This window comes from Thalassophryne amazonica, chromosome 2 (genome assembly GCF_902500255.1).
Source record: "Thalassophryne amazonica chromosome 2, fThaAma1.1, whole genome shotgun sequence".
NCBI classification, from domain to species: domain Eukaryota; kingdom Metazoa; phylum Chordata; class Actinopteri; order Batrachoidiformes; family Batrachoididae; genus Thalassophryne; species Thalassophryne amazonica.
In genome coordinates this window covers 21,484,323-21,628,501 of record NC_047104.1, presented here as the reverse complement: position 1 = coordinate 21,628,501, position 144,179 = coordinate 21,484,323, and the positions used below count along the sequence as shown (strand labels likewise).

The following is a 144,179-nucleotide window of genomic DNA, read 5'->3' as shown; positions in this document are numbered from 1 at the left end:
CATAATAAGCTTGAGCTTCAGCCTATACGTTTTTGATTAGCGTCATCCCTTTTTGAAATGTTTTTTTGTTGAATATGTGTGTGTATGTATATATGTAATTGTATTATATTTGGGGGGTTGAATGCTAATCAAATAAAAAGTTTTCATCATCATCATCATGCTGTGGGGCTGTGTGGCCAGTGCAGGTACTTGGAATCTCGTTAAAGTTGAGGGTCACATGGATTCCAGTCAATATCAGCAGATTCTTGAGAACAATGTTTCAGTGACAAAGTTGAAGTTGCACCAGGGCTGGATCTTTCAACAAGACAACGACCCTAAACACTGCTCAAAATCTAATAAGGCATTCATGCAGAGGTACAAGTACAATGTTCTGGAATGGCCATCTCAGTCCCCAGACCTGAATATTATTGAAAATCTGTGGTCTATCATTTCGGCATTTCAGTGGTTTGCTGCAGGTGGACTGGGTGTGTTTTCGTTACCTGGCATGACCTGATGTTAACCACATGGCTAATTTGGATATGTTCAGTTGTTGACCAATACAATAACAGATATTTATTTGACACGGTTTTCATCAATAAAGTTAGAACAAACGTCGAAAGGGGATGTGTAATTGCATGTAACCTGTTCATTATTTATTGTTTAATTTTTATTTAGACCTATTTACTTTTTCATTATATACAATTAGATGAAATACAAAATAGTGATTATCTCAAAAGGTGGACAAATGAGCGTCTGGCTCAAGGCTGTGCTGACAGTTATTACTGTTGAAATATTTAATTTGGTATGTTGTAGGATAACAGCTACTATTGTTGAGAAATATTTGGCATGCCATTTACAGTACTTGAGGATAGACAATGTTCTGTGTTACTAATGTGTTATCAGAAATGTCTTGTCTTTCTGAAAGTCTTTATTGAAGGTTTAACCTCTTTTCAGTTGTGTTAAATTTTTATTTTTTTTTTTTTTTTTTTTTGTCATCAATAAGCTTTTCAGAAGCTGCTTAACCAGGACAATATTCCATGTAAAGAAATCACAAATAACTAGAGTTTTATACAAGGTCTGTTAGAAAACTATCCGACCTTTTTATTTTTTGCAAAAACTATATGGATTTTAATCATGTGCACTTGCATCAGCCAAGCTTGAACCTTCGTGCACATGCGTGAGTTTTTTCACGCCTGTCGGTTGCATCATTCGCCTGTGAGCAGGCTTTGAGTGAGCAGTGGTCTTTGCTGCATCAAATTTTTCCAGAAACTGTGAGAGACAGCCAGGTGGAAACCATTCGGAAGATTCAGACGGCTTTCATGGGGAACACACAGATGGAGTGTTACAACCGGTTTAAAGACGGCACACAATGGTGGAGGGCGCGCCGCGCTCTGAGCGGCGATCGACAGGCTGAAACAACCAGATCATTTCCAAACTGAACACTGTGTTGATCTGGGACGTCGTCTGACTACTACAGAAATGCCAGAAGACGTGGACGTACCACTTTTTCGGCACATTCCACTGTTACAGGAGTTTTTGTCATGGAAAGAGGAGCGGAGGAATTTGCCACGGAGCCGCTAATGGCGCGGGACAAAAGCACCTCCGTGTTGCTCTCACAGGACATGTAACATGCCCAGCTCTTGCACCATTCAGAAGATTCAGACGGCTTTCGGTGGCTTTTCAGTCGTGTGACTATCCGAGAATCAAATCAAATCAATTTTATTTATATAGCGCCAAATCACAACAAACAGTTGCCCCAAGGCACTTTATATTGTAAGGCAAAAGCCATACAATAATTACAGAAAAACCCCAACGGTCAAAACGACCCCCTGTGAGCAAGCACTTGGCGACAGTGGGAAGGAAAAACTCCCTTTTAACAGGAAGAAACCTCCAGCAGAACCAGGCTCAGGGAGGGGCAGTCTTCTGCTGGGACTGGTTGGGGCTGAGGGAGAGAACCAGGAAAAAGACATGCTGTGGAGGGGAGCAGAGATCAATCACTAATGATTAAATGTAGAGTGGTGCATACAGAGCAAAAAGAGAAAGAAACATTTAGTGCATCATGGGAACCCAGCAGTCTAAGTCTATAGCAGCATAACTAAGGGATGGTTCAGGGTCACCTGATCCAGCCCTAACTATAAGCTTTAGCAAAAAGGAAAGTTTTAAGCCTAATCTTAAAAGTAGAGAGGGTGTCTGTCTCCCTGATCTGAATTGGGAGCTGGTTCCACAGGAGAGGAGCCTGAAAGCTGAAGGCTCTGCCTCCCATTCTACTCTTACAAACCCTAGGAACTACAAGTAAGCCTGCAGTCTGAGAGCGAAGTGCTCTATTGGGGTGATATGGTACTATGAGGTCCCTAAGATAAGAAGGGACCTGATTATTCAAAACCTTATAAGTAAGAAGAAGAATTTTAAATTCTATTCTAGAATTAACAGGAAGCCAATGAAGAGAGGCCAATATGGGTGAGATATGCTCTCTCCTTCTAGTCCCTGTTAGCAGTCTAGCTGCAGCATTTTGAATGAACTGAAGGCTTTTCAGGGAACTTTTAGGACAACCTGATAATCATGAATTACAATAGTCCAGCCTAGAGGAAATAAATGCATGAATTAGTTTTTCAGCATCACTCTGAGACAAGACCTTTCTAATTTTAGAGATATTGCGCAAATGCAAAAAAAGCAGTCCTACATATTTGTTTAATATGCGCATTGAATGACATATCCTGATCAAAAATGACTCCAAGATTTCTCACAGTATTACTAGAGGTCAGGGTAATGCCATCCAGAGTAAGGATCTGGTTAGACACCATGTTTCTAAGATTTGTGGGGCCAAGTACAATAACTTATAACTTATCTGAGTTTAAATGCAGGAAATTAGAGGTCATCCATGTCTTTATGTCTGTAAGACAATCCTGCAGTTTAGCTAATTGGTGTGTGTCCTCTGGCTTCATGGATAGATAAAGCTGAGTATCATCTGCGTAACAATGAAAATTTAAGCAATGCCATCTAATAATACTGCCTAAGGGAAACATGTATAAAGTGGATAAAATTGGTCCTAGCACAGAACCTTGTGGAACTCCATAATTAACCTTAGTCTGTGAAGACGATTACCCATTTACATGAACAAATTGTAATCTATTAGATAAATATGATTCAAACCACCGCAGCGCAGTGCCTTTAATACCTATGGCATGCTCTAATCTCTGTAATAAAATTTTATGGTCAACAGTATCAAAAGCAGCACTGAGGTCTAACAGAACAAGCACAGAGATGAGTCCACTGTCTGAGGCCATAAGAAGATCATTTGTAACCTTCACTAATGCTGTTTCTGTACTATAATGAATTCTAAAACCTACTAGTTAAAGTTAAAGGAATACTCAGCTCAATAGAGCTCTGACTCTTTGTCAGCCTGGCTACAGTGCTGAAAAGAAACCTGGGGTTGTTCTTATTTTCTTCAATTAGTCATGAGTAGTAAGATGTCCTAGCTTTATGGAGGGCTTTTTTATAGAGCAACAGACTCTTTTTCCAGGCTAAGTGAAGATCTTCTAAATTAGTGAGACGCCATTTCCTCTCCAACTTACGGGTTATCTGCTTTAAGCTGCGAGTTTGTGAGTTATACCATGGAGTCAGGCACTTCTGATTTAAAGCTATCTTTTTCAGAGGAGCTACAGCATCCAAAGTTGTCTTCACTGAGGATGTAAAACTATTGACGAGATACTCTATCTCACTTACAGAGTTTAGGTAGCTACTCTGCACTGTGTTGGTATATGGCATTGGAGAACATAACAAAGAAGGAATCATATCCTTAAACCTAGTTACAGTGCTTTCTGAAAGACTTCTAGTGTAATGAAACTTATTCCCCACTGCTGGGTAGTCCATCAGAGTAAATGTAAATGTTATTAAGAAATGATCAGACAGAAGGGAGTTTTCAGGGAATACTGTTAAGTCTTCAATTTCCATACCATAAGTCAGAACAAGATCTAAGATATGATTAAAGTGGTGGGTGGACTCATTTACATTTTGAGCAAAGCCAATTGAGTCTAATAATAGATTAGATGCAGTGTTGAGGCTGTCATTCTCAGCATCTGTGTGGATGTTAAAATCGCCCACTATAATTATCTTATCTGAGCTAAGCACTAAGTCAGACAAACGGTCTGAAAATTCACAGAGAAACTCACAGTAACGACCAGGAGGACGATAGATAACAACAAATAAAACTGGTTTTTGGGACTTCCAATTTGGATGGACAAGACTAAGAGTCAAGCTTTCAAATGAATTAAAGCTCTGTCTGGGTTTTTGATTAATTAATAAACTGGAATGGAAGATTGCTGCTAATCCTCTGCCTCAGCCCGTGCTACGAGCGTTCTGGCAGTTAGTGTGACTCGGGGGTGTTGACTCATTTAAACTAACATATTCATCCTGCTGTAACCAGGTTTCTGTAAGGCAGAATAAATCAATATGTTGATCAATTATTATATCATTTACTAACAGGGACTTAGAAGAGAGAGACCTAATGTTTAATAGACCACATTTAACTGTTTTAGTCTGTGGTGCAGTTGAAGGTGCTATATTATTTTTTCTTTTTGAATTTTTATGCTTAAATAGATTTTTACTGGTTATTGGTGGTCTGGGTGCAGGCACCGTCTCTACGGGGATGGGGTAATGAGGGGATGGCAGGGGGAGAGAAGCTGCAGAGAGGTGTGTAAGACTACAACTCTTCTTCCTGGTCCCAACCCTGGATAGTCACGGTTTGGAGGATTTAAGAAAATTGGCCAGATTTCTAGAAATGAGAGCTGCTCCATCCAAAGTGGGATGGATGCCGTCTCTCCTAACAAGACCAGGTTTTCCCCAGAAGCTTTGCCAATTATCTATGAAGCCCACCACATTTTTTGGACACCACTCAGACAGCCAGCAATTCAGGGAGAACATGCGGCTAAACATGTCACTCCCGGTCCAACTGGGGAGGGGCCCAGAGAAAATTACAGAGTCCGACATTGTTTTTGCAAAGTTACACACCGATTCAATGTTAATTTTAGTGACCTCCGATTGGCGTAACCGGGTGTCATTACTGCCAACGTGAATTACAATCTTACCAAATTTACGCTTAGCCTTAGCCAGCAGTTTCAAATTTCCTTCAATGTCGCCTGCTCTGGCCCCCGGAAGACAACTGACTATGGTTGCTGGTGTTGCTAACTTCACATTCCTCAAAACAGAGTTGCCAATAACCAGAGTTTGATCCTCGGTGGGTGTGTCGCCGAGTGGGGAAAAACGGTTAGAAATGTGAACGGGTTGGTGGTGTACATGGGGCTTATGTTTAGGGCTACGCTTCCTCCTCACAGTCACCCAGTCAGCCTGCTTCCCCGGCTGCTTGGGATCTGCTGGAAGGGAACTAACGGCAGCTAAGCTACCTTGGTCCGCACCGACTACAGGGGCCTGGCTAGCTGTAGAATTTTCCACGGTGCGGAGCCGAGTCTCCACCAGTTATCATAAAAGATAACTTTTCAGTTAGCTGATTAGCTGTTATCGAAGCTAACTTTTTGGTTAGCTGTGCCCACCACTGACCATGGCCTACACAAAAATGTATGATAACCATCACAGGGTGGCAGCTGTAGCCAGCTAGGGATCAATGAAGAATTACACAGAGGTCAAAATGTAAAAATGCTCCAATCATGTTGAAAACTATATCACATTATTTGTCTGATCATAACGATTCCAAAAAGGTATAGTTTGAACTATCTGTGATGGAATGTTCTGGAGTTATTGGGTAAAAACAGCAAAAATGGTGACAAAGATCAGTTTCAGTTTGTACCAGGGTCAGAAGTTAAAGTTGCTCCAATTTCAGTAAAAAATGATAATAATGTGATACAGTTGTCAACATGATTGGAGCATTTTTAGATTTTAACTTCTGTGTAATTCTTCATTGACCCCTACCTGGATACAGCTGCCACCCTGGGATGGCTATTATACATTTTTGTGTAGGCCACGATACACTGAGGCTGGATTCTGAGTGTCATTTGGTCACCTTCAGTGGTACCGAGAACCTGAATGGCCCATGGACTATAGAAGGGGCTGTGGAGGTACGTCTTGCAAAGTTGTCTCAAGAGCCAATTATTAAGGTCCTGTAAGAACAGCTTCACATGCAGACCAAAGCGGGGTCGTTGTGGGGAGAAGCACTGCCAAAATAACTTCCAGGCTGGTTCACAAATGGGCCGGAAACCCTCCATGGCCAGGGAAAAGTCCAGAGAACCTTCATTCTGATGGTTTGCAAAGGGCAAAAACAGTCCAGGAGTGGGAGAGAAAGAAATCCAAACAAAAATTATCCCAAAAACACAAAGGATGAGCAGCGTGACCTTAGAAAGAAACATGTCATTCTGCTGCAGTGCCCTAAAATGTTCCACAGTGCAGTCAAACAAGAGCGGCGAGGGAGCGGGCAGGCGGGGAAATGTTCTGTTCTGGTAGAGAGAAGGACGAGTTCTATGTGAATAACAATTAATGATGTGTTTAAATCTAAATACAATCTCCTGATTTCTGTGAGACAATCAACCCCATTGATATCTGGTAGGAAAGGAACGAGTGTGTAGTGATATTTGGAGGCTGGACGTCCGTCCACAGCGTGCTGTGAGACGGTCAGGATGGTGACCGTGGTTTCAGGATCAGCAGGAGGAGACGGCACGCCGCTCAAACACCGTCTGCTTCCTTCACACTCACGAGCCAACGTGGCTTCCAAAATCCTGCCACTTTTCAGACGTGGACTCTCAGATCAGCTACAAACCATCACAGCAAGACTTCAAATTTTTTAGACACTTTGAAACCATTTTAAACAGCTGATTTTAACAATTTGATGGAATTGCATTTTTTAAAAGCAGATTTCTGTTTTTAAGTGGTTATTCTGATTTGAATGAAGATTTTGATTTTGAATGTTCTGAGTGTTTTCCATCGCGTTTCATCGTCCTTATACAAGTTTTTCTCATGAATATTGATGAGACACAGATTGTTCATTTCTCATTAATAATAAACCAGCCGGGACCAAAAACTGTCTCTGCCAGAAAAACAAAATCTGGACATAAATGTTTTTGTCTTTATGCAAATGCAAGTTTGAAGTGGCTGCATAAAGACTCGACAGCTGCGCAACCATCAAGTCTTTATGCATGTTCCTGGTTTTTAATGGCACTTTCTCAGTTTTGCCATCATGATCTCCTGACCTCATGGACATGATGCATCGCAGACCAAGACACATGAGGATGTAGACCTGACTCTAAGCATCATCCTTTTGTGAATGATGACACACACACACACACACACCCGCACACAGAGATACACACACACGTACAAGGTCTGTTAGAAAAGTATCGGACCTTTTTATTTTTTTCAAAAACCTGATAGATCTGAATCACGTGTGCTTGCATGAGCCAACCTTGAACCTTCGTGCGCATGCGTGAACTTTTTCACGCCTGTCGATTGCATCATTTTCTGGTAAGCAGCCTTTGTGTGAGATGTGTGTCGTGCACTTGGCGTTTTTTCATTTCAAGGAAAAAGACGGAACTGGAGCAGCACTGCATCAAATTTTGCCAGAAACTGAGCGACAGCCAGGTGGAAACCATTCGAAAGATTGAGACGACTTTCGGTGACGATGCTATGGGCATCACACAGATTAAGGAGCGGTACAACCGGTTTAAAGACATCCGCACAACAGTGGAGACCGCGCCACGCTCCGGTCGGCCATCAACATACTGAAATGACCGGATAATTTCCAAAGTGAACACTGTTTTGATGCGGGACTGTCGTGTGACTGTCCAAGAAATTGCGGAAGACGTGGACATCAGCACTTTTTCGGCACATTCCACTGTGACAGAAGATTTGGCCATGAAAAGAGTGGCGGCGAAATTCATGCTGCTGCTGATGGCGGAGCAAAAGCACCTCCGTGTTGAAGTCTCACAGGACATGTTGTGGTATGCCCACCTCTTCCACAATTTCTCAGATAGTCACACGACTGAAAAGTCACCGAAAGCCATCTGAATCTTCCGAATGGTTTCCACCTGGCTGTCGCCCAGTTTCTGGCAAAATTTGATGCGGCGCTGCTCCAGTCGTTCGGTCTTTTTCCTTGCAATGAAAAAACGCCGAGCGCACGACACACACCTCACACAAAGGCTGGTTACCAGAAAATGATGCAATCGACAGGCGTGAAAAAGTTCACGCATGTGCACGAAGGTTCAAGGTTGGCTCATGCAAGCACACGTGATTCAAATCCATCAGGTTTTTGAAAAAAATAAAAAGGTCCGATACTTTTCTAACACACCTCGTATATACTGTTAGATAATATCTGTGCTAATTCTTTGTTTTATGTTAGCTATTGAGTATTTGTGTTATTTGTTTGGAAGTTCTGAGAAATATGTTAAGTTTTACTCTATCATCTGTCCAAGTTTCAGATACAGGGAGAGCTCCCCCTGTTGGTGAGAGCCAGTAACATTAGAAATGTGAGACTAAATCACACCTATGTTAACACCCACAAGGTATAAAAAGTGTTGTATGACTCATTTTAGGGGCCTTTTCACAAGATGGACACTGTCTGTGAGGGTCCCAGGCCTGGTTTCTAACGTGACCTTGAATAAACTCAAAATGAGGAATACAGTGGTTTGGTTTTTGGTAAGGGGCAGAATTTTACATAAAAAGAACCAGGTAGAAATAACAAAACGCACACAGAAACACACACCCGCACACAGAGAGACACACACGCAGACAGAGACACACACCCGCACACAGATACATACACAGACAGAGACACACACACACACACCCTCCTGCACACGGAGATACACACACAGAAACACACACCCGCAACAGAGACACACACCTGCACACAGACACATACGCAAACAGACAGAGGTACACAGAGACACACACCCGCATTCAAAGACACACACACACACACAGAGACACACCTGCACACAGAAGGAGACACACAAACGCAGACAGAGACACACAGTGAGACACCTACAGAGACATACAGAAAGGGAGACACACACCCGCACACAGAGAGAGCGACACACAGACACAGTCAGACACACGCACACACACAGATAGAGCGACACGCACACAAACACACAGCCACATACAGAGACATAGACACACAGAGAAACACACCTGCACACAGAGACACACACATACACAGAGAGAGACACACATATGCAGACAGAGACACACCCGCACACAGAGACTTACAGAAAGGGAGACACATATGCAGACAGAGACACACACATACACAGAGAGAGACACACACCCGTGTTCAAAGACACACACAGAGAGCGACGTACACACAAACACATATGCAGACAGACACGCACCCGCACACAAAGACACACACACACAGAGGGAGACACATACACAAACAGAGACACACAGAGAAAGACACACATACACAGACAGAGACACATACAGAGAGAGGCACACACGTGCACACAGAGAGAGACACATACGCAGACAGAGACACACACAGAGAGAAAATGAGCTCTGCTGTGTTCCCTCCATCCTTCCTCCTGCTCTGCTCCTCTTGGACCAATGACCCTCAGCAGTGAGTCAGCAGTTTTCAACCCCTGACTCAGCAGAAACCAGCAGAGATAGGTCACTTTGCCCACCTTGTCAGGAAAAAATGGAACAGTCACGAGGGAGGAGTACATGGGCTTTGGAGCCAAAGGATTTAAAAATATATTTGATTTCATTTTAAATTTTACACATTTTATACATTAAAGCAGACAAGAAAACAGCAAGAGAGAGGGAGAGAGAGCAGGGCTGGACTGGGACAAAAAGTCGGCCCTGGACGTTTTGTCCACACTGGTCCAACACTACAATCCACATGCAGATACTGTGCTAACTAGTTAGGAGTTTTTTTTTTTTATCATAACCTTATGAGTGCAAAATGAGTGTGGTGCAATTTGTGCTGCAATTTGTGTCAAATCATAGTCATATCGTATATCATATTGATATGAAAATATTGAGATACGATAATTTGGCCATAGTGTACAGCCCTACTGTCAACTAGCTGAAAACTTTGAATATTAATTTACATCTACATAAAAAAAATGCTTAAAGTGGCAGGGGGTTAAGAGAGCTGTAATTAGGGGTTCAGCTGAAAGGCAAAAAAAGAAAAATGCCTAAAAAGGTGGGGAATAGGGGGGCAGAGCTCCTCCAGAAGCTGAAAGGCCAAATAAGGAAATTGCATAAAAAGGTGGGGGGTCTGGGGGGAGGTGGAGTCCTCCAGAAGTTGAAAGATTTTAGTCATGTTCATGCTCCAAAGAAGCATTTTACTGAAAAAAAGTCTGAAGGACCTAAAGGACATGCTTAGATGGTGAGGAGCTTGGTTAAGAGGGCTGTAATTACAGGGGTCAGCTGAAAGGCAAAAAAAAATGCTTTAAAAGGTGGGGGTCATATTGTACAGCCCTACTGTCAATTAGCTGAAAAGTTTGAATATTAATTTACATCTTCATTAAAAAAAAATGCTTAAAGTGGCAGGGGGTTAAGAGGGCTTTAATTAGTGCTCCCCCTCCCCCCAGAAGCTGAAAGGCAAAAAAAAAAAAAAAAAGTTTAAAAAGGCTGGGGGTTCCCTCCCAGAAGCTGAAAGGTTTTAGCCATGCTAATGCTCCCCTGAAGCATATACTCTAAATAAGTCTGAAGGACCTAAATGACATGGTGAGATGCTGAAGAGCTTCGCTCGTTCATGTCGGTGATATATACATATTCATTTTTCATGCAAAGGGGGCCAAAACCCCCCTTTCCCTTAGCCAGTTGAAGAGTCGGGTACCTATTTCTTGGTTTTTTGCCCTGCCAAATGAATCTAGAGAACCATTTGTCCCACTCATCAAACTGAGTATCGTGGACCTCACTTGGTAGATTCATGCAGATCCACCTTGGATTTGCTGTGGTGACCCCGAGTGCAAACAAGGGAGCAGCTGAAGGAACTTACATTTTAGAGCAGACCCGGGAGGATATTCATTTTAATTGCACTCATTCTTGAGCTCAAGCTCAAGAAGGGGACCAGAGCCCATCTATGTAGATATTTTTTTATCCTTTGAGATAGTGGAACGTAGTTCGCCCCTTAATAGGCCCGTAAGGTCTCTAGTTAAATTTATCCCCAAGTATTTAATTTCATCATTCTCCCAGTTTAGATTAAATGTATTCTTCAAAATTGCAGAGGGATTGTAGTTGACAGTCATCACTTGTGTTTTTGAAATATTAACTTTATATCCAGATAATTTGCCAAATTTATTCAATGTAACCATAAGTTCAGGAAAAGACCTCTCAGGGTCGCCCATGTAAACCAAAATGTCATCTGTGAACATTGCCACCGTTTGGACCGTTTCTGCCATTCCAATGCCTTTAATACTTTGTTTTATCAGTTGGCCTGATGACTCGATAAATAAATCAAATAGAAGGGGGGAGAGTGGACAGCCTTGTCTACAACCTCGTTCCAAGACAAAAGAGGTTGTTTGTGAAAATGGGTGAGTTTACATCAAATAACTTGGAGATTTTATGCGGAGTACCCCAAGGTTCAATTTTGGGAGCAAAATTATTTAATTTATATATAAATGACATATTTAACATATCCAAAATGATGAGAATGATTTTATTTGCGGATGACACAAACATATTTTATGCAAATGAAAATTATAGTGAACTTACCCGTATTATTAATGAGGAATTGAGTAAACTAAAAAGTTGGATGGACACAAATAAATTATCTTTAAATCTAGATAAAACTAAAATAATGTTTTTTTTTCGGAAATTACAAAATAAACTCTGAGATAAAGATATGTATAAATGGTGTTCAAATTGAAAGAGTATCAAAATGCAAATTTCTTGGTGTAATAATAGATGAAAAAATAAGCTGGAAAAAGCACATTAGATATATACAGAGTAAAGTTTCCAAAAGTCTCGCAGTTATTAATAAAGTTAAATATTTGTTGGAGCATGATGCCCTTCGAGTGTTATATTGTACATTGATTTTGCCTTATTTAACTTACTGTATAGAAGTATGGGGTAACAACTATAAGAGTTCACTTCATCCCCTCGTTATATTACAAAAACGCGCAGTTAGAATTTTGCATAAAGTAGGATATCTAGACCACACAAATGAATTGTTTATCAGGTCAAAATTATTAAAAATGACTGATTTGGTAAAGTTTCATACTGCATTACTAATGTTTAAAGCCAATAAAAATGAACTGCCATGTAATATACAGAAACTGTTCTGTAAGAAAGAAGGACAGTATGGATTGAGGGGATGTGGTAACTTTATAGTAAATTATGTAAGAACTACTCTGAAAAGTTGGTGTGTCGGTATGTGGAGTTAAATTATGGAATCATTTGGACAACCACATTAAATTGTGTGGAAACATTTATAAGTTCAAAAAGAAATATAAAGAAATTATGTTAGCAGAGTACATAAACGAGTAAAAATGTTTATAGAGTTAGAAAGAAGTGTAGACTATTGTATAGACATTGAACAGTATTTGGTGTATGACATTATGCCAGTAATGATCAGGGTGCAAGACTATTTGTAATTGCTTAGAAGGTAAAAATGTGTTAAACTTTAAATGAATTGAAAATAATGGAATGCCATTGATGCAATTGTTAGTACCTAACTATATTCTAATGTAGATATAAAATGTAAATGTAAAATGTAAATATGAAATTGTTCTATTCTGTTTAGTTATGTTATTTTCTGATTTCTATCTTATTTGAGTGTATTTAACTGTGGATAGTAACGGGTGTACAGGGTGGGCGTTTATAAGCTTTTGCTTCAGCCCATGCCCTTTCGGCCGCACCTAATTTGAGAAACTGAGTTATTGTTGTATTTTTCTTTTGTTTGTTTTCTAATTTATGTTACTAAGAGTTTATGTTGGTATTTTGTTTTGTTTTGTTTATGTGCGTGCTGAATAAACTCATTTCATTCATTCATTCATTCATTCATTCATTCATTCATTCAAAAAAGAAGCCGAAAGGTCCCCATTGACTGGGCTGAGGGCACGTTATAGAGAGCTTGAATTATTTTAATAAAACTATCCTGAAATCCAAATTTCCTCAAAACCTTATATAGGAAGGACCACCTGACTGAGTCAAAGGCTTTCTCGGCATCTAAACTTACAAGGATGGATTTGATATTATCTTTATGTAAATGGTTTAAAATGTGCAACGTTCTTCTTATATTATCTGAGGTTTGTCTATGATGAATAAACCCAGTCTGATCAATATGAATAATGTCAGGTAATAATATTTCCAGTCTCTGTGCAAGAATAAAAGAGAACAATTTATAATCTAGATTCATAACACTAATTGGGCAGTAGTTCCCACACTCGTGAACATCTTTTCCCTCCTTAGGAATTATAGAAATGATCACCTCTCTCCAGGAAGGAGCGGCCCCTCCCTTTTGTACAATCCAATTAAACGTTTTGTGTAAAAGCGGCACTAGATCAGCCCTAAAGGTGCAGTAAAATTGAGAACAATAACCATCTGCCCCCACCGCCTTCCCACTTTTTAATCTAGAAATGGCTACATTTATTTCCTCAGTACAGACTGGTTTAATTAAGAGCATAACTTTGTTGATCTGAAAGAAAGGGCAGATTCAAGGAGCTAAGAAATGAATCGATGAAGCCAGTGGGCGAGAGTAAAGCTCTCTATAGAAATTCTCAAAACACTCTTTTTTTCTCTCTATTTTGGTCTCTATAACTCTTGTTTTAGGGTTTTTCTTGTTTAGGCTTTCTTATTTTGTAAATCATATCTCTTTCCAAAAGTAAAGAGATAGAAATGGCACTATGGTCCAATAAATCACTCGTTAATATGTCACAATCTTTAACTTTAAATTTAGCTGCGTGAAAATCTTTCTAACTTTACCGGAGTCTCCAGGGGAGGTTTCTGTCCTCCCTGAGTGATGACACCCACGTTACTGTTTGACAGGTGGACCGCCCCAGTCACACTTCACACCTGCTGTCCTCGGAGCGGGTCAAGCGCTTGACACCAGACGTGAGAGCACGCTCGGGGCTCACCTCCCCACCTCACCAGCTGTAGTGACACCCCCCACCAAAAAAACATTTTTGTGGTGACAGGGTTTGCGATCAGGATTTCCTGCAGTAATTGATCCGTAAACTGAAATCTGTAAATTACTTAAACTGAATATATATATATATTCAAATCAATTTTATTTATATAGCGCCAAATCACAACAAACAGTTGCCCCAAGGCGCCTTATATTGTAAGGCAAGGCCATACAATAATTACGGAAAAACCCCAACGGTCAAAACGACCCCCTGTGAGCAAGCACTTGGCAAAAGTGGGAAGGAAAAACTCCCTTTTAACAGGAAGAAACCTCCAGCAGAACCAGGCTCAGGGAGGGGCAGTCTTCTGCTGGGACTGGTTGGGGCTGAGGGAGAGAACCAGGAAAAAGACATGCTGTGGAGGGGAGCAGAGATCAATCACTAATGATTAAATGCAGAGTGGTGCATACAGAGCAAAAAGAGAAAGAAACACTCAGTGCATCATGGGAACCCCCCAGCAGTCTAAGTCTATAGCAGCATAACTAAGGGATGGTTCAGGGTCACCTGATCCAGCCCTAACTATAAGCTTTAGCAAAAAGGAAAGTTTTAAGCCTAATCTTAAAAGTAGAGAGGGTGTCTGTCTCCCTGATCTGAATTGGGAGCTGGTTCCAGAGGAGAGGAGCCTGAAAGCTGAAGGCTCTGTCTCCCATTCTACTCTTACAAACCCTAGGAACTACAAGTAAGCCTGCAGTCTGAGAGCGAAGCACTCTATTGGGGTGACATGGTACTATAGGGTCCCTAAGATAAGATGCGACCTGATTATTCAAAACCTTATAAGTAAGAAGAAGAATTTTAAATTCTATTCTAGAATTAACAGGAAGCCAATAAAGAGAGGCCAATATGGGTGAGATATGCTCTCTCCTTCTAGTCCCCGTTAGCACTCTAGCTGCAGCATTTTGAATTAACTGAAGGCTTTTCAGGGAACTTTTAGGACAACCTGATAATAATGAATTACAATAGTCCAGCCTAGAGGAAATAAATGCATGAATTAGTTTTTCAGCATCACTCTGAGACAAGACCTTTCTAATTTTAGAGATATTGCGCAAATGCAAAAAAGCAGTCCTATATATTTGTTTAATATGCGCATTGAAGGACATATCCTGATCAAAAATGACTCCAAGATTTCTCACAGTATTACTAGAGGTCAGGGTAATGCCATCCAGAGTAAGGATCTGGTTAGACACCATGTTTCTAAGATTTGTGGGGCCAAGTACAATAACTTCAGTTTTATCTGAGTTTAAAAGCAGGAAATTAGAGGTCATCCATGTCTTTATGTCTGTAAGACAATCCTGCAGTTTAGCTAATTGGTGTGTGTCCTCTGGCTTCATGGATAGATAAAGCGGGGTATCATCTGCGTAACAATGAAAATTTAAGCAATGCCGTCTAATAATACTGCCTAAGGGAAACGTATAAAGTGAATAAAATTGGTCCTAGCACGGAACCTTGTGGAACTCCATAATTAACCTTAGTCTTTGAAGAAGATTCCCCATTTACATGAACAAATTGTAATCTATTAGATAAATATGATTCAAACCACCGCAGCGCAGTGCCTTTAATACCTATGGCATGCTCTAATCTCTGTAATAAAATTTTATGGTCAACAGTATCAAAAGCAGCACTGAGGTCTAACAGAACAAGATCATTTGTAACCTCCACTAATGCTGTTTCTGTACTATGATGAATTCTAAAACCTGACTGAAACTCTTCAAATAGACCATTCCTCTGCAGATGATCAGTTAGCTGTTTTACAACTACCCTTTCAAGAATTTTTGAGAGAAAAGGAAGGTTGGAGATTGGCCTATAATTGGCTAAGATAGCTGGGTCAAGTGATGGCTGTTTAAGTAATGGTTTAATTACTGCCACCTTAAAAGCCTGTGGTACATAGCCAACTAATAAAGATAGATTGATCATATTTAAGATCGAAGCATTAATTAATGGTAGGGCTTCCTTGAGCAGCCTGGTAGGAATGGGGTCTAATAGACATGTTGATGGTTTGGAGGAAGTAACTAATGAAAATAACTCAGAACAATCGGAGAGAAAGAGTCTAACCAAATACCGGCATCACTGAAAGCATCCAAAGAGAACGATATGTCTTTGGGATGGTTATGAGTAATTTTTTCTCTAATAGTTAAAATTTTATTAGCAAAGAAAGTCATGAAGTCATTACTAGTTAAAGTTAAAGGAATACTCGGCTCAATAGAGCTCTGACTCTTTGTCAGCCTGGCTACAGTGCTGAAAAGAAACCTGGGGTTGTTCTTATTTTCTTCAATTAGTGATGAGTAGTAAGATGTCCTAGCTTTACGGAGGGCTTTTTTATAGAGCAACAGACTCTTTTTCCAGGCTAAGTGAAGATCTTCTAAATTAGTGAGACGCCATTTCCTCTCCAACTTACGGGTTATCTGCTTTAAGCTGCGAGTTTGTGAGTTATACCACGGAGTCAGGCACTTCTGATTTAAAGCTCTCTTTTTCAGAGGAGCTACAGCATCCAAAGTTGTCTTCAATGAGGATGTAAAACTATTGACGAGATACTCTATCTCACTTACAGAGTTTAGGTAGCTACTCTGCCCTGTGTTGGTATATGGCATTAGAGAACATAAAGAAGGAATCATATGCTTAAGCCTAGTTACAGTGCTTTCTGAAAGACTTCTAGTGTAATGAAACTTATTCCCCACTGCTGGGTAGTCCATCAGAGTAAATGTAAATGTTATTAAGAAATGATCAGACAGAAGGGAGTTTTCAGGGAATACTGTTAAGTCTTCAAATTCCATACCATAAGTCAGAACAAGATCTAAGATATGATTAAAGTGGTGGGTGGACTCATTTACATTTTGAGAAAAGCCAATTGAGTCTAATAATAGATTAAATGCTGTGTTGAGGCTGTCATTCTCAGCATCTGTGTGGATGTTAAAATCGCCCACTATAATTATCTTATCTGAGCTAAGCACTAAGTCAGACAAAAGGTCTGAAAATTCACAGAGAAAGTCACAGTAACAACCAGGTGGACGATAGATAATAACAAATAAAACTGGTTTTTGGGACTTCCAATTTGGATGGACAAGACTAAGAGTCAAGCTTTCAAATTAATTAAAGCTCTGTCTGGGTTTTTGATTAATTAATAAGCTGGAATGGAAGATTGCTGCTAATCCTCCGCCTCGGCCCGTGCTACGAGCGTTCTGGCAGTTAGTGTGACTCGGGGGTGTTGACTCATTTAAACTAACATATTCATCCTGCTGTAACCAGGTTTCTGTAAGGCAGAATAAATCAATATGTTGATCAATTATTATATATATATATATACTCAACAAAAATATAAACGCAACACTTTTGGTTTTGCTCCCATTTTGTATGAGATGAACTCAAAGATCTAAAACTTTTTCCACATACACAATATCACCATTTCCCTCAAATATTGTTCACAAACCAGTGTAAATCTGTGATAGTGAGCACTTCTCCTTTGCTGAGATAATCCATCCCACCTCACAGGTGTGCCATACCAAGATGCTGATTAGACACCATGATTAGTGCACAGGTGTGCCTTAGACTGCCCACAATAAAAGGCCACTCTGAAAGGTGCAGTTTTATCACACAGCACAATGCCACAGATGTCGCAAGATTTGAGGGAGCGTGCAATTGGCATGCTGACAGCAGGAATGTCAACCAGAGCTGTTGCTCGTGTATTGAATGTTCATTTCTCTACCATAAGCTGTCTCCAAAGGCGTTTCAGAGAATTTGGCAGTACATCCAACCAGCCTCACAACCGCAGATCACGTGTAACCACACCAGCCCAGGACCTCCACATCCAGCATGTTCACCTCCAAGATCGTCTGAGACCAGCCACTCGGACAGCTGCTGAAACAATCGGTTTGCATAACCAAAGAATTTCTGCACAAACTGTCAGAAACCGTCTCAGGGAAGCTCATCTGCATGCCCGTCGTCCTCATCGGGGTCTCGACCTGACTCCAGTTCGTCATCATAACCGACTTGAGTGGGAAAATACTCACATTCGCTGGCGTTTGGCACGTTGGAGAGGTGTTCTCTTCACGGATGATGCGAAGGAGATGTGTTGCACTGCATGAGGCAAATGGTGGTCACACCAGATACTGACTGATATCCCCCCCCAATAAAACAAAATTGCACCTTTCAGAGTGGCCTTTTATTGTGGACAGTCTAAGGCACACCTGTGCACTAATCATGGTGTCTAATCAGCATCTTGGTATGGCACACCTGTGAGGTGGGATGGATTATCTCAGCAAAGGAGAAGTGCTCACTATCACAGATTTAGACTGGTTTGTGAACAATATTTGAGGGAAATGGTGATATTGTGTATGTGGAAAAAGTTTTAGCTCTTTGAGTTCATCTCATACAAAATGGGAGCAAAAACAAAAGTGTTGCGTTTATATTTTTGTTGAGCATGTGAATCTCATCACTGACACACTTCAATATGCATCTTGATACACTACCAGCAATATGATACATATAGCGATACATGACGATACGATTCGATGTGCAAGGCTCAAAACTTTTTGACATCCCCTCGTATGTGCAGTTCTACTGTGAGAGACAGAATCTAAAAAAAATCCAGGAAATCATACTGTATGAGTTTTAAATAATTTATTTGCATTTCATTGCATGAAAAAGGTATTTGATACATTAGAATTCTGGCATTCACAGACCTCTTATAGTTCTCCTTTAAGAAGCCCTCTTGTTCTCCTCTCATTAGATGTATTACCTGCACCTGAACAGGTGCAGGTAATAAAAACCCAATACCCCGATAAAAAAAAACCCAATAACACCATCCCTACTGTGAAGCACCATCCCTACTGTGAAGCATGGAGGTGGAAACATTATGCTTTGGGGATGCTTTTCTGCACAGGGTAAAGGGACGACTGCACCGCATTGAGGGGAGGATGAACGGGGCCATGTATTGCGAGATCTTGGCCAAAAACCTCCTTCCCTCAGTCAGAGCACTGAAGATGGGTTGTGGCTGGGTGTTCCAACATGACAATGACCCAAAGCACACAGCCAAGATAATCAAGGAGTGGCTCTGTAAGAAGCACATCAAGGTCCTTAAGTGGCCTAGCCAGTCTCCAGACCTGAATCCAATAGAAAATCTCTGGAGAGAGCTGAAACTCTGTGTTGCCCAGAGACAGGCCAGAAACCTGGAAGATCTGGAGAAGATCTGTAAGGAGGAGTGGGCCAAAATCCCTGCTGCAGTGTCCAAACCTTGTTAAGACCTACAGGAAATGTTTAAGTCTCTGTAATTTCAAGCAAAGTTTTTGTAGCACGTATTAAGTTCTGTATTTCTAATGTATCAAATACCTTTTTCATGCAATGAAATGCAAATAAATTATTTAAAACTCATAAAGTGTGATTTCCTGGATTTTTTTTAGATTCTGTCTCTCATAGTAGAACGGCACACACGATGAAAATGTCAGCCTCCTCCATAACCTGTAAGTGGGTGAACTTGCAAAATCGCAGGTGTATCAAGTACTTTCTTTCCCCACTGTATATATATACATATATATATATACTGCTCATGTTGCTCTGCTTCTTCGCCAGATTGATGCGCCCTGTGCCTTCATTCCAGCTCTTGGTTCTCGTGCCAGTCCTGTTTGCTTCAGCGTGTTCTCGACCTCCAGCCTGTTTACTCCGACCTTGTTTAAGCTTGTTTAAGTTGTACTTTTGCTGTGTATTTTGGACTGCATCCCCGTGTACCGACCTGTGCTCCCCACAACACTAAAGTCTTGCTACAACCAGAACTGCCTGTTTGAGTCTTGCATTTGTCTCCAGACAGAACCACGTGTCAGCCCTGCAAATGTCCCTCAGTGGTCAGTGGGGCTGTGTGAGTGAAAGCTGGAAGATGTCCCGTGGTCCTCCCTGGACATTCATCCAGGAGCATTTCAGGGGAAAATCCACACTTTGTGTGTGATTGCTGTGTGTTATTATCGGCTGACCTCAGCCCGCTTCTTTACTGAGGGACTGGAAGTACGGAAGTATATACATAAAACAATTTAGACACCTGATCTTTTCTCATAATTACAGGATCCTGATCTCGTAATTATAAGATCTAATGATCATTTCCTGATAAACACCCTAAAAAACAATGGCCGCTCTGGTGTCCCAAACTGAAGGACTGATAAGGAACTCGTTAAGCTTTCTGGCTTCCGTCCGTGGTACATTCAATATGCATTGGAAAAAAAATTGATGCAAGCAGGCAGCGAGCAATGCAACACGATTCAACCAGTGGCGGCTCCAGAGGTATTTTTCTGCAGGTGCTATAGGGGAGCTTGGCATTTTTATGAGGGTGCTATGGGCTCATGTGTCACGACAGCTCTGTGCTACCCCTCTGCCACATTCGCAGGCATGCATACACATAGCCACATTCTGATCTGTGACAGTCACTAATGACATACAGAATGATCAAAAATCACACACACAAACCTAGGCTACTGTTCAATACAAATATTCACAGACTTCCACATGTAGGCTATACCCTCAGGAGAAAAAAAATGCCAACAGCAGGCAGAGAGAAAATCTTTCACCTACCATTGATGTCTTCATAACAGCACAATGCGCCTGTTGCTGTGGTTAAGAGCAAAAACATCAATGATTTGGTTGCTGTCTAGAGGCCGAGTTCTCTGAGGGGTAATTGCCAGGAGTGACACTGGGTCACTAGTTTGTGTGTGCCTACTGCTCTTCCTCAGGTAGTTCTTTAGGCTACACAGACTTCACTTTTTTCCAATTCCACTCATGGATATTTGGGCAGCTAAAAATGAACCATTTCAGCAACTTGAAACTACACTCACTACAGTACGACATCATCACTGATGCTGAAAAAACTCATCCATGCCTTTGTCTCCTCTAGGCTTAACTACTGTAACTCCCTGCTCTTTGGGGTCTTTGGGAAAAACCTTCAAAGGCTCCAATACATTCAAAACAGTGCAGCTAGAATTCTGATGAGAGTACGTAAACAGGAACACATCACACCTATTCTCCATAAGCTTCACTGGCTCCCCATCACCAACAGAATCCATTTTAAGATTGCTCTCATCACCCACCAATGCATCCATGGCAATGCACCCCACTCACCTCAAAGACCTCCTCACTCCCCACACACCCTCCCTTTCACTCCGTTCACACAACACAACACTAATCTTCTTCGTCCCCCTCGCACCAGACTTTACACCATTGCAGACAGGGCCTTCTGTTCAGCTGCCCCTCATATTTGGAACCCCTTCCCTGACCCTCTGAGGGCTCCACAGCTGTGGAAGCTTTAAAAAAAGACATACCTCTAGACATACCTGTTTAGACAGGCATATCACAGGTCAGTTAACAGGTGCATTTCTGGAAAATGTCTCACTCTGGAATTCTCAGTGTGTGATGTACATATTAGCAAAATAGAAACATCCCGATGGCTGACAGACAGAGTGAAACAAATGTGGTTATGTACAATAATGAAGCTCTGGAGCTTTTATTTGAAAGCAATGGGTCGGATTTACAGATGAGAGGACACACTTCACCCTGAAACTCTTAACCTGTCGGGTTTTGGAAGCTAATTGTGTGATACACTGTTTGTGTCACAGGATACTGGTTTACTGCCACTGTGAACATGATGGACGTGGACTGTCTCTACCACACTGTTTTTACAGACTGCCTGGACATGCAGATGTACAACCCCAATTCCAATGAAACTGGGACCTTGTGTGAAATGTAAATAAAACAGAATACAATGATTTGCAAATCCTTTTCAAACTATATTCAAGTGAATACACCACAATGACAAGCTATTTAATGTTCAAACTGATAGACTTTTTTGTTTTTGTGCAAATATTTGCTCATTTTGAAATGGATGCCTGCAACACATTTCAAAAAATCTGGGACAGGGGCAACAGAAGACTGGAAAGTTGATGAATGCTCAAAGAACACCTGTTTGGAACATGCCACAGGTGAACAGGTTAATTGGAAACAGGTGAGAGTCATGATTGGGTATAAGAGGAGCATCCCCAAAAGGATCAGCCATTCACAAGCAAAGATGGAGCGAGCATCACCACTTTGTGAACAGCTGCGTGAAAAAATAGTCCAACAGTTTAAGAACAATGTTTCTCAATGTTCAATTGCAAGGAATTCAGGGATTCCATCATCTACAGTCCATATCAGAAGATTCAGAGAATCTGGAGAACTTTCTACATGTAAGCGGCAAGGCCGAAAACCAACATTGAATGCACTCACTGATGGTCCCTCCATCCAGGCCTGGCTCCAGACAGTGGCCCCGGGCTTCCTCCAGGCCGGGTCACATTTTCTCTGCCTCTTGTGTCACAGTGTCTTGTGAACCATTCTTAGGCTATCCTCTTGTTTGAGACCAATTTGCCATTAGAGACCATACCAGGAGCACAAAGGCTCCACACAACACAGCTCTAAGGTTCATAGCGGCACACAAACCTCTCCACCATGAACAGAAACAGCAGTTGTGGGCGGTCTTTAAACCGTCTGGATCACTCCTTAATCTGTTTAATCCCCATAAAATCGTCCCTGAAAGCCATATTAATTTTTCGAACGGTGTCCACCTGGAGGTCTCTTACAGTTTCTGGAAAAAAATTGATGCAGCAAAGATCCAAATCGTTCAGACATTTATTCGCAATAAAAAATAGATGAGAGGGGTGGACCACACCTCACTCAAAGCCTGCTCAGAAGGCGAATGAAGCAACCGACAGGCATGAAAAAACTCACGCATGCGCACGAGGGTTCAAGCTTGGCTGACACAATCACACGTGATTCAAATCCATATGGTTTTTGAAAAAAATAATAAGGTCGGATACTTTTCTAACAGACCTCGTGTATATATATATATATATATATATATATATATATATATATAGTATTTGTTGTATTTGAAATGTATAAAGAAATTAAAATGTGTGAAATTCCAAGTGTTCCAATACTTTTGGAGGGCACTGTACCCTAACCTTATGATGAGTGCAAAATGAGTGTGGTATTATTACCTTTTTGTTTAAGAATGTTTAATTTTCACTGTTGCTGCACTTTTGTGAAATCATATTCATATCATATATTATATTGATATGACAATATTGAGATACAATAATTTGGCCATATTGTACAGCCCTACTGTCAATTAGCTGAAAAGTTTGAATATTAATTTACATCTTCATTAAAAAAATGCTTAAAGTGGCAGTGGGTTAAGAGGGCTTTATTTAGTGCTCCTCCTCCCCCCAGAAGCTGAAAGGCAAAAAAAAAAGTTTAAAAAGGCTGGAGGTCCCCTCCCAGAAGCTGAAATGTTTTAGCCATGCTAATGCTCCCCTGAAGCATTTACTCAAAAAAAGTCTGAAGGACCTAAATGATTGTTCATGTTCATGCTTGTTCATGTGCGCAACATATACATATTAACCATCTCCACATTTCTAAGGGAGTTTTTCAAATTATTTGTGCTAACACCAACCCCTATTACTATGTACCTGCCAGCGCTGACATGCATGGATTAAAGACCCAAGATGGACAGGGTTTTTTTTTTTGTTTGTTTGCTTGTTTCAATTAAGGACTTTGTTTTTGTTGATCTTCTGTTTTTTTTTCTGTTTCTGTTTCTTAAGAATTTTTTGTAAAATCTTTTTTGTAAAAACCTTGTAACTGTTAGAATGTTCTAAGCGGTGGGTCACACCTCTGAGTCTGGTCCGCTTGAAGTTTCTTCCTCATTATCATCAAAGGGAGTTTTTTCTTACCACTGTCACCTGTGTTCTATTCAGCGGGGTTGGTAAGGTCAGACCTTACTCACGTGAAGCAGAACTTTGATTGGAGGCTGACAACCAGCCCTGACCCAGAGACACTGAAGAGATGGCTACTTTAATTGTGGGGCGTGTAACCACTGGTCCTCTCAGTGCCCACAACGCAGACGTGGAGGCTTCTCTCGTGAGCGAAACAGATGAGGTGGAAGACGGTGTCCAGTTCAACAGAGCCAGGACACCCTAGTGTACTGACCACGACAGATGGTCAGGTCAGCAAACGGTGAATCAGATACAAACACTACACTTACACCCGCCATGCTATCTTAAGACTTGAATGATTGATTGTGTACACTGGTCTGTGCTGCCACCTACTGGTGAAATGCTGTAACTGATGTTTAGTTTATTTTAATTGTTAATTAAATTGTATATTTAATTGTTTAATTGATGTTTACTTTAATTCTGTGCAGGCAGAATGGCATTTTGCTTCCTTCATCCATCGCTTTTTCTAAATGCTCACCCAGACGTTGCACACTGCACAAAGCAGGTGCTCAGAAGGTCGATGGGATTTGGTCCGGTCCACCTTCCCCTCCATCCTTGTGTGCTGATGTTCAAAAATTCTGGTGTACAAAAGGCGTTGTCGCCTATGCACAAAACAGTCCAGGCAAGGTTTTGTGACGTATGCACAAAACAATCCAGGCAAAACTATTCCATTGCACGCTTACAGATTTACCATCGAGTGCCATACTGTTTGTATTTCTTCATAATTTATGTAAATAAATTTGAAGACATATTCAGTGACTTGGAAATGTTCATGTATCCATCCCCTGACTTGTCTGAAGAAAAGTGGCAATTAAACTGATTATTTACAGGTATTATACCGAAGGGGCCCATTACTTATGGAACATATCTTTTTGGGTTTTATATTTTTTATTCTTTATTCATTTATATCAAATTGCAGAGATTTGGTTTGAGTTTGAGTTTAAGGAAGAAAATGGTAGAATACCCGGAAAAGCAGTTGAAGATGAGTGATGAGTGAGTGTAAACAAATTAAAATGCGTGAAATGCCAAGGGGCTGAATATTTTTGCAAGCCACTGTATGTGTTCCTTTTTGTGTTAGTGGGGTGAGAAGATCAGTTTGTTTGTTTGTTTGTTTTTTTTGTATTTGTGTCATTTGTATTATTATGAGTTGAGGTCTGTTTATTTGACTTTTTATGGGCCCAGGATCTTGTTTCTATTTTGTGTAAATACTATTTGGGGGTAAAAAAAAAAATTTGCCAGCTTGGTCCATGACACTCCCCAACACCAAAAGACGTTCTACCAACAGACACTACAGCCCTCAGAATTTAGCCTCATGATTTGAGTACCTGCCTCCCATCCTGGAGATTGTGAGTTTGAGGCCCGAGTGGGACAGCCTTAGAGAACACAATGAAGGTTACATCGGTGCCGCTACACTACTTCCGTGTAGTGATGGAGCTGGCCTCTGATTGGCCTGTTCTACTTCCATGTAGTGATGGAGCCAGAAATCAAACATGGCCTCTTTTGGTTTGTGTTTTGAGGTTGTCAGGACACACTTTTCAATGCATTCACTCGTTAGTAGGAAGGAGCATCAACTCTCATGATTTCATAAGCCCAGCTTTCCTCTTGTGCTAGCTTGCACAAGACCCCTGCTATGACCCCTGTAAACACTGCGGCTGGCACTTTAAGGCACACATATTAAAGATGTCTGTTTATCAGATTTGCAGTCCCGAAAGGAAAGGCAGATAAAATAATCAGGTCTGCTCAACATGGACTCCCTGCATCTGTGATGCATTTTAGTCTGTCAGAAATTCTGTTATCAGGGGAACTGAGTTGGCCCAAAGTAGACAAGACTGGCCCAGAAACACAAGTCCAAGCTACAATATGACCTATTTAAAACCAGTATTTCAAAAGACGGTTCTGATGTATTATTTTCTTACTTTTAGCAGATGTGACGTGAACTGCAGTCGGTATAAAACATCCATGAAACCCATCAGTGTTTTAGCATTCTGGTTCCAAAACAAGACCACCCCTGCCCGATCTGCATGTCATGTGTTGTGTCAAGAAGGCATCCAGTGTAAAACTTGTGTTAAATCAAGATGCAGACCGATATGGGATCTACTGTGAAGACCCCAAGTGAGACACTGAAAGAATGGACTTATGTTTGAGTAGAACAAACAGGCTCAGACTGTGGAACAAACAAGCTCAGACTGTGGAACAAACAGGCTCAGACTCAGTAACAAACAGACTCAAACTATGGAACAAACAAGCTCAGACTGTGGAACAAACAGGCTCAGACTCAGTAACAAACAGACTCAAACTATGGAACAAACAAGCTCAGACTGTGGAACAAACAGGCTCAGACTCAGTAACAAACAGACTCAGAGTGTGGAACAAACAGGCTCAGACTCAGTAACAAACAGGCTCAGACTGTGGAACAAACAGGCTCAGACTCAGTAACAAACAGACTCAGACTATGGAACAAACAAGCTCAGACTGTGGAAGAAACAGGCTCAGACTCAGTAACAAACAGACTCAGACTATGGAACAAACAGGCTCAGACTCAGTAACAAACAGACTCAGACTATGGAACAAACAGGCTCAGACTCAGTAACAAACAGACTCAGACTATGGAACAAACAAGCTCAGACTGTGGAAGAATCAGGCTCAGACTCAGTAACAAACAGACTCAGAGTGTGGAACAAACAGGATCAGACTCAGTAACAAACAGACTCAGACTGTGGAACAAATAGGCTCAGACTCAGTAACAAACAGACTCAGACTCAGTAACAAACAAGCTCAGACTGTGGAAGAAACAGGCTCAGACTCAATAACAAACAGACTCAGAGTGTGGAACAAACAGGATCAGACTCAGTAACAAACAGGCTCAGACTGTGGAACAAATAGGCTCAGACTCAGTAACAAACAGACTCAAACTATGGAACAAACAAGCTCAGACTGTGGAACAAACAGGCTCAGACTCAGTAACAAACAGACTCAGAGTGTGGAACAAACAGGATCAGACTATGGAACAAACAGGCTCAGACTCAGTAACAAACAGGCTCAGACTGTGGAACAAATAGGCTCAGACTCAGTAACAAACAGACTCAGACTGTGGAACAAACAAGTTCAGACTGTGGAACAAACAGGCTCAGACTCAGTAACAAACAGACTCAGACTGTGGAACAAACAGGCTCAGACTCAGTAACAAACAGGCTCAGACTCGTGAACAAACAGGCTCAGACTCAGGGACAAACAGGCTCAGACTCGGGAACAGACAGGCTCAGACTTGGAAACAGAAAGGCTCAGACTCTGGGAACAGACAGGCTCAGACTTGGGAACAGACAGGCACAGACTCTGGGAACAGACAGGCACAGACTCGGAGACAAACAGGCTCAGAGTCGGGGACAGACAGGCTCAGACTCGGGGACAAACAGGCTCAGACTCTGGAACAAACAGGCTCAGACTTGGAAACAAACAGGCTCAGACTCTGGGACAAACAGGCTCAGACTTGGAAACAAACAGGCTCAGATTCTGGAACAAACAGGCTCAGACTCTGGAACAAACGGGCTCAGACTCTGGAACAAACGGGCTCAGACTCTGGAACAAACAGGCTCAGACTCGGGACAAACAGGCTCAGACTTGGAAACAAACAGGCTCAGACTCTGTAACAGTCAGAACATGAAGCTTTTATTATTTTCATACTGCAGACATTGTCTGCTCACACAATATGAGTTTGGACCTGAATGTATTTACAAACTACTGTGTGTCCTGCAGCGCACCGTCCCCAGACTGAAGCAAAGTCAAAGGCAAGAAGGATTATAATCACAAACACAGAAATCTCACTGGTTAGTCCTGGACTAAACAGACATGTTGTCGGTTAAACCTGGGCTAACTGGGACTGATCAGCTCTCTGTGGTACATTAACACTGACATTGTGGGAGAGATCAGTCCATCTGAAGTGCTCGTTTCATTTCACAAACTATTCCTGTTTCTTGCTAGCCTTCACTTGGCACACTGATCCTCCCCACAGACATACTGTCGTCAAATCATTAAAAGTGACACATTCTGAATCAAATGGAAAAAAAAATACTGTTGACATTGATGTTGTGTGAGTACACAAAACTGAAAGGTTCTCCCGGTATTTTTCCCCTTTCATGCACTGGTGGGAGGAAATACTGCAAACATCTGATGTTGCACTTCGCAGCACCTCCAGTAACCGCCTGTTAACCAGCATGTGCATTGTGTTTGTTGAGGTTTATTACAGGGCTACTTGGTGACCAGAAGTTAAATGAATGCCTAAAGAGCCGGCGACACAGATACTCTATACTGCATCCCATACAACTGTTTTTGAAATAGAAAGTTGTATTCTTAACACTGCTGAGGGATTTTTGCACCTCTCTGGATAATCTGGAGGATTTGGCAAGGTTGCCCAAGACAAACTGGTTACAAGTGATGGGTTAGACTAAGCACAACACTAAAGCCCATATACAACCCCTGGCAAAAATTATGGACTCACCGGCCTCGGAGGATGTTCATTCAGTTGTTTAATTTTGTAGAAAAAAAAGCAGATCACAGACATGACACAAAACTAAAGTCATTTCAAATGGCAACTTTCTGGCTTTAAGAAACACTATAAGAAATCAAGAAAAAAAGATTGTGGCAGTCAGTAACAGTTACTTTTTTAGACCAAGCAGAGGAAAAAAATATGGACTCACTCAATTCTGAGGAATAAATTATGGAATCACCCTGTAAATTTTCATCCCCAAAACTAACACCTGCATCAAATCACATCTGCTTGTTAGTCTGCATCTAAAAAGGAGTGATCACACCTTGGAGAGCTGTTGCACCAAGTGGACTGACATGAATCATGGCTCCAACACGAGAGATGTCAGTTGAAACAAAGGAGAGGATTATCAAACTCTTAAAAGAGGGTAAATCATCACGCAATGTTGCAAAAGATGTTGGTGGTTCACAGTCAGCTGTGTTTAAACTCTGGACCAAATACAAACAACATGGGAAGGTTGTTAAAGGCAAACATACTGGTAGACCAAGGAAGACATCAAAGCGTCAAGACAGAAAACGTAAAGCAATGTGTCTCAAAAATCGAAAATGCACAACAAAACAAATGAGGAACGAATGGGAGGAAACTGGAGTCAACGTCTGTGACCGAACTGTAAGAAACTGCCTAAAGGAAATGGGATTTACATACAGAAAAGTTAAACGAAAGCCATCATTAACACCTAAACAGAAAAAAACAAGGTTACAATGGGCTAAAGAAAAGCAATCGTGGACTGTGGATGACTGGATGAAAGTCATATTCAGTGATGAATCTCGACTCTGCATTGGGTAAGGTGATGATGCTGGAACTTTTGTTTGGTGCCATTCCAATGAGATTTATAAAGATGACTGCCTGAAGACAACATGTAAATTTTCACAGTCATTGATATGGGGCTGCATGTCATGTAAAGGCACTGGGGAGATGGCTGTCATTACATCATCAATAAATGCACAAGTTTACATTGATATTTTGGACACTTTTCTGATGTTTAAGGATGATGAAATCATTTTTCAAGAAGATAATGCATCTTGCCATAGAGCAAAAACTGTGAAAACATTCCTTGCAAAAAGACACATAGGGTCAATTTCATGACATAGGGTTAATGTCAACGAGCAGATGTGATTTGATGCAGGTGTTAGTTTTGGGGATGGAAATTTACAGGGTGATTCCATAATTTATTCCTCAGAATTGAGTGAGTCCATATTTTTTCCTCTGCTTGGTCTAAAAAAGTAACCGTTACTGACTGCCACAATCTTTTTTTCTTGATTTCTTATAGTGTTTCTTAAAGCCAGAAAGTTGCCATTTGAAATGACTTTAGTTTTGTGTCATGTCTGTGATCTGCTTTTTTTCTACAAAATTAAACAACAGAATGAACATCCTCCGAGGCCGGTGATTCCATAATTTTTGCCAGGGGTTGTAGAGTTGGGCTTGGAACAGGACAGAATTAGAAGGTGAGACTCTTTTCCAGGACCAGATATGTGATACAGGGTTGACAATAGCTGGTGTGCCCATCACAGCATCATGGTTCTACCATGGAACTCTCACTATCTACAGATATGAACATATCAATCAATCAATCAATCAATCAATTTTTTTATATAGCGCCAAATCACAACAAACAGTTGCCCCATGGCGCTTTATATTGTAAGGCAAGGCCATACAATAATTATGTAAAACCCCAACGGTCAAAACGACCCCCTGTGAGCAAGCACTTGGCTACAGTGGGAAGGAAAAACTCCCTTTTAACAGGAAGAAACCTCCAGCAGAACCAGGCTCAGGGAGGGGCAGTCTTCTGCTGGGACTGGTTGGGGCTGAGGGAGAGAACCAGGAAAAAGACATGCTGTGGAGGGGAGCAGAGATCGATCACTAATGATTAAATGCAGAGTGGTGCATACAGAGCAAAAAGAGAAAGAAACAGTGCATCATGGGAACCCCCCAGCAGTCTACGTCTATAGCAGCATAACTAAGGGATGGTTCAGGGTCACCTGATCCAGCCCTAACTATAAGCTTTAGCAAAAAGGAAAGTTTTAAGCCTAATCTTAAAAGTAGAGAGGGTGTCTGTCTCCCTGATCTGAATTGGGAGCTGGTTCCACAGGAGAGGAGCCTGAAAGCTGAAGGCTCTGCCTCCCATTCTACTCTTACAAACCCTAGGAACTACAAGTAAGCCTGCAGTCTGAGAGCGAAGCGCTCTATTGGGTGATATGGTACTACGAGGTCCCTAAGATAAGATGGGACCTGATTATTCAAAACCTTATAAGTAAGAAGAAGAATTTTAAATTATATTCTAGAATTAACAGGAAGCCAATGAAGAGAGGCCAATATGGGTGAGATATGCTCTCTCCTTCTAGTCCCCGTCAGTACTCTAGCTGCAGCATTTTGAATTAACTGAAGGCTTTTTAGGGAACTTTTAGGACAACCTGATAATAATGAATTACAATAGTCCAGCCTAGAGGAAATAAATGCATGAATTAGTTTTTCAGCATCACTCTGAGACAAGACCTTTCTGATTTTAGAGATATTGCGTAAATGCAAAAAAGCAGTCCTACATATTTGTTTAATATGCGCTTTGAATGACATATCCTGATCAAAAATGACTCCAGTATTACTAGAGGTCAGGGTAATGCCATCCAGAGTAAGGATCTGGTTAGACACCATGTTTCTAAGATTTGTGGGGCCAAGTACAATAACTTCAGTTTTATCTGAGTTTAAAGCAGGAAATTAGAGGTCATCCATGTCTTTATGTCTGTAAGACAATCCTGCAGTTTAGCTAATTGGTGTGTGTCCTCTGGCTTCATGGATAGATAAAGCTGGGTATCATCTGCGTAACAATGAAAATTTAAGCAATACCGTCTAATAATACTGCCTAAGGGAAGCATGTATAAGTGAATAAAATTGGTCCTAGCACAGAACCTTGTGGAACTCCATAATTAACTTTAGTCTGTGAAGAAGATTCCCCATTTACATGAACAAATTGTAATCTATTAGACAAATATGATTCAAACCACCGCAGCGCAGTGCCTTAATACCTATGGCATGCTCTAATCTCTGTAATAAAATTTTATGGTCAACAGTATCAAAAGCAGCACTGAGGTCTAACAGAACAAGCACAGAGATGAGTCCACTGTCCGAGGCCATAAGAAGATCATTTGTAACCTTCACTAATGCTGTTTCTGTACTATGATGAATTCTAAAACCTGACTGAAACTCTTCAAATAGACCATTCCTCTGCAGATGATCAGTTAGCTGTTTTACAACTACCCTTTCAAGAATTTTTGAGAGAAAAGGAAGGTTGGAGATTGGCCTATAATTAGCTAAGATAGCTGGGTCACGTGATGGCTTTTTAAGTAATGGTTTAATTACTGCCACCTTAAAAGCCTGTGGTACATAGCCAACTAACAAAGATAGATTGATCATATTTAAGATCGAAGCATTAAATAATGGTAGGGCTTCCTTGAGCAGCCTGGTAGGAATGGGTCTAATAAACATGTTGATGGTTTGGATGAAGTAACTAATGAAAATAACTCAGACAGAACAATCGGAGAGAAAGAGTCTAACCAAATACCGGCATCACTGAAAGCAGCCAAAGATAACGATACGTCTTTGGGATGGTTATGAGTAATTTTTTCTCTAATAGTTAAAATTTTGTTAGCAAAGAAAGTCATGAAGTCATTACTAGTTAAAGTTAATGGAATACTCAGCTCAATAGAGCTCTGACTCTTTGTCAGCCTGGCTACAGTGCTGAAAAGAAACCTGGGGTTGTTCTTATTTTCTTCAATTAGTGATGAGTAGAAAGATGTCCTAGCTTTACGGAGGGCTTTTTTATAGAGCAACAGACTCTTTTTCCAGGCTAAGTGAAGATCTTCTAAATTAGTGAGACGCCATTTCCTCTCCAACTTACGGGTTATCTGCTTTAAGCTATGAGTTTGTGAGTTATACCACGGAGTCAGACACTTCTGATTTAAAGCTCTCTTTTTCAGAGGAGCTACAGCATCCAAGTTGTCTTCAATGAGGATGTAAAACTATTGATGAGATACTCTATCTCCCTTACAGAGTTTAGGTAGCTACTCTGCACTGTGTTGGTATATGGCATTAGAGAACATAAAGAAGGAATCATATCCTTAACCTAGTTACAGCGCTTTCTGAAAGACTTCTAGTGTAATGAAACTTATTCCCCACTGCTGGGTAGTCCATCAGAGTAAATGTAAATGTTATTAAGAAATGATCAGACAGAAGGGAGTTTTCAGGGAATACTGTTAAGTCTTCTATTTCCATACCATAAGTCAGAACAAGATCTAAGATATGATTAAAGTGGTGGGTGGACTCATTTACTTTTTGAGCAAAGCCAATAGAGTCTAATAATAGATTAAATGCAGTGTTGAGGCTGTCATTCTCAGCATCTGTGTGGATGTTAAAATCGCCCACTATAATTATCTTATCTGAGCTAAGCACTAAGTCAGACAAAAGGTCTGAAAATTCACAGAGAAACTCACAGTAACGACCAGGTGGACGATAGATAATAACAAATAAAACTGGTTTTTGGGACTTCCAATTTGGATGGACAAGACTAAGAGACAAGCTTTCAAATGAATTAAAGCTCTGTCTGGGTTTTGGATTAATTATAAGCTGGAATGGAAGATTGCTGCTAATCCTCCGCCCCGGCCCATGCTACGAGCATTCTGACAGTTAGTGTGACTCGGGGGTGTGACTCATTTAAACTAACATATTCATCCTGCTGTAACCAGGTTCTGTTAGGCAGAATAAATCAATATGTTGATCAATTATTATATCATTTACCAACAGGGACTTAGAAGAGAGAGACCTAATGTTTAATAGACCACATTTAACTGTTTTAGTCTGTGGTGCAGTTGAAGGTGCTATATTATTTTTTCTTTTTGAATTTTTATGCTTAAATAGATTTTTGCTGGTTATTGGTAGTCTGGGAGCAGGCACCGTCTCTACGGGGATGGGGTAATGAGGGGATGGCAGGGGGAGAGAAGCTGCAGAGAGGTGTGTAAGACTACAACTCTGCTTCCTGGTCCCAACCCTGGATAGTCACGGTTTGGAGGATTTAAGAAAATTGGCCAGATTTCTAGAAATGAGAGCTGCTCCATCCAAAGTGGGATGGATGCCGTCTCTCCTAACAAGACCAGGTTTTCCCCAGAAGCTTTGCCAATTATCTATGAAGCCCACTTCATTTTTTGGACACCACTCAGACAGCCAGCAATTCAAGGAGAACATGCGGCTAAACATGTCACTCCCGGTCCGATTGGGGAGGGGCCCAGAGAAAACTACAGAGTCCGACGTGTCTGCCGACGTGAATTACAATCTTACCAAATTTATGCTTAGCCTTAGCCAGCAGTTTCAAATTTCCTTCAGTGTCGCCTGCTCTGGCCCCCGGAAGACAATTGACTATGGTTGCTGGTGTCGCTAACTTCACATTTCTCAAAACAGAGTCGCCAATAACCAGAGTTTGATCCTCGGCGGGTGTGTCGTCGAGTGGGGAAAAACGGTTAGAGATGTGAACGGGTTGGCGGTGTACACGGGGCTTCTGTTTAGGGCTACGCTTCCTCCTCACAGTCACCCAGTCGGCCTGCTTTCCCGGCTGCTCGGGATCTGCCAGGGGGTAACTAACGGCAGCTAAGCTACCTTGGTCCGCACCGACTACAGGGGCCTGGCTAGCTGTAGAATTTTCCACGGTGCGGAGCCGAGTCTCCAATTCGCCCAGCCTGGCCTCCAAAGCTACGAATAAGCTACACTTATTACAAGTACCATTACTGCTAAAGGAGGCCGAGGAATAACTAAACATTTCACACCCAGAGCAGAAAAGTGCGGGAGAGACAGGAGAAGCCGCCATGCTAAATCGGCTAAGAGCTAGTAGCTACGCTAAGCTAGCGGATTCCTAAACACATGCAAAGTGAATAATGTGTATATAATTTAGAGGTGATTCAGCAGAAGGAGTGCTTTAGTTAAGGCACGTAAAGATTACACTGGGAAACAAATCGTAATCTAGATAACTAGATCAATCTAACTGCGCAGATTAAACAGCTAACAGATACAGCAAAACACCGCTGTGCTCCGGAACAGGAAGTGATACAATACCGCAGTGAGAGCCAACCACCAGTAGAGGCAAGCAACATATGGATGAGATGGCCCAAATTTGTGAGGGCAGGTCAACCAGGGACCTTGACCCATTCCCACAAACAACCTTTAGGAAAGTTGAATGTCACATCTAACATGGTGAAGGAGCTGAAGCTTATGCTGGAGGCTAGGAAGCAACAAATTCAGTACACAGCATGGGATCTAGAACCAAAGTCCTCAGCAGGGGCTGGACTCATTGACCAGGGTAAGAGGTTCCATGTGACTATGGGGAGGAAGACTGATTGTTTTTACATATGTATGCAGAATGTGTATAAGTGCAGGGGTGGTGGCCAAGTGGTTAATGCGCTTGGCCTCAGTGCAAAATGTTCCGGGTTCAAATCCCACCCCTGCCACATTTCTCCATGTAATGTGGAGTTGCGTCCCTGCGTGTAAACCCAGACACCTAACGCCACCTTGTTATTTCAGTCATTACCCAAATTTTGTGACTATAGGTGAACCATTTGACCATAGGTTCTGAGTCCACCCATCTCAGAATAATACATCTTTTTTGGATCATATATATCCCAAGCTGACCCAAACATTTTGAACAACACAAACCAAAGGTTTGATCTGTATTAAAACCAAGATGATGTGATGTGATTACAGAATTCCTTTTTATTTAGAACAACCTGTTTAAAAGATTTGAACCAATCAGAATCACTTTTACCCAGATTTAATTTTTGAACAATTGGCCCCAGACTTTCACCCATGTGAGCAGCTTTTTTCACCTCCTGAATAGGAGACTGAAAAAGCAGGAGACCCAAGGTGATGATATAAGCCAGAAGAAGACACTAAACAGGATATCCAGAGGAGAACATGGGACACCAAAGGGGAGAGGAAGAAAAAAATAAGACTGAATATGAAGAACTGAAACCACAAAAAGCCAGATGAGACTGGGAGGCATGGAAGAGAGCTTGAGCCAGCATTCAATACAAATTCTTCGGTGGAAGAGACCACGTCACGTTGGGCTTCAGACCAACATGAAGTTCAATGACCACAGGAAACCTGAACACAGCCAGTAGAGGATGACTTCAAGACAAGAAGATCTTCTCACTGGAAAGAGGTTGCTATTAAAGCAGAAAAGGAAAAGCAATCAGTTGGCGACATCAGAATTTGACGCAGTTACTGGAAGCAAAGAATATGGAACCAAATATAAAGTGTTAAGTACTGTGATCTGTACAACTGTTTTTGCTTGCCCAAAAACTGTGCTTGCCCAAAAACTGTGAATAAACTTGTGTTATGTTGTGTTTGCTAACATGTCAAGATTTAAATATGAGGAATCCTGTTGATTCATGGACAGGATATTGAGGCTTACTTGGAGGGAGGAGGGTTTTCAGTTTGGTGGGCTTAGGTGCTGCGGGAGTATGGAGTGAGGGGGTCCCTTCTCAGGACCATCCAATCTCTGTACTCACAAAGCAAGAGCTGTCTTTTGGTGCTCGGCAGTAAGTCGGACTCGTTTCTGGTGGGGGTTGGCCTCCACCAGGGCTGCCCCTTGTCACCAATCCTGTTTTTCATATTTACAGACAGGATATCGAGGCGTGGTCGGGGGGAGGAAGGTTTCCAGTTTGGTCGGGCCAGGGTGTCATCACTGCTTTTTGCAGATGATGTGGTCCTGTTGGCTTCATCGGCCGGTGACCTCCAACACTCACTGGATCGGTTCGCAGCCGAGTGTGAAGCGGCTGGGATGAAGATCAGCACCTCTAAATCTGAGGCCATGGTTCTCAGCAGGAAACCCATGGATTGCCTACTCTGGGTAGGGAATGCGGTCTTGCCCCAAGTGAAGGAGTTCAAGTACCTCGGGGTCTTGTTCACAAGTGAGGGGACAATGGAACATGAGATTGGGCAGAGAAGCGGTGCAGCAGGGGCGGTGTTGCATTTGCTCTACCATACTGTTGTGACAAAAAGGGAGCTGAGCCAAAAGGCAAAGCTCCTGATCTACTGGTCAATCTTCATTCCTACTCTCACCTATGGTCATGAGGTGTTGGGTCATGATCGAAAGAATTCGATCGTAAGTACAAGCGGCCAAAATGGGGTTCCTTAGAAGGGTGGCTGTTGTCTCCGTTACAATGATAGGATGAGAAACTCAGTCATCTGTTGGGAGGTTGGAGTAGAGCCGCTGCTCCTTCACATTGAAAGGAGCCAGCTGCGGTGCTTCAGGCATCTGGTAAGGATGCCCCCTGGGTGCCTCCCTAGGGAGGTGTTCCAGGCACATCCATCTGGGAGGAGACCCTGGGGAAGACCCAGGACTAGGTGGAGAGATTATATTTCCACACTGGCCTGGGAACGCCTCAGGACCCCCAGTCAGAGGTGGTCAATGTGGCCTGGGAAAGGGAAGTCTGGGGTCCCCCGCTGGAGATGTTGCCCCCACGACCTGATCCCAGATAAGCGTTTGAAGATGATTTATGAGTTAAAAGCTGCTTTCTCATATTCATATTTTAATTTCAACCCCAAATGTGGAAAAAAAGGGAAAGAACTGAGGCCTCATGTACAAAGCATGCGTACACACAAAAACATGGTAGTGTCCATCTCTATGCTAACGTTAAGATGTGTCAAAAGTGAAATAACCATGGAAATATGTGGTGTGTCACACAAAAATCCTGACTGCCTTACACACATTTCTACAGCTATTGTTCCACTGCTGACACGTAAAGGTGATGCTGGGAAATAATTAATAGTGTGAAAACATGAAGTCATCAGAGTGATGTACACACCAGAGACACACTGATGAACATTTAACACACCCATGTGTTTGCAATTATATGGGTTAATATAAAAGCCGGCACAAAGTGATGAGGAAAATGGTACTAAGAAGGGCTGCATTAGCATTGTCAGAGGACCTTGCAAATGGTACAATCTGAGGTGATGCCGATTCCGATTACCAAGGCCACCGTTACTGGAGATGTGAGCAGAACCGCGGCCAGTCCAGATCAAAATACGGCGAGGAGCCAGGGGTTGTCTGTGGCCACACAGGTGCTGACCACGCTGGGATTCCTGACAACAGGGTCATTCCAGCAGGAGCTGGCTGATTGGTCCGGAGTGTGCCAGTCAACCTTAAGCCGAGCCATGCCAGCTGTGTGGGACACGATCATCTAAATGTCATCCAGGTACATCATATTCCAACATTAAAGCACAATTTACAGCAACAGCCAGTTCCCCTAATGTCATCAGAGTTATTGACTGCACACATATTGCTATAAAGGTGCCATCAGATCATGAATTTGTTTCTGTTAATAGGAGACAATTTCATTCAGTTGATCAACATATATGTGATGTGCAAATGCATTGGGTTGGGAACAGGCAGGCTAGCACATAGCACGATGGGTGGCTGCTTGGTGTGCAAATATTTTATTTGTGTAATTGTTCAGAATGAAAACTAGTGTGCACACATTTGGGCATGTGCGCATTCAAATATGGTTTTTGTTATTATTATTAATGTGCTTTCTTTTTCTTGATGGTGAAACTGGAGCTGCAGCACTTCTAGATAGACCCCCGATTGTCTCCCTGTGTTTAGTATTTGTCAGTAAATGCAGGTGAAGTTGTGAATGTTACACAGTGTCAGCTGGTGTGCCTAATTTCTTTTAACTTCTGTGTGTGTGTGTGCGCTACTCTGAGCTCACAGCGGCCTCACACACACACGCTCCCACTAACATTTTCCAGTTTCATGTTTATTCCATTTGCAAGGGTACCACATAGACTATCCCTGTGTGTCTCCATGCCATGTCCAGTCATCTGTAGCTCAAACTCTGTATAAATCCTTTTCTGTGTTCATGTTGACTGATCTGACGGAGGGGAAATCCCAGCTCCCAGGGCCTATTTACGTGGATTTGCATACTTAAATTGGGGGTGGAAAGGGAGGGGCTTGGTGCGTGTACGCTCAGGTCCACGTTCAGTGGGAGGTACAAACGGAACATGCGTATGCACACTTTGAGACATCTGAACATTTTTGTGCTTATGCCAGTTTATGGGTTTTGGCGTACACCATGTTTCAGTAGGAAATCCATGCAAGTCTTTGTACGCGAGGCCCCTTGTCTTAGTACTGCAGTACTCCTGGAGGTTCAGGGTGTTTAAGTATGTTAGGCTCTTGCTCTTGAGTGTGTATGATAAACTAACTGTTCGATTGACAAGCAGATTGGTGCAGATCAGGACTATGCCACAGCATGGATCTTCCCTGGGTCCTGGATGGCAACCACCTAGACCTCCCACCTTTTCTTAAAAAGAAGACCTGAAAGTTCAGGCACAATTTGCCAGAAGGTACATCTGAGATGCAAGCCTAGATTTGATGTTTTGGTGAAAGAAAGTCCTCCTCTATACCACATCATCATGAAGCTGTATAACTATGGGTACAAAATGCAAAACATGCACTATGCACAATTTCTCCAATCACAGCCAGAGAAGCCTATAGCTTCTTCTTGGTTCTCTAGGTGTTTTCCTCACTCTTCTCCTTCTTGCACAATCAGATTTTGAGAAGTATCTACTCCACAGATTTACCATAGAGTGCCGTACCATGTGTATTTCTTCATAATGGATGTAAATCAAGTTCAAGACATATTCAGTGACTTGGAAATGTTCATGCATCATCCCGACTTATCTGAAGAAAAGTGGCAACAAAACTGATTATTTACAGGCATTATACCAAACCGTTTCATTACTTATGCAACCCATCATCTTGGTTTTTAATTTTCTTATTAATTTATATCAAGTTGTAGAGATTTGTTTTGGTTTGTGTTTAAAGAAGATAATTTATTATTATTACTATTATTTTTTTGTATTTGAAATGGCTATAAACAAATTAAAATGTGTGAAATACCAAGTGTTCCACTACTTTTAGAGGGCACTGTATCTGCTGTCACCAGGTGAAGTGTGGCCGTTCACACTGAAGCCTGACATTTCCTCACCATGCAAGAGATACTCTTCATCAGTCTCCCAAAGTCATTCCAGCAGTCCCCAAGGCTTCCACGAAGTAACCTAGAACCAAAAGCTTTAGGTCACTGGTTAGTGTCCAAGTCTCCTACAGGAAGACAGGACTTGAACTTTCATTCCCCTGCACAGACTTTGAAATTGCGAGACCTGTCCAATTACTGCAGGATTGGGTGGTTAATGCTGCTTTGGAAGGGAAAGTTGCCAATTTACCAAGAGATTTACATTTCAGTTCTCACCTTATCCTGCCATTAATGCTAATGTGACCAAAATGGATGTTCTCTGCCGGTTTGTGGAACAGCGTAAGGAGTTCTAGAGATCTTATGAGCCAGTTGAGGTGGCATTTGGTTGCATTCTTTCTGCATACCTTCCTCTGAAGTTCTTCTGGGCAAAGACCCTAGAGCATACTAGATTACATAGTCCACCTGTTTTTGGAATGCGCAGCAACCCTCCAGGCTTAGCTGGATAAAGTAGCTTGGGGGGCTACTGCCACTATGACACCACCTCCAGTAGGTGGCTTCGTAGGTTTCTGCACACAAGGGATGCCTTGTGTGCACTGAAAGACTTTTTAAAAGCAAGAGGTCTGAAAAGCAGCAAAATGAGAAAGAGTTAGGATTTTACAACACTCAGCTCCAGCCAAACCGTCATAAGAGCTAATCCACACCGACAGACCCAGATAAATATGTGGTGACTAATGATCAAAAGTCTGACACAACCAGCATAAAAAAAGACTTTGTTGCAATGAAATCCATACATTCAAGTAAAATATGTTTTCTTATTTAATCCATATTCATGAAGGACAGGCAAGGGTACAAACGCTACTTATGCTGCGATCACGCTGGCTGTAAGCCAGTTGTTTTTAAAAATCTTTAACAAGGAGGAAAGAGATGGATTATTTAAATCGGGTAATCGGGTAAACCTGAATAATTTGTGTGATATTATGGAGAAAAATTAATCTGTAACCTCAGGAAAAGTTCATCAGAGCTGGAGCTTCATGTCTTAATATAACGCTATGCAAAATGCTGGACTGTTCAATAAAGCAAACTATTGTCTGTCATCAAACAAATGCTCAAAAAAGCGGTTCACAAGTCAAAGATATCTCACTTCTGACCTTAAAGCTCTAGGCTTTTTTAAGATTTAAGTTGTAAAAGAATTTTCTTTGGGAATACTATAATTTTGTTCGTTAGCATTTAAATAATGGATTCATAACATGATTTTGCCAATATGATCAAAGTTTACGTTGTCTGGAAACAATTTATTATTTTGACCCCTGATGGGTCAAAATTCAAATGATCAGTCCCCATGACTTACACTTGGTGGTGACGTCATAACTTATGTGGGGGCTTCCCCTGATCTGTGCGAGGGTGCTGGGAAGCACACAGCAACAGCCAATCAGAGTGGAGAAAGACAGTGTGATGTCAGCTGGTTGCTCACTCGAACAAAATACGGTGCATCTGTAAAGTATTCACAGTGCTGCACTTTTTCCACATTTTATTATGTTACAGCCTTATTCCAAAATGGAGTAAATTTTTTTTTTTAGATTTTTGCAAATGTATTAAAAAAACAAAGACATCACATATACATAAGTATAGTGTCATACGTATAGTATAAGAATGGGAAAATTAGTTTCCTGTCATCAGTGGTTGGTCAGTATATGTAAAAAAATAAATAAAGAAATAAAACAACACACAAGTTACTGTAACGTGTGTTGGTTTTTACAAATAAATCTGTATTTGTAAATATGTCCATTTTTTTCATTTGTAAAAAAGGCAATATGAAAACTGAAAATTCTGTTTGTTAAGTGATTCAGCACTTTTAGCGAATGTGTGGCCATGAACATTGCCATCCAGTAGATGGCAGTGTTCATGGCAGTGAGATTACCAGTGGCAGTGTAAATTTTCCCATAATGCTTTTAGGCATGTGTGTCTGTAAAACACTAAAACCTTCCAAATTGGTGCATTACTTAAAAACTAAAACATATAGCTGATATTTTCACTTTGTCAAATGACCGAGGTGACGTTGCGGAATTAGTTTGTTTAAATTTTTTTACCATAAGTCAAAACTATCTTGTGCATGACTCCTGTGATACGTCTGCAAGTCTGTATGGCTGTGAAAATAAATGATTTTTTTTTTTTTTGCTCCCTTTCCTTTTTTTTTTAATGGTCACCAGGTCTTTTTTGCTAAGAGAAGGCTCATCTGAGACAGAAGCACTGACTCGTTGTGTCTGTAGCTGCCAGTGAACTTGAGTCAATACTAAAAGTTGCCGCATTAGCTTTTACCTGTAACTTCCACTAATTTTTTTTGAGGTTTAGCGGTTTAGCTTTATAAATGTTAACTTTTCAGAAGCTTATTTCTGTATAAATCTATTATGTTTCTCATATAGTTTGTAAAAGTTAGGGAGAAATAAACACTTCTAAATATAAAATGGTGTTTTTGTAACCAGATAACACCTCTGAAGTGATTTACAGCCATCTTACAGATGTTAGCATGTACACCCCGGGAATGTGCATCACGCAAGTGGGTCATGTCAAAGGTCATCTTAAAACCTCATGCATGCAAACACGTGCTTCCTCCTGCAGTCCGTCTGCATGACTGCAACACAAGAAAAGACCAAATTTGTTATGGAATTCCCCCAGATGAATATGTTCATTAAAATCAGCTTAAATTTTGTAACACTTTGCAAAAATGAACTAATGTCATAATGTTTGGATTTCAGTAAAAATAACAGTTTGTGAGTTTTGTGAAATTTGAAAGGCTGTACACCTTTAAAGGAAACAACACACAACACAAAGTGGTTTGAAATGCAGAAATTGCTCCCGTGTAACTGTGTGATTTTTCAGTGGAAATGGCTGAATTTCTAATGTTTTAGGTGTCTTGTTTATCATGTGTGGCCTGTGACCCTGCAACCTTTGTACATGTGCAACAATAACTACAGAATTGCAGCCAAAGATGGATGGATACGTGGAAGGAGAACGGCAAACTGAAAACACCACAAAATAAAAAAACAGACGCTTCTTTGCATTTTTACTGAAGGTTTTTTTGGTCAATAAACAGAATCTAAGGTTGTGCAGGGTCAGGGTAGAGCGAGATGGGCCAGGGCTAGGGGTGATAGGTCAGGGTTAGGGTGAGATTGGTCAAGGTAGCGTTAGTGTGTGATGGGTCAGGGTTAGGGTGTGATAGATCAGGGCCATTGTAAGGTGTGATGGGTTAGGGTCAAGGTTAGGGTGTGGTGAGTTGGGGTCAATGTTAGGGTGTGATGGTACAATATTGTACAGTGATACAATACTGCTCACTGCGGTATTGTATCACTTCCTGTTCTGGAGCACAGCGGTGTTTTGCTGTTTTGCTGTATCTGTTAGCTGTTAGATTGATCTAGTTACCTAGATAACGATTTGTTTCACAGTGTAATCTTCACGTGCCTTAACTAAAGCACTCCCTCTGCTGAATCACCTCTAAATTATTTACACATTATTCACTTTGCATGTTTTTAGGAATCCGCTAGCTTAGCGCAGCTACTAGCTCTTAGCCGGTTTAGCATGGCGGCTTCTCCTGTCTCTCCCGCACTTTTCTGCTCTGGGTGTGAAATGTTTAGTTATTCCTCGGCCTCCTTTAGCAGTAATGGTACTTGTAATAAGTGTAGCTTATTCGTAGCTTTGGAGGCCAGGCTGGGCGAATTGGAGACTCGGCTCCGCACCGTGGAAAATTCTACAGCTAGCCAGGCCCCTGTAGTCGGTGCGGACCAAGGTAGCTTAGCCTCCGTTAGTTTCCCTCTGGCAGATCCCGAGCAGCCGGGAAAGCAGGCCGACTGGGTGACTGTGAGGAGGAAGCGTAGCCCTAAACAGAAGCCCCGTGTACACCGCCAACCCATTCACATTTCTAACCGTTTTTCCCCACTCGGCGACACACCCACCGAGGATCAAACTCTGGTTATTGGCGACTCTGTTTTGAGAAATGTGAAGTTAGCGACACCAGCAACCATAGTCAATTGTCTTCCGGGGGCCAGAGCAGGCGACATTGAAGGAAATTTGAAACTGCTGGCTAAGGCTAAGCGTAAATTTGGTAAGACTGTAATTCACGTCGGCAGTAATGACACCCGGTTACGCCAATCGGAGGTCACTAAAATTAACATTGAATCGGTGTGTAACTTTGCAAAAAACAATGTCGGACTCTGTAGTTTTCTCTGGGCCCCTCCCCAATCGGACCAGGAGTGACATGTTTAGCCGCATGTTCTCCTTGAATTGCTGGCTGTCTGAGTGGTGTCCAAAAAATGAGGTGGGCTTCATAGATAATTGGCAAAGCTTCTGGGGAAAACCTGGTCTTATTAGGAGAGACGGCATCCATCCCAATTTGGATGGAGCAGCTCTCATTTCTAGAAATCTGGCCAATTTTCTTAAATCCTCCAAACCGTGACTATCCAGGGTTGGGACCAGGAAGCAGAGTTGTAGTCTTACACACCTCTCTGCAGCTTCTCTCCCCCTGCCATCCCCTCATTACCCCATCCCTGTAGAGACGGTGCCTGCTCCCAGACCACCAATAACCAGCAAAAATCTATTTAAGCATAAAAATTCAAAAAGAAAAAATAATATAGCACCTTCAACTGCACCACAGACTAAAACAGTTAAATGTGGTCTATTAAACATTAGATCTCTCTCTTCTAACTCCCTGTTAGTAAATGATATAATAATTGATCAACATATTGATTTATTCTGCCTTACAGAAACCTGGTTACAGCAGGATGAATATGTTAGTTTAAATGAGTCAACACCCCCGAGTCACACTAACTGCCAGAACGCTCGTAGCATGGGCCGAGGCGGAGGATTAGCAGCAATCTTCCATTCCAGCTTATTAATTAATCAAAAACCCAGACAGAGCTTTAATTCATTTGAAAGCTTGACTCTTAGTCTTGTCCATCCAAATTGGAAGTCCCAAAAACCAGTTTTATTTGTTGTTATCTATCGTCCTCCTGGTCATTACTGTGAGTTTCTCTGTGAATTTTCAGAACTTTTGTCTGACTTACTGCTTAGCTCAGATAAGATAATTATAGTGGGCGATTTTAACATCCACACAGATGCTGAGAATGACAGCCTCAACACTGCATTTAATCTATTATTAGACTCAATTGGCTTTGCTCAAAATGTAAATGAGTCCACCCACCACTTTAATCATATCTTAGATCTTGTTCTGACTTATGGTATGGAAATTGAAGACTTAACAGTATTCCCTGAAAACTCCCTTCTGTCTGATCATTTCTTAATAACATTTACATTTACTCTGATGGACTACCCAACAGTGGGGAATAAGTTTCATTACACTAGAAGTCTTTCAGAAAGCGCTGTAACTAGGTTTAAGAATATGTTTCCTTCATGTTCCCTAATGTCATATACCAACACAGTGCAGAGTAGCTACCTAAACTCTGTAAGTGAGATAGAGTATCTCGTCAGTAGTTTTACATCCTCATTGAAGACAACTTTGGATGCTGTAGCTCCTCTGAAAAAGAGAGCTTTAAATCAGAAGTGCCTGACTCTGTGGTATAACTCACAAACTCACAGCTTAAAGCAGATAACCCGTAAGTTGGAGAGGAAATGGCGTCTCACTAATTTAGAAGATCTTCACTTAGCCTGGAAAAAGAGTCTGTTGCTCTATAAAAAAGCCCTCCGTAAAGCTAGGACATCTTACTACTTATCACTAATTGAAGAAAATAAGAACAACCCCAGGTTTCTTTTCAGCACTGTAGCCAGGCTGACAAAGAGTCAGAGCTCTATTGAGCTGAGTATTCCTTTAACTTTAACTAGTAATGACTTCATGACTTTCTTTGCTAATAAAATTTTAACCATTAGAGAAAAAATTACTCATAACCATCCCAAAGACATATCGTTATCTTTGGCTGCTTTCAGTGATGCCGGTATTTGGTTAGACTCTTTCTCTCCGATTGTTCTGAGTTATTTTCATTAGTTACTTCCTCCAAACCATCAACATGTCTATTAGACCCCATTCCTACCAGGCTGCTCAAGGAAGCCCTACCATTAATTAATGGTTCGATCTTAATATGATCAATCTATCTTTATTAGTTGGCTATGTACCACAGGCTTTTAAGGTGGCAGTAATTAAACCATTACTTAAAAAGCCATCACTTGACCCAGCTATCTTAGCTAATTATAGGCCAATCTCCAACCTTCCTTTTCTCTCAAAAATTCTTGAAAGGGTAGTTGTAAAACAGCTAACTGATCATCTGCAGAGGAATGGTCTATTTGAAGAGTTTCAGTCAGGTTTTAGACTTCATTATAGTACAGAAACAGCATTAGTGAAGGTTACAAATGATCTTCTTATGGCCTCAGACAGTGGACTCATCTCTGTGCTTGTTCTGTTAGACCTCAGTGCTGCTTTTGATACTGTTGACCATAAAATTTTATTACAGAGATTAGAGCATGCCATAGGTATTAAAGGCACTGCGCTGCGGTGGTTTGAATCATATTTATCTAATAGATTACAATTTGTTCATGTAAATGGGGAATCTTCTTCACAGACTAAGGTTAATTATGGAGTTCCACAAGGTTCTGTGCTAGGACCAATTTTATTCACTTTATACATGCTTCCCTTAGGCAGTATTATTAGACGGCATTGCTTAAATTTTCATTGTTACGCAGATGATACCCAGCTTTATCTATCCATGAAGCCAGAGGACACACACCAATTAGCTAAACTGCAGGATTGTCTTACAGACATAAGGACATGGATGACCTCTAATTTCCTGATTTTAAACTCAGATAAAACTGAAGTTATTGTACTTGGCCCCACAAATCTTAGAAACATGGTGTCTAAACAGATCCTTACTCTGGATGGCATTACCCTGACCTCTAGTAATACTGTGAGAAATCTTGGAGTCTTTTTTGTTCAGGATATGTCATTCAAAGCGCATATTAAACAAATATGTAAGACTGCTTTTTTGCATTTACGCAATATCTCTAAAATTAAAAAGGTCTTGTCTCAGAGTGATGCTGAAAAACTAATTCATGCATTTATTTCCTCTAGGCTGGACTATTGTAATTCATTATTATCAGTTTGTCCTAAAAGTTCCCTGAAAAGCCTTCAGTTACTTCAAAATGCTGCAGCTAGAGTACTGATGGGGACTAGAAGGAGAGAGCATATCTCACCCATATTGGCCTCTCTTCATTGGCTTCCTGTTAATTCTAGAATAGAATTTAAAATTGTTCTTCTTACTTATAAGGTTTTGAATAATCAGGTCCCTTCTTATTTTAGGGACCTCATAGTACCATATCACCCCAATAGAGCGCTTCGCTCTAAGACTGCAGGCTTACTTGTAGTTCCTACGGTTTGTAAGAGTAGAATGGGAGGCAGAGCCTTCAGCTTTCAGGCTCCTCTCCTGTGGAACCAGCTCCCAATTCGGATCAGGGAGACAGACACCCTCTCTACTTTTAAGATTAGGCTTAAAACTTTCCTTTTTGCTAAAGCTTATAGTTAGGGCTGGATCAGGTGACCCTGAACCATCCCTTAGTTATGCTGCTATAGACTTAGACTGCTGGGGGGTTCCCATAATGCACTGAGTGTTTCTTTCTCTTTTTGCTCTGTATGCACCACTCTGCATTTAATCATTAGTGATTGATCTCTGCTCCCCTCCACAGCATGTCTTTTTCCTGGTTCTCTCCCTCAGCCCCAATCAGTCCCAGCAGAAGACTGCCCCTCCCTGAGCCTGGTTCTGCTGGAGGTTTCTTCCTGTTAAAAGGGAGTTTTTCCTTCCCACTGTCGCCAAGTGCTTGCTCACAGGGGGTCGTTTTGACCTTTGGGGTTTTTACGTAATTATTGTATGGCCTTGCCTTACAATATAAAGCGCCTTGGGGCAACTGTTTGTTGTGATTTGGCGCTATATAAATAAAATTGAATTGAATTGAATTGATGGGTCAGGGTCAGGGTGTGATGCATCAGGGTTGGGGTGACATGGGTCAGGGACAGGGTGAGGGTTAGGGTGAGATGGGTCAGGGTTAGGGTGAGATCGGTGACAGGGTGTGATGGGTCAGGGTCAGGGTTAGATAGGTTAGGGTCAATGTTAGGGTGTGATAGGTTAGGGTTGCGGTTAGTTTGTGATGGGTCAGGGATAGGGTGTGATGTTAGGGTCAGGATTAGGGTGTGATGGGTTAGAGTTATGATGTGAGGGTTAGAGTTAGGGAGAGATGGGTCAGGGTAGGGTTAGGGTGTGATGGGTCAGTGCCAGGGTTAAGGTGTCATGAGTCAGAGTTAGGGTGTGATTGGTCAGTGTTAGGGTGACATGGGTCAGGGTTAGGGTGTGATGGGTCAGATATGTGTAGATATTAGGCGCAAATGCTCCATCTACAGCTCCATCTGGACATACGGTACAACAACATGTGACACTCAGTGTCTGCACTGACTTCATCTAAAACTTCTTTGACTTAAAAAACTGAGATCTAAAGAGACTTCTGATCTATGAACTACAGCCAGACATGCACATGTGGAGTCTGTGTCTTCTGGCTGAGATGTTCTCAAGAGCATCCACCTCCTAGGGGAATATAGGACTACTACATTACCACCCTGACCCAAACACTAGGCCATAGCTGGGCTCTGGAAACAATGTCTGAAATGAGGAACTTTTGACTTGGTGACTTCTACGATTTATGGACGTCACTCAGATTGGCAGCACTGTATCTTACTGTTCTTCACCACAACTACAGTCACATTAGCTACAAAAGACGGCGACAAGCAGTTAGCTTTTGTCATTTGATGGGCGTTCTCAGGGTGTGGCCATCTCATGGTTACTTGGCGTTAATGTCCATAATGTGTTTAATGGAACCAAAGTTTGCTTAATTTTTCTTAATCTGTCTTTGACAGTGCCGTTCCTGTTTTGCCAGTGACATTCGTGCATCGCCAGTTAGCATGCTAACATCTCTGTACAACTTCTTATAAATCACTTCTGAGGTGTTATCTCATTATAAAAACAGATTATAGATTTAGAAGTGTTTCTTTCTTGCTAACGCTTACAAAATGTGAGAAAAAAATGCCACAGAGATTTATGCAGAAATAAGCTGTTCTTGGATTGTTTTGTTCAAGCGAGCAGCCAGATGATGTCATGTTGCCTTCACTCTGATTGGATGTCTCCGTGTCTCAGCATTTTCATAAAATAAACTTCTTGTCTATTTGGCCCCGCCTCGTTGATGGTGTAGCAACCTTTGTCTCTTCAAACACTTACTGTAACTGAAACTGGACGACAGCTCATTGTCTGCTCATTTTTGTACTTAATATTCGCCTACTTAAAAAAACACCTGCTCTTGATTTGGCTCTTTGTCTAATTCTAAAAGCATAACTTTGTCAAATCTGCAGTTATTGAAGTAATACCGTTGCATGCCTATCTACATGGACATGTTCTGCGCAGCTGCGGAGACAAAGTAGGAGTCACGTTGCTTTGTCCTTCTGGTGCTCATTGATCCTACTCAACTCTTTGATCAGTTGTTGGTTCCGCTGGATAGAGTCCATCAAAGTATTCAGTAGCCCGTGTCTCCGACTCATCACTGGTTCTGCTGAGAATTTTTGTTTCCACCTCTATAATCTTGCAAAGGTCAGTCTGTCCACGCCTGATCCATGTCTTTGTTCCATTCAGAGTGGATCTGGTGATGTGACCTGGCTCACATTAGTCCCAAAAGTTTTTACCAGTTCTAAACAAGACTGGTTTCTGTCTCACTTCCTGTCCACACCAGATCAGATTTTTGTACTTCGTTTAAAACCTCTACCTTCATGATATGGTCTTCTATTTCTGGATACACTGAGGGCCCATTCTTCATAATTTGGAGCACACGGTCCAAAGTGCAGGGCACAAGTGCATTTTGGGGAGTGCCCACCTTGACACAGTCAGGTGCAAAGTGCTCGGAGGGACGGAATTTACTGTGTAAGTGAATCATGGGAATGACACCAGTCAGAGCGCACTCTGTCACTGCTGTTAGGAGTTGCATGTGCCTGATATGGTGCCGCACGCCAACATACTGAGAGCTGTGCCATAATATAGTTGTATGCAAAAGTTTGGGCACCCCTAATAATTTTCATGATTTTCTTTTATAAATCATTGGTTGTCTGGATCAGAAATTTCAGTTAAATATATCATATAGCAGACGAACACACTGATATTTGAGAAGTGAAATGAAGTTTCTAGTATTTACAGAAAGTGTGCAATAATTATTTAAACAAAATTAGGCAGTGCATAAATTTGGGCACCCTTGTCTTTTTATTGATTTGAATGCATTTAGCACTAATTATTGGAACACAAAATTTGTTTGGTAAGATCACTGCCCCTTGACCTCCTTACACAGGTGAATCCAATCATGAGAAAGGGTATTTAAGGTGGCCATTTACAAATGTTTCTCCTCTTTGCATCTCTTCTAGTGAGTGGCAACATGGGAGCCTCTAAACAACTGTCAAATGACCTGAAAACAAAGATTGTTCAACATCATGGTTTAGGGGAAGGATACAAAAAGCTATCTCAGAGATTTCAGCTGTCAGTTTCCACTGTGAGGAACATAGTGAGGAAATGGAAGACTGCAGACACCGTACTAGTTAAGGCCCGAAGTTGCAGGCCAAGAAAAATCTCAGGTAACAGATAAACTGAAGCGAAGGATGGTGAGAACAGTAATAGTCAACCCACAGACCTGCTCCAAAGACCTACAACATGATCTTGCTGCAGATAGTGTCTCTGTGTATCATTCAACTATACAGCGCACTTTGCACAAAGAGATGCTGTATGATGCTGTAATGCAGAAGAAGCCTTTTCTGCGTACATGCCGCAAACAGAGTCGCTTGAGGTATGCTAAAGCAAATTTGGACATGCCAGCTTCATTTTGGGTGCTGTGGACTGATGAAAATGAAACTGATGAGATGAAACTATTGATGAAACTAACTAAAATTGAGTTATTTGGACATAACACACATTGATCTCTGCTCTCTTCCACAGCATGTCTTTTTCCTGATTCTCTCCCTCAGCCTCAACCAGTCCCAGCAGAAGACTGCCCCTCCCTGAGCCTAGTTCTGCTGGAGGTTTCTTCCTGTTAAAAGGGAGTTCCCACTGTCGCCAAGTGCTTGCTCATAGGGGGTCGTTTTGACCGTTGGGGTTTTTCTGTAATTATTGTATGGCTTTTGCCTTACAATATAAAGTGCCTTGGGGTGACTGTTTGTTGTGATTTGGCGCTATATAAATAAAATTGATTTGATTTGATAACAAGGGCAGTATGCATGACTGAGAAAGAACACACCATTCCAAGAAATACACTTGCTACCTACAGTAAAATTTGGAGGTGGTTCCATCATGCTGTAGGGCTGTGTGGCCAGTGCAGGTACTGGGAATCTTGTTCAAATTGAGGGTCACATGGATTCCAGTCAATATCAGCAGATTCTTGAGAACAATGTTCATGAATCAGTGACAAAGTTGAAGTTGTGCCGGGGCTGAATCTTTCAGCAGAACAACGACCCTAAACACTGCTCAAAATCTACTAAGGCATTCATGCAGGGGAACAAGTACAATGTTCTGGAATGGCCATCTCAGTCCCCAGACCTGAATATTATTGAAAATTTGTGGTCTGATTTTAAGCAGGCTGTTCATGCTTGGAAACCAGCAAACCTGAGATGTTTTGTAAAGAAGAATCGTCCAAAATACCTTCAACCTGAATCCAGACTCTCATTGGAAGCTATAGGAAGTGTTTAGAGGCTGTTATTTCTGCAAAAGGAGGATCTACTAAATATTGATGTATTTTTTTCTGTTGGGGTGCCCAAATTCATGCGCCAGCCTAAGTTTGTTTAAAAAATTATTGCACACTTTCTGTAAATCCTATAAACTTCATTTCACTTCTCAAATGTCACTGTGTTTGTCTGCTATATGATATATTTAACTAAAATTGCTGATCCAAACAACCAATGATTTATAAAGGAAAATCATGGAAATCATCAGGGGTGCCCAAACTTTTACATACAACTGTAAATATTACCGTTTCTGGTTTTAATGAACTGAACCGCGACAGTGGATTACTGTGGTGTATTGCAGCATTTTTAAGAGGACAATGTCTGAAGTGTGGCCATGCTTTGGTTTCTACAAGGAAGCTGAGGGACTGTTGAAGTTACTGCTTAAGGCGGCAAAACTTCAAATTTCACAGCACGTCTCTGTGACGTTACGCACAGCTTTAGAGCCAATGTAAGCTTATGGTTAGCTCAAAAGCACGATGTGAGGACTTGCTTTTAGGGGAAAAATGCCATGTTTGTTGCATTTTTAGTGAAAGTTAATGTTTAGGTTATGTTTAGACACAGCACAGTGGGAGATGATGCGCGACACGTAGCTCTGTGTGAAGCCCCTCCTTGTTCCTGTAGTGCTAAAGTGTCATTTTTTATTCTGATTTTGGCTCTGATATTATTTTTAACATGAGAAATGTCTCAGTTACAACTTGGTGAAACTATTTCTGTTTGTGCTTTTAGGACATTTTTAAAACATTTTAATAATACAGCAGTAATACTAATAAGCAATACTTTTGGCCAGTAGAATCATGAAATAAAATTTTCACACCGTTATGTCTCAGACTGAGAGCGGCAACATCCAGCGACTTGATGTCATGTTGCTTCTGAGTTTGGTCCACTGAGTTTTACATTCACAGTGTCACACCTGTCTTCATGCCCCCAGTGGGCTTAAATGGAGAAAACATATTTGGGAACTTATTGATATCATTTGACTTTAAGTTGGAAAAATTCTGTCCGTCCTGAATGTCCTTTGGACAAACCTTTGTGTCTTAAAACTCAAGAACTGTAAAACTCTCAAATTCAAAAAATTTTATACATTAATACTGGAAGGTCAAAGCTCTGGATGCCAAAATTCACACATTTCTGCATTTCTAAATGCCTTTTACTGAACTGTGGGCTTGAAGTAGGGGCGGTACATAAGGCCTGAAATGTTCACATTGCCCACCAGATGGTGTCAAAAGCTGTTCAAATATGCAGCAAGGTCTCAATGGTTTTTAATTTGAGAAGTTAAAGAAAAGGTGGACAGACAGCCAAAAATCGACCTTGATTTCATTTTAACACGTGAATAACAGCGATGCTCCGATATACGATCCTGTAACGTTAAAATACGGATAAAAACCATCAGGATTCCAACATTTTTAGAAAGTCTACACGTTTGTGTTTAATTAATGTCCTTTAAGACCTAATGATTTCAGTGCAAAATTACTTAACACAAGCACCCCCCCCCCACACACACACTTTTTTTAATTGTAAGACATTTTTTTAAAGCTGGTTACTAATGGAAGAAAAGCGACTGACAGGTGTTTGATGAAGGAGCTCTTTAACCCTCAGCTTTCTGCTGAAATCATAATTAATTTACAGAATCGTGATGTTATATTTGATGTTATCTTTCCAAGGCATTATTAATAATTAGATATTTCTGGTATGGAACTCATGAGATCAATCGAGTTTACATTTTTGACATGATCAGCTCCATAATTAATTAATCTAAATTAACACCTTGTTTTTACAGCCATAATTCTATATATAGGCCTGAACGGAGATTGAATGACGTACTGTGTGTCAGCTGGAACACAAACCTGATGGAGATGTGAACCTGACAGAGACGTGAGCCTGAAGGAGACATGAACCTGATGAAGATCCGTACCTGACAGAGATGTGAACCTGACGGAGGGGTGAGCCTGACGGAGATGTGAACCTGACGGAGGGGTGAGCCTGACGGAGATGTGAACAGGATGGAGGGGTGAGCCTGACGGAGATGTGAACCTGACGGAGGGGTGAGCCTGACGGAGATGTCAGCCTGACAGAGGGGTGAGGCTGACGGAGATGTGAAGTTGACGGAGGGGTGAGCCTGACAGAGATGTCAGCCTGACAGAGGGGTGAGGCTGACGGCGATGTAAACCTGACGGAGGGGTGAGCCTGACGGAGATGTCAGCCTGACAGAGGGGTGAGGCTGACGGAGATGTGAACCAGACGGAGGGGTGAGCCTGACGGAGATGTGAACCAGACGGAGGGGTAAGCCTGACGGAGATGTGAACCTGACGGAGGGGTGAACCAGATGGTGATTTTTCTCATATGCAGGTAATCGATTCATTTGATAACAGTTTTCACATCATGTTTGCATCTGTGTGCTACATTGTGTCATTTTGAACGTCTTGGCGAGGTAAAACTATTAATCCAACAACCTGCGGCTGTGTGTGATTTATACTGTGATCAAAGTGCCATCACGCTGTTGGTGGAAACAATATGGCACCTGTCATTCAAAACCCTAGGACCTTGAATGTCACCGCTCTCAGAATGGAGGCGTCAGAGGAAACGTTTATGAACAAAGCACAAATTCCAGTAATCCACCACAGCTCCCTGAGGCAGAGCAGCACCTCCTCCTTGTCCACCTGCTCTGATCCACATCCCATCAGGACTGTCCTCAGGCCGGCCCCGTCCCGGTCCTCCTCGCTAGTCAACCCAGAGAAGAAGAACATGGAACAAACCAGAGTTATTAAAGTTTCACATTTTCCAGCTGTTTGACCTTTAGTTTTTAATTCCTTCTTGTTGTGGTTGCATCATCGTGCGCCCTCTGTGCACGAGCAGAATGATGTACTTGTCATTTTAAGAGCGACGTGCTCATGTGTCCACTAAAGCGACACCTGGAGGTTAGCAACGCCGCCAATACTGTGCTGCACACCGTGTGGAAGATAGGGCCCTCAGCTGGGACGTGTTGGGCCAGTTCAGCATTTGTGTGGCGTGTGCAACGCCATCATCAGCTGACGTGAGTCCAACATGTCTTGCTTGTCTCCGGTTTTGAAGCCCACAGAGACATTCTGCTGTTTTCAGATGTGTAAAGTAAATGAAACCGCCTCGTCCTGAAGTGGTAGACATGAGACACTAAGTCCGGTGCCAGTTCACATCAACGGCTCCGGCCTGCGGTTGCGCGCTGCCATTTAGGCTTTTGCACCAAAGCACTTCAGTATGTTTCTATTTAGAAAAATGTCTTGCACATATTTCATGATTTAAAATTCCTGGATTGTAAAAGAAATTCACATTCAGCCAGAAATTCATCAAAAATAACTTTGATCAAAATACACTGTACAGAATTATCGTAAAAATAAAAATCTACGTTGACTAACAGAATAAATCCATCTGCGGCTGGTTTAAAGCACAAGACCACAAACTGCCGCTGTTAAACGCACACAAGACGGCTCAACTTTGCTGAGCCGGCACTTCTGGTGGCCCATGCCCATCCCACAGCGACTGTGGAGTAGCTGGAACTGCTGAGGTCCAGGATCCGCTCATCCTGTCCTCATGGTGCAGATCGGAACCACGATGACCAGGATCACAGTGCAGGCCGCGGCGGCGATCAGTGCGCTGATCTTACACGCTTTGGCCCTCCTGAACTCTGCCTCTTTCCTCTTCAGCAGCGAATTGTAGCCCGGCGTGTAGACGTCCTCCATCCAGTAATCCAGATTGTCTGGGTTCAAGGACTCAGCAGTCTGAAACACAGGATTCAAAACTTCAAACTCAGACCTCACGACTGAACTCACCCAACTTCAACTGAAAATGGAGACAAAAAAGTTCAAGAGATGTGACAGCGCCCCTTGTTTTTTTTTCCCCTTGGAATTTGACATTTTTGTATAAACACATGGGCGGCATGGTGGATTAGTGGTTAGCACTATTGCCTCACAGCGAGAAGGTTGTGAGATTGATTCCCACCTGGTCCTTTCTGTGTGGACTTTGCATGCTTTGCACACTGTGTTAGTGTGGGTTCACACCGTCCTCACACTTCCAAAAACATCCAGGTTAGGTGAAGTGGTGACACTAAACTGAACGTGAGTGTGTTTGTCTGTCTATATGTGTCCCTGTGATAGACTGGCGCCCTCTCCAGGTTGAACCCCGCCTCTCACCCTATGACTGCTGGGATACAAACTTCCTCCCACCCCTGACCCTTGATTAGAGTAAGCAGGTATAGAAAATGAATGAATGAATTATCAGTTTGCTGCGAGTGATGAAAACATAAAACCTGTGAAAGTGTTTGATAACTTCAAACATCTTTAAGGTTAAAGATGCACAGACACACACACATACATGCTTTTGCATGTTGCTGTAGCACTGTGAGTAACAGTTGCTACTCAGTTGTTGTTGACGCAGCACAATTTGCTGTTTGGTAAAGACATTTATTCATATTTGCTTGAAACAGGTGTGAGGACAAATTGCATTTTAAATCTCAAAGAAGCGGCCGAGATGAGTTTCCTCCGCAGGGTGGCTGGGCGCTCCCTTAGAGGGTGAGGAGCTCGGTCACACGGGAGGAGCTCGGAGTCGAGCCGCTGCTCCTCCACGTCGAAAGGAGTCAGCTGAGGTGGCTTGGGCATCTTTTCCGGATGCCCCCTGGACGCCTCGCTGGAGAGGTGTTCCGGGCACGTCCCATTGGAAGGAGGCCCCGGGGAAGACCCCGGACAAGCTGGAGGGACTAAATCTCTCGGCTGGCTTGGGAACGCCTTGGGGTTCCCCCGGATTTGCTGGGGGAGATGTGTGTGGATCGGGAGGTCTGGGCGGCTTTGCTTGAGCTGCTGCCCCCGTGACCCGACTCCGGATAAAGCGGAAGAAAATGGGTGGATGGATGGAAGAAGTTTAAAGTAGTAATGCGTGATGCGTGAGCAATACCTGATTTCCTTTTCCAGTCCATTTCTGCCTTCAGCTGTCCTCCTCTTTCCAAACAAACCCAGTGCTACCAGGCTGAAGATCATGTCCCATTACATTTTTGCCCTTTTATGACACCATCAGCCTTTTTACAATTTCAAGACTCAAGTCTCTACGGTGTGAAAAAGGAGCTGGAAAGGTTGTTTCTGCTGGTCTAACTGATTTTACAGTATTTCAGCAAATCTACAACACAGGTCACGGGCATTCATTGTTGGTTTTCGGCCTTGCCGCTTACATGTAGAAAGTTCTCCAGATTCTCTGAATTTTCTGATTATATTATGGCCTGTAGATGATGGAATCCCTAAATTCCTTGCAATTAAATGTTGAGAAACATTGTTCTTAAACTGTTGGTCTATTTTTTTCATGCAGTTGTTCACAAAATGGTGATCCTCACCCCATCTTTGCTTTCCTTTTGGGATGCTCCTTTTATACCCAATCATGAGTGTCCTCAGTTCCCAAACACTTAATGAGTGTTGTTAGAAGGGAAAGTGATGTAACACAGTGGTAAACATACCACTGTCCCAGCTTTTTTGAAACATGTTGCAGGCATCCATTTCAAAATGAGCAAATATTTGCACAAAAACAATAGTTATCAGTTTGACCATTAAATAACTTGTCTTTGTGGTGTATTCAATTGAATATAGGTTGAACAGGATTTGCAAATCATTGTGTTCTGTTTTTATTTACATTTTACACAACATCCCAACTTCAATGGAATTGGGGTTGTAAACCCCGGTTCAACACTAACATCATCAGAAACTCACTTATCATTACTTGGTATCTGGCTCCTCTACTCACCTCAGTGCAGTTTCTGTGCATTCCTATGCAGCCTTTGTTGATACCTTTGTGTCTGGGCATTTCCACGCCGCTACTCACCTGTGCCTTCTGCTCCTCCACAGTGGTCCTGCATTCTGTCAGCTCTGTGGGAGGCCACATGGCTCCGGTCTCCATTATCACATCATCCTCGTATCCTGGCTCAGGTTTTCCAACATCTACATCCATCCTGGTCATCTTCTATTCACCATCTCCGTTTCTGGTTCGATCAGACTGCGGCTCCCTGTTTCGATGTCAGTCCGATGTGGGTCTTCACGCTGCACGCCTCCTTACACATTTACAATTTGCTTTGTATTTCAGTTTGATCAAGTCTGATACGTTTGGGTTCAGCCGTAACAGGAGTTTCTGGCCAATGTCATGGATCTAGTGGGAGCAGACTGCCAAGGTTTCAACTCTCAGGAAGCATTCCTGGGAAAGCAGCAGTAGCAATTGGAAATCCTATAGACCAGGTCCATACCCTCTCCGAGCAGGTCTCACTTTCACACACACTTATCACAACACTGTCAACAGTGGTGTGACAGTGAGCTGTCACACCAGCTGCAGTACCGCCCACACCAGCCCCACTAGCACCTACACCAGTCTTGGCAGCTCATGCACCCAAGCCACACATTTGTCACCTGGAACCCTTCTCTGGTTGTGTTAATTTATGCGCATCATTTTTGATGCAGTGCTCTCTAGTTTTCACACAGCACATCTCACTGTACTCCACTAACTCCAACAAAATATCTTACCTGATCATTTTGCTCCGAAGGGAGACCCTAACTTGGGCTACTGCCCTCTGAAGCTCTGATTCACCATCCTCCACTCCTGTCCTACTTTAACAAAGGAGTTTAGACTGGCATTTGATCACCCAATGCGGAAGCTCTCCACCTCCTAGCACTTACTGTCCCTCCAACAGGATCACTGCAGTGCCACAGATTATTCCATCAACTCATTGGATCATCCTCCAACCAAAGATCGGATCCTACCCCAGTCCATGATCATGGGGGCGCTTATCTGGGATGATGAGAGAGCTGTTTGGGAAGCTCTAGAATGTCATCCTGATCCCGGCGGGGGACCTCCCGGATGGCTTTTCATCCCACCAAGGTCCAAGGTCCTGCAGTTCTGCCACTCCTCAAGACTCACCTGCCATCCTGGGATCCTCAGGACCTTGGACCTCGTTTGTCATCACTTCTGGTGGCCCACGGTCCAGGCTCATGTGCGGGAGTTTGTCCAAGCCTGTACCATCTGTGCCAGGGGCAAAAATCCTCAACAACATCCAGCGTGACTCCTCCAGCCTTTGCCTGCACCTGGTCACCCCAATCCCATTTCTGCCTGGGCTTTCTCACTGGACTGCCTTCATTCCAGGGGAACACAGTTGTCCTCATGTTTGTGGATTGGTTCTCCAAGGCAGCATACTTTGTGGCCCTACCTAAATTACCATCGGCCCAGGAGACTGTGAACATCCTGGTCCACCATGTTTGATGGCTCCTTAGCATCCCTATGGCCATCGTATCTGATTGAGGCACCCAGTTCACTTCCCGTGGTGACATGCCTTCTGCTTGGTCCTGAGTGCCTCGGTCAGTCTTTCGTCTGGGTTCAACCTCCGGACCAACAGCCAGGCAGAACGGGCAAACCGGGTCCTGGAATCCATCTTATGATGTGTGACATCTTCCCACCTGATTACCTGAAGTACCCACCTGCCATGGGTTGAATACACCCACAACTCCCAGACCTGCTCAGCCACCAGACTCTCAATTCAAAGCCTCACTGGCATACCAGCCACCGCTCTACACCAACCAGGAGGAAGAGCTTTCAGTCCCCTCGGTACAGCAACACCTCAGACATTGCCATCTGTTGTGGAAGATGGCCCATTCCACCCTCCTCCCGATGGAGGACAGGACCATGCAGGCTGGCATCGGACACCAGCCCCCAGCTACCAGCCCGGACAGGAGATGTGGCTGTCATCTGCTGTGAGGCAGCACTGCTGTGATTTGGCTCTACATAAATAGAATAGATTGAATTGAACATGGAGCATTAACCACCTCATTACTGCTCCACTGATTTATTCCTTTATCCAAGACATGTTTCCCAACATAGACAGGAAGCCGACAATCAGTAATAGACAGACTGTAATGCCAGCTCTTGTGACTTTGATACACACTGCCCCCTGATCCTGCCGTGTCTGCCGGTAAGTGGAGCAGAAAGAATGAAGTGAAGGAACGCAGAGAAAATCAAGTTTCAGTAGCCTGACTTGCACCACTGTTTTAGCATTGTTGGGAGCGCAATCTATCATGTGGCATCAGAGAGGCCAAGAGGCAGTACTCCAGGAGGACTGCTCTTCACTTCAGTCAATCAATCAATCAATCAATCAATTTTTTATATAGCGCCAAATAACAACAAACAGTTGCCCCAAGGCGCTTTATATTGTAAGGCAAGGCCATACAATAATTATGTAAAACCCCAACGGTCAAAACGACCCCCTGTGAGCAAGCACTTGGCTACAGTGACAGCAGAGACACTCTGAGTCTATGGCAGGGGATACAAACCATCATGGAATACAAACGCACATGGCAGAACTCCTCCACGGTAGGGTTCCCATGATGCACTGAGTGTTTCCTTCTCTCTTTTGCTCTGTATGCACCACTCTGCATTTAATCATTAGTGACTGATCTCTGCTCCCCTCCACAGCATGTCTTTTTCCTGGTTCTCTCCCTCAGCCCCAACCAGTCCCAGCAGAAGACTGCCCCTCCCTGAGCCTGGTTCTGCTGGAGGTTTCTTCCTGTTAAAAGGGAGTTTTCCTTCCCACTGTTGCCAAGTGCTTGCTCACAGGGGGTCGTTTGACCATTGGGTTTTCCGTAATATTGTATGGCTTTGCCTTACAATATAAAGTGCCTTGGGGAAACTGTTTGTTGTGATTTGGCGCTATATAAATAAATTGATTTGATTTGATTTGAACCTGATAATAATGATACAATAGTCCAGCCTATTACAATAGTCCAGCCTTCACTGGCCCTTAGAAACATGGTGTCTAACCAGATCCTTATTCTGGATGGCATTTCACAAGTTACACGTTTCTTATTACAGTTCAGGTCATATAATGGGTTTGATTTTACTGTCCATTCATAACTAGGCGTGTGGAGCACATTTGTTTTTTTCTCTTTCCCTTTTTGTGCCAACCAATCACAGCTCTTAGAGACTGTGGCATACCTAGCAACATGGGTCAACCCCGCCTCCTCACAAAGATAAAAGTTTCTGTCCACTCCTTGCTCAGAGTTGCTCTCAGACACGTCCTGGTGTCGCAAACCGAATGTCCCCCTTAAGATTGGTCCACCCTGCCTTCACCTGAGCATGCGTCATTTGGGACCACAGCAGCTTGTCCGAGTCTGACTGTCTACACCCAAAATGATCAAAGGAATAACTCAACTCAACTTTATTTATAGAGCACTTACAAACAAGTGCTGTACATTAGGTCATAAAAACAACAAAGCAACCCAACAATAAAACAGCAATAAACAGTGCAAGTCTCATATTGTGTTAAAAGCCAGTGAATAAAAGTGGGTTTTAAGATTGGATTTAAAAACAGACAGTGAAGAGGCCTGTCCAATGTGCAAAGGTAGATCAATCCAAATTTTTGGAGCTGCAACAGAAAATGATCAACCCTCTGAGTGCTCGCTTGGACCTTGGTACCTCAAGAAGCAGCTGATCAGCTACTATCAACCATCAGATGACAAAGTAAAACCTCTTAAAATCATTCTAAAAGCAGTTTTAAGCAGAAACAAGGCAATAATCGGTGACTCGCTACTGACGTTTTGAAATGACCGACGCACAGTGAACGCATCAGCAGCAGCTCGTGTAGCTGTGGCGCTCTGATCACTTTCTCCATCTTTTATGATGAAATAATGCTGAATTTATGTGGAAATGATTGTCGTACAAAAGCTTCAGATATCTGTCAAGATAGATGATGACTGCACTGCAGTTTGAAGCAGAAACGAGATGATAATTGGTGAACCGTGGCTGATGACGCATACGCAGTGAAGGCAAGGAAGACCGATTTTTAGGGGAGACCGTTCAGTTGCCGACACTGTATCACTCTTACGCTAAGAGTCCTTGCTCGGAATCTTTAGGCTAAGTTGGAAGCTCTCTGAGGGGACTCTGAAAATGTTTGTGAATACGGGCCCAGGAGTGTCAGCCCAGATACCAGACAGAGGAATCTCATTTACGGCGCTTGGTCATTACCCAAACTTCATGACCACAGGTGAGGATAGTAGCATAATCGACCTTCTGGCTCAGCTCCTTCTTCAACCCACGATGGTCTGGTACAAATCAAATCAAATCAATTTTTATTTATATAGCGCCAAATCACAACAAACAGTTGCCCCAAGGCGCTTTATATTGTAAGGCAAAAGGCCATACAATAATTACAGAAAAACCCCAACGGTCAAAACGACCCCCTGTGAGCAAGCATTTGGCGACAGTGGGAAGGAAAAACTCCCTTTTAACAGGAAGAAACCTCCAGCAGAACCAGGCTCAGGGAGGGGCATTCTTCTGCTGGGATGGTTTGGGGTGAGGGGAGAGAATCAGGAAAAAGACATGCGGTTGAAGAGAGCAGAGATCAATCACCAATGATTAAAAGCAGAGTGGTGCATACAGAGCAAAAGAGGTGAATAAAAAGAAACACTGGGTGCATCATGGGAACCCCCCAGCAGTTTAAGTCTATAGCAGCATAACTAAGGGATGGTTCAGGGTCACCTGATCCAGCCCTAACTATAAGCTTTAACAAAAAAGGAAAGTTTTAAGCCTAATCTTAAAAGTAGAGAGGGTGTCTGTCTCCCTGATCCGAATTGGGAGCTGGTTCCACAGGAGAGGAGCCTGAAAGCTGAAGGCTCTGCCTCCCCATTCTACTCTTACAACCCTAGGAACTCAAGTAAGCTGCAGTCTGAGAGCGAAGCGCTCTATTGGGGCGATATGGTACTAGATGAGGTCCCTAAGATAAGATGGGACCTGATTATTCAAAACCTTATAAGTAAGAAGAAGAATTTTAAAATTTCTATTCTAGAATTAACAGGAAGCCAATGAGAGAGGCCATATGGGTGAGATATGCTCTCTCCTTCTAGTCCCCGGCAGTACTCTAGCTGCAGCATTTGAATTAACTGAAGGCTTTTCAGGGAACTTTTAGGACAACCTGATATAATGAATTACAATAGTCCAGCCTAGAGGAATAAATGCATGAATTAGTTTTTCAGCATCACTCGTGAGACAAGAACCTTTCTAATTTTAGAGAAATTGCGCAAATGCAAAAAAGCAGTCCTACATATTTGTTTAATATGCGCATTGAATGACATATCCTGATCAAAAATGACTCCAAGATTTCTCACAGTATTACTAGAGGTCAGGATAATGCCATCCAGAATAAGGATCTGGTTAGACACCATGTTTCTAAGATTTGTGGGGCCAAATACATTAACTTCAGTTTTGTCTGAGTTTAAAAGCGTCCATAAAACATCAGATGCCACCCCAATCCGTCTATTGATCTGATGCTCCAACTTCTCTATATACTACTACTACTACTACTAATAATAATAATAATAATAATGATGATAATAATAATAATACTAATAATAATTTTAACAACTAAAATGAATCAGTGTTAAAGCTTAATTGATGACCCATATAAAATATCTTTGCTTAATTTAACTTTTCTGCATAAATAAAGTGGGATGTGAAGCAAAATCTTTTTTTAAATCAGTGTCTAAAGCTCAGGCATAACTGGGTTAATAATAATAATAATAACAACCTTTATTTAACCAGGTAGAAATTCCATAGAGATTGAAACCTCTTTTACAAGGATGACCTGCCCAAGAAAGGCAGCAGCACACGTCATAAAGGACAGGTTAAAATCAACATGAGAGCGTTGGTGATTAAATAAAATACAGTCGTCTTTGTCATAACATTGCACATGATATAAAGTCTCAAGCATATGTAGATTTGGAAACAAAGGCATTGCACAATTGAATCCCATTCACCATCTCGTAAAATAGATCGGAAGGTGTTCAAGGAGGTCAGTCTGGACAGTTTCAGTTTGGATTGGAGAACGTTCCAATTAGAGGGAGCTGAAAAACTGAAGGCATTCTTTCCTGCTTCAGTGCGCACACGAGGTACACAAAAACATAACGTCATTAGAGCGCAGAGCATTAACGGATTTCAGATCTCTGAAGTAAGCTGGATAAGTAGGTTGGAACCAGACCAATAAGAGTTTTCTAAACCAGAATCACCCAATGTGTATAACACCTGGCAAACAAAGAGGGCATGCCCAATTTGGCATACAACAACTCACAGTGGTGGGTGAAGTGGCTACAACCAATGATGAATCTCAGGGCACAATGATACAGCAGGGTGGACAACTGGAACAGGGTACAGACAACTGGATGAAGCACAACTATACACGACATTGGCACAGTCCAATAGGGGCAGGAGGGTAGCAGTTATCAGGAGCTTCAGAGCACTTAAGGAAAAGCATGACTTGTTTCTGTAAACGAAGCCTAGCTTACCCTTAATTTGGCGATCAGGGCCCGTATCCATGAAGCAACTCAAAGTCCCCTCAAAGAGCTCCTAACTTAGCCTAAAATTTCCTGGCAGGAGTCTTAGCCAGCAGGTGTCTGAGAGCAAGTCTGAGCAAGAAGGGGACTGAAACTCCTCTCTCTGTGAGGAGGCGGGGTTGACCCTGTTGCTAGGTATGATGCAGTCCTCTAAGAGCTGTTACTGGTTGTCATGGAAAAGAGGAGGAGAAATAAAAAAGCAAATGCGCTCTGCCTTCCTAGTCACGAATGGAAATGAACTGATCATATAACCTGAACTGCATTAAGACGTGTAATCTTGAGGATAACTTTGTTATGATGATGAAACCCAGCAAAATTAAATGAATTGTTACACAGCCTGAAAATTTTGAACGTACATCATTCACATGCCGATTATTAAAAGTGTGCATGCGTGTGTGCGTGAGTTTATTTAGTACGTTCCTTGTGAGTATATAATATAATTGTAAATACGTTAAAATACATGCATGACAAGAAAGTGAACACTTGTTTCCATTGTGGCCATTGTAAAAATCAAATGACAAAATATATGTAATAATAAAAGAAAATAACGATATTAATAATACTGATAACAATAATAATAATATTAACAGTGTGTATATGATAACAACAACCTCAACAATTTATAAAATACATTAAGCCAGTAAATTATATAATTACGTAAATCAAGCCGGTAGCGGGTTACTGACTCACTGTCATCCTACATACTGAGAATATCTATGCGTTCGTCTGTCTTTTCTGCCATCTCCTCTGCTTAAGACACTCTTAGGCTTCTTAAAGTCCTCCTCACTACTCTTAACCAGTTTGGTGCATTAGGAGCTCTCTTCAGGCTTAGGTGCTTTGCAGACAACTTTCATCTTACCATTGGAAAATTCTAAGAATTCGAGGAATTCTACGATTTTTCTTAGAATAATGTCACTAGGAGCTATTTTTAGCCTTAGCTGCTTCGTGGATACAGGCCCAGGTGTTGTGAAGTGTCGTAGCACGGACCCACAACAGGGGGCGCAAATGAACGGACAATGAATAAACCAAAAGGTACAATTTAATGTTGTGACACTACACAACGAAAAGATACAGAAAATATGCACAGTCAATTAGCACCAGGTGACGTGTGGCAGGCTCGAAGATAGGAGACCCCCCCGACGAGAGAGAAGCCGTACTCCACACGGCTTCCACCACCAACGGCCTGAAGAACACCGGAGCCGCCAAGTCCCGAATCCCCAGGTGGCCTCTGTCCCCGGCTGTCGACCCTGGTACTGCTGGCAGAGAGCAAAAACAGGATGTGTGAGTGTGAGTCCGCACACTCAGTAATACACAGTCCAACACTGATGGGAGGGAGCACCTCCACCTCCAAATCACACACACTCGTGCAGCTCCTGGTCAACCACTTATCTGAGATGGGGTGTGAGGCGAAGCCGTCGCTGTCACACCAAACGCCAATCCTCCAGATAAGGCAACACTCCAGGAAAACGGCTGCAATAGAAGTTCAAGTTATTACACACACAGTGTTAGTCAGCAGAGAAATTACCTCAGGAATGGTAGTCGATTTCTCGGCGAGGAGGTGGAGTTGCAGTCCGGCTTTTATGGTGGTGATGATGATGAATGAGTGACAGCTGGTGCAGGGGATGAATGACAGCTGTCACTTCTTCTAGGTCTGGCGCCCTTTCGTGCTTGGAGCCTGCACTCCAAGCAGGGCGCCCTCTGGTGGTGGTGGGCCAGCAGTACCTCCTCTTCAGCTGCCCACACAACAGGACCCCCCCCTCAACGGGCGCCTCCTGGCGTCCGCCCAGGCTTGTCCGGATGCCGTGCGTAGAATTCGGCCAGGAGGGCCGGGTCCAGGATGAAGCTCCTCTTCACCCAGGAGCGTTCCTCAGGTCCATACCCCTCCCAGTCCACCAGATATTGGAAACCCCGGCCCTTACGACGGACGTCCAGGAGCCTGCGGACCATCCAGGCAGGCTCCCCGTCGATGAGCCGGGCAGGAGGCGGCGTTGGTCCCGGAGTACAGAGGGGCGAGGTGTGGTGCGGCTTGAGACGGGAAACATGAAAGACGGGGTGAATCCGCAGTGAAGCCGGGAGTCGAAGCTTTACTGCGGCCGGGTTGATGATCTTGAGGACCTTAAATGGTCCGATGAATCTGTCTTTCAATTTAGGGGAGTCGACACACAGAGGGATGTCCTTGGTCGAAAGCCACACCTCCTGCCCAGGCTGGTATGTGGGGGCCGGGGAACGCCGGCGGTCCGCATGGGCCTTAGCCCTCGTCCGGGCCTTTACCAACGCAGAGCGGGCGGCCCGCCACACCCGGCGGCACCTCCTGAGGTGGGCCTGGACCGAGGGCACACCGACCTCTCCCTCCACCAACGGGAACAATGGGGGCTGGTACCCCAAACATGCCTCAAAAGGGGAGAGGCCGGCAGCAGACAAAACTTGGCTGTTGTGGGCATACTCGATCCAGGCCAGATGGTGACTCCAGGCCGCCGGATGCGCGGAGGTGACACATCGGAGGGCTTGCTCTAACTCCTGGTTAGCCCGCTCTGCCTGGCCGTTGGTCTGGGGGTGGTACCCGGACGAGAGACTCACGGTGGCCCCCAGCTCCTTACAGAAACTCTTCCACACCTGTGAAGAGAACTGGGGGCCCCGATCCGAGACGACGTCCGACGGTATCCCATGCAGCCGCATGACGTGGTGGACCAGGAGGTCTGCCGTCTCCTGGGCCGTCGGGAGCTTCGGGAGGGCCACGAAGTGGGCCGCCTTGGAGAACCGGTCCACTATCGTGAGAATCACGGTGTTGCCCTGGGACGGCGGGAGGCCCGTGACGAAGTCCAGGCCGATGTGAGACCAGGGGCGATGAGGCACTGGCAGAGGATGGAGGAGTCCCGTCGTCCTCCGTGGTCCGCCTTACCCCTGGCGCAGATGGTACAGGCCTGGACGTAGTCCCGGACGTCGGTTTCCAGGGACGCCCACCAGAAGCGCTGCTGGACTACTGCCACGGTCCTGTGCACTCCGGGATGACAGGACAGCTTGGACCCGTGACAGAAGTCCAAGACGGCAGCTCTTGCCTCTGTGGGACGTATAGTCTGTCTTGGGGCAAGTCCCCGGGCCGGGCTCCGTGTCGGGCCTCCCGGACGTCTCCTCCCGTCCCAGGTGAGGGGTGGCCACGACAGTGACTCGGGGAGGATGGTCTCGGTGGGGGTTCGACAGCTCCGCTTTGGCTTCTTCTTCATGCACCCGGGACAATGCATCTGGTTTTTTGTTCTTGGTCCCGGGGCGTACGTGATCTGGAAGTCAAGCGCCCGAAGAACAGAGACCAGCGGGCTTGCCTGGGGTTCGCCGCTTGGCGGTCTGGATGTACTCCAGGTTCCGATGGGTCTGTGAAACCGGAAGGCAATGACGCCCCCCTCCAGCAGTGTAACCACTCTTCAAGAGCCTCCTTCACCGCGAGGAGTTTCCCGACTGCCGACGTCATAGGTTCCGTTCAGCTGGGGGTCAACCTGCGGGAATAAAAGGCACAAGGATGGAGAACTTTATCAGCCTCCACGCTCTGGGACAGCACGGCTCCTATCCCTGAGTCAGAGGCATCCACTTCAACTACGTACTGGCGATCAGGATCAGGCTGCACCAGAACTGGTGCAGTCGAGAACCGGCGTTTCAACTCCTGGAACGCGGCGTCGCACCGAGCCGCCCAGGTGAAGGGGACTTTGGTGGAGGTCAGGGGCAGTCAGGGGGCTAACTACCTGACTGTAACCCTTGATGAACCTCCTATAGAAATTTGCAAAGCCGAGGAACTGCTGTAGTTTCCTGCGGCTTATCGGTTGGGGCCAATCTCTCACCGCCGCAACCTTGGCCGGATCAGGGGCGACGGAGTTGGAGGAGATTATGAACCCCAGGAAGGACAAAGAAGTGCGGTGGAACTCGCACTTCTCGCCCTTCACAAACAGCCGATTCTCCAACAACCGCTGTAGGACCTGACGTACATGCTGGACATGGGTCTCAGAGTCCGGGGAGAAGATGAGTATATCGTCCAGATATACGAAGACGAACCGATGCAGGAAGTCCCGCAAGACGTCATTTACCAAAGCTTGGAACGTCGCGGGGGCGTTGGTGAGGCCGAACGGCATGACCAGGTACTCAAAGTGACCTAACGGGGTGTTAAACGCCGTCTTCCATTCGTCTCCCTCCCGGATCCGAACCAGGTGGTACGCGTTTCTAAGATCCAATTTAGTGAAAATTTGGGCTCCATGCAGGGGCGTAAACACAGAATCCAACAGGGGCAACGGGTATCGGTTGCGAACCGTGATCTCGTTCAGCCCTCTGTAATCAATGCATGGACGGAGTCCGCCGTCTGTCTTGCCCACAAAAAAGAAACCAGCACCCACTGGGGAGGTGGAGTTTCGGATCAGCCCGGCAGCTAAGGAGTCCCGGATGTAGGTCTCCATTGATTCGCGTTCCGTACGTGAGAGGTTGTACAGTCTACTGGACGGGTACTCAGCGCCCGGGACCAAATCGATGGCACAATCATACGGTCGGTGCGGGGGAAGAGTGAGCGCCAGATCTTTGCTGAAAACGTCAGCAAGATCATGGTACTCCTTTGGCACCGCCGATAGATTGGGGGGGACTTTGACCTCCTCATTAGCCGTAGTGCCGGGAGGAACCGAGGATCCTAAGCACTCCCGGTGGCAGGTTTCGCTCCACTGCGTCACAACCCCAGACGGCCAATCAATCCGGGGATTGTGCTTCACCATCCATGGAAAGCCCAAAATCACTCGGGAGGTAGATGGTGGGACATGGAACACTATCTCCTCCCTGTGATTCCCAGACACAACCAAAGTCACTGGTTGTGTCTGATGTGTGATTAATGGAAGCAGGGTGCCATCTAGTGCTCGCACCTGCAATGGTGCCGGCAGAGCCACCAGAGGGAGCCCTACTTCCTTTACCCATCTGCTGTCCAGCAGATTCCCTTCAGACCCCGTGTCTACCAGTGCTGGGGCGTGAAGGGTTAAATCCCCACAAAGGATTGTTACTGGGATTCTTGCAGATTTGCGGGGTTTTCCCGCGTGCGTGTTATGGCCCACCCTTAGCCCAGTTTCTAAGGACGGGCGTTGTAGTTTGACCGTTTTAGGGCAGTCCTTCTGCATGTGCTCGCAAGAGCCGCAGACAAAACACTCCCCGCGGGCCAGCCTCCTTTGTCTGATATTTGATTTAATTTGGCCCTGCTCGTGTCCATAGCCTCCTCAGCAGGGGGAGCTGTAGCCACACGGAGCTCTCTGGCAGTGAAGCGTGGGGACGACGTCACCTTGTCGGAATCGGAAGGGGGAGGGACGGCTCGTGCCCGGTCACGCCCCCCGGCCTGCTCCCGACGATGCTCGTTTAAACGGTTGTCTAAGCGTATAACTAAATCGACAAGCCCGTCAAAATCCCGCGGTTCCTCCTTGGCCAGTAGGTGCTCCTTAAGAACCGGGGACAGTCCATTTACAAAGGCGGCGCGGAGCGCAACGTTATTCCAGCCGGACCTCGCTGCCGCGATGCGGAAGTCGACTGCATACTCGGCTGCGCTACGGCACCCCTGTCTCATTGACAGCAGCACGTTCGAAGCGGTCTCGCCTCTGTTGGGATGATCAAACACCTGTTTGAACTCCCGTACAAACCCAGTATAAGACGTTAGGAGCCGTGAATTCTGCTCCCAAAGCGCCGTAGCCCATGCGCGTGCCTTTCCTCGAAGCAAATTAATAACATAAGCCACCCAGCTAGCGTCTGATGCGTACATGACAGGGCGCTGTGAAAAGACGAGCGAACACTGCATGAGGAAGTCCGCGCACGTCTCGACACAGCCCCCGTACGGTTCCGGAGGGCTTATGTATGCTTCAGGGGACAGTGGGGGGGTTCGTTGAACGACCAGTGGAACGTCTGATACAGGCCCAGGACCAGCCAGAGGAGTGGCTGCAGCAGCGCCCTGATCGCGCGCTTCCACCCTGGCAGTGAGAGCCTCCACCCTCCGATTAAGGAGGACATTCTGCTCGGTCACTAAATCTAACCGAGCCGTGAAGGCGGTTAAGATCTGCTGCAGCTCACTCAACACGCCTCCCGCTCACGCCTGCGCTCCTGGCTCTTCCATTGGCCGTTCAAACTCGGGTTGACGCCCCTCGGAGTCCATGACGATGGCCGAGAAATCCTGTTGTGAAGGTGTCGTAGCACGGACCCACAACAGGGGGCGCAAATGAACGGACAATGAATAAACCAAAAGGTAACAATTTAATGTTGTGACACTACACAACGAAAAGATACAGAAAATATGCACAGTCAATTAGCACCAGGTGACGTGTGGCAGGCTCGAAGATAGGAGACCCCCCCCGACGAGAGAGAAGCCGTACTCCACATGGCTTCCACCACCAACGGCCTGAAGAACACCGGAGCCGCCAAGTCCCGAATCCCCAGGTGGCCTCTGTCCCCGGCTGTCGACCCCTGGTACTGCTGGCAGAGAGCAAAACAGGATGTGTGAGTGTGAGTCCGCACACTCAGTAATACACAGTCCAACACTGATGGGAGGGAGCACCTCCACCTCCAAATCACACACACTCGTGCAGCTCCTGGTCAACCACTTATCTGAGATGGGGTGTGAGGCGAAGCCGTCGCTGTCACACCAAACGCCAATCCTCCAGATAAGGCAACACTCCAGGAAAACGGCTGCAATAGAAGTTCAAGTTATTACACACACAGTGTTAGTCAGCAGAGAAATTACCTCAGGAATGGTAGTCGATTTCTCGGCGAGGAGGTGGAGTTGCAGTCCGGCTTTTATGGTGGTGATGATGATGAACGAGTGACAGCTGGTGCAGGGGATGAATGACAGCTGTCACTTCTTCTAGGTCTGGCGCCCTTTCGTGCTTGGAGCCCGCACTCCAAGCAGGGCGCCCTCTGGTGGTGGTGGGCCAGCAGTACCTCCTTTTCAGCGGCCCACACAACACCAGGGGGGTTAAAATGAACTTTAAAAGAGAGCTCCGTGCCAATAGTTAATTCCAAATACTTGTAGCTGCTGACTAGCTCAAGAACATTACCTCGGGCAGTTTTGATTGATAGTTTGCTCTGCAAGGAAACAAAAATTAAATATGCATATATAAGCAGGATTCAGCACATAAATGCATCAATATCATAACACGTATCAGCATTTCAACCAGACGTATCATATCAGGTTTCACATTCAAACTGTCTAGAAACATCTTTAAAATCATTTAATTCATGCACCCCGAGAAAGTGAATCCAGGTTTGACTGATTAGATGATTAGAGTTTGTTTGTGTGTGTGTGTGTGTGTGTGTGTGTGTGTGTGTGTGTGTGTGTGTGTGTGTGTGTGTGTGTGTGTGTGTGTGTGTGTGTGTGTGTAAAAAGTAAAATATTGCAGCTGCACAATTCTCTGTAACAACAACATTTATTATTTGAATTCATAACTGCAAAAAGTCCCTTCAGCGGCTCGCTTGTTTTCACTTGGGGTTTTACGCTGGATGCCCTTCCTGATGCAACTCCACATTAGATGGAGAAATGTGGCAGGGGTGGGGTTTGAACCAGGAACCTTACTTTTAACTGTAATACGATGACTTCAGTTTTGTTTTTGGTCTTAAAAGGCACCAGAAGCCTTCTACACACATAAATTCAACACTTTCTGGGATCATTAACACCTTTGATACAACATGATAAAGTTTGCAGCTATTACTTGTTTCATTCCGACTTTGCCTTCTGTGCTTAATGAAAGCTCTGAATGAGTAATGTGTGACATTAAACTATCGGCGTGTTTCTGGATGACTATCTGCTCCTAATGAGATCCATGTGACCTGGGAGGATGATTAATGGCACGCCTTTTTGTCTGATTTCATCAGTACGTATTTTCCAGTTTTGTTGTTGTCATATCTAAGTTTGTCTGTTAGGAACAGTGTTTAAGTTTACTAGATTAAATTCATGCTTCTGTAACACTTTTTTAGTTAGTTTTGTCAGGACGGGCGGCTGCCCGGCACCCAGACCGGACTGCTGGTAATCTCAGACATTAAGACTTTAGAGAATTGTCTTGCGTCAGTGAGAAGCTTGATGTCAAGTAATTTCTTACTTTTAAATTCAGAGAAGACTGAAATGATGGTCCTTGGTCCAGCGAGACACAGACACCATTTTGACCAGCTAATGCTTAACTTAGACTTGTGCGTCATACATCACTATGACAACGTGAGGATTCTTGGGGTGATTTTTTTTTATCTCACGCTGTCCTTTGACTTACACATCAGAGAAATCACAAGGACTGCCTTCTTCCACCTTCATAATATGGTGAGCATTCGTCCCATCCTGTCTATGGCTGATAAAGATACTCTGATCCTCAAAAATTCTTGAAAGGGTAGTTGTAAAACAGCTAACTGATCATCTGCAGAGGAATGGTCTATTTGAAGAGTTTCAGTCAGGGTTTAGAATTCATCATAGTACAGAAACAGCATTAGTGAAGGTTACAAATGATCTTCTTATGGCCTCAGACAGTGGACTCATCTCTGTGCTTGTTCTGTTAGACCTCAGTGCTGCTTTTGATACTGTTGACCATAAAATTTTATTACAGAGATTAGAGCATGCCATAGGTATTAAAGGCACTGCGCTGCGGTGGTTTGAATCATATTTATCTAATAGATTACAATTTGTTCATGTAAATGGGGAATCTTCTTCACAGACTAAGGTTAATTATGGAGTTCCACAAGGTTCTGTGCTAGGACCAATTTTATTCACTTAATACATGCTTCCCTTAGGCAGTATTATTAGACAGCATTGCTTAAATTTTCATTGTTACGCAGATGATACCCAGCTTTATCTATCCATGAAGCCAGAGGACACACACCAATTAGCTAAACTGCAGGATTGTCTTACAGACATAAAGACATGGATGACCCCTAATTTCCTGCTTTTAAACTCAGATAAAACTGAAGTTATTGTACTTGGCCCCACAAATCTTAGAAACATGGTGTCTAACCAGATCCTTACTCTGGATGGCATTACCCTGACCTCTAGTAATACTGTGAGAAATCTTGGAGTCATTTTTGATCAGGATATGTCATTCAATGCGCATATTAAACAAATATGTAGGACTGCTTTTTTGCATTTGCGCAATATCTCTAAAATTAGAAAGGTCTTGTCTCAGAGTGATGCTGAAAAACTAATTCATGCATTTATTTCCGCTAGGATGGACTATTGTAATTCATTATTATCAGGTTGTCCTAAAGTTCCCTGAAAAGCCTTCAGTTAATTCAAAATGCTGTAGCTAGAGTACTAACGGGGACTAGAAGGAGAGAGCATATCTCACCCATATTGGCCTCTCTTCATTGGCTTCCTGTTAATTCTAGAATAGAATTTAAAATTCTTCTTCTTACTTATAAGGTTTTGAATAATCAGGTCCCATCTTATCTTAGGGACCTCATAGTACCATATCACCCCAATAGAGCGCTTCGCTCTCAGACTGCAGGCTTACCTGTAGTTCCTAGGGTTTGTAAGAGTAGAATGGGAGGCAGAGCCTTCAGCTTTCAGGCTCCTCTCCTGTGGAACCAGCTCCCAATTCGGATGAGGGAGACAGACACCCTCTCTACTTTTAAGATTAGGCTTAAAACTGTCCTTTTTGCTAAAGCTTATAGTTAGGGCTGGATCAGGTGACCCTGAACCATCCCTTAGTTATGCTGCTATAGACTTAGACTGCTGGGGGGTTCCCATGATGCACTGAGTGTTTCTTTCTCTTTTTGCTCTGTATGCACCACTCTGCATTTAATCATTAGTGATTGATCCACAGCATGTCTTTTTCCTGGTTCTCTCCCTCAGCCCCAACCAGTCCCAGCAGAAGACTGCCCCTCCCTGAGCCTGGTTTTGCTGGAGGATTCCTCCTGTTAAAAGGGAGTTTTTCCTTCTCACTGTTGCCAAGTGCTTGCTCACAGGGGGTCGTTTTGAACGTTGGGGTTTTTCCGTAATTATTGTATGGCTTTGCCTTACAATATAAAGCGCCTTGGGGCAACTGTTTGTTGTGATTTGGCGCTATATAAATAAAATTGATTTGATTTGATTCTAGTCTGGACAACTGCTGTGTTCTATTCTCTGGTTTGTCCAGCATTAATGGTCTTTAATTGGTTATAAGTGCTGCTGCCAGAATTTTGACTAGAAACAGAAAGTTTGACGCCAATTACACCAATTTTGGCCTCCCTTCATTGGCTTCCTGTCTCTCTGAGGTCTGATTTTAAGGTTCTGCTATTAACTTATAAAATTATTCATGAATTAGTGCCTCCTTACTTAGTTGACCTAATTTCACCCTACGTACCGGCCTGTGCTCTGTGTTCTCTTTTAGTCCAGTAATATTAGGTGATTTTTTTGGTCAAGGTTGGGAAAAAAATAGAAAGCTGAGAATTGCTGGATGCAATCCTTTAACCATCCTAAACAACATACTAAAAGTCCCCATGTATCCTCCTTGAGATTTTCCTGGTATGATGTCATGATGCCATGAGTGTCATGAATGTCAAAAATAGTGATCACGTGTTCATCATTTAATTATTTGCAGTGGTATATGTATCTTCATTGTTTGACAGACAAGACTGCTTCAAAATGAAACAGATATTATATTATGATATCAAGTAGATGCCATGACATCATTGTGAAATCATGACATCATCGTGTATCCCCTTTTTTAAGTTGCTGATTTTTTAACAATCTGTCAGAGAATCAGGGTTTTTTTCCCATGTTTTCCAGGGGATGTCGAGAAGTGAAAATTACAAGGCTGTTAAACACTGTCATCATGGACGAGGAGAGCATTTGCTTTCTGTGTGATGAAGAACTGTCAGCAGTGGAGGCAGTCTCTGTGACCAGAGGACTGGACACCACTCGAAAAAGCAGCGTGCAACCAGGGGACAGAATCGCAGAGGTCAACTGGCCTTTCATCCATTAATGTGCACACGATACGTGGTCTATTAGATAATAAACTGACCCTTTTATTTTTTTTTTTAACTATATGGATTTGAATGACGTGCGATTACACCAATCATGCTTGAACCCTTGTGCGCATGCGTGAGTTTTTTCACGCATTTTTTCTGGACCTGTGAGGAATATCCGAGTGGACACTATTCTAGAAAATAAGCTGGTTTTCGGTGAAAAGTTTAACGGCTGATGAGAGATTATGGGGTGTTTCTGTCGGTGTAAGGACTTCCCACACAGCGGGACGTCGTGCAGCGCTTCCAGGCGCCGTCGTCGGCCTGTTTCGACCTGAAAACATCCTAATTTAAGGCTTAATTCACCCAGGACGTCGTGAGAGAACAGAGAAGATTCAGAAGAGGCCGGCATGAGGACTTTATGCGACATTCCACTGTTTTGTAATGAAAGACGTGCGCGCAAATTCGCCGAGTTGTTTCCGTGACGACTCGGCAAATCTGTGTGCGCCGCGACAGGAAAAACACCTCCGTGTTGAAAACCATTTGTAAAATTCAGGCGGCTTTTGATGGCTTTCAACAAGTGAGTAACTGAGAAATTGTTTAACAGCTTGGGCATGTTCCAACTTGCCCGTTAAGGTTTCAAACGGAGGTGTTTTTCCTATCGCGACCCCCGCGGTCGGGTCCGGCCCAACATGCGACTCTGCCCGCACGTTCTTTCATTACAAAATGTCCGTTAACAATGGAATGTCCGAATAAACTCCTCATGCCGACTTCTTCTGAAAGTTCTCTGTTCTCTGATGACTTCCTGGATCAACAGAGCCTGAAATGTGGAAGTTTTCAACTTGAAATGGTGAGACGTTGCCGCCTCGAAGCGCAGATCGCCATCAGGCGCCGTGGGCCGTCCTTAAAGCGACAGTTACAGACCAAAATCTCTCATCAGCCGTTAAAATTTTTACCGAAAACCAGCTGAATTTATCGAATGGTGTCCACTCAGTTGTGCCTTACAGTTTTGAAATTTTTTTTATCAAACAAAGCAACAGTCTCTGAGCCATTCCTAAACAATGAAAAAAATCAACGAGAGGGTGGGCCACTCCTCACTCAAAGACTGCCCACAGGTGAATGACGTAACCGACAGGTGTGAAAAAACTCTCGCATGCCCACGAGGGTTCAAGCATGTCTGATGTAATCACACGTGATTCAAATCCATATGGTTTTTGAAAAAATAATAAGGTCGGATACTTTTCTAATTGACCTCGTATGTCATAAATCTATACATGACAATCTAGTATTGTGTTCGTGCTTCATCCTCAAAAAAAAAAACCCCTGAGATCACTGCAAACATTTAACTTTAAACAGCACTGCTTGTTTTGTGATGATGACTGTGATGTGTTAGTGGACACAAAGAAGCCTTTGGGCAGGCGGAAAGATGAGTTCGATTCTGAAGAGTATTTTAAAATCCGTATAATTACAGGCTATGTGGTAATTCAACATGATAACATCTCTATAATCTGTGTGACCTGTATGATCTGTGTTATCTGTGTAACATGTATAATCTTTTTATCTGTATAATTTGTGTTAACTGCATAATCTGTATGACCTGTATAATATTTTTATCTGTATAATCTGCGATTTGTATAATTTGTGTGACCTGGATAATCTATGTTATCTGTATAATCTGTGATTTGTATAATCTGTTTGTCCTGGATAATCTGTGTCATCTGTATAATCTGTATGACCTGTATAATCTTTTTTATCTGTATAATCTGTGTGATCTGTATAATTTGTGCAACGCACCAATGATCATCACTTTTTACCAAAACTGGAGCAACTTTAATGTTTGACCCCTATTCACATTGAAATTGACCTTTGTCAAAATATATGCTGTTTTTACCCCAAAACTGCAGAACATTCCATCATAGATATTCCAACTACACATTTTTGTAATCATTATGCATAGACAAATAATGTGGCATACTTTTAAATGTCTTTGGAAGCATTTTTTAACATTGGCCCCTGCGTAATCCTTCACTGATCATTGCTTGGCTACAGCTACAACCCTGGATGGCCACCACACATTTTTGTGTAGTATTTTTTAAAAACGCGCCAAGAATAAAGCACATCCACAGTGCACAAATTATCTGTATGTTGTTCTCTGACATGAGGAATAAAAACAGCCTCATTAATGTTTCCTGCTGCTCAGCGACACATCAGTGTTTAATACTTTTCATACCATTGTAACTTGCTTTAATAATTGTCATTGATATACACCAAATGTGGGCGGGGTTAGTGTGTAAACCACAGTGGTTTTGCACTGAAACACTGGTTCACACTGCCACACTGAGCTCTTTAGGTTTATAACAGTCTAAATGTGTTTGATTCATGATGCTGTCCATCCAGACTTTAATGTTCAATGGACAGATTTAAAAATGAAATGGTCTTGGATCCAATAAGGTAATTATTAAAGGGGTCATACTGTGCCAGATCACTTTTTAATCTGTGTTTTACATTTTCAAGTGTGTGATATTTAATCTCCAACTTCCCACATTTGTTTGAGTGTTTTACCAGATATTCTTCTGATTTAAGATGAATTTATGACTGAGACAGCTTTTTTTAACAACTCTGTGTCAAATGTAACAGAAATTACGCCGCCCCCTTCAGATCTTCCAGTTTGTAGCATCAATAAATTGTACTCAGTTTGTTCACATTGCCCCAGTTCAGCCTTCAGTTTATTTTTATACATTATAATATTTCTGTCATTGTTTTTAAAAGTGAATTGTTTGTCCTTCATCGTTTTTGTTTCAGAGAGCCTGTGTGTGTGTCTTTAAATAAAACTTATACATCTGATTAATTTAGATGAATTAATAACAAAGCTTGTCATTAATTAGATTCTTTTTTAAATCTTATGACAATGTCTTCCCTAGAAGATGTTTCCAAACACTATCAGCCTGTCAATCTGTCCCCTCTGTCCTGAGACCCTGTCCAGTACCTGCAGGTCCAGAGCACTGAGCGGCTTTCCTTTCTCTCCTGAGTTGCGTTTGTACTCCTCAATGGTCCAGGACGGTTGGCTCCGCTTGGTGTCCGGCACTTTGCTGATCCTCAGGTCGGTGTACAGGGGGCTGTCCTTCACATGGGCCTTGAAGGACGGAGTGAAGGGATGTGGTGAGAAAACCTGCTCCATCAGGTAGGTTTCCTTTGAAGGTTTTGGGGTGCGGAGGGCCTGTGGTAGCTCATACAGACGTTCTGCCTGGAGACGGAGAGGACACTAATCTGTTAGAGCAATGCAAAAGACGCACAACTCATCAACAACTTAAAACTAAAAAAAGAAAAGACTGGTTGCTGCTGTTTTGCCCTTTCCAACCTGTGGGGGTAACGGTGCGGCACGTGACCTGTTATGCTGTTAAATACAGTGGCCTGAAAGGTCAATGCACAATGGCATTTCAGAAAACACATTTCACAAATTGTGTTGTGTAACATGGAGGACATCTGTCAGACAGACATACAGATAGATATTTCATTGGCATGATGAAAAATGCAAGTGAAATCTTTAAATGCATGGGAAATCAAATCAAATCAAATCAATTTTATTTATATAGCGCCAAATCACAACAAACAGTCACCCCAAGGCGCTTTATATTATAAGGCAAAAGCCATACAATAATTACAGAAAAACCCCAACGGTCAAAACGACCCCCTATGAGCAAGCACTTGGCGACAGTGGGAAGGAAAAACTCCCTTTTAACAGGAAGAAACCTCCAGCAGAACCAGGCTCAGGGAGGGGCAGTCTTCTGCTGGGACTGCTTGGGGCTGAGGGAGAGAACCAGGAAAAAGACATGCTGTGGAAGAGAGCAGAGATCAATCACTAATGATTAAAAGCAGAGTGGTGCATACAGAGCAAAAAGTGGTGAATAAAAAGAAACACTGGGTGCATCATGGGAAACCCCCCAGCAGTCTAAGTCTATAGCAGCATAACTAAGGGATGGTTCAGGGTCACCTGATCCAGCCCTAACTATAAGCTTTTTCAAAAATGGAAGTTTTAAGCTTAATCTTAAAAGTAGAGAGGATGTCTGTCTCCCTAATCCGAACTGGGAGCTGGTTCCACAGGAGAGGAGCCTGAAAGCTGAAGGCTCTGCCTCCCATTCTACTCTTACAAACCCTAGGAACGGTACTATATGGTACTATGAAGTCCCTAAGATAAGATGGGACCTGATTATTCAAAACCTTATAAGTAAGAAGAAGAATTTTAAATTCTATTCTGGAATTAACAGGGAGCCAATGAAGAGAAGCCAATATGGGTGAAATATGCTCTCTCCTTCTAGTCCCTGTCAGTACCCTAGCTGTAGCATTTTGAATTAAATGAAGGCTATGACAAGAGTTATGTTGTTGCACAAATGGGAGAGAACTGATTTGCTGATATTTTACAACAATAATAATAATCATCACCATGATTTTATTTCCACAGCACATTTACCACCTAAATACAAAGTGCGTGGCATAATGTCAATAAAAGAACAATAAACAAGCACACAGTAAAACATAGCAATTAAAACAATAATTTAAAATATATAATTAAAGCAAATTTAAGATAGAAATTACACACAATCATTGAGGGTGTGTCATTTCCATCTTATTCTTAGTCTTGTTTTATTTGCACAAAATGAAGAGAATCTGTCACGTCTTCTTTCCAACATTAGAAACACGTTTTTATTCAGAAATAAAGATTTAATCACAGTTTTTGGGGCTCAAGCGCCACACCATCTTCAATCTAATCGAAATCTAAGACAAAACGGCCTCATGATTCCATAAAAGCATGGCATCAACACACTGCTTCGCTTGGACATGCCATTTTCTCAAGAACATTTCAATTCTGCTGCCAGCACGTAAATGTTCACTAAAACGTAATCCCAGCAGAATGAACGATGCTTCCAGCATTCCTCTAAAACCACAAAGCTAAAGTTGTCTGCTGATTTTTAGCCCCAACCAGTGGGACTGACAGGCTGCTGCACACACACAAAAATGTCATTTGCATTCAACATACAGTGCCCCAGACGTGGGGCAGAAGGCATCAAAAGCAAAGAAGTTTTGATCTTTAGTTTTGCTTTGATTTAAAAACCATACTAATTCCGGACCGTTTATTGATATTAACCTCAACTCTGATTTTTACAAAGTGAAAATATCACATATATCTTTAGTTTTAAAGGAATGTGCTAATTCTTAAGGTTTGAGCATTAACACTCGCAGATGCCAAAAGGCATTATGGGAAAATGAGCCTCCTCATCAGTGGTTGGTTGGTTTATTTATTTTTTAAAAACCAACACACAAGTTACTGTAACATGTGCGGTTTTGTTTTTTGTTTTTTTTACAAATAAATGTGTATTTGTAAATATTGTTTGTTTTTTAATTTGAATTTCGGTTTATTCAATTTATAGGGCACCAACTCATGACAAAGTCGCCCCATGGCACCTTACACAAAACAATTCAAAACAGTCCAAAATGGGTTTAAAAAGCACAATTAAAAGATTAATTCAAGTACAATAAAATAGAAAATTTTTTTTAAAAGAATTTAAAAAGAATGCTAGCTTATGCTATGTCTTAAATAATGCTATGTCTTAAGTCTGATTTTAAATGTCTCCAGAGTCCACCTGTCTAATTGATGCTGGAGACCATTCCACAGCACAGGGGCATGATGAGAGAAAGCCCTTTGGCCCACAGACTTTTTCTTCACCCTTGGAACCAGTCCTGCATCCTGTGAATGCAAAGCCCAGGCCATTACATAGGGTTCAATTAGATTGGCTAAGTAGGTTGGTGCCAGTCCAAGAAGAATTTTATAAGGTAACAGCAGGACCCCAAAATCTGATCTCACAGAGACAGGTAGCCAATGAAGAGATGCCAGAATAGGTGCGATGTGGTCAAACTTTCTGCTTTGTGTCAATAGTCTGGCAGCAGGATTCTGAACCACCTGGAGACCCCTAATGCTAGACTTGCTGTAGCCCTAAAAATAGGACAGTGCAATTTTCCAATCCAGAAGAAACAAAAGCATGGATCAGGGTCTCAGCAACAGCCATAGACAGGATGGGACGAATCCTTGCTATATTTCACAGGTGGAAGAAAGCAGTCCTCGTCATGTCCCTAATCTGAAGGCCAAAGGACAATGCAGGATCAAAAATTATCCCAAGTTTCCTCACCTTGTCCGTATGATGTATGACACGCGGACCCTGGCTAAGCACTAGCTGGTCAAATTGCTGCCGATTTCTTGCTGGACCAAGAACCATCATTTCAGTCTTTTCAGAATTTAAAAGTAGGAACTTACTAGACATCCAGGCTCTCACTAGAGATTTTATGGAATTAAGATTACCAGCAGTTATCAGCATGTATAATTGTCATCAGCATAGCAATGAAAGGCAATCCCAAAACACCATAGTATATGCCCAAGGGGTATACAGAGAAAAAAGCAGGGGGCCCAAGACAGATCCCTGTGGAACCCCAAATTTCATGTTACTAAGTTTAGAGGTAGTGTTATCATATAAAACACAGTGAGAACGACTGGATAAACATGATGTCAACCATGCAAGGGCACTTCCAGTAATCCCAAAGTAATGCTCCAAACTATTAAGTAAAATATGATGATCCACGGTATCAAAAGCAGCACTAAGATCGAGCAGCACCAAAACCGAAGTGGTGTCTGAATCCATTGCAAGCAGAAGATCGTTCTTCACTTTAGTAAGAGCTGTCTCCGTGATGTTTTATTTTCTGAAAGCAGACTGTAGTGGCTCAAAAAGATTATTCTTGGTAAGGTGGTCCACAAGCTCCTGCGAGACCACTTTTTCCAGAATTTTAGAACAAAATGATAGATTTGATATCAGCCTATAATTCTTCAATACACCAGGGTCAAGATTAGGTTTCTTAAGTAACGGTTTAATCAACTGCAGATTTAAAACATTTAGGAACAGATCCAGAAGTTAATGAAAGATTAACAATTTGCAGCACTGTTGGACCAAGAGTGGGCCACAGGTCCTTAAACAGTTTTGTTGGTATGGGATCAAGTAAACAGGTTGTGCTCTTTGTAGACATTACAAGTTTTGTCAGCACATCTAACGAAATATCATCAAACTCTGTAAATATAGGTGGTACCCTGGCAGTGGCACCCACCTCAATAACAGGGTGCAGTGGGTACATCAATTTGTGTTGGAATATGTTTAACCTAATATCTTCAATTTTCTTCGCGAAGTAATCCAAGAAATCCTGTGCTGAAAAGGGAGAGCGCCTTACAGGTGGCTGCCCATGAATAAGTATTGCCACCGTGTCAAAGAAGAACTTTGAGTTATGCTTGTTTTTATTGATCAAATCAGAGTAATAGGCCCTCTTTGTAGTCAGTAGTGCACACTTATAGCCTAAAATCACGACACACAAGGTGGAATGCTTCTGATTTGGAGCTACGCCATTTCCGATCTAAAGCTCTAGTGAACCAAGGCGACTGCGCTTTGGGAAGGCATGGTTTTAATAGGTGGCGCAATCATATCAAGTGTAATTCTGAGCACTGAATTCAAACTATCTGCAAGGCTGTCTACTGACTGGGTATTCTCCAAACTTGAGGCTAAGATATCAGGCAATCTAGCCTCGAGTTCAGTCACAATTGAAGGGTTAATGCGTCTGCGCTGTAATAAAGAAGGTTGTTGTTCTGCTAAACGTGGCAGCGAAAATGTAAACCTAATAAGTGAGTGATCAGAGACCACCGATGCAAGAAGCATGATGTCAATATTCACAATAACAATACCACAAGCAAGAACCAGAAACAAGCTGTTTCCACTAGTACCCCAAATGCATTGCTGAAATCCTAATGCATCCACAATTTCCATAAATGATTTGCAGAGGGAATCAGAGAGCGTATTTACATGAAGGTTAAAATCAAATAAATAATAAATAATAATAAATAATCAAAATGTTATCCACACTGGTTGACAAGTTAGAAATGAATGCACCAAATTCATCTAAGAATTCAGAGTATGGGCCAGGGGGCCTATAAACAGTGACAAAATAACACAACTGGTGTGCATTCTTCTGACCCTGACAATACACAGCATCATGGGCAGAGCGGAGAATCAGAGGCTCACAGGAATTATTCTTGTGACTTCCGACAGCTAGTAAAGTAAACTTAGATTTAGAGATAAAAGCAACACCTCCACCTTGCTTCACATCACGAGAAACATGACTACATGTATATGCCAGCGGGCAGGCCTCATTTAAAAGAAGAACAGCTGTAGGTTTAAGGCAGGTTTCACATAACCCAATCATGTCCAAGTGATGATCCATAATTAGATCATTAATCAACAGGGATTTCGAGGGCAGTGATCTGATGTTAATAAAATCCAAACTAAGGACCTCAATGGGATCAATAGTTGAACAGTTCCAGACTAGGAATGGCTCCAAAATAACATATACAAGGTGCCTGGAAGTAGGTTAGGTTTACGACATGCCATGCAGATTGTAGGTAACAGACATGAAATATTTGATACTGCTGGAACAGCCAACGGGTCATCCTCAATTTCACTGTCATCTAATGTCGCAATGGGTAATAAATTTGCAAAACATATCCCTCTATAATTCTTAAGGACACGTCTGCGAAAACAAGCCACAGTCTCAACTTGATAAATTTCCCTCTCTATAAAACTACTCTTGCCACAGTCACTTCTCTGTACTAAATTCATGGTCAAGCTAGTTAATTCCACACCCGCCATTTGTCATAAGCCCATCAGGGTCTCGAATCCCCCGTGCCATGGTCTGCTGTAAGATCCTACTATCTCCCCCCCCCCCCCCCCCCCCCCCCCGGTAAAGCTCTATCTATGTTCGCAGACAAGATGGCAGCGCCCTTCCCAGTAGGGTGAAGGCCGTCTGGCATAAGCAAATCACGGCAGAGAAGGTGAGCCAAAACATAGGGAAGGTGAGGTAAAACGAACAGAATGCATGCCTAAACAAAGAGAAGGTGGACCAAAACAAAGGGAAGCCAAGCTAAAACAAAGGGAAAGCGGACCAAAACAAATGGAAGGCATGCCAAAACAAATGAAAGGCGTGCCAAAACAAAGGGAAGGTGGACCAAAACAAAGGGAAGGCAAGCCAAAACAAAGAAAAAGTGGACCAAAACAAAGTGAAAGTGAGCCAAAACAAAGCGAAGGCGTGCAAAACAAAAGGAAGGCAGACCAAAAGGAAAGGGAGATGGACCAAAACAAAGGGAAGGTGTGTCAAAACAAATGGAAGGTGGACCAAAACAAAGGGAAGATGTGCCAAAAAAAGGGAAGGTGGACCAAAACAAAGGAAAAATGGACCAAAACAAACGGAAGGTGAGCCAAAACAAATGGAATGCATGCCAAAACAAAGGGAAGGTGGGAGGATTAGCAGCAATCTTCCACTCCAGCTTATTAATTAATCAAAAACCCAGACAGAGCTTTAATTCATTTGAAAGCTTGACCCTTGGTCTTGTCCATCCAAACTGGAAGTCCCAAAAACCAGTTTTATTTGTTGTTATCTATCGTCCACCTGGTCACTACTGTGAGTTTCTCTGTGAATTTTCAGACCCTTTGTCTGACTTACTGCTTAGCTCAGATAAGATAATTATAGTGGGCGATTTTAACATCCACATTGATGCTGAGAATGACAGCCTCAACACTGCATTTAATCTATTATTAGACTCAACTGGCTTCGCTCAAAATGTAAATGAGTCCACCCACCACTTTAACCATACTTTAGATCTTGTTCTGACTTATAGTATGGAAACTGAAGACTTAACAGTATTCCCTGAAAACCCCATTCTGTCTGATAATTTCTTAATAACATTTACATTTACTTTAATGGACTACCCAGCAGTGGGGAATAAGTTTCATTACAGTAGAAGTCTTCCGGAAATGATACCTTCTTTGTTATGTTCTCCAATGCCATATACCAACACAGTGCAGAGTAGCTACCTAAACTCTGTGAGTGAGATAGGTTATCTCGTCAATCGTTTTACATCCTCATTGAGAACAACTTTGGATGCTGTAGCTCCTCTGAAAAAAAGAGCCTTAAATCAGAAGTGCCTGACTCCGTGGTATAACTCACAAACTCGCAGCTTAAAGCAGATAACCCATAAGCTGGAGAGGAAATGGCGTCTCACTAATTTAGAAGATCTTCACTTAGCCTGGAAAAAGAGTCTGTTGCTCTATAAAAAAGCCCTCCGTAAAGCTAGGATATCTTACTACTCATCACTAATTGAAGAAAATAAGAACAACCCCAGGTTTCTTTTCAGCACTGTAGCCAGGCTGACAAAGAGTCAGAGCTCTACTGAGCTGAGTATTCCTTTAACTTTAACTAGTAATGACTTCATGACTTTCTTTGCTAATAAAATTTTAACTATTAGAGAAAAAATTACTCATAACAATCCCAAAGACATATCGTTATCTTTGGCTGCTTTCAGTAATGCTGGTATTTGGTTAGACTCTTTCTCGCCGATTGTTCTGTCTGAGTTATTTCATTAGTTACTTCCTCCAAACCATCAACATGTCTATTAGACCCCATTCCTACCAGGCTGCTCAAGGAAGCCCTACTGTTAATTAATGTTTCAATCTTAAATATGATCAATCTATCTTTATTAGTTGGCTATGTACCACAGGCTTTTAAGGTGGCAGTAATTAAACCATTACTTAAAAAGCCATCACTTGACCCAGCTATCTTAGCTAATTATAGGCCAATCTCCAACCTTACTTTTCTCTCAAAAATTCTTGAAAGGGTAGTTGTAAAACAGCTAACTGATCATCTGCAGAGGAATGGTCTATTTGAAGAGTTTCAGTCAGGTTTTATAGAATTCATCATAGTACAGAAACAGCATTAGTGAAGGTTACAAATGATCTTCTTATGGCCTCAGACAGTGGACTCATCTCTGTGCTTGTCCTGTTAGACCTCAGTGCTGCTTTTGATACTGTTGACCATAAAATTTTATTACAGAGATTAGAGCATGCCATAGGTATTAAAGGCACTGCGCTGCGGTGGTTTGAATCATATTTATCTAATAGATTACAATTTGTTCATGTAAATGCGGAGTCTTCTTCACAGACTAAGGTTAATTATGGAGTTCCACAAGGTTCTGTGCTAGGACCAATTTTATTCACTTTATACATGCTTCCCTTACGCAGTATTATTAGAAAGCATTGCTTAAATTTTCATTGTTACGCAGATGATACCCAGCTTTATCTATCCATGAAGCCAGAGGACACACACCAATTAGCTAAACTGTAGGAATGTCTTACAGACAAAGACATGGATAACCTCTAATTTCCTGCTTTTAAATTCAGATAAAACTGAAGTTATTGTACTTGGCCCCACAAATCTTAGAAACATGGTGTCTAACCAGATCCTTACTCTGGATGGCATTACCCTGACCTCTAGTAATACTGTGAGAAATCTTGGAGTCATTTTTGACCAGGATATGTCCTTCAATGCGCATATTAAGCAAATATGTAGGACTGCTTTTTTGCATTTGCGCAATTCTCTAAAATTAGAAAGGTCTTGTCTCAGAGTGATGCTGAAAAATTAATTCATGCATTTATTTCCTCTAGGCTGGACTACTGTAATTCATTATTATCAGGTTGTCCTAAAAGTTCCCTGAAAAGCCTTCAGTTAATTCAAAATGCTGCAGCTAGAGTACTGACGGGGACTAGAAGGAGAGAGCATATTTCACCTATATTGGCCTCTCTTCATTGGCTTCCTGTTAATTCTAGAATAGAATTTAAAATTCTTCTTCTTACTTATAAGGTTTTGAATAATCAGGTCCCATCTTATCTTAGGGACCTCATAGTACCATATCACCCCAATAGAGCGCTTCGCTCTCAGACTGCAGGCTTACTTGTAGTTCCTAGGGTTTTTAAGAGTAGAATGAGAGGCAGAGCCTTCAGCTTTCAGGCTCCTCTCCTGTGGAACCAGCTCCCAATTCGGATGAGGGAGACAGACACCCTCTCTACTTTTAAGATTAGCCTTAAAACTTACCTTTTTGCTAAAGCTTATAGTTAGGGCTGGATCAGGTGACCCTGAACCATCCCTTAGTTATGCTGCTATAGACTTAGACTGCTGGGGGGTTCCCATGATGCACTGAGTGTTTCTTTCTCTTTTTGCTCTGTATGCATCACTCTGCATTTAATCATTAGTGATTGATCTCTGCTCTCTTCCACAGCATGTCTTTTTCCTGATTCTCTCCCCTCAGCCCCAAAAAGTCCCAGCAGAAGACTGCCCCTCCCTGAGCCTGGTTCTGCTGGAGGTTTCTTCCTGTTAAAAGGGAGTTTTTCCTTCCCACTGTCGCCAAGTGCTTGCTCACAGGGGGTCGTTTTGACCGTTGGGGTTTTTCTGTAATTATTGTATGGTTTTTGGCCTTACAATATAAAGCGCCTTGGGGCAACTGTTTGTTGTGATTTGGTGCTATATAAATAAAATTGATTTGATTTGATTTGAAGATGGACCAAAAGAAAAGGAAGGTGGACCAAAATAAATAGAAAGTGAGCCAAAACAAACAGAATGCATGCCAAAACAAAGGGAAGGTGGAACAAAACAAAGGGAAGGTGAGCTAAAACAAAGGAAAGGCATGCCTACACAAAGAGAAGGTGGACCAAAACAAATGGAAGGCATGCCAAAACAAATGGAAGATGTGCCAAAACAAAGGAGAGGCATGCCAAAACAAAGGGAAAGCGGACCAAAACAAAAGGAAAGTGAGCCAAAACAAAGGGAAGGCGTGCCAAAACAAAGGGAAGGTGGACCAAGATAAAGAGAAGGTGAGCCAAAACAATGGAATGCATGCCAAAACAAAGGGAAGGTGGAACAAAACAAAGGGAAAGTGGACCAAAACAAAGGGAAGGCGGACCAAAAGCAAAGGAAGGTGGACCAAATAAAAGGAAGGTGGACCAAAATAAATAGAAAGTGAGCCAAAACAAACGAATGCATGCCAAAACAAAGGGAAGGTGGAACAAAACAAAGGGAAGGTGAGCTAAACAAAGGAAAGGCATGCCTACACAAAGAGAAGGTGGACCAAAACAAGGGAAGCCAAGCTAAAACAAAGGGAAAGCGGACCAAAACAAATGGAAGGCATGCCAAAACAAATGGAAGATGTGCCAAAACAAAGGAGAGGCATGCCAAAACAAAGGGAAAGCGGACCAAAACAAAAGGAAAGTGAGCCAAAACAAAGGGAAGGCGTGCCAAAACAAAGGGAAGGTGGACCAAGATAAGAGAAGGTGAGCCAAAACAAATGGAATGCATGCCAAAACAAAGGGAAGGTGGAACAAAACAAAGGGAAAGTGGACCAAAACAAAGGGAAGGCGGACCAAAAGCAAAGGAAGGTGGACCAAAATAAAGAGGTAAGCCAAAACAAACAGAATGCATGCCAAAACAAAGAGAAGGTGGAACAAAACAAAGGGAAGGTGAGGTAAAACAAAGGAAAGGTGTACCAAAACACAGGGCATGCGAGTCAAAACAAATGGAAGATGGACCAAAACAAAGGGAAGGTGGAATAAAACAAATGGAAGGTGGACCATAATAAATAGAAGGTGAGCCAAAACAAACAGAATGTATGCCACAATAAAGGGAAGGTGGAACAAAACAAAGGGAAGGCAAGCCAAAACAAAGGGAAGGTGGATCAAACGAGAAGGAGGGTAAACCAAAACAAAGGGAAGGTGTGTCAAAACAAACAGAAGGTTGACCAAATCAAAAGCAAGATGGACCAAACAAGGGGAAGGTGGACCAAACAAAGGGAAGGTGAGCCAAAACAAAGGCGAGCCAAACAAATGGAAGGCGTGCCAAACAAAGGGAAGGTGGACCAAAACAAAGGAAGGCGGACCAAAAGAAGGGGAAGGTCAACCAAAAGAAAAGGAAGGTGGACCAAAAGAAATAGAAGGTGAGTCAAAACAAACAGAATGCATGCCAAAACAAAAGGAAGGAGGAACAAAACAAAGGAAAGGTGGACCAAAACAATGGGAAGGTGAGTCAAAACAAAGGGTATGCAAATCAAAACAAATGGAAGGGGGACCAAAACAAGGGAAGGTGGAACCAAAACAAAGGGAAGGGCGGACCAAAAGAAGGGGAAGGTCGACCAAAGAAAGGAAGGTGGACCAAAAGAAATAGAAGGTGAGTCAAAACAAACAGAATGCATGCCAAACAAACGGAAGGAGGAACAAAACAAAGGAAAGGTGGACCAAAACAATGGGAAGGCGAGTCAAAACAAAGGGTATGCAAATCAAAACAAATGGAAGGTGGACCAAAACAAAGGGAAGGTGGAACAAAACAAACGGAAGGTGGACCAAAATAAATAGAAGGTGAGCCAAAACAAACACAATGCATGCCACAACAAAGGGAACGTGGAACAAAAAAAGGGAAGGCAAGCCAAAGCAAAGGGAAGGTGAACCAAAATAAACAAATGGCATGCCAAAACAAAGGGAAGGTGGATCAAAGGAGAAGGAAGGTAAACCAAAACAAAGGGAAGGTGTCAAAAGAAATGGAAGGTTGACCAAAACAAGGGGAAGAGGACCAAAACAAAGGGAAGGTGAGCCAAAACAAAGGGAAGCTAAGTCAAAACAAACACACACAGACACACACCACACACATATATATATATATATATACTATATATATATATATAATACCACACACCACACACACGAGGTCTGTTCCAAAAAGTATCAGACCTTTTTATTTTTTTCAAAAAACATATGGATTGAATCATGTGTGCTTGCATGAACCAACCTTGACCTTCATGCGCATGCGTGAGTTTTTTTTTTTGTATGATTTTTAAAATAATTTATTTGTGTTTACTGCTGCAAATAAGTATTTGAACACCTGTGAAATCAATGTTAATATTTGGTACAGTAGCCTTTGTTTGCAATTACAGAGGTCAAACGTTTCCTGTAGCTCTTGACCAAGTTTTCACACACTGCAGCAGGGATTTTGGTCCACTCCTCCATACAGATCTTCTCTAGATCTTTCAGGTTTGGAGTTTCAGCTCCCTCCAAAGATTTTCTATTGAGTTCAGGTCTGATGACTGGCCAGGCCACTCCAGGATCTTGAAATGCTTCTTACGGATCCCCTCCTTAGTTGCCCTGGTTGTGTGTTTGGGGTCATTCTCATGCTGGAAGACCTAGCCATGACCCATCTTCAATGCTCTTACTGAGGGAAGGAGGTTTTTTCCAAAAAAACAACAAGGAGGTTGTTTTCCAAAATCTCACACATGACCCCATCCATCCTCCCTTCAATATGGTGCAGTCGTCCTGTCCCCTTTTCAGAAGAGCACCCCCAGAGTATGATGTTTCCACCCCCATGCTTCAGGGTTGGGATGGTTTTCTTGGGGTTGTTCTCATCCTCTAAACATGGTAAGTGGAGTTGATTCCAAAAAGCTCTATTCTGGTCTCATCTGACCACATGACCTTCTCCCATGCCTCCTCTGGATCATCCAGATGGTCACTGGTGAACTTCAAACGGGTATGGACATGTGCTGGCTTCAGCAGGGGGACCTTCCTGCCCTGCAGGATTTTAAACCATGACAGCATCATGTGTTACTAATGTAATCTTTGTGACTGTGGTCCCAGCTCTCTTCAGGTCATTGACCAGGTCATCCTGTGTAGTTCTGAGCTTTTTCAGAATCATCCTTACCCCACAAAGTGAGATCTTGCATGGAATCCCAGGACCGAGGGAGATTGACAGTCATCTTGTGTTTCTTCCACTTTCCTAATAAATGATCATAACAGTTGTTGTCTTCTACCAAGCTGCTTGCCTGTTGTCCTGTAGTCCATCCCAGCCTTGTGCAGGTCTACAGTTTTGTCCCTGGTGTCCTTAGACAGCTCTTTGGTCTTGGCTATGGTGGACAGGTTGGAGTGTGATTGATTGAGTGTGTGAACAGGCTACCGCATGCTGGGAGAGTCGGGAGTTTTCCCGGTGGGCTGGTCCAACCTGGGGCCGTTGTGAAGGGGGTGTTAATATATATGCACACATATATGACCACCACTAACTGTTAGGCTACACAGCAAGACACTTGGGTTGCTGTATCTTAAAGAGAAGACATTAAGTGTTTTACAATCACAAAAATTCACAAGAAAATAACTTAAGACTGCTTCTTTTTTGCAACGCTGTTATTTCTTCCAAAGCCTAAGGTAGGGACATACCATTACATGTTTAACACCCCTATGCATTCATTACAGTTAGTTCAGTCCAATCAAGCCCTGTGCGCCCAGATGGGAGTTGAGCTACCCGTGAGTGAAAAGATGGACAGAAAAAAGCCAGGTGGAGCTGAAAAAGCTAGATTAAGAAAAAAGAAAAGCTTTGGAGGAAGATGCTGCCAAGTGTGCAAAGCTCACAGATATTTTTTCAAGAAGACAGAGCGAAGAGGGAAATGGTAAATAGGGCCAGGCATAACAGGCTACGTGCCTGTTGATGTCAGGATGTCAGCCGTATCAACATTTGTAGTCCAGTACCACCTCTTCCAGCTACTTACAGACTTCACTGACTTAAGCTGGGCAGACACTGTACGATATTTTCAATCGTTGTTACTTGGTTCCAGCTCAAACTGTGCAACAAAACCACAGGGTTTAAAAGTTCAGAGCACATGATTCATGGTCTCACACCTGGTGAGTTAACAATATCGTTCTTGGCTTACACTGTGTGATTTTTGGCCCTTTTTCAGCCGATTTTTCACTCGTGCGAGAATTTTTTGGATCGCGCCGAGTTTCAGGTTAATCATGCGTCTTGCATCATGCAGTCTACATGGAGTAACGAGCTGCGTTTAACATCTCACGACCACCTCCTGATCGGGAATCGTATGGTCAGATAAAAATCAAACCTGTTTGATATTTTGGTGGCCGTCGTGACTCATGAGGGTTCCGCGCTGTTGAAGCAGCACTACAAGCGTCTACGCGCTGATTACCTCGCCACACTGTGCATGTGCAAACACCAGAGGAGAGCAACCAGTGATCTTAAAGTCTTGTGTTTTTTAATAACCTAATATCATATTAAAGTTCATGCCTATCAGCGCGCACTGTGAGTGGAATCAGGTGGTGGGAGACTGAAACGTATATGCGTGCGGACAAACACACAGCAGACAACAACAGGATTTACGACAGATGAGCACAGCTGTAAGACTCAGTATGAAATATAGTTTATTTATACAACAGTGTAAGTAGCAATACCTGTTATGAATGTTTATGTTTTCTTTTTTTTACCGTCCTCTCGTGAATCATGTTGCTGGTCTGCTGTGTGCACGCGCGCATATGCGTTCAGTCTCCCCACCTGATTTCACTCACTGTGCACGCTGATAGGCATGAAATAAATTTTTTTTAAAAAGAAAAAAAAAAAAAGCTTCTGTTATGTTTTGCTTCCCGAACGTGTTGTTTTTGAACGTACAATGTGAGCAGTAAGATCGCATCAGAGCATCGGGCCCGAACAGTGTGAGGACCATGAATCGTGCACTTGGAACTTTTAATCCCTGCGGTTTTGTCACACAGTTGAGCTGGAGCCAAGTACAACGACTGAAAATATTGTACAGTGTCTGCCCATCTCAACTAACTTTACTTTCTATTATAAGCCACCCAATTTTCACAATCAGTCAGCACATAAATGCCACAGCAGAACTCTTATTATCTCTGTGCGCTGGCGGTTTGTGGGCCGGTTGGATATGAAACTCTCGGGCTGAAAAATGTTCACAGCACACCCCTGGAACAGGTGTCTTTTATATTAACTATAACTAGTATTTAGTTGTATAACCACAGTTTTTCATGTTTTCTTCACATCTGCGAGGCATTAATTTTGTTGGTTTGGAAACAAGATATTGCTTGTTTACTAGTGTGCTTGGGGTCATTGTCTTGTTGAAACACCCATTTCAAGGGCATGTCCTCTTCAGCATAAGGCAACATGACATCTTCAAGTATTTTGACATATCCAAACTGATCCATGATACCTGGTATGCGATATATAGGCCCAACACCATAGTAGGAGAAACATGCCCATATCATGATGCTTGCACCACCATGCTTCACTGTCTTCACTGTGAACTGTGGCTTGAATTCAGAGTTTGGGGGGTCGTCTCACAAACTGCCTGCCACCCTTGGACCCAAAAAGAACAATTTTACTCTCATCAGTCCACAAAATATTCCTCCAATTCTCTTTAGGCCAGTTGATGTGTTCTTTGGCAAATTGTAACCTTTCTGCACATCTTTTATTTAACAGAGGGACTTTGTGGGGGATTCTTGCCAATAAATTAGCTTCACACAGGCGTCTTCTAACTGTTTACAGCACTTACAGGTAACTCCAGACTGTCTTTGATCATCCTGGAGTTGATCAATGGGTGAGCCTTTGTCATTCTGGTTATTCCTCTATCCATTTTGATGGTTGTTTTCCATTTTCTTCCATGTGTCTCTGTTTTTTTTTTTTTTTTTTGTCCATTTTAAAGCATTGGAGATCATTGTAGATGAACAGCCTATAATTTTTTTACCTGGGTATACGTTTTCCCCTCTTCAATCACCTTTTTTAATCAAACTACGCTGCTCTTCTGAACAATGTCTTGAACGTTCCATTTTCCTCAAGCTTTCAAAGAGAAAAGCATGATCAACAGGTGCTGGCTTCATCCTTAAATAGGGGACACCTGATTCACACCTGTTTGTTCCACAAAACTGACGAACTCACTGACTGAATGCCACATTACTATTATTGTGAACACCCCCTTTTTCTACTTTTTTTATTAATAGCCCAATTTCATAGCCTTAAGAGTGTGCATATCATGAATGCTTGGTCTTGTTGGATTTGTGAGAATCTACTGAATCTACTGGTACCTTTGTTTCCCATGTAACAATAAGAAATATACTCAAACCTGGATTAATCTTTTTAGTCACATAGCACTACTATTATTCTGAACACTACTATATATATATATATATATATATATGTATACATAGCAGCAGTGTATATATCCAGTCTACAGATGAACAGTGATGGAACACATAATTTACATGACAAAACTGTGTAGAGAAGATCTTGCACAGATGGGCAAACAAAAACGGTGGTCTAGCTAAAGCATAAAGAGTACACAGTTTGAGGACTTATAACATGTGACGTGCAAACACAACAGTCAAGTCGCATCAGTTTAACCCAACTTTCAGAAAAGCTGGTGGCAATGGGCCCTGTGAAGGTGAAAAAGCTAGACATTACCCACTAACTTCTTTATCTAAGAATTGCAAAGGGGGGTACGACCAATATTCCAGGTGCCACGGGGAAACCAAAGAATTACCGAAGTATGTCAAAGTATGTACAGTACCTATGTACATGTGATTCCTTAATTTTTTTATTTTTTAATAAACTTGCAATAATAATAAAAAGTAAATTTCTTTCATGTTGTCATTGTGGGGTGTTATGAGTAGAATTTTGAGGGGAAAAAGAATTTCATGTTACGGCCTGGCTCAAAAGCCGCAACAAAAACTGAGGCACACACGGAAGCACAGCATGAGACTAATAATATGTAATAATACAGTGAGGAAAATAAGTATTTAAACACCCTGCGATTTTGCAAGTTCTCCCACTCAGATAAGACAAAAATAGAACTTTTTGGTCTTAATTCCACTCGCCGTGTTTGGAGGAAGAAGAATGCTGAGTACCATCCCAAAAACCACCATCCCTTCTGTGAAGCATGGGGGTGGAAGCATCATGCTTTGGGGGTGTTTTTCTGCACGTGGGACAGGACGACTGCACTGTATTAAGGAGAGGATGACCGGGGCCATGTATTGCGAGATTTGGGGAACAACCTCCTTCCCTCAGTTAGAGCATTGAAGATGGGTCGTGGATGGGTCTTCCAACATGACAATGACCCGAAGCACACAGCCAGGATAACGAAGGAGTGGCTCCATAAGAAGCATATCAAGGTTCTGGAGTGGCCTAGCCAAGTCTCCAGACCTAAACCCAATAGAAAATCTTTGGAGGGAGCTCAAACTCCATGTTTCTCAGTGACAACCCAGTAACCTGGCTGATCTAGAGAACATATGTGTGGAGGAATGGGCCAAATCCCTGCTGCAGTGTGTGTAAACCTGGTGAAAAACTACAGGAAACGTTGACCTCTGTAATTGCAAACAAAGGCTACTGTACCAAATATTAATATTGATTTCACAGGAGTTCAAATGCTTATTTGCAGTAACATACAAATAGTACATACAATTATTAAAAAATCATACATTGTGATTGCCAGATGATTTTTTTTTTTTTTTTTTAGATTATGTCTCTCACAGTGGACATGCACCTAAGATTAAAATTTCTAAGTGGGAGAACTTGCAAAATCGCAGGGTGTTCAAATACTTATTTTCCATCACTGTAAATTACAGAACAATTAACAAAACGAATATACGGGAAATGCTGTAGTCTTTTATTGTTCTAGTTCTCTTTTAGGTCTGTCACTCTATTTCCTAGTTTGCCCTTTTATGTTATTCACATTTCCTTTTGTTGGTCTATGGGCATGTTATCTTTTCACCATTGGTTCTTTCTGTCACCAACTCCTCTTGCTTTGCACCTCCTTGTTTTTCACTCACTCACCCTCTTGACTGTCCTCTCTCTTCTTTGCTTCACCAGACCACACCTCCTTGCAGAACCTTCACTAACACCTGTGTCTTGTTTCACTGATTACATCACCTGTTATTTATTCACTTCCCTCATTCGTCTTTGTCCTTGTACTTAGTCTCGCTGTGTTTCTGACCCCTGCGCGCCTGTACCACGTGTCTGCCTCTTGATTGTTTGTACTTCCACCTCTCTGCCTGCCATACTGTGTATCATATCCCTGCAAAGCCTTAATATAAAGCCTTTTATTATTCTAACGTCTGTGTTCTAGAGTCCTGCATTTGTGTCCGACCACATTACACCTGCAGTCCTTGACAGTATCTGCCTCAATCCCGCACAGCACTCACAATATCAATCTGGCTTTGCACTTCTTTCTGCAGCATCTGGATTCCCCGGGAACCTATGCTAGGATCCTGTTTGTGGACTTCAGTTCTGCCTTCAATACCATCCTCCCAGATCTTCTCCAAGATAAGCTTTCCCAGATGAACGTGCCTGATTCTACCTGCAGGTGGACTGCTAACTTCCTGAAGGATAGGAAGCAGCACATGAGGCTCGGGAAGAATGTCTCGGACTCCCGGACCACCAGTATCGGTACTCCTCAGGGCTGTGTCCTCTCTCCTCTGCCTTTCTCCCTGTACACCAACTGCTGCACCCTGATCACCAGTCTGTCAAGCTTATCAAGTTTGCAGATGACACCACCCTCATCGGACTCATCTCTGATGGGAATGAGTCCGCCTATAGGCTGGAGGTCCAACGACTGGTGTCCTGGTGCAGCTATAACAACTTGGTGCTGAACACCGAGAAGACAATCGAGATTATTGTGGACTTTAGGAAGAACACAGCCCCTCTCCCCTTCATTACCCTGGCAGACACCCCCATCACCATAGTGGACACCTTCTGTTTCCTGGGAATCACTCTAACCCAGGAACTCAGGTGGGAGTCCACCATTACTTCTGTTGTCAAGAAGGCCCAGCAGAGGATGTACTTCCTTCCAGCAAGGATCATGGTGCAGTTTTACACTGCCATCATCGAGTCCATCCTCACCACCTCCATCACCGTATGGTACGCTGGAGCCACCACCAGGGGACATACAGAGACTACAGCTGAGAAGGTGATTGGCTGCAACCTTCCATCTCTTCAGGACCTATACATCTCCAGGACATTGGGGCGTTCAGGTCGGATCAGAGCCGATCCTTCTCACCCTGGATATAGCCTTTTTGACCTCCTCCCCTCAGGCAGGAGGCTACGGTCCCTTCGGACAAGAACCTCCCACCATAAGAACAGTTTTTTCCCCTCTGCTTTTAGCCTCCTCAACAAGTACCTTTAGAACTCTACATTGTTGCTATCACCACCAACGACCCTGTGTTATGTACTCAACAAAAATATAAACGCAACACTTTTGGTTTTGCTCCCATTTTGTATGAGATGAACTCAAAGATCTAAAACTTTTTCCACATACACAATATCACCATTTCCCTCAAATATTGTTCACAAACCAGTCTAAATCTGTGATAGTGAGCACTTCTCCTTTGCTGAGATAATGCATCCCACCTCACAGGTGTGCCATACCAAGATGCTGATTAGACACCATGATTAGTGCACAGGTGTGCCTTAGACTGCCCACAATAAAAGGCCATTCTGAAAGGTGCAGTTTTATCACACAGCACAATGCCACAGATGTCGCAAGATTTGAGGGAGCGTGCAATTGGCATGCTGACAGCAGGAATGTCAACCAGAGCTGTTGCTCGTGTATTGAATGTTCATGTCTCTACCATAAGCCGTCTCCAAAGTTGTTTCAGAGAATTTGGCAGTACATCCAACCAGCCTCACAACCGCAGACCACGTGTAACCACACCAGTCCAGGACCTCCACATCCAGCATGTTCACCTCCAAGATCGTCTGAGACCAGCCACTCGGACAGCTGCTGGAACAATCGGTTTGCATAACCAAAGAATTTCTGCACAAACTGTCAGAAACCGTCTCAGGGAAGCTCATCTGCATGCTCGTCGTCCTCATCGGGGTCTCGACCTGACTCCAGTTCGTCGTCGTAACCAACTTGAGTGGGCAAATGCTCACATTCGCTGGCGTTTGGCACGTTGGAGAGGTGTTCTCTTCACGGATGATGCGAAGGAGATGTGTTGCACTGCATGAGGCAAATGGTGGTCACACCAGATACTGACTGGTATCCCCCCCCCCAATAAAACAAAACTACACCTTTCAGAGTGGCCTTTTATTGTGGGCAGTCTAAGGCACACCTGTGTACTAATCATGGTGTCTAATCAGCATCTTGGTATGGCACACCTGTGAGGTGGGATGGATTATCTCAGCAAAGGAGAAGTGCTCACTATCACAGATTTCGACTGGTTTGTGAACAATATTTGAGGGAAATGGTGATATTGTGTATGTGGAAAAAGTTTTAGATCTTTGAGTTCATCTCATACAAAATGGGAGCAAAACCAAAAGTGTTGCGTTTATATTTTTGTTGAGTATACTTTGTTTACACGGATCACATATGGGTGTATGTGTGTGTATGTATATATATATTATACAAATAATGGATGGTAAGGAGTCAAACATAGAGAAATATTGGATTCAGAAAAGTTACACTGGACTTGTATAACTTTTCTTCATCCAATATTTCTCTATGTTGGACGACTTGCCATCCATCAATTGTTATGTTCTCCACCCCCCTCCCAAATTAAGCAAACAACAAAGAGTCAAGTAAATTAGATCAATTTATTTTGTGTGAACAGCATATGATTGATTCTGATGTGATGAATGCTTCTAAAACGTCAGTAGCGTGCTTGCCTACCTTCTTAGTGTTTTTTGGCATCCTTGGAGTTCAATATTTCCACCTGTTCCTCCTCTGTGAACTCAGCAAACCTCGCTGGCAGCCGATTTTCTGCTGTTGTTGACATGTTTGTTGCCATTTTTTCAACCAGCGTCTGTCAGCTAGTTCCTGACCTTCGTATGCCACGCTCTGACTGGCTAGCTGTTGGCAGTAAGCTCTAACGCTATTGGTCAGTGGGAACTGATCCAATATAGCTTTTGGTCCCTAGCCTTTTTGGATCCTTTTGGATCCAACATAACTTTATGGTGCCAAGCATGCCAAATACAGGTAAATGATGGACAGAAAGGCTAATCTGTGATTGGCTATTGCAATCTGAGTGGAGAACACACACACACACATATATATATATATATATATATACACACACTCACCAAAAATATAAATTTAACACTTTTGGTTTTGCTCCCATTTTGTATGAGATGAACTCAAAGATCTAAACTTTTTCCACATACACAATATCACCATTTCCCTCAAATATTGTTCACAAACCAGTCTAAATCTGTGATAGTGAGCATTCTCCTTTGCCAAGATAATGCATCCACCTCACAGGTGTGCCATATCAAGATGCTGATTAGACACCATGATTAGTGCACAGGTGTGCCTTAGACTGTCCACAATAAAAGGCCACTCTGAAAGGTGCAGTTTTATCACACAGCACAATGCCACAGATGTCGCAAGATTTGAGGGAGCGTGCAATTGGCATGCTGACAGCAGGAATGTCAACCAGAGCTGTTGCTCGTGTATTGAATGTTCATTTCTCTACCGTAAGCCGTCTCCAAAGGCGTTTCAGAGAATTTGGCAGTACATCCAACCAGCCTCACAACCGCAGGACCACGTGTAACCACACCAGCCAGGGACCCAGAGACCAGCCACTCGGACAGCTGCTGAAACAATCGGTTTGCATAACCAAAGAATTTCTGCACAAACTGTCAGAAACCGTCTCAGGGAAGCACATCTGCATGCTCGTCGTCCTTATCGGGGTCTCGACCTGACTCCAGTTCGTCGTCGTAACAGACTTGAGTGGGCAAATGCTCACATTGCAGAGATGTTCTGTTCACAGATGAATCCCGGTTTTCACTGCTCAGGGCACATGGCAGACAGCGTGTGTGGCGTCGTGTGGGTGAGCGGTTTTCTGATGTCAATGTGTGGATCGAGTGGCCCATGGTGGCGGTGGGGTTATGGTATGGGCAGGCATCTGTTATGGACGAAGAACACAGGTGCATTTTATTGATGGCATTTTGAATGCACAGAGATACCATGACGAGATCCTGAGACCCATTGTTGTGCCATACATCCAAGAACATCACCTCATGTTGCAGCAGGATAATGCACAGCCCCATGTTGCAAGGATCTGTACACAATTCTTGGAAGCTGAAAATGTCCCAGTTGTTGCATGGCCGGCATACTCACCAGACATGTCACCCATTGAGCATGTTTGGGATGCTCTGGACCGGCGTATACGACAGCGTGTACCAGTTCCTGCCAATATCCAGCAACTTCGCACAGCCATTGAAGAGGAGTGGACCAACATTCCACAGGCCACAATTGACAACCTGATCAACTCTATGCGAAGGAGATGTGTTGCACTGAATGAGGCAAATGGTGGTCACACCAGATACTGACTGGTATCCCCCCCAATAAAACAAAACTGCACCTTTCAGAGTGGCCTTTTATTGTGGGCAGTCTAAGGCACACCTGTGCACTAATCATGGTGTCTGATCAGCATCTTGATATGGCACACCTGTGAGGTGGGATGGATTACCTCAGCAAAGGAGAAGTGCTCACTATCACAGATTTAGACTGGTTTGTGAACAATATTTGAGGGAAATGGTGATATTGTGTATGTGCAAAAAGTTTTAGATCTTTGAGTTCATCTCATACAAAATGGGAGCAAAACCAAAAGTGTTGCGTTTATATTTTTGTTGAGTGTATATATATATACGAGGTCTATTAGAAAAAGTATCCGACCTTATTATTTTTTTTCAAAAACCATATGGATTTGAATCACGTGTGATTACATCAGACATGCTTGAACCCTCGTGGGCCATGCGAGAGTTTTTTCACGCCTGTCGGTTACGTCATTCGCCTGTGGGCAGTCTTTGAGTGAGGAGTGGTCCACCCGCCTCGTCGATTTTTTTCATTGTTTAGGAATGGCTCAGAGACTGTTGCTTTGTTTGATAAAATTTTTTTCAAAACTGTAAGGCACAACTGAGTGGACACCATTCAATAAATCCAGCTGGTTTTCGGTAAAAATTTTAACGGCTGATGAGAGATTTTGGTCTGGTAGTGGCGCTTTAAGGACGGTCCACGGCGCCTGACGGCGATCTGCGCTTCGAGGCGGCAGCGTCTCGCCGTTTCAAGTTGAAAACTTCCACATTTTCAGGCTCTGTTGACGCAGTAAGTCATCAGAGAACAGAGAACTTTCAGAAGAAGTCGGCATGAGGAGTTTATTCGGACATTCCATTGTTAACGGTCATTTTGTAATGAAAGAACGTGCGGGCAGAGTCGCATGTCGGGCTGGACCTGACCGCGGGGGGTCGCGGCAGGAAAAACACCTCCATTGGAAATCTTAACGGGCAAGTTGGAACATGCCCAAGCTGGTTAAACAATTTCTCAGTTACTCACTTGTTGAAAGCCATTAAAAAGCCGCCTGAATTCTACAAATGGTTTTCAACACGGAGGTGTTTTTCCTGTCGCGGCGCACACAGATTTGCCGAGTCGTCACGGAACGATCTGCGAATTTGCGCGTACGTCTTTCATTAAAAAAATGTCCTTAAACAGTGGAATGTCCGCATAAATTCCTCATGCCGGCCTCTTCTGAATCTTCTCTGTTCTCTCACAATGTCCTGGGTGAATTAAGCCTTAAATTAGGATGTTTTCAGCTCAAAACAGGCCGACGACATCGCCTGAAGCGCTGCAGGACGTCCCGCTCCGTGGGAAGTCCTTACACCGACAGAAACACCCCCATAATCTCTCATCAGCCGTTAAACTTTTCACAGAAAACCAAGCGTAATTTCTCGAATAGTGTCCACTCGGATATTCCCTCACAGGGTCCAGAAAAAATTTTGATAAAGCAACGCGCTCCGTCTCGAGCAGCGTGTGAAACAAAGGAATTCAGCCGAGAGGGCGGGACCACATCTCACTCAAGGCCTGCCCACAGGGAAATGACGTCACCGACACGCGTTAAAAAACTCACGCATGTGCACGAGGGTTCAAGCATGATTGGTGTAATCGCATGTCATTCAAATCCATATAGTTAAAAAAAAAATAAAAGGGTCGGTTTATTATCTAAGAGACCTCGTATATATATACGAGGTCTGTGAGAAAAGTAACATATGCGTGCACATGCGTGAGTTTTTTCACGCCTGTCGGTTGCGTCATTCACCTGTGGGCAGGCTTTGAGTGAGCACTGGTCCACCCTCTCGTCGTTTTTTCATTGCAAGGAAATGGTGGAATGATTTGACCTTTGTTCCATCAGAATTTTTTCAGAAACTGTTAAAGACAGGAAACTGGAAACCATTCGGAAAATTCCATACAGCTTCTGTGAAAATTTTAGGGGCTTCACAGAGATTAAGAAGTGTTACTACCGCTTTAAGGACGGCCCACAATGGCGCACGGCGCGCCGCGCTCCGAGCCGCAATCGACAGGCAGAAACCACCATTTCATTTCTAAATGGATGGCTGTGTGGATCCCGGACCGTCGTGTGCAATTTCTCTGGTTATCACAAGAGCCGGACATCAGCCATTTTCCGTCAGATTCACTTTTACAAGAGATTTGTCATGGAAAGCTGCACGGAGGCTTCGCGCGTCATGACGGAGCCGCTGATGGAGCGAGACAAAGACACCTCCGTTTTGGAGTGTCAGAGGACAAGTTGGGACATGCCCAGCTCTCCCACAATTTCTCTTATACTCATTCGACTGGTAAGCCACTCAAGAAGCCGAGATAGGCATGTCCCAACTTGTCCTCTAACACTCCGAAACGGAGGTGTTCCTTTGTCTCGCTCCATCAGCGGCTCCGTCATGACGCACGAAGCCTCTGCGGAAGAAAGGGTGTGGTTTTTGTGTATGTAGCTTTAGAAAAGTGTATGTAGCTTTACTGTTGTGCTAGCGTTTTGAGAAAATGGGGGAGAGTTTTTGTGAAATGTGTTTTAGCAATTTAAAAAACTGTAACATGATCCTTGCAAGCATCTTCCCTGGCACAGAGAGAAGTGTGATAGACCTATAGTTATTACAGTCCATAGATACCGTTTCCTTTTCCAGATTGGGACAAGTCCTTTCTTCCAGTACCTGTCTCCCAGATTGAAACAAAAATTGTTTGCAATGCCAGGAGAACAGCATCTCCATCCACCTCGGGGAGCTGAGCTCCAGTGCCATAAATCCTTGAAGCTTTTCCTACCTTCAGTTGTTACATGGCCTTTGTAGTTCACAACTGACTGAAGAATCAACTCCAACAACCCTGGCACAAGAATTGTCTAACATCCCAGCAAGAAAATCAGCCTTATACAATTGCTCAAAGTAGGTGACCCAAAATGACAGTACAGCGGAGGCATCTGTCGGGACTGAACAATCCTCTACTACAACTGCAGTGGGACGAGGTGCAGGTCTGGAGGAACAAAGTCGTTTGATTCTTATGTAAGCAAGTCGAGGGTTACTAGACCACAGATGGTGTGGTCACCTGATCACAGATTCCCCTCAATGCTTCCTTATCCATTGACATGTTCACTTAAATCAGAGTGACAAAACTCATTGAGGAAAAGAGAGAAAACAAATCTGTACCTCTTTGGATTTCTTGTGTCTGTCCTTGATGTCTCTGTCTTGGTCTTTGCTGTCCTCTCCAGGATGGCAGGAGTAGGACACTGTCCTCCAATCACGTGGCGAGTTGGTGATTGCAGTAACCTTAGACTCATCTGCGCCAATCTCCTCATTGAGTGAATGGGATGACCTACGGATGAACATGCTCTTCTTCAGAGCCTTCACTCTGAGGCTGTTGCTGTTGCTTCCATCAGAGTAGTACCACTCCCCCAAGCTGCCACTGTCCCATTTTGGCTTTGTGACCTGTGGTGTGGCACTGGAAAACATGGGGAGAAAAGGGTGGAGTCAGTATGTGACAGGGGGAGTGGTTTTTCAGGCGTGTCACTGGATCCAGAAGCTAATGTCGTCTCACCATGTCTCCCAATTGGCATCTGGTTCCTGGATCTTCTCATCCAGTTTGTTGAGTTTGCAGAGCACCTGGGAGATTTCACTTCGGAGACGCCTGACAACGACTCAAGCTTCTTCTCTATTTCACCGATTCTCATCACCAGTTTACAAACACTAGATTTCAGCTCATCATCAGAATTTTCAAGTGAATGGAAGAGGCGGTCCAGCTTGGACTTGGCGAGTTTGACAGTATTTCGTTCAGGGGAGCTGTCAGCATCAGACTTTAGTGTTCCCTGTGAGAGAGAGCCGTTACTGTTGTAGCACGATGACTGGACTATACCCAGAGAGTCACAAACACTCATGTCATCCAGAAAACGGAAAATATCGCTTATGTCATCACTCAGCATCTCTGATTCGTCCTCTGGGCGTTTGAAAGTGTGTCTCTCTCTTTCTCCATACTTTACAGGGTATTCTTTGGCCTTCTTCTTCTTTTCTGTTTGAGTGCCAACACTGGAGGAACAGTCCCCCACCTGAAAGGAAGGACTCTTCATGGCTTTGTCCCAAAACCTTTTCCCTGCCTCTCTTTTATCCACAGGTCCATTTGCCATCAGTGACACATCCTTGGTTTTGGTGCCATTGGTTTTCTTTGCAAAGCTTGAGGGTGACGCGGCAACTTTTCCTTTTGGGCTCTGGAAATTCTGCTCATTGTCGCTCGTGATGATACAAACATTATGCTGGTTTTCTTGTGGTTTGCTGGTCGCAAGTGACCTGTCAAAGTCCAGAGGCCCCTCGTCTGTGTTGAGACTGAGACTCTTCATTGGCCACGCTGACTGCTTCCCTGCCTTATTAAAGTGCTTCCGACTGCTGACACACTCAGACACTGTGGTCGGGCCAAAGTAGGTTGATGCCTGCAAATCATCCAGGCTCTCGTGCTTGACCCGCCGTCGGTCCTGGAGAGGGGAGTTGAGAGCTGGCTCAAAGTAGGGATTAGAGTATGGCAGTTCAAAGCTGTGGTTGAAGAAAGTAGCCGGCTTGTGGAGCTCCCTCCTAGGGTTGCCCCTGATGCCTTGTTTGCACTCTTTACTGAGATCTGAAACAGGAACAGAAAAATGATACATTATTGCAGTAGACAACACTGACAATGTAGCAACTAGAGCTTGACTGGCATATCAGTTGGCCAATGATACTGGCTGATATGAGCCGTTCATAAACACATCAGTATCTGTTATTTTTGTTGAAATAAAATAAAAAATACAGTAAAAATAATAATAAAAAATGTAACCTTCATTTTACTGAATGCAGGAACACTGGTTGTTGGAAATGGCATCAAATCAAATCAATTTTATTTATATAGCGCCAAATCACAACAAACAGTCGCTCCAAGGCGCTTTATATTGTAAGGCAAAAGCCATACAATAATTACAGAAAAACCCAACGGTCAAAACGACCCCCTATGAGCAAGCACTTGGCGACAGTGGGAAGGAAAAACTCCCTTTTAACAGGAAGAAACCTCCAGCAGAACCAGGCTCAGGGAGGGGCAGTCTTCTGCTGGGACTGGTTGGGGCTGAGGGGAGAGAATCAGAAAAAGACATGCTGTGGAAGAGAGCAGAGATCAATCACCAATGATTAAAAGCAGAGTGGTGCATACAGAGCAAAAAGAGGTGAATAAAAAGAAACACTGGGTGCATCATGGGAAACCAATACATCAAATACATATCAATCAATACATAGCTCATCCAGCAGAGGGTGCTGCAATGGCAATGTTTACAATGCCATTGCATGACTCAACGAGGATTTTGATATTAGACCTTTTTTGTGATTCTGCTATGCAGCTTTGTCATTACCACTCCAGTGCCAATATTGTTGTCTTTTGCTAACATGCCCCTGTTGTGTTGTTCAGTGTTGATCAAAATGCTTTTATACAGAGTTAATGTTCCATGAGCATCTTGTGTCAATTATATTTGCACCAGATGGATGCACTGTCCTTTTTTGGCCTTTTTTGGTCTATTGACCAATAGTTTTTTACAGTATTTCATACCAGTATGATGGTATATACCTGATGTTTATGACTGTAAAAAGAGTACAAATACTTGTGTATATGTGTGTTTATATGTGTTAAATGTTTTTTTTTCTGCACTTTAGTGGTGCTTTGTCACGTGTCACTAATCTATGTTAGTATATAAACAGGTGCGTCCAGGCACAATCATTATGTCTGATGAAGGGCTAGGCCCAAAACGTCACCCTTGGTGCTATTAAAGATTTGTTGGGAGCTAACCTGGCTGTGCGGATCTTCACTTCATTTTATTTGTGCTACTCTTTTGCTTGACCCTGCACGCTAATATAGACCCGGATGTGCGTGTCATTTCACTATATAATGTTTACAATGCCGTCAAGCATGCTGGGACCCCATCATCCATAGGTCATATTAGCCACAAGAGACAAAGGAAAAGGAAATAGCCGCCGTTCATTTTCAATCAGTTGGTGTTTTACATTGACAAGAAACACGTGGTCACTATTGTAAGCACATAGGTCCTTATACACCTTGAGGCCCACTGGGCCAGTGCTTAACTCGAGCTTCCATGGCATGAAGTGGACAAAAGACTATGACATCCTCTGTACAAGACACCAGATGATCACAGGTTACTTCCACATCCAAGGTTGTTAGGGTGGCTCAAAAAACTTTTTTCACTTTTCTCCCAATTTGAAACTTGCATTTTGACCTACCACCAGTTAAAGTTAACACTTTAAGAAATTAGCGAAATTAAATGATATTTAAGGGTTGCACAAGACAAAAGAAAAAAAAATCACCCATTTCACTCAATTAGCAGTATATATTTATTTGCTGAAATGTAAATCTCTAAATTGTTTATTCCTTATTAAGGATAGACCAATAATCGGCTGGCCGGTAATCTGCATTGGCCGATAATCCCTCTGGGTACTCTGTAGGGACAGACCATAATCGATTGGGTCGATAATTGGCATTGGAGTATAATCCCTCTGGGTGCTCTGTAGGGATAGACTGATAATTGGCTGGACCGATTATCAGTCGAAGCCGATAATTGGCATGGCCAATACTCCGCCAATATTGACCAAGGCGATTATCGGTCTATCCCTATTCCTTATACTTCACAACATTAACATACAGATACATAAAGGACATATTAGCATGGAATGCAACTTGTTTGGTACATATTATATACAGTGTGAGAAGTGAAAACTTACCATTTTAACAGTAAATATTATTACACAATCTTATACTAATATGTATTTCTACAAGTCAGTTCAAACTGCTTATTCAGAGGGAGACCTTTGACAGCTGTGCTTTTGTTTAAGACAGGATAGCTTTCCTATGATGTTTAACCACTTGTAGTAAGAGCTGTTTCTGTTCTTCTGATTTGGTTATATATATATATATATATATATAATATATATAGATATATAGATATATATATATATATATATATATATATATATATATACACACACACACAGTGGTGGGCACAGTTCCAATAATCCGATAATTATCAAAGATAAAGTTTTCATTATTGGATTATCTTTTCAGATAACTTTGAAAACCATTATCGGACTAATTATCTTCCGATAAATTTTTGTCCGCTAACCTTTAGACCGTTAACGTGATAATCAAAAGTGAACAGATGTGTAGTTCTCTTCTCTGCAAACAGAGGAGAGCTGCTTCTAGAAGAAACCGCTCTATCCTCTGCAGGCAAAGAAGAACTGGTCACCAAAAAAAAAAAAAAAAACAACTCATTTTTTTTAACCCTATACTGATACACGGCCAATATTACCCAAGTCATCCAGAGGCATACATTTTTATCTTATGGTTCAAATTTTAACCAAACTTATTTTGGACAAGTTATTTAAATTAACGTCATTTCTGAAGGTTTATAAAGTAAAAATATCAGATATATGTTTTAGTTTTAAAGTAATGCGCTAATTTTTAAGGTTTTAGTGTGGGGCATGCTGTATCCAGGTGCATTATGGGTAGGGTAATCTCAGTACGGTAATCTCAGTACGGTAATCTCAGTATGTTCACGACAGGAGAAATGCATTTCAGACACTCTGATCAGGACAACAGCATTAAACTCTAGTGCCTAAAACTCACGTGCATATATTCTCTGGGTTTACAGACATTTTTATTGTGTTTGCTTTTATTAAATTCCACGCATCTTAAACGTAGCAAGTAGCAACACAGATTATCTGGAATTTTGTGTTTGCAACTTTTCAAGGTCTCTACTGCCATCTACTGGCCAGTAGTGTTCATGGCAGTATTCAAACTGAAGCTGGACTGATATTTTAAATAACTGTACTCATTGTAAGTTCAAAAACCACATGTCGGACTCATGTTTCCAGAAGCAAAACGTAAACAGAAGGTTTTTTTTAAACTTAATTTACAAAAACTCTTGATGGGAGACATCAAAGTTTAAAAAACAACAACAACAAAAAAACATTGAGAACTGCACTGATACGCTCTGATCGGGCTGCACTTTAACCACTGCACATGGACAACACCATTAACATCGCAACATAAAACTATTTTTATACTGTGCCTAAAACTCTCATGAATATATTCTCTGGGTTTATAGGCGTTGTTATTGCATTTGTTTTATGTAAACATGGGAGAATCACAGGCTGTCTCTCCGTTATTTTCAATGGGAGCTGCTGTGAGCTACAATCGCTTCCTGATCATGTCATTCTGGGGGAAAGTGAAGTTTGCTCTTTAACGTCTTGATAATTGTTCTTTACAACACTGTTTGTCCTCTTTGTTCCAGACTAATATATATAAGATGTCTGAAATTCAGCTTACGTTTATTAAATTCCACACAGATTAAACGTAGCAGACACAGATTAATTGTTATAATTGTTTTAGTAAGTTTTCAGGGTATTATGCATGCAGTTTCTTATTAACGTGATGAAAAGCATAAAAATACATTTTTGTAGTATAATATTAACTTACAATTGTCATTATGTGGATTCTCTATATGTTGTTTGACTGCAGCGACTCTTGCAAGGGATTATGGGATACGTCAATAGGGCGAATGGCAATGTTCTATTTATTTTGACACCGGTTATATCAGACGGTTATCTAATTACAACTTGGCTTTTTTTTTTTTTTTTTGAAAATGCCTTTTTTTACAAATTAAAAAAATGGCATATTTTACAAAAGCACATTTATCTGTAAACACCAGCACACGACACATTAACGTGTTGGTTTACATAGAATGAATCATCCAATCAGTGTGAGCAGAGGCACATTTTACCGAGAATACCATGTCTGTGTTTGTTAAAAAACTTCAGAATTAGTGCATTATTCAACATTAAAAGATATATGTTATATCTTAACTTTGCATATTAAGATATGGATTAACATATTGGAGGTTTCTTCCTGTTAAAAGGGAGTTTTTCCTTCCCACTGTCGCCAAGTGCTTGCTCACCGGGGGTCGTTTTGACCATTGGGGTTTTTACGTAATTATTGTATGGCCTTGCCTTACAATATAAAGCACCTTGGGGCAACTGTTTGTTGTGATATGGTGCTATATAAATAAAATTGATTGATTGAATTGATTGATAAATGACAGAATTGACATTAATGGAGTTATTCTATCAGTATTCATTTTATTTATACACCAAACCATAACTCAGCACTGCTTTATTTTCCAAGACCTCTGCCTGACGGCAGTGCTGTGATTCGATAGAGAGTAGTAGAGCTTTGCAGTTCCTCTCAGTTGCTTCTGTGCTGGAAGCCATATAGTAAACAGAAGCTTCCAGCAGGGGGCAAGATGTTCAAAGACAGAAACGCTGACTCATTGTTTGGGTCTGTTGTTGCTTTTGATGCTTCCAAAAGCGATCGTGGTGTTAAAACTCAAAATCAGCTTGTTAGTAGTTGTAAGTGTACCGGAGACAATACTGGAATTTATTGGTTATCTGTAACATCCGATACATTTTTGGGTGGTTTATTGTTTTAACTTTATCGAAGATAACTTTTCAATTATCTGATTAATCTGATATCAAAGTTAATTTTTTGGTTATCTGTGCCCACCACTGTATGTGGGTGATTCTTAGACTACGGGCACTTTTATGTCCCTTGATCATATTTATGAAAAAAAGAAAAAGGGGAAATTTCACACTTTATAGTTATCTTTACAATGAAAGTGTTTTAAGAAATTTGTCCTAGTAGTCTATGATGACTTTTTCACCTTTTTTCAGCATCATTATATGCAAATATTGCCGTTTTGTGCTTGTCCCACACCCAGACTTATGATCTTCAATGATAAAAATGAATAGTAAGCAATGTTTTTTCTAATGTTTTAAAATCTATCTGAATAAAATATCAGTAAAATAATCAAAACATAATTGGGGTATTCAATGTCATACAACTGTTGTGATTTTTTAAACGAAATGTAGTTGTCCCACACTATTGCCGTAATTTCCACCACAACAGTAATGTCCCTTTAAAAAGTTGTATGAAAGGTTGTGTGGGTAGTTTCTATGGAGATAACAGTAACATCAGAGCACATGTATATAGCGCCAAATCACAACAAACAGTTGCCCCAAGGCACTTTATATTGTAAGGCAATGGTGTGGTGGAAATTACATTTACAAGGCCAATAGTGCCCGTAGTTAAAGAATCACCCATGTATGTGTGTGTATATATACGAGGGCTGTCAATAAAGTAACGGTCCTTTTTATTTTTTTCAAAAACTATATGGATTTCATTCATATGTTTTTACGTCAGACATGCTTGAACCCTTGTGCGCATGCGTGAGTTTTTCCACGCCTGTCGGTGATGTCATTCGCCTGTGAGCACTCCTTGTGGGAGGAGTCATCCAGCCCCTCGTCGGAATTCCTTTGTCTGAGAAGTTGCTGAGAGACTGGCGCGTTGTTTGATCAAAATTTTTTCTAAACCTGTGCGACACATCGAAGTGGACACGGTTCGAAAAATTAAGCTGGTTTTCAGTGAAAATTTTAACGGCTGATGAGAGATTTTGAGGTGAGACTGTCGCTTTAAGGACTTTTCACGGTGCGAGACGTCACGCAGCGCTCTCAGGCGGCGTCATCAGCCTGTTCAAGCTGAAAACCTCCACATTTCAGGCTCTATTGATCCAGGACGTCGTGAGAGAACAGAGAAGTTCAGAAGAAGTCGGTTTCATCAGCATTTTATCCGATATTCCACTGTTGAAGGAGATTTTTTTAATGAAAGACGTGCGGACGGGTCCGCGCGTCGGGACGCAGCCACCGCGACGCTCCGCCACAGGAAAAACACCTCTGTTGAAAGCCTTAAGGACAAGTTGGAACATGTCCTGCCTGTTAAACAATTTCTCATATACTCACTCCACTGAAAGCCATCAAAAGCCGCCTGGATTTTACAAATGGTTATCAACACGGAGGTGTTTTCCTGTGCGCCGCACCGCGTCGGCTGCGTCCCGACGCGCGGATCCGTCCGCACGTCTTTCATTAAAAAAATCTCCTTTAACAGTGGAATATCCGGATAAATGCTGAAACCGATTTCTTCTAAAACTTCTCTGTTCTCTCATGACGTCCTGGATCAATAGAGCCTGAAATGTGGAGGTTTTCAGCTTGAACAGGCTGATGACGCTGCCTGAGAGCGCTGCGCGACGTCTCGCACCGTGGGTAGTCCTTAAAGCGACAGAATCACCTCAAAATCTGTCATCAGCCGTTAACATTTTCACTGAAAACCAGCTTAATTTTTCGAACCGTGTCCACTTCGATGTGTCTCACAGGTTTAGAAAAAAATTTGATCAAACAACGCGCCAGTCTCTCAGCAACTTCTCAGACAAAGGAATTCCGACGAGGGGCTGGATGACTCCTCCCACAAGGAGTGCTCACAGGTGAATGACGTCACCGACAGGCGTGGAAAAACTCACGCATGCGCACGAGGGTTCAAGTATGTCTGACGTAAAAACATATGAATGAAATCCATATAGTTTTTGAAAAAAATAAAAAGGACCGTTACTTTATTGACAGCCCTCGTATACATATATATATATATATATATATATATATATATATATATATATATATATATATATATATATATATATATATATATATATATATATATTAGTGCTGGATTAACTTGATGCCAAATTCTGCATTCACAATTTTTAGACATTGAACTGTCCTCTGCACAAGTGAATTCCTCATTTTGCTTCCATGTCTCAGGTGTTGTCCATAAGAGTGGCTCTTGCAGGCCGAGAACTATGAAGAATGCATTTGTATTCATTGTCACAAAATTACAGCTATTGTTTAAATCATTCAATGGCAATAGTGTCTCAACAGAATACTGCTTATTAAAGAAATATATGGGATTATTTGTTGAAAAGAAGTAAAATTTTCATGAATATATACAGTGAGGCAAATAAGCATTTGATCCACTGTCGATTTTGCAAGTTTTCCCACCTACAAAGAATGGGTCTGTAATTTTTATCATAGGTACACTTCAACTGTGAGAGACAGAATCTACAAAAATAATTCAGGAAATCACTGTATGATTTTAAAATAATTAATTGGCATTTCCTGCATGAAATAACTATTTGATACAATAGAAAAACAGACCTTAATATTTGGTACAGAAACCTTTGTTTGCAATTACAGAGGTCAAACGTTTCCTGTAGTTTTTCACCAGGTTTGCACACACTGCAGCAGGGATTTTGGGCCACTCCTCCATACAGATCTTCTCTAGATCTTTCAGGTTTGGAGTTTTAGCTCCCTCCAAAGATTTTCTATTGAGTTCAGGTCTGGAGACTGGCCAGGCCACTCCAGGACCTTGAAATGCTTCTTAACGGAGCCCCTCCTTAGTTGCCCTGGCTGTGTGTTTGGGGTCACTGTCATGCTGGAAGACCCAGCCATGACCCATCTTCAATGCTCTTACTGAGGAAGGAGGTTGTTTGCCAAAATCGTGTGATGCATAACCCCATCCCTTCAATATGGTGCAGTCATCCTGTCCCCTTTGCAGAAAAGCACCCCCAAAAATTATGTTTCGATGCCAGTGCTTCACGGGTGGGACGGTGTTCTTGGGGTTGTTCTCACAGATATGATGGACACAATATTTCACATTATTTATGTCGCCCATGGGGAGGAATGGACATGTATCTGTATTGTAAGATCTAGTATGAATATAACAGCCTGTTCAGATCTGCGGCGGCATACACTGTGCGACACACTGACCTGTAGTGGCACATGGTGCTTTTGGTTTGACTGCACGCTGTTCACATCCACTGCACATGATGAATGTGTGCCACATACATGTTATTACATATCAACATTTCCTTTGCCCTCCCTGGCCAGGGTCCAGTGGAGGTGGACACACGTGGCACAAGCAGGACATGCCGTGACTGCTCCATCTCAGAGCACAATCAACCACGATCAGATTGTTTCAAATGCTGTTATGATGCCATCAGAATATGTAGATTGTGATCAGATGGTGCACAAACTGCACATACACCACCGTCAGATGGGTGTCCCATCTCAACAGCACCAAGAGTGTTTCGAACTGTGCAATACACTTGGGACACCAGAGCAAATTGGACCAACTGTGTAGACTGCTCTGAGACTGCTGTCCGTCCGTCTTCAGCCGCAGTTTGACACCTCAACACTTCCCGACTATGGGACTATCTGTCATTCTGACGCCATTCGGCCTCAATCATCCTGTGTGTGATGGAGGTCTCAGGGTCACGGGGGGCTGGAGCCTATCCCAGCAGTCATACGGTGTGAGGCAGGGTACACCCTGGACAGGACACCAGTCTATTGCAGGGCCACATATAGACAAACAAACCTGTGGACAATTTAAAGTTTCCAATCCATTTAAGACATCCGTCGCACATACCATGAATGAGGCCGAATGGCGTCAGAATGACGAACCGGCCCACGACCAAAAAGTGTCGAGATGCAGTCTGAAAATGTTGAACAGCATTCTCAGAGCAGTTGACATGGGCGGGCCCATTTGCGCGGTTGCCTCAAATGATTTACACATGTGCAAAACACTCATGGCGCAGTCGAGGTGGGACACCATCAAAAGGCAGTCAATGAGCAGTCTGAGCGCAATCCCACTGCATCTACATATTCGTACGGGCATCATAACAGCATTTGAAACAATATGATCATGGTCTGGGGAACCTCAAAATGGATTTGACACGTAAAATCCTGCCAGAATGTCTCACTTGTGCCATATACATGCACCTCTACTGGATCCCTTTCAGGGAGCACAAAGGAAATGTTGATATGCAACATGTATGTGGTACGCAGCCATCATGTGAGTGGACGTGGACACTGAGCAAACAAACCGAAAGCATCATCTGTCAATGGTCCCTGCAATGTAGTTGAACAGGATGCCCCCCCCCCCCCCCCCCCGTAATACACATATTACAACATGTTTACCATCGAACTCTGTCGGAGGAATGACAGTGGAACTGTTTCTCCAGCCCATGACACCATAAATAAACATGTGAACTCACCTCCGTTTCAACCTCGGGTGCGCGTCACAGCGCAGGGCAGACAACAGCCAGGCGCTATAGCCTGTGGTGAAGCCCCTCTCACCCTGGCTGCACCGTGTGCTGACAACATCGGCTCACAAATGTCTTGTCCACACGGCATAAATATATCCCATGTCAGGCGCTGTCCTGCGGCGTGTGGCCACTTCTCCATGTACTCCATGTGTTCATCACATTGCCGCACACCAATTATCTGACTGGGCACCTAAGTGCACAGCTTCACCATGTACTCCATGTGCTTATCCCACCGCCGTCGCAGTAGTGTGTCCACGAGCACAGTGCTGACAGTCCATCATGTGTGGGACACGCATGTCCTTCCTGCCCGCGCAATGTCCTAGTTACAGTTCAGCACGTGGCTGCAGTTCAACATGTGGATACAATTCGACATGTGGGTGCAGTTCAACAATTGGCTACAATTCAACACGTGGCTACAATTTGACACATGGCCGCAGTTTGACACCTAGCTACAGTTCGGCACGTGGCTGCAGTTCAACATCTGGCTCCTGTACGACACCTGGCTACAGTTCGACCCGTGGCTGCAGTTTGACACGTGGCTGCAGTTCAACAATTGGCTACAATTTGACACGTGACTACAGTTTGACACATAGTTACAATTCAGCACGTGGCTACAGTTTGACACATGACAGCTGTTGTTCTCATTTCAGGCTGCTGTTGTCAACCTGGTCTGACCATCCAGCTGATCATGGTGTCGAGCTGAATAGGCTTGAGAAGTCTCTCTGGTACAGTGGCTGAGCTCATATTAGCTGGATCAATCTCAGTGCAATTTTCAAAAATGCTGCACCTGGATTTGACACTGTTATGTATGGTGTCCCTCAGGGTTTGGTTCTTGGCTCACTGTTACCTTCCCGGGATGTTGCAACATTACGGAAGATCATTGATAGCTTTGGGCTGAACTTTCATTTTTATAAAGAAGACATGCAGTTGTGTTTGCCTGTGTTTGATGTAGGCGGGGCTTGAAATTGCCACTATGGTAAACTGAAGCCTGCATCGTTGCAGTGATGAGTTGGATTTCCACTAACTTCAGAAAAGACTGAGATGATGGTTGTTGGACTACCAAAAAGAAGAAACCCATTTGAAACCAACCTACTGGATGATTCACTGGATGACATTGACTGTTAGGCACATTGATTCTATTTACTCACTCGATGAGGACCGGGGTGATCCGCTTATTCGCTGGCTGTTGCCCGAGCGCACACCAGTCTTGGTTAGCATCTAACAACCAGACATAAACTGAAATCGATGGGCATGATCAATGTTTTTAAGAGAGTTTCAAGATAAATCTGCATTTTCCATGCTGTTACTGTGCTGTTACATTTATTCAAACTCAGTCCTACATTTGTACAGCCAATATTTGTTAAAACAAATAAAAAAAGAGGATCAGACTATTTATATAATAGACCTGAATGAATTTGTTAGTCCCAGTCCAAATAGAAATAATACCATCAGTTTGTCAAACACACTATGTCTGCCACGACACCAGATAGTAGTCTGATCCTTAATTCATTTCATTGTGAAGTTAAGTTAACGATAGGGAATAATCAGGGGTGAAAGTAAGCGCTTTGCATGCTCACATCATATTAAAGATATTAATACTAAAGGCTGCTCTTAACCCACCTGCAGTGCCGCTTTTACGCAGCCAGCGCTTCTCTGGGAAAATTTAAAATAAAATAAATAAGATGAAACAGCTACGCCGGCCAGATGAAAGTAAAACTAGTCACTCATTTCTGGACCAAGTTGAAAGAATCTGAAAACACAACACGAATATGGAGTATATCAGAGAAGTTAATCTCATTCGTGTATATTCTTATATTAATAGAATATACAATGTCAAGCGACTGTCATGTGACCCACCAAATTGACAGGAAAAAAAATAACATTTCCATTCTATGAATTTGCTCTTATAGAGTATCTCAGGATGGAAAACCTGATGTAAAGAAAAATCCTGAGGCTAATTAAAAAGCAATAAATTGAGACATAAAAATGACTGATCAGGTTTTTTAATGGAAATTCATTGCGATCGGACGGGACATTTTATCCAATGTGAGTGAAAATCCGTTATACAAATTCCGTTATATACGTATTACATGGAAAACCATACAAAAACTTTGGCACTTTTTTGTCTGGTGACTGCAAATATCTAGTTTATACGATGATGGTTTATGGTTTAGGTGAGTTTTACTGTACATGAGACTGAACAATAAATTTACCTCTCAAAACGTTGATGATGAAGTCGCTTCCATCCCATACAGCTGACTTCATTTTCCCAAATTTTTCTCCTGTTCAGATCTCAAAGGAATCTGTACATCCTGAAGCCCGTGTTGTGTCTATTTGTGCATCCAAACACACAACAACCTGGCCTTTTTTTTTAGCAAATAAATAAATAAAATAGCTGGATTTACATGACAGATTAACAGCAAACGCTATTTTGAAGCCAAGATGGCACCACGAGTCATGTGACCATTTTTTTTGACTCGTCATGTCATTACTCTCTCAATCAAGGGAATCTAATTGTAGTCATTTTAGTCATTTCCCCACATCGTTAATATTACATATAGTGCATACTTATGAAAGCTCACTCCACAAAGGTTGTTGCTGCACCCAAATGCTGCACAAAAAAAAGCATTTTCAGATCACTTTAACCCAAGTTTAAGTCAGCAAATAATCTATTTCTATTTAATCTAATGCCTAATGACCCATAATAATGCTAAGCAAGATGGAGGCTGCCTGGCAACAGCTCACGAACTGCGTCCGCCATCTAGTGGATTAAATAGAAATTGATGATCGGGCATCTTGGTCTTATTTTTGTTGAGTCTCCATGATTTGATGCACATTGTCAGGACAAGAGCAGCACTTTTTCATTTGTGAAATGTTGCAAAGATCAGACCAGTTTTTTTCTGGGGTTGATGTGGAGATACTGATCCATGCTTTTGTGTTGTCCAGAACTGAATTTTGTCATGTTCTGGTTGCAGATTTGCCATTTGAAACATCAGAGGTGACACCAGTGCTGACATCTCTCACTGGCTGCCTGTCCATGTGGGGGCGGACTTGAAGGTTTTGTTGTTCATTTTGAAGATTTTGCAAGGTGGGCTTCCACGCCAGTATCTGCCACCGGAGTATGGAAGTTTTTGTAGAAAAAAAACAAACCGATATCCAGTCAAGGCCTATAATGGTGTAATTTATGGTGAAAGCTGCATCATAACAACCCTAAGCAATCAGGAAAGTTTGAAGCACATTAAAAAATGTGTGATGTTGGGACACACTGATCCACAAAGTGTGAATAATTGATGCAAACTGTGCAGATATGTGGAAAAATGAGCAAAAGCAAGGACATGAGCGAATTGAGAACAGATTTTGGGGCAGCATGTCAGAAAAAAACTGGAGCATCAGGCCTGAAAAGCATCTCACTTGAATTTTGCATAACTGGACCCACACACCACACATCCTCCTTTACTTTTACACATGACTTTTTTCCATGCATCTTGAAATTAATAATTAAATAATAAATGACTAATGGATGAAGGGGTGGGGAGGGGGTGATGGCAGAGTGGTTAGTGCGCTTGGTTTCAGAGCAGAAGATTCCCGGTTCAAACCCCACCCTTACCAACTTTCTCTATATAATGTGGAGTTACCTCAGGAAGGGCATCCTGCAAAAAATGTACCAAATCAACATGCAGATCCACCTCGGATCTGCTGTGGTGACCCCAAGTGACAAATAAAGGGAGCAGCTGAAGGGGCTTACTTTTACTTGAAATGAATCATTTCGGCTTTTATGTGGATTTGGCTGCTCTGTTATTTTGATGCCTGGCTACAGTTTAACCTAAAATTTAAATACAATGCAGACTGTTTTCTGTTTTGGCGCGAGCGGTGAGCGGGAGGTGAAAATAGGTCAGAGTGGGGCGTGGTCATGAGTGTAGCGATCTCCTCCTGAAAAGTGTGCCGCGCTTTTCAGCAGGACACAGTTTTGAGATGAACACAGAGACTAGCTTTGCTGAAAATTGCGGTAATTACCACAAGAGTACTACGCAGACTGTGTGGAGAAGCACTGTGTGGTGCACGTGCACATCATGGGACTCGCCCATACTTGGGTGTAGTTGCTAACAACAGCAGGAAACATGAACTTTCCCTGATATTTTAATAAATTGGACCCAATTTCTGCAATGGAAGCCCAACATAAAACATAAATGAAGTTGCATGAAAATGAAAAGAACCAAAACTTTTACATGCAGTGAATCCAGAATCTATTCAGAGTGCTGCACTTTTTCCACATTTTGTTGTTACAAGGCTTATTCCAAAATGGATTATATTATTTTTTTCCTCAAAATTCAACTCACATCACCCCAGAATGACAATGTGTGTGTTTTTCTTAGATTTTTGAAAATGTATTAAAAAACAACAACAACAAAGAAATCACATAAGTATTCACGCAAAGTGGCACCACAAACTCACACACAAGCACTTAAATTAACTGACGAGATCAGTGACTGAATGAAGCTAACTGACAACACTAGCTCACACAAGCACTCTAACCGACGAGGTCACTGACTGAAGGAAGCTAACTGACACCACCAACTTACACACACACTCTAATTAACTGACAAGGTCACTGAATGAATGAATCAATCAATCAATCAATTTTTTTATATAGCGCCAAATCACAACAAACAGTTGCCCCAAGGCGCTTTATATTGTAAGGCAAGGCCATACAATAATTATGTAAAACCCCAACGGTCAAACGACCCCCTGTGAGCAAGCACTTGGCTACAGTGGGAAGGAAAACTCCCTTTTAACAGGAAGAAACCTCCAGCAGAACCAGGCTCAGGGAGGGGCAGTCTTCTGCTGGGACTGGTTGGGGCTGAGGGAGAGAACCAGGAAAAAGACATGCTGTGGAGGGGAGCAGAGATCGATCACTAATGATTAATGCAGAGTGGTGCATACAGAGCAAAAGAGAAAGAAACAGTGCATCATGGGAACCCCCCAGCAGTCTACGTCTATAGCAGCATAACTAAGGGATGGTTCAGGGTCACCTGATCCAGCCCTAACTATAAGCTTTAGCAAAAAGGAAAGTTTTAAGCCTAATCTTAAAAGTAGAGAGGGTGTCTGTCTCCCTGATCTGAATTGGGAGCTGGTTCCACAGGAGAGGAGCCTGAAAGCTGAAGGCTCTGCCTCCCATTCTACTCTTACAAACCTAGGAACTACAAGTAAGCCTGCAGTCTGAGAGCGAAGCGCTCTATTGGGGTGATATGGTACTACGAGGTCCCTAAGATAAGATGGGACCTGATTATTCAAAACCTTATGAGTAAGAAGAAGAATTTTAAATTCTATTCTAGAATTAACAGGAAGCCAATGAAGAGAGGCCAATATGGGTGAGATATGCTCTCTCCTTCTAGTCCCCGTCAGTACTCTAGCTGCAGCATTTTGAATTAACTGAAGGCTTTTTAGGGAACTTTTAGGACAACCTGATAATAATGAATTACAATAGTCCAGCCTAGAGGAAATAAATTGCATGAATTAGTTTTTCAGCATCACTCTGAGACAAGACCTTTCTGATTTTAGAGATATTGCGTAAATGCAAAAAAGCAGTCCTACATATTTGTTTAATATGCGCTTTGAATGACATATCCTGATCAAAAATGACTCCAAGATTTCTCACAGTATTACTAGAGGTCAGGGTAATGCCATCCAGAGTAAGGATCTGGTTAGACACCATGTTTCTAAGATTTGTGGGGCCAAGTACAATAACTTCAGTTTTATCTGAGTTTAAAAGCAGGAAATTAGAGGTCATCCATGTCTTTATGTCTGCAAGACAATCCTGCAGTCTAGCCAATTGGCGTGTGTCCTCTGGCTTCATGGATAGATAAAGCTGGGTATCATCTGCGTAACAATGAAAATTTAAGCAATACCGTCTAATAATACTGCCTAAGGGAAGCATGTATAAAGTGAATAAAATTGGTCCTAGCACAGAACCTTGTGGAACTCCATAATTAACTTTAGTCTGTGAAGAAGATTCCCCATTTACATGAACAAATTGTAATCTATTAGACAAATATGATTCAAACTACCGCAGCGCAGTGCCTTTAATACCTATGGCATGCTCTAATCTCTGTAATAAAATTTATGGTCAACAGTATCAAAAGCAGCACTGAGGTCTAACAGAACAAGCACAGAGATGAGTCCACTGTCCGAGGCCATAAGAAGATCATTTGTAACCTTCACTAATGCTGTTTCTGTACTATGATGAATTCTAAAACCTGACTGAAAACTCTTCAAATAGACCATTCCTCTGCAGATGATCAGTTAGCTGTTTTACAACTACCCTTTCAAGAATTTTTGAGAGAAAAGGAAGGTTGGAGATTGGCCTATAATTAGCTAAGATAGCTGGGTCAAGTGATGGCTTTTTAAGTAATGGTTTAATTACTGCCACCTTAAAAGCCTGTGGTACATAGCCAACTAACAAAGATAGATTGATCATATTTAAGATCGAAGCATTAAATAATGGTAGGGCTTCCTTGAGCAGCCTGGTAGGAATGGGGTCTAATAACATGTTGATGGTTTGGATGAAGTAACTAATGAAAATAACTCAGACAGAACAATCGGAGAGAAAGAGTCTAACCAAATACCGGCATCACTGAAAGCAGCCAAAGATAACGATATGTCTTTGGGATGGTTATGAGTAATTTTTTCTCTAATAGTTAAAATTTTGTTAGCAAAGAAAGTCATGAAGTCATTACTAGTTAAAGTTAATGGAATACTCAGCTCAATAGAGCTCTGACTCTTTGTCAGCCTGGCTACAGTGCTGAAAAGAAACCTGGGGTTGTTCTTATTTTCTTCAATTAGTGATGAGTAGAAAGATGTCCTAGCTTTACGGAGGGCTTTTTTATAGAGCAACAGACTCTTTTTCCAGGCTAAGTGAAGATCTTCTAAATTAGTGAGACGCCATTTCCTCTCCAACTTACGGGTTATCTGCTTTAAGCTACGAGTTTGTGAGTTATACCACGGAGTCAGACACTTCTGATTTAAAGCTCTCTTTTCAGAGGAGCTACAGCATCCAAAGTTGTCTTCAATGAGGATGTAAAACTATTGACGAGATACTCTATCTCCCTTACAGAGTTTAGGTAGCTACTCTGCACTGTGTTGGTATATGGCATTAGAGAACATAAAGAAGGAATCATATCCTTAAACCTAGTTACAGTGCTTTCTGAAAGACTTCTAGTGTAATGAAACTTATTCCCCACTGCTGGGTAGTCCATCAGAGTAAATGTAAATGTTATTAAGAAATGATCAGACAGAAGGGAGTTTTCAGGGAATACTGTTAAGTCTTCTATTTCCATACCATAAGTCAGAACAAGATCTAAGATATGATTAAAGTGGTGGGTGGACTCATTTACTTTTTGAGCAAAGCCAATAGAGTCTAATAATAGATTAAATGCAGTGTTGAGGCTGTCATTCTCAGCATCTGTGTGGATGTTAAAATCGCCCACTATAATTATCTTATCTGAGCTAAGCACTAAGTCAGACAAAAGGTCTGAAAATTCACAGAGAAACTCACAGTAACGACCAGGTGGACGATAGATAATAACAAATAAAACTGGTTTTTGGGACTTCCAATTTGGATGGACAAGACTAAGAGACTGTTGTGTGGGCCGCTGAAGAGGAGGTACTGCTGGCCCACCACCACCAGAGGGCGCCCTGCCTGGAGTGCGGGCTCCAGGCACCAGAGGGCGTCGCCACCTGAGATGAGCAGCCAGGGTGACAGCTGTCACCCATTATTGGACACAGCTGTTTCTACTCGGCACCAAGGTATATCAGGAGGACGGCGTCTCCACCTCAGTGCCGAGATATCGCCTAAGACTGAGGTAGTATCTCTGCATTCTTATTCTGATTAACCAGCTAATCATTAGTTAACCTTTTCAGGATTGTTGACTGCTAAAAGCTATATTGCTTGGATAAGTACTCACCTTCCTGTTGTGCATTGACAAGAGGTGGAGGCGGCTTCTCCCCTCTTCGTTACTGGGTGCTGTCGCATCACACCTGTGTGTTGTTGCTCTCTCCTGCCAGCAGTACCGGATCCGACGAGCGGAGGCAGTGGCCACCTGGGAATTCGGGACTTGGCGGTTCCAGTATTTCCAGGGTTCGGTGGCAGGGGAGATCGGGGTGGTTCCGGTTCGACTGAGACGAGCGTCTCCTACCTTCGAGCCTGCCCACACGACACCAGCAAATTCGACCCCAAATTGTGATTGTTGTACTTATTGTGCTTGTTTCACAATAGTAAACCTTGTTATTTATCTTCCTCCATTGTCCGTTCATTGCGCCCCCTGTTGTGGGTCCGTGTTCCTACACTTTCACAACAGGATATCTCGGCCAGCGTCATGGACCCCGAGGGGCATCAACCGGCTGTTGAACGGCCACTGGAAGACCAAGGCGCGGCGGAGGCTTCAGGAGGGGTAATCGGTGAGTTGCAGCGGATCCTCACCGCTTTCACCTCTCGGATCGACTTAATGACCGAACAGCACGTGCTCCTAAACCGCAGGGTGGAGGCTCTCGCCGCACAAGTGGAGGCGCGCCCTTCGGGCGCCGCTGCGGCTCTCCCTCCTGAGGACCCTGCGCGCGAAAGCAACGTTCCTCTGGTCGTTCAACGGTCCCTTCCTCCGTCCCCAGAAGCCTACATAAGCCCTCCAGAACCGTACGGAGGCTGTGTGGAGACGTGCGCGGACTTTCTTATGCAATGTTCGCTCGTCTTCGCTCAGCGTCCCGTGATGTACGCAACTGATGCTAGCAGGGTAGCTTATGTGATAAATCTGCTTCGCGGGGAGGCACGCGCTTGGGCTACAGCGCTCTGGGAGCAGAACTCACGGCTCCTTCAGTCATACGACGGGTTTGTACGGGAGCTCAGAACGGTGTTCGATCATCCCAACAGAGGAGAGTCCGCTTCAACCGCATTACTGTCCATACGACAGGGACGTCGGAGCGCAGCTGCCTATGCAGTCGCCTTCCGCATCGCGGCTGCGAGATCCGGCTGGAATAGCACTGCCCTCCGCGCTGCCTTTGTAAACGGACTGTCTCTGGTCCTAAAAGAGCACCTGGTGGCTAAGGACGAACCGCGGGATCTAGATGGGCTCATTGATCTAGTCATACGGCTTGACAACCGGTTAGAAGAACGCCGTCGGGAACGAGGCGAAGGGCGTGGCCAGGCACGGGTCGTCCCTCTCCCTTCCGGGTCCGATCGAGTTCCGCCGTCCCCACGCTCCTCTGTTCCGGCGCTCCGTGCGCTTACGGCTCCCCCTGCTGACGAAGCTATGGACACGAGCAGGGCAACATTTAGGGCACCTGGAGCACAAAGGAGGCGGGCCCACGGAGCTTGTTACGTTTGTGGCTCGAGTGAGCATATGGCAAACAAATGCCCCGAGCGGTTAAACTCCAACGCCCGCCCCTAGAGACTGGGCCAGGGGTGGGACAAAACATTCACGTGGGACACACCCACATTGCTACACGACTCCCAGTCATGATCCTGTTTGAGGATTCGACCCTGAAGGCCCCAGCACTGGTGGACACGGGCTCTGAGGGGAATCTGCTTGACAGCAGATGGGCCAGGGAAATAGGGCTCCCTCTGGTGGCTCTTACCTCGCCTGTGCAGGTTCGAGCACTAGATGGCTCCCTACTCCCACCAATTACACACAAGACACCTCCAGTAACTCTGGTAGTGTCAGGCAACCACCGGGAGGTGATCGAGTTCTTCGTGACTCAGGCCACCTCCCGTGTGGTTTTAGGGTTTCCATGGATGTTAAAACACAATCCCCGGATTGATTGGCCGTCCGGGGTGGTGGTTCAGTGGAGCGAAACCTGCCATCGGGAGTGTCTCGGTTCCTCGGTTCCTCCCGGCTCCCAAGCTAAGGAGGAGGTCCGAGTCCCGCCCAATCTGAAGGCGGTGCCAGCGGAGTACCATGACCTTGCGGACGTGTTCAGCAAGGATCTGGCTCTCACGCTTCCTCCCCACCGCCCGTACGATTGTGCCATTGATTTGGTTCCAGGCAGTGAGTTCCCGTCCAGTAGGCTGTACAACCTCTCACGGCCGGAACGCGAATCAATGGAGACCTACATCCGGGACTCATTAGCCGCCGGGTTGATCCGGAATTCCACCTCACCGATGGGCGCTGGTTTCTTTTTTGTGGGTAAAAAGATGGCGGACTTCGTCCATGCATTGATTACAGGGGGTTGAACGAGATCACGGTTCGCAACCGATACCCGTTGCCCTTGTTGGATTCAGTGTTCACCCCCTTGCATGGAGCCAGAATCTTCACCAAGCTGGATCTTAGGAACGCGTACCATTTGGTTCGGATTCGGAAGGGAGACGAATGGAAGACGGCATTTAACACCCCCTTGGGTCATTTTGAGTACCTGGTCATGCCGTTCGGTCTCACTAATGCTCCCGCGACCTTCCAAGCGTTGGTAAACGATGTCTTGCGGGACTTCCTGCACCGGTTCGTCTTCGTATATCTAGACGATATACTCATCTTTTCTCCGGATCCTGAGACTCATGTCCAGCATGTCCATCAGGTCCTGCAGCGGTTGTTGGAGAACCGTCTGTTTGTGAAGGGCGAGAAGTGTGAGTTCCACCGCACTTCTTTGTCCTTCCTGGGGTTTATCATCTCCTCTAACTCCGTCGCCCCGGACCCGGCCAAGGTTGCGGCGGTGAGAGACTGGCCCCAACCCACAAGCCGTAGGAAGCTGCAACAGTTCCTCGGCTTTGCTAATTTCTATAGGAGGTTCATCAAGGGCTACAGTCAGGTAGTTAGCCCCCTGACAGCCCTGACCTCTCCAAAAGTTCCCTTCACCTGGTCGGACCGGTGCGAGGCCGCGTTCAAGGAGTTGAAACGGCGCTTCTCGTCTGCACCAGTTCTGGTGCAGCCCGATCCTAGCCGCCAGTTAGTGGTTGAAGTGGATGCCTCGGACTCAGGGATAGGAGCGGTGCTCTCCCAGAGCGGGAAGACCGATAAGGTCCTTCACCCGTGTGCCTATTTTTCCCGCAGGTTGACCCCCGCTGAACGGAACTATGACGTCGGCAATCGGGAAACTCCTTGCTGTGAAAGAGGCCCTCGAAGAGTGGAGACATCTGTTGGAGGGAACAGCCGTGCCATTCACGGTTTTCACTGACCATCGGAACCTGGAGTACATCAGGACCGCTAAGCGTCTGAACCCCAGGCAAGCCCGCTGGTCACTGTTCTTTGGCCGTTTTGACTTCCGGATTACCTACCGCCCCGGGACCAAGAACCAGAGATCGGATGCATTGTCCCGGGTGCACGAAGATGAGGTCAAAGCGGAACCGTCGGATCCCCCGGATCCCATCATCTCGGAGTCCGCTATCGTGGCCGCCCTCACCTGGGACGTGGAGAAGACCGTCCGGGAGGCCCTAACCCGTGTCCCGGACCCCGGAAACGGACCAAAGAACAAACTATACGTCCCACCAGAGGCCAGGGCCGCAGTCCTAGACTTCTGTCACGGTTCTAAGCTCTCCTGTCACCCGGGGGTGCGAAGGACCGTGACAGTCGTCCGGCAACGCTTCTGGTGGGCATCCCTGGAGGCCGATGTCCGGGATTACGTCCAGGCCTGTACCACCTGCGCCAGGGGCAAGGCCAACCACCAGAAGACCTCAGGGCAGCTACAGCCACTGCCCGTGCCTCATCGCCCCTGGTCCCACATCGGCCTGGACTTCGTCACGGGTCTCCCGCCGTCCCAGGGAAACACCGTCGTCCTCACGATAGTGGACCGTTTCTCCAAGGCGGCCCACTTCGTGGCCCTCCCGAAGCTTCCAACAGCCCAGGAGACAGCGGACCTCCTGGTCCACCACGTCGTCCGTCTGCATGGTATACCATCAGACATCGTCTCCGATCGCGGTCCCCAGTTCACCTCACACGTCTGGAGGAGCTTCTGCCGGGAACTGGGGGCCACGGTCAGCCTCTCGTCTGGGTATCATCCCCAGACCAACGGGCAAGCAGAGCGGGCGAACCAAGACTTGGAGCAGACACTACGCTGTGTGACAGCCGCGCACCCGACGGCCTGGAGTACCCACCTGGCCTGGATCGAGTACGCTCACAACAGCCAAGTGTCATCAGCCACCGGCCTCTCCCCGTTTGAGGTGTGCTTGGGGTATCAGCCCCCCTTGTTTCCGGTGGTCGAGGGAGAGGTCGGTGTGCCCTCGGTCCAGGCCCACCTACGGAGGTGCCGTCGGGTGTGGCGTGCCGCCCGCTCTGCCTTGTTGAAGGCCCGGACGAGAGCGAAGACACATGCAGACCGGCGGCGGGCCCCGGCTCCCACGTATCGTCCTGGGCAGGAGGTATGGTTGTCCACCAAGGACATTCCCCTTCAAGTGGACTCCCCCAAGCTCCAAGACCGATACATCGGCCCCTTCAAGGTCCTCAAAATCATCAATCCCGCCGCAGTGAGGCTTCAGTTGCCGGCCTCGCTGCGGATTCACCCAGTATTCCACGTCTCCCGGATAAAGCCCCATCACACCTCACCCCTCTGCACCCCGGGTCCGGCACCACCTCCTGCCCGGATCATCGACGGGGAACCGGCTTGGACCGTGCGTCGGCTCCTCGATGTCCGTCGAATGGGTCGGGGTCTTCAGTACCTGGTGGACTGGGAGGGGTACGGCCCCGAAGAACGCTCCTGGGTGAAGAGGAGCTTCATCCTGGACCCGGCCCTCCTGGCCGACTTCTACCGTCGCCATCCGGACAAGCCCGGTCGTGCGCCAGGAGGCGCCCGTTGAGGGGGGGGTCCTGTTGTGTGGGCCGCTGAAGAGGAGGTACTGCTGGCCCACCACCACCAGAGGGCGCCCTGCCTGGAGTGCGGGCTCCAGGCACCAGAGGGCGTCGCCACCTGAGATGAGCAGCCAGGGTGACAGCTGTCACCCATTATTGGACACAGCTGTTTCTACTCGGCACCAAGGTATATCAGGAGGACGGCGTCTCCACCTCAGTGCCGAGATATCGCCTAAGACTGAGGTAGTATCTCTGCATTCTTATTCTGATTAACCAGCTAATCATTAGTTAAACCTTTTCAGGATTGTTGACTGCTAAAAGCTATATTGCTTGGATAAGTACTCACCTTCCTGTTGTGCATTGACAAGAGGTGGAGGCGGCTTCTCCCCTCTTCGTTACTGGGTGCTGTCGCATCACACCTGTGTGTTGTTGCTCTCTCCTGCCAGCAGTACCGGATCCGACGAGCGGAGGCAGTGGCCACCTGGGAATTCGGGACTTGGCGGTTCCAGTATTTCCAGGGTTCGGTGGCAGGGGAGATCGGGGTGGTTCCGGTTCGACTGAGACGGGCGTCTCCTACCTTCGAGCCTGCCCACACAACACCAGCAAATTCGACCCCAAATTGTGATTGTTGTACTTATTGTGCTTGTTTCACAATAGTAAACCTTGTTATTTATCTTCCTCCATTGTCCGTTCATTGCGCCCCCTGTTGTGGGTCCGTGTTCCTACACTTTCACAACAGAGACAAGCTTTCAAATGAATTAAAGCTCTGTCTGGGTTTTTGATTAATTAATAAGCTGGAATGGAAGATTGCTGCTAATCCTCCGCCCCGGCCCGTGCTACGAGCATTCTGACAGTTAGTGTGACTCGGGGGTGTTGACTCATTTAAACTAACATATTGATCCTGCTGTAACCAGGTTTCTGTTAGGCAGAATAAATCAATATGTTGATCAATTATTATATCATTTACCAACAGGGACTTAGAAGAGAGAGACCTAATGTTTAATAGACCACATTTAACTGTTTTAGTCTGTGGTGCAGTTGAAGGTGCTATATTATTTTTTCTTTTTGAATTTTTATGCTTAAATAGATTTTTGCTGGTTATTGGTAGTCTGGGAGCAGGCACCGTCTCTACGGGGATGGGGTAATGAGGGGATGGCAGGGGGAGAGAAGCTGCAGAGAGGTGTGTAAGACTACAACTCTGCTTCCTGGTCCCAACCCTGGATAGTCACGGTTTGGAGGATTTAAGAAAATTGGCCAGATTTCTAGAAATGAGAGCTGCTCCATCCAAAGTGGGATGGATGCCGTCTCTCCTAACAAGACCAGGTTTTCCCCAGAAGCTTTGCCAATTATCTATGAAGCCCACCTCATTTTTTGGACACCACTCAGACAGCCAGCAATTCAAGGAGAACATGCGGCTAAACATGTCACTCCCGGTCCGATTGGGGAGGGGCCCAGAGAAAACTACAGAGTCCGACATTGTTTTTGCAAAGTTACACACCGATTTAATGTTAATTTTAGTGACCTCCGATTGGCGTAACCGGGTGTCATTACTGCCGACGTGAATTACAATCTTACCAAATTTACGCTTAGCCTTAGCCAGCAGTTTCAAATTTCCTTCAATGTCGCCTGCTCTGGCCCCCGGAAGACAATTGACTATGGTTGCTGGTGTCGCTAACTTCACATTTCTCAAAACAGAGTCGCCAATAACCAGAGTTTGATCCTCGGCGGGTGTGTCGTCGAGTGGGGAAAAACGGTTAGAGATGTGAACGGGTTGGCGGTGTACACGGGGCTTCTGTTTAGGGCTACGCTTCCTCCTCACAGTCACCCAGTCGGCCTGCTTTCCCGGCTGCTCGGGATCTGCCAAGGGGGAACTAACGGCGGCTAAGCTACCTTGGTCCGCACCGACTACAGGGGCCTGGCTAGCTGTAGAATTTTCCACGGTGCGGAGCCGAGTCTCCAATTCGCCCAGCCTGGCCTCCAAAGCTACGAATAAGCTACACTTATTACAAGTACCGTTACTGCTAAAGGAGGCCAAGGAATAACTAAACATTTCACACCCAGAGCAGAAAAGTGCGGGAGAGACAGGAGAAGCCACCATGCTAAATCGGCTAAGAGCTAGTAGCTACGCTAACCTAGCGGATTCCTAAAAACACACAAAGTGAATAATGTGTAAATAACTTAGAGGTGATTCAGCAGAAGGAGTGCTTTAGTTAAGGCACGTAAAGATTACACTGGGAAACAAATCGTAATCTAGATAACTAGATCAATCTAACTGCGCAGATTAAACAGCTAACAGATACAGAAAAACACCGCTGTGCTCCGGAACAGGAAGTGATACAATACCGCAGTGAGAGCCAACCACCAGTAGAGGCAAGCAATCGAAACAGATTGCTTGCTTGAATGACGCTAATTGACACCACAAACTCACACACACACACACACACACACACACACACACACACACACACACACACACATACACACACACTAATTAACTGACGAGGTCACTGACTGAATGACGCTAACTGACACCACTAACTGACACATGCACACTCATTAACTGATGAGGTCACTGACTGAATGAAGCTAACTGACACCACGAACTTACACAAGCATACTTTAATTAACTGACGAGGTCACTGACTGAATGACATTAACTGACACCGCTAACTCACACACGCACACTCTAATTAACTGACGAGGTCACTGACTGAATGACGCTGACACCACTAACTCACACATGGAAACTCAAATTAACTCATAAGGTCACTGACTGAATGACGCTGACACCACTAACTCATACATGCCCACTCTAATTAACTGATGAGGTCACTGACTGAATGACGCTGACACCACTAACTCATACATATCCCACTCTAATTAACTGATGAGGTCAGTGACTGAATGACGCTGACACCACTAACTCACACATGCAAACTCTAATTCACTCATGAGGTCACTGACTGAAGGACGCTGACACCACTAACTCATACATGCCCACTCTAATTAACTGACGAGGTCACTGACTGAATGACGCTGACACCACTAACTCACACATGCAAACTCAAATTAACTCATGAGGTCACTGACTGAATGATGCTGACACCACTAACTCACACATGCAAACTCTAATTAACTCATGAGGTCACTGACTGAATGACACACCACTCACTAACTCTCTCACACACACACACACACACTCTAATTCACTGATAAAAAAAACACTGACTGAATGGCATTAACTGACACCACTAACTCATATATGCTCACTCTAATTAACTGATGAGGTCACTTACTGAATGACGCTGACACCACAAACTCACTCACACACACACACACACACACACACACACACACACACACACACACACACACACACACACACACACACACTCTAATTAACTGATGAGGTCACTGACTGAATGAAGCTAACTGGCACCCCTAACTTACACACGTACACTCTAATTAACTGATGAGATTGCTGACTGAATGACAATAACTGGCACAACTCACAGAAGTGCAGTTTAATTACTGACGAGGTCACTGACTGAATGATGGTTACTGACACCCCTAAGTTACACAAGGACACTCTAATTAACTGACGAGGTCACTGACTGAATGAAGCTAACTGGCACCCCTAACTTACACAAGCACACTTTAACTGATGAGGTCACTGACTGAATGACGCTAACTGACACTACTAACACACACGCACACTCTAATTAATTGATGAGATCGCTGACCGAATGACAATAACTGGCACAACTCACAGAAGTGCAGTTTAATTACTGTTAGTAAGCATCATTCAGTCAATGACCTCGTCAGTTAATTAAACTGCACTTCTATGAGTTGAGCCAGTTATTGTCATTCAGTCAGCGATCTCATCAGTTAATTAGAGCGTGCGTGTGTGAGCTACTGGTGTCAGTTAGCATCATTCAGTCAGTGACCTCATCAGTTAATTAGAGCGTGCGTGTGTGAGCTACTGGTGTCAGTTAGCATCATTCAGTCAGTGACCTCGTCAGTTAATTAGAGTGTGCGTGTGTGAGCTAACTTACACAAGCACACTTTAATTAACTGACGAGGTCACTGACTGAATGATGCTAACTGACACCAGTAACTCACACACGCACACTCCAATTAACTGACGAGGTCACTGACTGAATAAAGCTAACTGACACCCCAAACTTACACAAGGACACTTTAATTAACTGACAAGGTCACTGACTAAATGACACTAACTGACACCACTAACTCACACACTCACTCTAATTAAATGACGAGGCCACTGACTGAATGAAGCTAACTGACACCCCTAACTTACACAAGGACACTTTAATTAACTGACGAGGTCACTGACTAAATGACGCTAACTGACACCACTAACTCACACACTCACTCTAATTAAATGACGAGGTCACTGACTGAATGAAGCTAACTGACACCCCTAACTTACACAAGTACACTTTAATTAACTGACGAGGTCACTGACTAAATGACGCTAACTGACACCACTAACTCACACACTCACTCTAATTAAATGACGAGGTCACTGACTGAATGAAGCTAACTGACACCCCTAACTTACACAAGGACACTTTAATTAACTGACAAGGTCACTGACTGAATGACGCTAACTGACACCACTAACTCACACGCACACTCTAATTAACTGACGAGGTCACTGACTGAATGATGCTAACTGACGCCACTAACTCACAGACACACATTCTAATTAACTGAGAGGTCACTGACTGAATGATGCTAACTGACACCACTATCTTACACAAGCGCACTTTAATTAACTGATGAGGTCACTGACTGAATGATACTAACTGACGCCACTAACTCACAGACGCACATTCTAATTAACTGAGAGGTCACTGACTGAATGGCGCTAACTGGAACTAAGTGGAACTGATGAGTCATAAGCAATCTGTTTACTTACATTTTTAAAAATAAATAAATCAACATTGAGGAGCAGCTTGGATCGCAGGTGATTTTTTTTCTCCCCTGGTCTGTCTGTGGTTTGTGCAAAACTTCAGGAAATATCAGATCAAGACTCGGTTTTTGGAGTTACCATTCTGATGAGGCAAAAAACCCTCTAAACGTTTTCAGAAAGATGCTGTGACATCATTGCAGCAACCTTTCAAGCAACCAATCAGACGGAGCAAAACGTGTCCATATAGCTGCAAGGGAAATTTGTCTTTGTCATCATCATCATCATCTGTCCATCATCAGCTGATTTTTCACAAAATCTAAAAAAAAGTCTTATCTGCAACAGTAGATTGGACAGACACTATGTTGAGGGTGAGTGCTTTTATCACTGTACCATGAAGATAGTCATTAGCCTATGTCCAAGAGTTTGTAATCACAGCCCGTATTTAATGAGTTTAATAAGTTAGAAAGCAGGATAACGTGTACCGCTTTGTTAAATCAGATAAATATTTTTTGCACAGTTCAGTGTTTGTTATTCTATTTTTGGTTCATAAAGTATTTTAATGTTCAAGAAATAAAGCCTGTGTGTCATTACACTCTTCAACACTTTACAGCATGTCTTTTTCCTGGTTCTCTCCCTCAGCCCCAACCAGTCCCAGCAGAAGACTGCCCCTCCCTGAGCCTGGTTCTGCTGGAGGTTTCTTCCTGTTAAAAGGGAGTTTTTCCTTCCTACTGTTGCCAAGTGCTTGCTCACAGGGGGTCGTTTTGACCGTTGGGGTTTTTCTGTAATTATTGTATGGCTTTGCCTTACAATATAAGGCGCCTTGGGGCAACTGTTTGTTGTGATTTGGTGCTATATAAATAAAATTTATTTGATTTTGATTTGATTAAAGTGGGCAGCATTATCAAATTATATATGGAAATCTGGTGTGTGCCTGCATCAATAATCAAAAATACTGAAGGAAATCTGCTGAAAATTGGTGTGTGTGTTTCCAAATTTTAAAATAGTTTTGATTCTCTTTTTTTTATCCACATCAGAGGTCCAGATGTATTTCTTTTTTTAACTGATGTTTTGTTGTATATGGTGACAGAATCCTAAAAACCTGATCCTGGTGGTCCTGTTAAAATAAACTACAGATTTGTGTGTAATGAGCTGAATTCTGACGGACAGCAGGTGGAACCCGGGAAGACTTTTGTTGCAGTCTGCATCAGTTTCTGACCTGTGGACTGAAGGTCGGCATGTTGTGGAAGTCCTCCTTAAAGATGTTCCTCCTCTGGCTGCAGGGGCGCGTACACCGGGTGTCAGGGGGGCCCAGGTGCTGTGGGGAGTCCTGCTCTGTGGTTGAATCCGGATCTACCTCCATGGGGAAGTAGGAGATCTGCACGTGGCAGGGTGGGGAAGGCGGACTCGGGTACTGGGGCAGGTGGTGCAGCTTGTCCAGAGAGGCCGCTCTGCACTTCAGGTCCTTGCTGACCCCCAGAAAAACCTGCTGGCGCTCAGGTGGTCTGGGACCAGAAGGATGCTGAGGATGTTGGTGATGGAGGCGGGGGTCCGCGTAGGCCCCGCCCCTCTCGCAGTCACTGTGCGCATCCACGGACTGGTGCTTGTGGATTCTGGGCCGGTGGACGGGGGGAAGTTTGTCTCTGGTCACGCCCCCGTTCATCTGGATCAGGTTGAACATGGCGACCACGTCCGCGGCCAGCATCAGCTTGGTGGACTGCGGGTCCTCCAGGGAACCCCGCAGCTTGTCCTTGAACAGCGTAGCGGGGAAGGCCGGGTCCAGGCAGGCGGTGTGGAAGAGCAGGCTGCGGAGCCTGGACAGGTGCGCCAGGTCCAGGCGCGCGCACAGAGCCTTGCACAGGTCCTGGTAGGACATGGTCCGGTGCTTAACGTCCAGCTCCTCCAGCATCCGGACCAAGAACAAAGAGTACTCCTGCGGGAGGTCCATGATCCCGGATGCCAGAACCACAACAGGCAGATGGCAGAGATCAGGGACTCGGCTGTCTGGGCTCAGCCAGTCCAAGTTCTGGCGGATCCACCTGCGTGTTCTCAGCTGCAGAGCCGTGCGCGACGCGCGTACTCGACGCCCTCATCACTCACAGTCCGTCCTACGGTTCGATCCAGATCCAGTCACACCTCCGGACGCGCGCACGTCTGTCCAAACGGTCCGTTCTGCTCTATCAGGGTCCGTGAGCCGAGCAATCCGCCTGTCGGTGCTGCGTCAAGTTTTGTACAGCAACGCCACACGTACGGAAAGCGCTGTCAAAATAAGAGCCCGAGGCCTCGTTAAATCAGGGATTTTTTTAACGCGTATCTTCTAATTAAACGCATCACTTTTAATCATTATTCAGTCTTCTCCTGTTACTGTCGAAAAATAAAAATCTCTGTTTTTGATTTCCCCTTTGTTTCAGTTTATTGTTAATTTATATTTTTCTAACTTGAATCTTCTCAAGACTAACAAAAGTGATTTGGAATGAAAGAGCAAAGTGGTGTTTTGTTTTTAAATTAGGTGTTTTTTTTTTTGTTTTTTTTTGAAGCATCACCTGTTTGACGTCATACTTTATAACAGATTAATGATGGTGAATAATCCATTCATCCATCCATTTTCTATACCTCCTTTCTCCAGTTAAGGGTCAAATGGAGCTGGAGTCAAAGGGCGTGAGGTGAGGTACACCAACTGCAAATTATCAACAAGACAATTCTTGATAATTTGGCTAAGGGTATTTTAGCATTTCATTATATTTTTATTATATGCAGTGAAAGTGTGAATCTAAAATTTGTTGCAGCATGTGAATGCATTACAGTACAGTTTATGGGCAGAGTCTGTGGGACCATCCCCCAGAACAAATGCACACAGGATGAACTTTTTTAAATGTATTTTTCTCTTTTTACCCAAGGCCAAAATATGACCATCGAGTATTGCGAAGACTTTGCATCCATCTGTCCGTCTGTCCATATGTTTGTGCTCAGCTTGAATACAGTCGTATTACTGCCAGGGTCTTCAAATTCACAGGGAACATTATTGAAACACAGATGTTGAACAAGTTCAAAGATGGCTAACCTTGACCTGTTTTAAGAGGTCAAAAGTCACATTCTGTTGTCTATCTTTATGCTCATACGTCCGGGGATAGTTTAGCATGGCGTTATATTTTTACCCGAGGCCATCAAATATGGCCTCAGGTATTGTGAAGGCTTTGCGTTTGTCCATCTGTCCGTCCATCTGTCTGTCTGTGCTTCAAATTCACAGGGAACATTCTTGGGACACAGACCTTGGACAAGTTCAAAGATGGCTAACCTAGACCTAATTTAAGAGGTATTTTAAAAGGTTAAAATCTCACATTCTGTTTCCTATTTTTATGCTATAAATCATGCAAATCTGTTTTGAGGGGGGGGGGGGGTGACAGCCAATCAGAGTTGAGCAGCACTGTGACATCACTGGCTGGTCTCTCTCTGGCACTACAAAACTGCTTCGTTTCTGTAACCTAATAACACCTCTGGAGTGACAGCTCGCGGACATCAACATGCATCAGATGCGATCAAAGCTAACTTACGCTCTTTTCAAAAGCTCATGTATGGGCACACGTACGCCCTCCTGCAGGTGGCGTTAAAACGTAAATAAAATATTGTTTATGACTGATTTTATCAAGATTTGAGATTTTGATCTTGTCTGTTTCTATTTTCTGGTCTGTTTTGTTATTTTTCTGATTTATTGGTTTTCTGTGTGTTTATTCTCTTGCTAGGTTTTTCTGTTTGGGTCTGTTTGTCTCTGTTTCTCTTGTCTGTCTCTTGGTTCTTGGTGGTGGGTGCTTCACTCTCTCTGGCCATGCCCTTGTTCTGGTGCTTTCCATGCACACATGTTCCTGATTTGCTGCTCATCACCTGGGGTTATATAAGCTCACTGGGTGCTTTAGTCCTTCAGCACATTGATGCGCCTTGCACCTTCTATCCAGCTCTGTTCCTTCCGTTCCACAGTTCTGCCTGCCTCATGTCTTCCTGACCTCCTGCCTGTTTGTTCGACCATGCCTCAGCCTGATGATTTTTGTGCTGCTGTGTTTTTTGTACTGCCTACTCGTGTACCGACCTCTGCTATCCTCCTCAGTAATGCTTTTTCACAATCAGAGCTGTTTGTTTGAGCTTTGCATTTGTGTCCAACCAGCCTGATAGATCAATCTGGCCAGCAATGGACACAATGGGGTCAGACCCGTTCCAGCTGGTGGTATGCCACCACAGTAGGCAGTTAGCTCAGCTAGAAGACCAGCTCACCACCCTTACTTCCGGGTTTAGCGAACTCGCTAAATGCCAGGACTCGTTTATGTCTTTGGTGAGCACTCAGATGGGACAATTATTGTCAAAGCTAAATCCTCAGGCTAATTCTGACACAGCTACCGGTAGCTCCAGTGTACCACCTTTGGGGCTGTCAGCAGCCTCACCGGCTTCCATACCTGAACCTGTTTTTGCAACCAGCTGTCTCGTCCTGAACGCTTCTTGGGAGAGTCCGGTGACATCAGACTGTTCATTACTCAGTGTGAGTTGCACTTCAAGCTAATGTCATCAATGTTTCCATCCGATCAGACAAAGATAGTATTCATGATCACTCACCTGACTGGTCGAACTGCAGCGTGGGCAACGGCAGAACAGAGTCGTCAATCCGCCACCTGTGCTTCACATCCGGCTTTCACAGCTGCATTGCAGCAGGTGTTCCAACACACTTCTCCAGGGCGTGAAGCTGCATGTTCACTCATGAGACTTAAGCAGGGTGGCCGCTGTGTTGCTGATTATGCCATTGACTTCCGTATCCTGGCGGCTAAGAGCGAGTGGAACCCAGCAGCACTCCTAGACGTCTTCTTCCAGGGGCTGGAAGATGGGTGACTTTTTTCACCCTAGGGACATACAGTAGACCAGCAACCTGTCAATGCAGGGCCCGAACGGGTACATATGGGTCAACCAGGTCGGCCAGGTAAGGAGGTGCCAGTCCGTGAACAATTTTGTAGGCCAATAACAACACTTTAAAGTCCGATCTTAAAGAGACCAGAAGCCAATGAAGAGATACCAAAACAGGTGTAATGTGGTCAAACCTTCTGCATCATGTCAGAAGTCTGGCAGCAGCATTTTAAACCAGTTGAAGACCCCAAATGTCGGACTGTGGTAATCCAGAAAACAGAGCATTGTAATAGCACAATCTGGAAGAGATAAAAGCATGAATCACAGTCTCAGCATCAGCCATAGATAGGATGGGACAAATCTTCGCTATATTTCACAGATGAAAGAAAGCAGTCCTCATAATGTCTCTAATGTAGAGGTCAAAGGACAATGTAGGATCAGACGTAACCCCAAGGTTCCTCACTTTGTCTGTGTGATGTATGACACATGAGCCAAAGCTAAGCGTAAACTGGTCAAATTGATTGGCCAAGAACCATAATTTCAGTCTTATCAGAGATTAAAAGTAGAAAGTTAAGAGACATCCAACTTCTCACTTCTGCAAGGTAGTCTTCTAAACATTTTATGTGGACAAGATTACCAGCAGTTATCGGCATGTACAATTGCGTATCATCAGCAAGCAACGAAAGGCACAATGCCGCAGTATATCCCCAAGGGGTGCTATATAAAGGGAAAAGAGCAGGGGGCCTAAAACAGATCCCTGTAGAACCCCAAACTTTGCCCCTGAGATCAGAGGTAGTGCCATTGCACAAAACACAGTGAGAACGACTGGATAGATATGACATCAACCACGCAAGGGCAGTTCCAGTAATCCCGAAACAATTCTCCAATCTATCAAGTAAAATATGATGATCAACGGTGTCAAACGCAGCACTGAGATCCAACAACAGCAAGACTGTAATGGTATCCGAGTCCACTGCTCACAGAAGATCATTCACTACTTTAATAAGCGATGTCTCTGTGGAGTGATTTTTTCTTACTGCAGTGGCTCTAAAAGATCATTCTCAGTAAGGTGGTCCACAAGCTGCTGCAAAACCACTTTTTTCCAGGATTTTAGAACAAAATGATAGATTTGATATCAGCCGATAGTTTTTCAATACACCAGGGTCAAGATTGGATTTCTTAAGTAATGGTTTAATCACTGCAGACTTGAAACATTTAGGAACAAACCCAGACGTTAGTGAGAGATTTATAATTTCCAGCACAGTCGGCCCAAGAATGGGCCATAGATCCTTAAACAGTTTTGTTGGTGTGGGATCAAATAAGCAGGTTGTGCTTTTTGTAGACGTCACAAGCTTCGTCAGTGTGCCTAGCGAGATACCATCAAAACCTGTAAATCTGGGTAACACCTCAGTGGTAGCATCCACCTCCATAGCAGGATGAATTACATTAGCAGGATGGACCAAGGCCTGTTGAGATATGCTCAACCTACAACCCCAATTCAAATGAAGTTGGGATGTTGTGTCAAATGTAAATAAAATAGAATACAATGATTTGCAAATCCTCTTCAACCTATATTCAATTGAATACACCACAAAGACAATATATTTAATGTTCAAACTGATAAACTTAATAAAGTTGATAAATATAATAAATAGACTAAATAAATAATAAATAAACTTGATAAACTTTTTTGTGCAAATATTTGCTCATTTTGAAATGGATGCCTGCAACACATTTCAAAAAAGCTGAGACAGTGGTATGTTTACCACTGTGTTACATCACCTTTCCTTCTAACAACACTCAATAAGCGTTTAGGAAATGAGGACACTAATTGTGAATGTTATGATTGGGTATAAAAGGAACATCCCCAAAAGGCTCAGTGATTCACAAGCAAAGATGAACCGAGGCTCACCACTTTGTGAACAACTGCATGAAAAAATATTCCAACAGTTTCAGAACAACGTTTCTCAACGTTCAGTTGAAAGGAATCTACAGTCCATCATATAATCAGAAGATTCTGAGAATCTGGAGAAGTTTCTACACATAAACATAAACAGGACTGGCGAGAATATCTCCAGACTCTCTCAGGAAGTAGAAGACTGACACGTAACTGTTCCAAATTAGGACTAGATTTTCTTCTGGGACTGTATGCTGTCTGCTCCACTTATCATTGATATATGGACAGAGCCCCGCCCCCTTTACTTTTCTCTGATGGCTTGTGTGTGTCACAGCCAAGTTCCAGCAAACGGGACCTGAGCCATGTCTGAGTAAAATGCATAATCCAGGACTCACAGTACTCAGAACTTCTTCTCTTTGGCAGTCAGACCTCTGAGATTGCATTTCTGAAAAAACGTGTTTCTCAGAATTACAGATGGCAGTGGTTGGTTGGTTGGTGAGGCCTGTTTTTCACAGCTGCAGTCTGCGTGAGGCGTTCATGTCCCATGGTAAATTATGGATAAACAGTCCGTTAAGTTAATGCCTGGATGCACCCTGTCCAAGCCAGTGTCATTTGGTGAGTGAGAGGTTACATGAACGTATGAATATTCAGAACTATGAAAACTGTCAATCGAGCCAAAGTTCAATTTTTAGAGGGAACCGTTTGGTGAAGAAAGAACTGAGCCAGAAGAAGATGAGACTCTCAGTTTACCAGTCCTATCCTCACCTATGGTCATGAACTTTGGGTAATGACGGATACAAGCAGCAGAAATGAGATTCATCCCTCTGGTATCTGGGCTTACACTCCTGGACAGGGTGAGAAGCTCGACTATCCAGCAAGTACTTGGAGTAGAGCCGCTGCTTCTTCACATCAAAATGATCCAGCTGAGGTTGTTTGGGCACCTGGTGAGGATGCCCCTGGTGGTCTCCCTAGGGAGGTCTTCCAGACACATCCACCTGGAAAGAGCCCCTGGGGAAGACCCAGATCCCACTGGAGGGATTATATTTCCTAGATAGATTGGGAATGCCTTGGGATCCCCCAGGTAGAGTTACAGGACTTGGCCAAGGATAGGGAAGTGTGGGATGAGCTGCTTGGTCTGATGCCACCGTGACCTGGACCTTGATAAGCAGCAGAAAATGAATGAATGGCTTTTTACTTTGTTTCTTACAAATTTTTAAAGATGCATTTATTACTTCTACTGTCATGCTCGGCCCCGGCTCGGAGTATAGGTCTTAGCTCTTGGCGTATTTCCTCTTATTTTCTCGTTTTGCTTTTCTTATGTTTTTTATTATTATTATTTTAGTTTTCTGACAATAGAAACAGAACAGTAAACAAGATACACAAATTCCTCAGTACAAATAAGTACATATGTTTCATAGAGGGACATTGTGCAAAGTTGATGATTTCTTGACATCATGGGAAAGCGGAGTTTCCCCAATGAAACCTCTAAAGGAAAGAAAGAAAAATGAATCACTGTAAAATATTGGGTATAGGTCAAACAAATGAACAGAAGAACATATACCTATACCTGTATAGGTATAAAAAAAAAGGTGGGTGGAAATCTGTTAAACTTGTGAGTTACACAGGATAGAGCTCACCTGTAATAAAAGTGAGACGTACACCAGTGAGTTTGATTTGCTGAAACGAATCTGCTCCAGCTTGGCAACGACAAGCATTTAATCAAGCCACCTCTTAAAACACGGGGCTGGGGGGCGGTGTTCCAGTTTAGCAGTAAAAGTTTTTTTGCAGCAACCATGCCAGTGCTAAGAACCTGCTTTTGATGGGCCGGGAGGGGCCCTGTTTCGTCTGAGCAGCCAAATAGTGCTAGAGTCCAGTCGGGTTGAATGTTGCTTTGAAGATGAACTGTAAACCAATTGAATATATGGGACCAAAAATTATGTAATGCTGGACATTGTCACAAAAGATGAAATAGTGAACCCTTCTCCGTGCCACACCTAGCACACAAGGGGGAGCATGATTCATAGATCTTACTAAGTTTGACTTTTGAAAAGTGCAACTTGTGAATGACTTTGAATTGGATCAATCTGTACCTGGAACTGATAGAGCATTTATGTATGCCCGACAGGCTCTTCTCCCAAAGTTCCTCACTCACTGGGAATCCTGACTCTCTGGCCCAGGCTTCTCTGAGATGGCCTGTATTTGTAGGTGTGGTAAGAACATTCATGAAACGGGAAATTAAGTGTTTGGTGTCTGGATGTAGCAAAAGTAAATCATAGAGAATATGACCCTTTGGTTTAATCAGAAATTCTGGATGGGACTCCCAAACAAAGTTCCTGACCTGAAGGTAATGGTAAAAATGTGTCTGAGGAAGGTTGAATTTCATCTGAAGCTCAAGAAATGAAGCAAATTTATTTCCAATGTAAAGATCTCCAACACAACAAAGTCCTCGCCTTTTCCAATTGATAAACACGGGGTCCACAGACTGGGTTTGAATGCATGATTACATGAGATCGGAGTATAAACTGAATAGATTGGGAGTTTGAATACCTTTTTGACTTGGTTCAGGATCTTGAGGGAATTTCTCAGAATAAAATTTTTATTGAGCAAGGGAGGGTGAGCTTGAGAAAACAAAAGCGCCGGAAGACATGTGTTAGAGGCTGAGGTTGCTTCAATTTTCAACCAAAGGGGATAGATATCTGACCAGTTATCATCAGGGAGGCTTTGCTGCCCTTAAAGAGCCCTTAAATTTGCAGCCCAGTAGTAATGCCTGAAATTGGGGAGACCAAGACCACTGTTGGTCGCATTTTTCTGTAAATGGAATTTAGAAATGCGTGGCGGTTTCTTTCACCAAACAAATGAAAGAATTACTGAGTCGAGTAATTTAAAGAAATAAGGTGGTAGGCTAACAGGAAGATTTTGAAAAAGATATAAGAACCTAGGAAGCACCACCATTTTTATTGCATTGATACGACCAATCATAGAGAGGGGCAGCAGATCCCACTTGCTGACTAAGCTTTTTAGGTTTTCTACCATGTCCAGAAAATTCAGTTTGACTAGAAGATTGGGATTTCTAGGAATGTTTAGACCAAGATACTTTATGTGAGTGGTAGCTTGTTTAAATGGCAGAGAGCTTAAGAAAGTGGGGCACAGATTGTCTGTGAGCGGCAAAAAATTCACTTTTAGTCCAGTTGACTGTATATCCTGAAAGTTTACTGAAAGAGTTGATACAATCTAGAAGGTTAGGATCTGAGATGCAGATCAGTAAATCATCAGCATACAAATTTACAAGACATTCAACGTTGCCGAAGGTGATGCCCTGAATACCAGGGTGGCTCCTTATCAGAATTGCAAGCAGTTCAAGTGTGATATCAAAAAGAAGGGAGGAAAGGGGGGGTCACCTTGCCTTACACCCCGCTGTAAGTTAAAAGGTTGTGACTTATCCAAGTTGGTGAGAATTGAAGAAATTGGTTTAGAATAAATTATTTTAACCCAGTCAATAAATGTAGCACCAAAGCCAAAATGTGCCAAAGTTGCAAACATAAACGACCATTCAATTTGATCGAACGCTTTTTGAGTGTCCAGGGATATAATTGCAGCTTGTGTCATCTCATCGTAGTGTGCGTACATAGTGTTTATCAGCAGATGAACATTACTGAATGAAAATCTTCCAGGAATAAATCTCATCTGGTTAGGATGTATAATTCTGGAGATATGCCTGCCCACTTTCGTAGCCAGGACTTTTGATATTATTTTTTGATCGAAATTTAAAAGAGAAATTGGTCTATAGCTAGTTGGTTCGGTCTGATCCTTCCCCTTTTTTAATAGCAGACAAATATTGGCCTCAGATAACGAGCTAGGAAGTCTCTTGTTTTCAAATGAATGCTTGACCATTCTTAACATGAGGGGGGCTATTTTCTCTATAAATGTCCTATAGAATTCGCTGCAAAACCCATCTGGTCCAGCTGCTTTTCCAGTGGGAGAGGCTTTAATTGCACCCAGGAGATCGGACAGCGTGAAGGGGCTGTCAATGTCATCCCTCGAAGCATCATCCAATTGGGGAATATTTGGGTTAACAAAAAAGTTTAAAAAACCAGCCTCAGTCTTTGCTCTGCTTGAATAAAGTTCTTTATAAAAATCTCTGAAACAGTCATTTATCTCCTCCGGTCAGGTCACTAAGTTGCCAAATTTATCTCTGATCTTGTGAATTGCTTGTTTGGCTTGTTCACCTCTTAATTGACTTGCTAACAGTTTCTCAGGTCTTTCACCCAATTCAAAATTTTTCTGTTTGAGTTTCATTAATAGGTGGCTTACTCGTTTATTAAGAATATTATTATACTCATATTTCAGAAAGCGCTGTAACTAGGTTTAAGGATATGATTCCTTCTTTATGTTCTCTAATGCCATATACCAACACAGTGCAGAGTAGTTACCTAAACTCTGTAAGTGAGATAGAGTATCTCGTCAATAGTTTTAGATCCTCATTGAAGACAACTTTGGATGCTGTAGCTCCTCTGAAAAGAGAGCTTTAAATCAGAAGTGCCTGACTCCGTGGTATAACTCACAAACTCGTAGCTTAAAGCAGATAACCCGTAAGTTGGAGAGGAAATGGCGTCTCACTAATGTAGAAGATCTTCACTTAGCCTGGAAAAAGAGTCTGTTGCTCTATAAAAAAGCCCTCCGTAAAGCTAGGACATCTTTCTACTCATCACTAATTGAAGAAAATAAGAACAACCCCAGGTTTCTTTTCAGCACTGTAGCCAGGCTGACAAAGAGTCAGAGCTCTATTGAGCTGAGTATTCCATTAACTTTAACTAGTAATGACTTCATGACTTTCTTTGCTAACAAAATTTTAACTATTAGAGAAAAAATTACTCATAACCATCCCAAAGACGTATCGTTATCTTTGGCTGCTTTCAGTGATGCCGGTATTTGGTTAGACTCTTTCTCTCCGATTGTTCTGTCTGAGTTATTTTCATTAGTTACTTCATCCAAACCATCAACTTGTTTATTAGACCCCATTCCTACCAGGCTGCTCAAGGAAGCCCTACCATTATTTAATGCTTCGATCTTAAATATGATCAATCTATCTTTGTTAGTTGGCTATGTACCACAGGCTTTTAAGGTGGCAGTAATTAAACCATTACTTAAAAAGCCATCACTTGACCCAGCTATCTTAGCTAATTATAGGCCAATCTCCAACCTTCCTTTTCTCTCAAAAATTCTTGAAAGGGTAGTTGTAAAACAGCTAACTGATCATCTGCAGAGGAATGGTCTATTTGAAGAGTTTCAGTCAGGTTTTAGAATTCATCATAGTACAGAAACAGCATTAGTGAAGGTTACAAATGATCTTCTTATGGCCTCGGACAGTGGACTCATCTCTGTGCTTGTTCTGTTAGACCTCAGTGCTGCTTTTGATACTGTTGACCATTAAATTTTATTACAGAGATTAGAGCATGCCATAGGTATTAAAGGCACTGCGCTGCGGTGGTTTGAATCATATTTGTCTAATAGATTACAATTTGTTCATGTAAATGGGGAATCTTCTTCACAGACTAAAGTTAATTATGGAGTTCCACAAGGTTCTGTGCTAGGACCAATTTTATTCACTTTATACATGCTTCCCTTAGGCAGTATTATTAGACGGTATTGCTTAAATTTTCATTGTTACGCAGATGATACCCAGCTTTATCTATCCATGAAGCCAGAGGACACACACCAATTGGCTAAACTGCAGGATTGTCTTACAGACATAAAGACATGGATGACCTCTAATTTCCTGCTTTTAAACTCAGATAAAACTGAAGTTATTGTACTTGGCCCCACAAATCTTAGAAACATGGTGTCTAACCAGATCCTTACTCTGGATGGCATTACCCTGACCTCTAGTAATACTGTGAGAAATCTTGGAGTCATTTTTGATCAGGATATGTCATTCAAAGCGCATATTAAACAAATATGTAGGACTGCTTTTTTGCATTTACGCAATATCTCTAAAATTAGAAAGGTCTTGTCTCAGAGTGATGCTGAAAAACTAATTCATGCATTTATTTCCTCTAGGCTAGACTATTGTAATTCATTATTATCAGGTTGTCCTAAAAGTTCCCTAAAAAGCCTTCAGTTAATTCAAAATGCTGCAGCTAGAGTACTGACG

At 43.3% G+C, this 144,179-nt stretch overlaps 1 protein-coding gene and 3 long non-coding RNA genes across 4 annotated transcripts; 2 read left to right on the top strand and 2 right to left on the bottom strand.

Annotated features, from left to right (window-relative positions):
* Positions 1-34,504: 34,504 nt before the first annotated feature.
* On the top strand, positions 34,505-45,770 carry LOC117501894. The gene is made up of 3 exons (XR_004558120.1): positions 34,505-34,648; positions 41,007-41,012; positions 45,759-45,770. It is a non-coding gene; the product is annotated as an uncharacterized LOC117501894 (long non-coding RNA).
* Positions 45,771-51,729: 5,959 nt separating this feature from the next.
* LOC117502220 lies at positions 51,730-51,900 on the top strand. The gene is made up of 2 exons (XR_004558233.1): positions 51,730-51,761; positions 51,797-51,900. It is a non-coding gene; the product is annotated as an uncharacterized LOC117502220 (long non-coding RNA).
* Positions 51,901-52,565: 665 nt separating this feature from the next.
* On the bottom strand, positions 52,566-53,543 carry LOC117501886. Its single transcript, XR_004558115.1, has 2 exons — positions 53,097-53,543; positions 52,566-53,045 (listed from the first exon to the last, which is right to left on the bottom strand). It is a non-coding gene; the product is annotated as an uncharacterized LOC117501886 (long non-coding RNA).
* A 1,102-nt stretch (positions 53,544-54,645) lies between these two features.
* Positions 54,646-133,475, bottom strand: minar1 (membrane integral NOTCH2 associated receptor 1). Its single transcript, XM_034184231.1, is given in 9 exon segments — positions 54,646-54,919; positions 77,430-77,687; positions 102,647-102,907; positions 102,909-102,956; positions 102,958-103,044; positions 103,046-103,117; positions 103,120-104,087; positions 109,278-109,290; positions 132,470-133,475. Coding segments are annotated over 9 exon segments (2,637 nt in total). The 5' UTR covers positions 133,199-133,475; the 3' UTR covers positions 54,646-54,718.
* Positions 133,476-144,179: the final 10,704 nt, after the last annotated feature.